The sequence below is a fragment of the Camelus bactrianus genome, chromosome 33 (assembly GCF_048773025.1).
Source record: "Camelus bactrianus isolate YW-2024 breed Bactrian camel chromosome 33, ASM4877302v1, whole genome shotgun sequence".
Classification (NCBI taxonomy): domain Eukaryota; kingdom Metazoa; phylum Chordata; class Mammalia; order Artiodactyla; family Camelidae; genus Camelus; species Camelus bactrianus.
In genome coordinates, this window is record NC_133571.1 from 14,115,952 (window position 1) to 14,254,005 (window position 138,054).

The window sequence follows — 138,054 nt, forward strand, 5'->3', positions numbered from 1 at the left end:
TTAAAATAGTCCTGAAAGAGTAAAATTTATAAATTCTCACATTTGTAAGTTCCCTCGGGAGTGAAAAGAGATAAACAGCGATTCTGGAGCCAGCAAGGGCCATTTAGGCGCAGAGAACATTGGTAGAACAACTCACATATTTGCGAAGAAAGCTCCTTTGATTCTTACAGCAACCCCACGAGGCTGCTAAGATAAGTACCATCATTTCCTCCTTTTACAGAGAAGGAAACCAAGGTTTGGAGAAGTGGCTTGAGCAAGTTCTCAAGATGCTGTGCTCTTGCCCCTGAGAATCACCTGTGATTTCTGACCCCAGTCCCAGTAACCTGCGGAGGTGGGGCATTCGAGCATGTTCTGAAATGGCCCCACTCTCCCTGAAGGCTGATCTTCCTGGACTCAGAGATCCTTTCCTTCAACACAGCCACCTTCTGTGTTGGGGTCCGTGCAAGGGGCTGGAGAGCAGAGATGACCAAGGCAGTTCTTCATGCTGTGGCTCTAGAGCACCTGCTGCCCCATCCTGAGGTCAGACGACTGAGCGCATACCCACAGCATGACTCACAGCACTCCTGTCTGCAAAAGGCCTGTCAAATTATATGTTATTAATAAAACCGACATGGCTGTCATACCTGCTGGAGGGTGGGGGAGGGGAATGGCTTGCTCCGAGCTGTGTTCAGTAACACAGCCAGGGGCCTGTCTGCCTCATGTGGCTAGGTAGCTGGAGTAAAGCTAGAGTCGTACCCCATGCCTGAAATGTCACCCCATACCACATTCACAGCATCAGCCTACCTCCCCTCCCCTCTCCCATCCTACTTCCCTTTCAGAACTTCTCTTAAAATCAAGTGTGCCATTTTCCCAGCTGCCTGGAAGGCCCTTCCCTTCCCTGGCTTATTTTTTAAGATTCAGTTCAAACGTCACCTCCGGTGCCGGAGGCAGTTGGTAACTTCCTCTCCCAGGCTTTCCTAAGACTTCCGTCTGCCTCTGAAGCACCATTATCTGGGCCCCCTAGAGGGGAGCTGCCTGGTCTGGTCCCTGCTCGCCTTGTTCTGGTTGCTCAGTACTACCCCAATTCCATGTGTTCAGTGAAAGAACAGATATCTCCATGTATAAGTGAAATATCCATGCTGTCCTCAGTCTGGATGCAGGCTAGAGGTCACAAAGCCGTCTTCCCAGCCCTGCCCTAGGCGTCTCTCTAGGAGTTCCCTACTGCACACCTCTGTTCAGTGCACACCTGTGTTTGCATGTGGAGGCGTGCCTGGCTGTGGGTGGTGGGTGGCTCCTTCAACTGCTCCGTGGGCCCTGGGTGTGCCCTGCATGGAAACACAAAGATGCGCGTGCAGGCTTTGAGGGCCTCGGGAGGCCCCAGGGATAGGCATGATTGGGTGCCAGACAAGAAGCGCAGCTTTGGGTGGGAGCTGTCCCTCAGCCCCATTCTTCCACCTTCCTTGACCCAACTGACCAGAAGCCATACACAGAGGTCTGGGATCTGAAGAGAACCAGGCACAGAAGGGAGGCCCCCAAAAGACCCTGACTCAGTTCTCTCCCAGGAGGTAGGCCGAGGTGCTGAAAAGGCACCAAGGGAAGAAGACCCTGGGGATGGGTTGCGGGGTGCTTTGGGAAGGTCCAGGGGTGAGGTAGGAAGACACAGGCCCCGGATTCTTGTTCTGGCTCTTCCCCTTCCTGGTTGGATCAACCTGCGCAAGTCATTTCACCCTTCTGAGCTTCAGTTCCTTCATCAATAAAATGGGCATAACAACAAGTCCTGCCTGGGAGGTGGTGAGTAATGGGATGGGACGGACGCTCGGTGACCTGCAGAGGGCAGTCCCAGCGGCAGGGCCCGCCTGGATGGAGGGCTGTACCAAGGAGGGCGGGGGCGATGGAGGGACGGATGGAGAAGAAGCCCCCGCCCCGGGCCTGATCTCCGGGACACCCGCCCCTCTCGCTGTCCCCCCTCCCCTCGGGACCCGGCGGCCCGGAGCGCCTGGGCTCATCCTCGCAGTGCCCGCCTCTGGGCCGGATGCCAGTGCGGGCAGGACTCCGCGCAGGCGGGCGGGGCGGGCAGGAAGCGCCGCGCCGGGGCCTCTGGGAGCGAGCGGGAGACTCCGGCGGCGACCGGCTCCTGGGCCTGGGCCGCGGCGGGTAAAGGTCTAAGCAGCCGGGGCGGGGCGGGGCGGTGCTGGGGGAGTGCTGCTAAGAGCTGGTGGCCGGGGAGGCGTAGGACGGCGCCGTTGCGTTGAGTGGTGGGCACTCTGGCAGGCTCTCGCCCTGGGCTCCGGAACCAACTCAAACTAGGAAAGCTGTTTGAGACCCAGCTTAAGGGGAGGAGCTCTGGACCTGTGGGAGCACAGTCCCTGTACCTCCCCTGCTGTGCCCCCTCCTTTTCCCACTGACTTGGAGACCGGGGGTGATCTTCTGAGAATTGCCCTCCCCACCCCCATCCCCACCGTGAGTCCCGTGTTGAGTCAGAGGACCTGCATCTGATTTTATCCCACTGAGCTAGTTCCCCAGGCTTCCTTGGCCTTCCAGGGCCCTGTCTTAACCCTTTTTCAGCCCTGGGACTTTTGGTCTGAGCCCTGGCCTGCACCTCCACTGGTTGGCCCTGTTGGCAAGTGGGCCTAGAGCAGCCAGATCTCCCTAAACCTCCCCTGCCCTTAAGGAACCATATCTCTCAGCAGAGAGCAGGTGCCACATAGCTGCGCACTTCATTTAAGGGAGCTCACGGGGATCAGGAAAGACTTCCCAGGAGAGAGAATCTTTGAGCAGATTCTTAAAAGACTGACAGGAGAAAGGTCATTCCAAACTGATGAAAGAGTGTGAGCTAAGTTGGGAAAGCTCAAGCAGGACTTCAGTTAGCCTGGCGAATGAGGTGTGGGGCAGGGACAAACTCAGAAAAGTAGCTGGTGTGGGTCAGGTGTTTGGACTCTACATAACCGAGGACTTTAGGGAGGTGATTGGGTGGCAGAGATGAAAGATCAGAATGGAATGAGACTGAAGTCAGAGGCCAGTAAGGAGAAGGAGAGGTCCCCGGAAGTTCAATAGGGTCTGAGTTAGCACAGGGGCAGTAGGAATGATGCAACAGGGACAGGCTGGCAAAGCAGTGGGAGGAGGAACTGGCAGGATTTTCCCACTGTCTGAAGGAGGGGGGAAACGATTTGAAGACAAAGAGGTCAGATTTCTAGTATAAATCGTGTGACTGGGAAGATTTGCTGTAAAGTAGCCAAAAGGGGAGGAGGGATGCTGAGCTCAGTTCTGCATATGGGAAGCTTGAAGCACGGGCAGAGATCCATATGGAGATATCAAATAGGAAGTCATTCATTCATTTATCTATTATTTATGCCAGCCTCAAAGGCAGGTTACATAAAAGTCACAGAGAAGATAAAATGATGAAACCATTAAAACTCAGTGAAAAGGACCTGATAGCTAGGGGAAAAACTTCAGAGGAGAGTGGATGATTGTTACTGGAAAGTGTTGGCTCAGAAAAGCCACTGAAAATGAACGCAGGACTCATTTGAGCTTGCTGGCAGCCAAGCAAAAAAGAAAAAAAAAAAAAAAAAAAGGACACCTAAATAAAACAGTTCACTAGGCTGGATCTCAGGACAACTCCGGGGAGAGGCAATGGGTGATAGGAGATAAGATGGGATCACTCAGGTGGGGGATGTGGGAGAAGGAGGAGATCTGAGCACCAGGCTAGGGCTTTGGCGATACTGACATTTAAGGAAAGGCTGATGTTCTCCTGAGGAGGAAGGCCCTTCCTTGGTCTGGACTGGGAGGTGGAATGGGACGGTGTGGGGGTGTGGGTCCATTCACATCATTCTTTCTGCAGGGGAACAGAATAGAAGGTGCTGTGCTAAGTCCCCTGGGCTTTGACCTCTGCTGCTATGAGGTGGGGCTGCCATTTGCCCAGGGCCTCTTGGGGCCCTGGTCTGGGAAGAGCACTTCAGCCAGCAGGTGAGCAGGAAGCAGGGGTTTCTGTTTCTACCTCTCCCCCTTCAGAGTCCAGATGGAGTCTCCAAGAGAGCAGAGATCCAGACACCAGGTGTGCCAGTCCCAGCTCTGTGATTCACTAGCTGTTGGCCTTGGGCAAGTCACCGTACCACCCTGAGCTTCCTTTTTTTCACCCTAAAATAAGGGAGTTGGACTAGATGATCTTCAAGGGATCCCTGGAGGTACACAAGTCCAGGTCTTGTCTTGTCTGATTTCATTTCAACAAATAGTTATCGAGTGCCTGCTGAGTGCCTGCTGGGTGCCAGACCCTGTGCTAAGTTCTAAGCAAGTAATTGTGAACCAGAACAGATGTGATCCCTGCTCTCATGGAGGAAGGGTGTGTGTGTGAATGAATGTTAATAAAATAATTACACAATGAAATATAAAATTGCCTAATAACTGATGCAAGGGGGCAGTCATGATGCTGTGAGAGCAAATAATGGGGGATTTGATGTAGATATGGGGTCTGTGTATTGGTGAGGTAATGGGGGTGAGTTCTGGATGCTATTTCTTCTTTCTCCTTTCTCTCTGTAGATGAACGTATCCCTTTCCTGATCCACTGGAGTTGGCCTCTTAAAGGGCAGAGTCCCACTGGGCCCCCTAGGTGAGACTTCAGTGTCATATAGTGTCATACGTTAGAACACATCTGGGCACAGCAGAATAGCCTGGGAATGGTCAGGGCTTGAAGAGAGCTTGATCCCTTGTGGAAAGGTTGATCTTCTCAGGATGGAGAAGGTACAGAGTCATCTACCAGGTGGAAGAGGAAGTTGACTTATATCATCCATAGTACAAGTCACAGTGGTCAGCAGGAAGGGGGGACCTATGGGAAGTGGGTGGAGCCTGGCAGTGACCAGCCTGAGTTCCAGGCAGGCAGTGAGCAGTGGGGGGCTAGGGGCGGGACCTCAGTCCCTGGGAAGGGTGTGAGAGTCAGATAAGGCTCTGAACTTGTGTTCAGGGTCAAGCCGGGATCTCAGGAAGGCAGAAGTCCATCAGTTCCGGCAGCCTGGACTCTGAGCCTGTGCAGAGGCTGCTCCCAGTAGCCACGCCCCAGCTCATCCCTCTTCTTGCTCACAGGGCCTTTATTCGCCACTATGGAAGCTCAGCGGGCAGTGGTCCCCCATCAGAGAGGCATGGGCAGTTGTTCCGGGGCATCGCTGCAGCTGGTAAAGGGACTGGCTCCTCAGTCAGCCTGAGGAGGGGACTGCTGGGATCCCAGGGTGGGGCCGGGGAGAGCGGGAGACGGGGAGAAAGGCTTGGAGAGAGAAGTGAGCAGGAGGAAGGAGATAGAGAGGATCCACTGAGGTGAGCCCATAATCCCCCTGACCATGTATCCCTTCCTGCAGCATCCTTATTATGTACAAAGCCCTGGGAGGGATATCTCATCCCTACCTTCAGCACACTGCCTCTAGCTGTCAGGTGAAGACGGCACACAGATGATCATGCAGCCAGTCAGCCCAGCTCACCATCACTCGTCCCATGGCTCCCCACCTTCTGCCACAGGGGTCCAAACTTTCTGGACAGTCTGATGGAGTCCTATGTGCCCAGCACCATACTGGGCCCCAACATCTTCTGGTGTGGTGTTTTGACTCCACAGCCTGACCCTACCATCACCCTCAGCTCCTGCACTTCCAGGCCCCTCACCCTGACACATTCCCCTTGCCTTCCCGTCCAGAAGCTATCCAGCGGCACCGCCGGAACCTGGCTGAATGGTTCAGCCGGCTGCCCAGGGAAGAACGCCAGTTCGGCCCATCCTTTGCACTAGACACGGTCCATGTAGATCCTGTAATCCGAGAGAGCACCCCCGATGAGCATCGCCCACCAGCCGAGCTCGCCCTGGAGCATCAGCCACCCTCGGCCGGGCTCCCCCTACTGGCCCTGTCTCAGCTCTTTGATCCAGATGTCTGTGGGCGCCGAGTGCAGACAGTGGTACTCTATGGGACGGTGGGCACAGGCAAGAGCACGCTGGTGCGCAAGATGGTCCTGGACTGGTGTTACGGGCGGCTGCCAGCCTTCGAACTGCTCATCCCCTTCTCCTGCGAAGACCTGTCATCCCTGGGTCCTGCACCTGCCTCCTTGTGCCAACTTGTGGCCCAGCGCTACACGCCCCTGAAGGAGGTTCTGCCTCTGATGGCCGTGGCCAGGTCCCGCCTGCTCTTTGTGCTCCATGGCTTGGAGCATCTTAACCTCGATTTCCGGTTGGCAGGCACTGGGCTTTGCAGTGATCCCGAGCAGCCAGTGGTACCTGCTGCCATCATTGTCAACCTGCTGCGCAAGTACATGTTGCCAGAGGTGAGTGCCCCCTGCCCTGCCACCACTGTCCCCAACTTTCCCCCTAAGGATTTTTGTGTTCTGGGTCCACATGTTTAATGTGTAGGGGCGTAGCCTCTGGGTTAGTTCAAATCCTGTCCCTCCACTTCCCAGCCGTGGGACTGAACAACTCACTAACTCCCCCAAGCTTCTTTGAGTTGAGTCCTTCTCTCTTTGAGTTGTACTGATCAAATGAGATGCTGCATGTAAAGTGCTTAGCACAGTGCCCTGGATCATAGTAGGTACTTGCTAAACGTGACTTATAATTACACGGTCATCATCATTGTCATCCTTCAGCACTCCATCTTCAGGGACTCCATGGCAAGGGAGGCAATGTGGACACCAAGGTCTTTCTTAACCCTCAACCATGCTCTTCCCAGGCCAGCATTCTGGTGACCACCCGGCCCTCTGCCATTGGTCGTATCCCCAGCAAGTATGTGGGCCGCTATGGTGAGATCTGTGGCTTCTCTGATACCAACCTACAAAAGCTCTACTTCCAGCTCCGCCTCAACCAGCCAGACTGCGGGCATGGTGCTGGGGGAGTGGGGGTCACGCCGGCTCAGCGTGACCACCTGGTGGAGATGCTCTCCCGGAACCTGGAGGGGCACCACCAGATCGCTGCCGCCTGCTTCCTGCCCTCCTATTGCTGGCTTGTCTGTGCCACCTTGTACTTCCTGCATGCCCCTACCTCAGCCGGCCAGACCCTCACGAGCATCTATACTAGCTTCCTGCGTCTAAACTTCAGTGGGGAGATGCTGGACAGCACGGATCCCTCCAAGTTGTCCCTGATGGCCTATGCAGCCCGAACCATGGGCAAGTTGGCCTATGAGGGGGTATCCTCCCGCAAGACGTACTTCTCTGAAGAAGATGTCCGTGGCTGCCTGGAAGCTGGCCTCAAGACCGAAGAGGAGTTTCAGCTGCTGCATGTCTTCCGCCGGGATGCCCTGAGGTTTTTTCTGGCCCCGTGCGTGGAGCCAGGGCACCAGGGTACCTTCGTGTTCACGGTGCCCGCCATGCAGGAATACCTGGCTGCCCTCTACATTGTGCTGGGTTTGCGGAAGACGACTCTGCAGCGCGTGGGGAAGGAAGTGGCTGAGCTCGTGGGCCGTGTTGGGGAGGACGTCAGCCTGGTCCTGGGCATTGTGGCCAAGCTGCTGCCCCTGCGGGCCCTGCCCCTGCTCATCAACCTGCTCAAGGTAACAGCCCCAGGGCCCTGAGCTGCCAGCCCCCATCACCCCCAGTTCACCCCTCGCTCCTCTCCCAAAAGGAAACTGCTACTTCCGGCATAGCTGTGAATTTTTTTCTTGGCTCTGGTTTCAGACTTGGGCAATCTGGCTTTTCGTGGGACTAGGGCATAAAGAAGGGGAGAGAGGTCACAGGCTGGGAAGGCTTGGAGGGGAATTAGAGGGTGTAGGGAGTTTCATAACAATCCTGAAATCCTAACCACGGCTTACTTTTTGCATCTCTCCTCCTAGTCTTTATTGCTGGGCAGCAGGGGTCACTGCAGTCCAGGGTCTGTCTTGTGCTTGGAAGGTCCAGAAACCGGACGGTATCTATTCTCCCAGAGGTGATTAGACTCTGGGAGTGATGTCTCATCCTAACTCAATCACCAGAGACAGATTTATAAAGCAGATGCCATTTTATTCATTTATACCAGGAGGATAAATGGCATTGGTAATTGTCTTGGCCTGTCTGGGGTGCAGGTCCGCTCCAGAAACCAAATTACAGGCCTGAGGACTGTGCTGTGAGCAGGGTGGATGCGCTAAGTTTTTGATGGGAAGAAGTATCCACTCTCAGCTGGTGTCTGCCAGGTGCCTTGCAAATGAACTATTATGATTCCTTTTATAGGTGAGGAAAGTGGGGCTCACAGAGGCTAAGTAACCTGACCAAGGTCACTCAGACAGTAAGTAGAATAGCTGGAATCTGAGTCCAGGTTTTGTGATTCTAAATCCTGTACTCTTTCTGCCAGACTTTACTGCTGTACAGTGGACAATGTACTGTGAATCTACGGTGCCTTGCTCAGTTCCCCTTTAGGAATGTTTCAGTAATTGGTCTTGAGGAGGCAGAGCCCTGGTGGGCTGACAAAAACTGAACAAGTTTTCCTTTTTATAGGCAGCAAAGCGTCAGGGTTAAAAACAGGGATTCTGTAATGCAGTTCCCTGGGTTCAAATCTAAGCTCTGCCACTTACCAGCTGTGTGACTTTGTATGAGTTACTTAACCTCTCTGTGCCTCAAGGTCCTTATCTGTCAAATGAGGATAATAATAGAACCTGTATCATTGTAAATTGTTTGTCAATCATAAAAACTGGCTCAGGCAGCCACCCCTCTCCCACTACTGCCTCAGGCAGGGAGACAATGGCTATTGCTGAGGTCATACTTTGAGGATATGCTTGTCTCATCTGGATTGCAGTGAGAGGCTGTGGTCTCCTGATAGGATTCAGAAAACCCCTCAGTTATTTGAGGGGACACCACAGCCCCAAGTCCTCAGAGGGAGGGTTGCCTAGCAGAGGACTGGTCCCACCTGTTTCTTCATGAGCCTATTGATTCGGCTCCACAGGGTGGCATTTGCTCATCTTGCCACTAGATGCATGTTGGGGAGGGGTACTATCACCTACAAGGTGGGAACGTCACCTGTAAAAAGTGAAAAAAACAAAACAAAACAAAAACCCAGACATTAGAAGAGGTGGCAGAAAACAGCTTCATGGCTCTTGCCAGAGGAGCGGACCTCTTCTGTCCTTTCAGAACCATTGCAAGGACGGGAGCTGATGTCACAAACTTCCCAAACATTCATTTATTTGACAGGTACTTGAATGCCTGCTTGTGTGCCAGGCAATGTGTTAGATTCTGAGGAAAAACTAATTACCAGAACCCCAGGTTTCTGCCTTTTCTGATCAGTCTCAACACAAACATGTCAACATAACCATATAATTAAAAATTCTGGGAAGTGCCTGGAAAGCAGAGTTCCAGGTGCTATGAAAGTCTGTAAGGGGGGGCCTGGTTTGGGGGAATAAGGAAAGCCTCCCTGCAGGAAGGGCATTTAATCTGATCCCTGGAGGATTAGCCAGGCGAGGAACTGCAGGGCAGAGGGTGAGGGAACACGCCAGCAAGAGGGTACAGCTTTGAAGGAGGAGAAACCTTGGCACTGTCAAAAAACAAACAAAAAACCAAAAAGGAGAGAGAGAAGCCAAGAGGACAGAAGTGAGTGAGGGTGAGAGGCTGTGATGAAGGGTGTGGTTGGCAGGGGCCTGTCAATGAAAAATCAATTAGTGGTCAATCTAAGAAATGGAAATTTTCATTTGAGGCAATCTGAGGATTATAGCCTGGGAGACAGTCTCTCAAAGAGTTCTGAGAACCGTTTCAAAGAGGTAAAGAGGGAGGCCAGGATATAGGTGATTTTGGCAAAGGGGGTGTGTGTAACCAAATGTATCTCAGTAGGAGGTTGCTGCTAGGCATGAGGAAAAGTTATTTCAGTTAATGGTTTTAGTGCCTATCTAATTATGGGAAGATGCAAGAATCCATGTTCATAAAAATTTTCTCCTGAAAATAGCTGAGGACCAGTTCTGTCAGTTTTCCCAGAGCACAGACTGCCTTATCCTGATATTCACTGTGAATTCCTTTCAGGGTTATTGTAGATCAGTGACTTCAGTGGCTAATGACTTGACTCTTGTAGAACTGGGTAGTGGGCAACATTCTTTATTTTACAATCCCTTTCCTTTCGGTCTTAATTTCAATCAAGGTTTGGGACGCTCACTCCCAGGTCAGGTGAGGATTTCCTTGATAGGCCACTCAATGTGATATTACTGTACTAGGCCCTTTTAACAGTAGCCAAAAGCCTCTGGACCACCTGTCTTGCTAGTCTGTTATGGTCCAGGAAATGGTTCCTTCTTGTTGCTTCTCCCCATAGCTAGACTTACAATACTACAAGCGTTATTCTTATAGAATGATACATTTGGTCAATCATTTCAAGTTCCCTAGTTCATTTTATTAGAGGCTCAAGTCACACATTTGGTAATGCAAGAAACAACAGTCCTGTAAAATAGACAAATGCAGGTAATACTCATAGCATTAACAGGGTCATAAGTAAACACTGAAGCTAAGAAATTCCATGAGGTGCGGCCCAATATTTCCCCAGGTCATCTGACTAGTCTTCTGCACTAACTGCTATCCTTAAGGCAAATGACACATTGGCATTGTACATAAAGTTCACCAAAGATGTCTACGTGTGCAAGGTGATTGGTGGATTATCGTGACCCCTTACAGGACTGAGAAAGGAATGTTATCTTCTCAGGAGTTACATGGCTGGCGCCAGAGAAAAACTGACCTTTATGGCCGAGCAGGCATTTCTGCCATTGGGGTGGTCTGGTTAACGCATCATACAGATGCACAGTGCACACCCGAGGGGAGGAAGGAGGCCCAAATTGGCAAAGAAAAATTTTATGTTTAAACTTTTCTTGTTTTGCCTTAATGTGAATTTTATTTCATCAGGCCAAATCATGCAGGGTCTGAAGTAGTAGGAGCAGCATCAATCATCACTGCTGTGATGACAATGACGAGGTTGATGGTGGCGATGTATTTATAGCACCTACCTGGTACCAAGCTAAATGCATAATATATGCTAATTCCTTCCCACTATCCCCTGGGCTTGAAAATGTATCATGTTTGGGAAGAAGAATTTCCTGATGTCTGGAATGCATGAGACAAGTGTTAAGAGATGACTCTGGAAAGGTTAAATTGGGGCCAAATTATGAAAAGTTTTACATTCCACCTGGGCAGTGGGGAGCCACAGAAGGTGCTGCAGCCAAGGATTAGTACAATCAGACAAATCATGTGCGAATTTCAGGGAGATCACAAGGCTGGAGCAGATGGGTAGAGTGTACCTTAAGCTGAGGCAGGAAAGCCGAACGGCGCAGCATGCAGGAGGTTGCAGTTCTCTCCTCTGCTTCCCTTCCCAGGTGGTTCCACGAGTGTTTGGGCGCGTGGTGGGTAAGAGCCGTGAGGGAGTGGCCCAGGCCATGGTGCTGGAGATGTTCCGGGAGGAGGACTACTACAACGACGACGTCCTGGACCAGATGGGTGCCAGTATCCTGGGCGTGGAGGGTCCCCGGCGCCACCCGGATGAACCCCCAGAGGATGAGGTCTTTGAGCTTTTCCCCATGTTCATGGGCGGGCTTCTCTCTGCCCACAACCGGGCCATCCTGGCTCAGCTCGGCTGCCCCATCAAGACCCTGGATGCCCTGGAGAATGCCCAGGCCATCAAGAAGAAGCTGGGCAAGCTGGGCCGGCAGGTGCTGCCCCCCTCGGAGCTCCTGGACCACCTCTTCTTCCACTACGAGTTCCAGAATCAGTGCTTCTCCGCCGAGGTGCTGGGCTCCCTGCGCCAGCTCAACCTGGCGGGCGTGCGCATGACGCCCCTCAAGTGCACAGTGGTGGCAGCGGTACTGGGCAGCGGGAGGCATGCCCTGGACGAGGTGAACTTGGCCTCCTGCCAGCTGGACCCTGCTGGGCTGCGTACGCTCAGACCTGTCTTCCTACGTGCCCGGAAGCTGGGGTGAGGCCCTGTCCGCATGCACAGGCATGAAGGTTGGAGGTGAAGAGGTGGGAAGAAGGTGCTAGAGAGACCAAAGGGAGCGAGGAAGGACCAGGGGGTGGGGTGAAGAAGTCTAGTGTGGGTGGAGGTGAGGAGAGCAGCAGAAGGGAACGCAGCTGTGGACCACAAGACGCAGGATCGTGAGAGAGGGGCACGGTGGATGGGCAGGGTCCATGCCGAACTCCTTCCTTGGTTTCTCACCTCCCCTCTGGCCACCTTCTGCTCCAGCTTGCAACTCAACAGCCTGGGCCCCGAGGCCTGCAGGGACCTCCGAGATTTGCTGCTGCATGACCAGTGCCAAGTTACCACCCTACGGTGAGTGCCCTGGCAGGGGGCCTCCATCCTGCTGGCCAGCTAAGGACAAGGGTGAGCCCGCATCACCACGTGGCCGGCAAGGGCCCACCCATGGTGGCGTAAAGAAGGCAGGAGTCTAGATCTTTTTGCCCACCCCCACGTCCAGTACAAGCAGCTGTGTGGGGAGCAATCCTACCAGCAACAGGTACTGAGAAGGCCTCTCACGTGGCTAAAAGCAGCCTGGAGGAGGGCTTGGTGGAATAACACTCAGGCTGGTTGCCTGACAACAGTACCATTGATCCTGTCCTGGGATTCTTCCTGTCCCCTCACAAGGATGACCCTGACGCTGGGCACTCAGTAGATGCTCCCAGAGTGTTGACTGATTTACTAACAACCCAGACACCTGGGTTCTGATTTCCAGTTGGAGCAAAGGAGGATGAATGAGAAGGAAGAGAGAGAAGGATGGGGAATCATCGGGAAGGGAGGGAGAAGCAGGGGCTGGAAGGAGGTGAAAAAAGAAAGAAGGGAAATGGTAATGAGGAAGAGGAAGGGGAGGGGGAAGAGGAGAGTCACAAAGGAGAATGGAAGGTGGGAGGAGGCGGGGGTAGGGGGAGAAGCCGGCTTCTACCCAACTCTACCTCCTCTGCAGTGAACTGCACCCCCATTTCTTCATTGTCTTTCCCTAAGCCTGCATTTCTCTGTGTCCAGACTGGTCTCTGCCCCAGACTGTGCACCCTTTTGGCCCAAGTTCCAATGCCCCGCACAGGGCATCTGCCATGAGCCCTCATAACCTTGGGGTACTTTTAACCCTAGGCTGTCCAACAACCCACTGACAGCGGCAGGTGTGGCCCTGCTGGTGGAGGGGCTGGCAGGAAACACCTCGCTGAAACACCTGTCTCTGCTGCACACGGACCTGGGGGACGAGGGCCTACAGCTGCTGGCTGCCCAGCTGGACCGTAATCAGCAACTACAGGAGCTGAACGTGGCCTACAATGGTGCTGGTGACGCAGCAGCTCTGGCCTTAGCCAAGGCTGCCTGGAAGCATCCATCTCTGGAGCTGCTGCAGTGAGTCTTGCCCCCAGTCCCATCGCCCCACTCCATCCTGAGGTTCTGTGCCCAGCCCTTCATCCTCCTTCCCTCTCTCCGCTGTGCTTTTCCTACCCTAGAGGGCAAACCTGGGCCTGGACCGGCCTTCCTCACTTCCTGGCTTTTGAGTGATCCTTGCCAACCTGCTTCTGAACCAACTCACCGCTCTGTTATTGGCCCTTACTCAGCCCTCATTCTCCAGCATTGTTTCTATTAGGGTCCTTTGGCCCCATTCCTGCTCATCTTGGTCCCACTGAATTCTAGTGTCATCCCTGCCTCCTCCTGGCCACCTCTCTCCATCTCTGGCTTATTGCAGACATTTACCCCCTTGTATTCCACAGCCAGGGGATGAGTTGTGAGACCCCTCACTCTCTGTCCACCCCCTCCACTGCTTCTCCTCCTCAGAGCCCTGCTGAATGGCATCTCCTCTTCTCTCTCTTGCTAGCCTCTACTTCAATGAGCTGAGCTCAGAGGGCCGCCAGGCCCTGCGGGACTTGGGGAGCACCACTGAGGGTGGTGCCCGGGTCGTGGTGTCGCTGACAGAGGGGACGGCAGTGTCTGAGTACTGGTCAGTGATCCTGGGTGAAGTCCAGCGGAACCTCAACAGCTGGGATCGGACCCGGGTCCGGCGCCACCTTGAACTGCTGCTGCGGGATCTGGAAGATAACCGAGGAGCCACCCTGAATCCTTGGCGCAAGGCCCAGCTGCTTCGAGTGGAGGGCGAGGTCAGGGCCCTCCTGGAGCAGCTGGGAGGCCGTGGAAGCTGAGACCATGGCCGCAGGCACCTAGCTGTGTGTCTCCTGGCCCCAAGCCCCTTCCGTCTGTGGCCTCCTGGCTTTCACTACTACTTCTGGAAAGATCCCTTTGAGGCTGGAGGCAAAGGAATGTGCACGGCTCTGTCAATTGCCCTCCTGGGGCACGTCCAACCAGTGCTCCCAAGTCTGGAATTTCCAGGGTCCTGGAACAGGCCTCTTCTCCCTTCGGCTAGAAGGACAGAAGGGTGTGGCATTTTAGTGGTCGTATTGCCCTGTAGCACCACCACCAACCTTGCCTCTCCCACCTTGCAAAGAGCCTTGGATTGTGCCACCAGGGGGCACACTTCTCCCATCAGCCATCCAGATGTGTGGGAGGGCCTTCACATTCTGCCTTTATGCCTTCTGTGGACACCCAGGATGCCCGCAGCCACTTCCCCTCTCACTGGTGCTCTCTCCTTCTCCTGCCCCTTTCACCACAGTGGTACCTAAGCTCGGTGGCCTCTATGGGCTTGGGCACTGACTTGCTGTTATTAAAGATCTGTGTCTTCCACCTACTGTGGCCTGTTTGCCTGGTGCTTTCAAGAAAGGGTACTGTTCTTGGTCATTCTGGTTAAACTACTGACCACTTGCTGTTGCAAATGTTTCTTGGTTCAGAGGAAGTGAGGGTTGGGGGGGCGGTGAACAAGATATTGGGGTGGGGGTGGACCATGCTGGTCCTATCGCCCTTTTCAGGCATACTTATTCCAGGCTTGGAATTTCAGAGACCAGCAATCTACCTTTCTCTGCACAAAGTGTCCGGAGAAAGCTGAAGCCCAGGGATTGAGGCAGGAGGGAAAGGCACAATTCCTCAGAGGACAAGACTCTCCTCCCGTTAACCATTACCCAACTGCTTCCAAGCTTGCGTCTTGGAGGAGGCGGGACGTGGAGGGGTAGGTGGGAGGATCAGCTGGTTTCCATGGACCTTGTCCCTACACTGAGCACTGGGTCGCTGATTCAACCATGGAGGCAGCTGCAGGTAGGAAGCTGGGAGAAATCCTCTGGAGGGGACTTTTGGGCAGAGGACAGATTGAAAGGCATTGGGACCAGAATACATTTGGCAATGGGTCTTGCAGCTCTGGGGCAAGTATACTGGAAGTCAGGAGAGGAAAGGTGAGTGGGTACTTATATCTGCCTTCCTGGTCCACGCCCTGTACTGATACGATCAGATTTCTGCGCCAAGGACCAAGGTGGGGAGGGGAAGGAAGGGAAGGGGAAAACCCTTTTGGAGCAGAACAGAGGTGAGCCCTGAACTTAGGGGTTCCCCTAAGTCCTTTCAGTTAACGACCATGGAAGAGTAATCTCAGGGGACAGAATGTGCCTCTCCTCCCCTCACCCCTTCTTTGCCAGCAGATCCTCTGGACACCGCCTCCTTGACCCTGTAAGTGCCGTGTGCGAAGGGCTGGGCAAAGAAAGGAGGGAATTGAAGGTGGAGAAGCTCTTCAGTTGCCATTAATGCCTCAACGTGAGCCTGGGACCCATGTCCAGATACCAGCTTTCTCCTATCTGTGTCCCTTGCCTCCTTGCAGGAAGTTTGAGTTTAACCCAAAGCTGGGCATTGATAATCCTGTTCTTTCCTTGGCTGAAGACCTCGACCCCTCTGGTAACCCTCTGCCCCTGGGGCAACCATTTCCTTTCCCTGGAGCCACCAGGGCTCCACACAGTCTCCCATTTCCTTGGTAACCACTCACTCTATCTACCTCTGATGACAGTCTTGGTGGGGAGTGACTACATGGAGGTCAAAGGGGGCCGGATGTTTCCTTCTGTCCCAGCCACTCTACCTGGGCTGTGTTCGGCCCCACTGCGCAACACCTGTCCAGTGTCCTATCACGGGGGCAGGGTTTGCCAGGCACAAGGTAACTTATACTTGGGCTGTGTTTCTTCTCCTCCCCCTTTCCTGCTGCCCACCTCCCCTTCCAGATCTCTGGAGCCTAGAACGGCCTCGCTTCTGTCTGCTGAGCAAAGAGGAGGGCAGGAGTTTTGGCTTCCACCTGCAGCAGGAGCGGGGCACGGTCGGGCATGTGGTGTGCAGGGTGGAGCCAGGCACTTCTGCCCAGCGCCAGGGTCTTCGGGAAGGAGATCGTATCCTGGGGGTGAACAACCATGTTGTGGAACACGAAGACTATTTGGTGGTGAGGTTGGGCTAAGTTCTCCCGTGGTACAGGAGAACATTCCATAGCACCTCAGGGAGACAGAAGCCGGGTGGTCACCACCCTGGGTACACGGGGACAAGACCCAAGCCTCAGTTTCCCCCATCGCCTAGGATTGAGGGATGCCCGGGTCAGAATGGGTGGGTGAAGGCCTCCAGAGAGCTGTAGCTTCCAGGGAGGGGGAGTTGGTAAGAAGGGCCGGCCCCAGCCCATCCCGCTTGCCCGCTGTTCAGGTAATACGCCGCATCCGGGCCAGCAGTCCGCGGGTGTTGCTAACGGTTTTGGCCCGGCACATGCACGACGTGGCCCGAGCTCAGCGGGGGAACAACGACCACCTCTGTCCTACTCTCAGCCCGGGGGTCCGGCCCCGGCTGTGCCACATAGTGAAAGATGAGGGTGGCTTTGGCTTCAGTATCACCCAAGGTGAGCCTAGAGCTCAGGAGGGGTTGGCAGGGGGATCTCAGCCCTGTTCTGGGCAGGCAGCAGACAGAAACGTGCCATTTGGGCTTCCAGGACGTCGGGGTCCTTTCTGGTTGGTGCTGAGTACTGGAGGGGCAGCGGAGCGGGCAGGGGTGCCCCCTGGGGCCCGACTGCTAGAAGTGAATGGGGTCAGCGTGGAGAAGTTCACACATAACCAACTCAACAGGAAGGTATGGCTGCCTGTTTCCTGTTGGTCCTCACGCCCCTGGGCCCTGGGCCCTGTCTCAGGAAGCAGACTCTCCCCCATGCACCTGATCTCCTGATCTGATCTTGTATCTCCCTCACCATCCTTCGCTTTACAGTCTGTGCTGGACCATTCCCTCCCCTCCCCAGTGCCTCATTCCTGGGCCTGGGAGAGGGGCTATGTGGAGGTGCCTGCCTCTGCCCTCCCTACCCAGGTGGCTGATGCTGATGCCCTGCTGGGTCCCCACAGCTTTTTCAGAGTGGCAAGGAGGTGACCCTGCTGGTGGCAGGGCCAGAGGTGGAGGAACAGTGTCGCCAGCTGGGAATGCCCCTGGCTGCACCCCTGGCAGAGGGCTGGGCACTGCCCAACAGACCCCGCTGTCTGCATCTAGAGAAAGGGCCCAAGGGCTTCGGGTTCGTGCTCCGGGAGGAGAAGGGTCTTGATGGTCGCCTCGGTGAGTGGGAGCCCTGGGAATGGGGAGGGAAGGTGGGTGTTGGGGTGGGCACACAAGGGCACATATACAGCTCACCGTGCACACAAGTGGTGTTCCTGGCTGAACCCCAACCCAGGGCCTCCTCCTCCTCCTGGGTACCCCCTGGGTCAGGCGCCCAGTGTACACACAGTGGCCTGGGCCGGCACTGAGGGTCAGTGGGGGAGGAGCAGTGAGGATGTCTGCGTCCCAGGTCAGTTCCTGTGGGAGGTGGACCCAGGACTGCCAGCAGAGAAGGCCGGGATGCAGGCTGGGGACCGGCTGGTGGCTGTGGCTGGGGAGAGCGTTGAGGGGCTGGGCCACGAGGAGACAGTGTCCAAGATCCGGGCGCAAGGCTCCTGTGTCTCGCTTGTTGTGGTGGACCCCAAGGCTGACCGCTTCTTCAGCATGGTGCGAGCCGAGGGGCAGGGGCTAGGTCGGGGGTAGGGGCAGGCTCAGGTGGAGGGAGAAGCAGCAGATCTGTCCTATCTGCCTCCTCCCAGGTTCGCTTGTCCCCACTCCTCTTCTTGGAGAGCACAGAGGCTCCTGACTCTCCCCAGGTCACCCTCTCAGCCTCTCTGACTGAGACCGAGGACCCACCAGTTGAAGATACAATGGTAGCCCCTGTCCCTTGCTGCTTCCGCCAGTGCTTCCTGTACCCTGGGCCTGGCGGTGGCTATGGCTTCCGACTGAGCTGCGTGGCCAGTGTGCCTCATCTCTTCATCTCTCAGGTGACTGATGCCCCAGGGACCTTGAATTCTTTCAATCATTTGCCTCCTAATGACCCTTCCTGTCCTTCCCTCCCAGAGCCCTAGAGCACCCAGCAAACTTTTCTGTGGTGTTCCAAGTTCTATAACCCCCTCTACTCTGCCAGGTGACCCTAGGAGGCTCGGCTGCCCAGGCAGGGCTGCAGTTGGGAGATGTGATTCTGGAGATGAATGGGTACCCTGTGGGTGGAGAGAATGACCTGGAAACGCTTCAGCAGCTGGCTGAGGCCAAGCCACCCCTACACCTGAAGCTAGCAGCCAGGCCTCACCAGAGCTTGGAAGCCTGGATTCCACCAAGGTCAGGAGAGGTGAGGAAGAAGGCAGAGGGACTGTGAACAGCCAGAGAAGGACAGAGGAGGGTCAGAGGGGAGGGCAGAGCAGTAAGCTGTGGAGTGAAGCAGTGTGGGGTATGTAGGTTGGGCCATGGAAGGCGGGAACAGAAGGACCCAGGGATGAAGCCCCATTCCTGGGCATTCCAGGGCAGGGGGCAGCAGGAAAAAGGAATTCTTCTGGTCCCTGAATGACATTTTCCCTTCTTTCTTTGCTTAGGACTGGGCCCTAGACTCAGATGTGCTATAGCACCCCCGTGCCTGGCACAGATTTGCCCAAGCTTTCCTGACTTCACTCTCTGGCCTGAGGTGGTAGGAGCTGAGATGCTGTCTATAAACCAGAAGTGGCAGCTCTAGGACTCTGGAATCTTCCAGTCACAGGAAGCCCAGGGTCTACCTCCCTTCCTATGAGGGCCCACCCTCCCAGAAGAGGGTGTGGTTAGAGGTTGCAGGTGGGCCCAATAGGGAGTCTCCTCTCTGATTCCAGAGGGAGTCATCTGGGAGCCTTGGGAACTGTTCTTCAAGGAGGAAGCTCTGTCTGAGATGAGAGCTGTGATTTTATGATTTATAACAGGAAATATGTATTTGGTCTTCATACCCTTTCTTGGCACAGAGGTCCTAAAATCCTTGGAATTTCCTAAGTAATAAAAGTGATAAAGGTATCTTCTGTTACTGTTAATAAGCCCCTTTCAACCACACCTAGCTTTGTTAATGAGGTGAATTTGGAAAGCACTTAAAGATGGGGCACTGGATGCAGGGGAACCAATCTTGTGCTTAGAAGGTTAGAACTTTCAGTTCCATCCCTACCCCTACCCTCACCCTCCTGGGAGGGGAGAGGGGATGGAGGGTGAATGAATCATCAATAATCAATGGATTAATCTACACAATGAGGCCTCCATAGAAACCCAAAGGGACAGATTTGGAGAGCTTTCCGGGTTGCTGAATGCGTGGAGGTGCTGGGGGGTGGCTCACCTGGGGAGGGCATGGAGCCTCCATGCTCATACCCTGCCCTGTGTATCTCTTCCATCTGGCTGTTCCTGAGTTGTGTTCTTTACAATAAACTGGTAATCCAGTAAGTAAACTGTTTCCCTGAGTTCAATCACTCTAGCAAATGATTGAACCTGAAGAGGGGATTGTGGGAACCTCTGACTGATAGCCAGTTAGTCAGGAGCACAGGTGACAGACAACGTGGACTTGAGATTGGCTGTGGGATCTGTGGGATCTGATGATATCTCCAGGTAGATAGTATCAGAATTGAGTTAAATTGTAACATGAAAGTTAAATTGTGTCTACAGAGCATTACTTGGTGTGGGACACCTCTTCACCCCGCAACCCCACATTTAACCAGAAATGAAGAAGAACTGAGAGAGTTGTAATAAAATAGAGAAACACTGAATTTTCCCTTTTCAGGTGGGCTGTGGGGCTGGCTAGGATTGTAGCCATCTGCAACTTGCCCTAGGCATGACTCCAGGACTGTTGGGTGTTTTGCAAGAATTTGGAGAGCACTGTACCTTCTTTCTGGGGGAACCTTAGGATGGTGGGGCTAGTGCCTGGTCACTGTTGGCCTAGTATAGAAATGGCCTTTCCCTGCAAATCTGGCTTCCTTTGCTGGTGCTAGTGGGGGAAGGGGGAAGAAAAGCTCCCCAGGCTCAGAGGGTGGGACCCAGTTTCTCTAGGAGAGAAGTTGAGGCCTTGTCAAAATCAGTCTTCAGGGTAATGGGTCAGCCCAGAACCAAGAAGTTCCCATGAGAGGCACTCATCTCTGCCTAAAAACCACATCCCACAGTTCTACTGAGCTCTACATCAAGACAGCTTTATTGCTGGGGCCTGAGAGGGTCCCAGAGACTTGGGCTCATGGTCTCAAAGATCCAGGGGGTTGAGTCCAAACTGGCGGAGCTGCTCCTTGTACCTGGCGTGGAGTTTCAGCAGAGCCCCGTCCCACTGAGGCTTGACTGCTCTCAGTTTGTCCAAGAGCCCGTCCAGGCTTCCCTACAGACATCAAGCTTCAGATCCCAGGAGGGGAGAGGGCTGGATGAGGGGTGCCCCAGGTTGGTCTGTAAGCTTTCCTAGCCAGAGTTTTCTTAAAGCTCTTATTTTTAGTGGGCAGGCACGGTTGTATACCCATAAGATACAGCAGAGTTCCCGGTGGAGAAGCTGTTTCTCCTTCCCTGTGGTCTGTTATTGTCACACTAGCTGGGATTTGTGGGGATGGGAGAGTGCTGGGTGCTGGGATGGCTGGCTTTCAGAAGGTGGTGCTTACATATAAGATTTCCTCATACTTGGCCTCCATGTCTGCCACGTGGGCCCGAAGCTGAGCCAGAGTTCGGTCCCGCTCTCCAAGGGCCTGCTTGGCCTCTCTCTCTGCAGCCTCAGCCTCCCTCTGGCACTTGTCTGGGGTGAGGGACAGAAGGATGAAAGAGGACAGGATGGTGACACTCTATCCTTAAACGGAGTCTCCAAGGTACCCACCAAAACAGAACTTTAGCGGGCTCATTCCAGACTCACTCAGGGTCATCAACTTTCCCATAGTTCCTATAAAGAGCTGAAATACACCATTAAAGTATAGTAGAGAGAGTGGGCTTGGGACAAGAGATCTGGGTCCTAAATCTGGTTGTCACTTACTACTTGTGTAACATCTGGCATCTCTCTCTCTGAGCTTCAGTTTCTTCATCTTTATAGAGAGAATGACACATACTTCATAGGCTTGCCGAGAGTTAAAATTGATAATATATGGGAAAGTACCTAGTATGTATGCTGATTGCATTTAAATTTGAGATAAGGCAAAGATGAGGAAAGGAACGCCCGGTCTGCATTGCAGATAAGCAACTCTTGGTAGCTATAGCTAAACTAAAGCTATTTTAGGATAAGAAAACTTTGAGGTCAGAACTGTGCAGAATCTGTGTGCCATGCTAAAAATGTTCAACTCTATCCTGTTACTAAGGGAGGAGGGTATAGCTCAGTGGTAGAGTACATGCCTAGCATGCAGAAGGTCCTGGGTTCAATCCCCAGTATCTCCACCAGGAGAAACAAATAGATAGATAAACCGAATTACCTCTCTCCACCAAAAAAAGAAAATTATCCTGTTACTAAAAGGGAAGAGAGCAAAAGCTTCCTACTTTAAAACAAATATTTTTGCTTATTTAAAAGGCTTATTTATTAGCAAACAAGTTATTTAGGATCTACCATGCACTAGGCCTGAAGATATGGAAATAAACAAGTCAAACGGTTTCATTTTCACTTGGTTTCATTGTAAAAATCAGCCAAACTAAGAGGGAATATGTTTTGCTCATGAGAGGCAAGGTGGTGGTGGGGATTAAGAAAGAACTGGATTTGGAGAGACCATTGAGGGGGGAATGGAGTGAGAGATTGACACTTTCTTTACTTATAACTTAAGATTTTTTTTTTCCATCCTGAACCCTCTGTTGCAATCTGAAGTGGTAAGGGAGAGACAGTGGGGAAAGCAATATGAGAGATTGCAGTCTTCTAGAGAAGGACTGTCCTAAGCCCACCCCTTCAGGCTGGACCTCGCCAGTGATTCTCCGAGAGGAAGGGCTTTGAGGGTGAGGAAGCCTACCTAACTTCTCCCGAAGGCCCTTCACTTCCTCCTCCAGCTGCCTGCTGCGGGTCTCCATCTCCTCCTGCAGGGCCTGGCGCTGACGGCTCATCTCTGTGGCAGGAATAGTGGGTGGCCAGGAACCCAGGCCCAAATAGAGCAGCGGAGAAAGGATGAAAAATTTTATGGGTGGGGAGGGCTCCACTTGGTCGAGTGAGACAGGAGCATAAAGGCCTTTTGGTTCTTCTTGTGGTGATTCTGAGAAGCTGGGGAAAGAGCTAGGAAACAAGGCCCCCTTCCCCGGTGCCAGGTGCCAGCTCAGGATCGGGACTCTAGCCCTTCTCCCCACACACTCCCTCAGGATGAAGGAGATAAAGGCTATGAATGCATTTTGTAATCCACACAACATCAGGTGCATGGCATCGTGGAAGGTCCCCGCCCAGGATCCTGGAGACCTTCCTTTGGTTCCTTCAGGATTCCTGTGCAAGCTGGGAAGGCTGAGACTAGGCAGGGCAGGGGGAAGTCCTCCTTGTCTCCCTTCCTAGCATCCTCTGGCCCTCTTGGTTGTCCTCTTTCAGGCCCCTGTCTCCTGCCCACCTGCCTGACGAGCCGCATACCTGTATATATGGCCTTCCCTTCCCTCCGGGCCCCCTCCAGTTCAGCCTCCAGTTCTTGCAGCCTCTGCTTCAGCTGGTCTTCAGAAGCCTTGGCTCGGCGGGCCTCATTCCTTTGCAGAGCTGTGGACAGTCCCAGAGTGGCCCTCAGGACTGGCTGGGGACCCCACTGAATCAGCCCTCATGGCCTTAATGGATCCTGTCCACCTCTGGAAACCTGGCGGCCGGCTTCCAGCCTCTCATGTTATTCTGGGTTTTTGTTTTCCCCTTAGAATCCTACAGGTTTTTTGTTACTAAGAAGCAAAAACTCCCTTTGTGTTCTGGCTATAAAAAAATAGCTGCCTCTACCAGCCCTCACTGCATACCCTTTCCTCACAACCCCAACTCATGACACTCTTTATCCACTAGGGGATGATGAGAGGTTAGCTCAGCCCCCCACCATAGCTCCAGCCCTCCAAGCCCCAGGGATGCAGAAATGCCCATTGTCTCATCTCTATTTCCCCTAGAACTTCCAGCTTTCTTACCCAAGTGGTCTCGGAGCAACTCATTTTCCAGCTGTGCCAGCCTGTGCATGGATTCAGTCTCCACATCTGCCCTGGCAAGATGGCAAAGCCTCAGCTTATCATGATTGCCGCCTCCTTACTCCCCTCACATCCTCATTCCACATGCTGGACTTTCTTTTTTGCAGATCTGAGGACCACTAAATGTAGGGTCTTTGATGGCAGAGTCTAGTGAACTCACTGCCCAGTACTCAAAATGTATTCGATGAATATATAAGGAAGGCACAGAGCCAGAGGGGCTCAGAGAGTGTGTGGGTGCAGACTTCCCCACTTTCCAGCTCCAGGGAACATGGACGCAAGGATATGAAGGGAGAGGGTCAAAACAGTTCCATTTGCCATGCAGAGGACTGAATTCCCTCTGGAGAACCTCTGCTTGGTCTCTGAGCCAGAACATAGAGAGCAGGGGGCACTCACCTCCCCCCAGCCTGACTCACCAGCACCTGCATTCCTTTTCTTCTTCTGTGCCCCAGCTTTTGTTCCGTTTGCTTTGGTCTTAGGTGGCATCTCCTTGCTCTCTTGGGGGAAGGAGGGAACTCATATTCAGGTCTGGACATGGAGATGCTTTCCTGACCCCTAGATTGAACCATGAGCCCCAGGAGAGTTAGTGTTCTAGTCTCCAAGTCTGTCTCTTATATTTTCCAGAAGCTTCTGTTCTTGGTCTCCTTGGAAACTTAGGCAAGGCTGGGGCCAGTGGGAAGGCTGGAGCTGTTTCTCTCTACCAGTCAGGCCCTAAGTACATAAATCATTCTTCTCAATCCTCTTTTGGAAAAAATAAATCTCAATACCTGGTCCCTACCCTCTTCCCATCATCCTTACCCTGTTTCTTCCTTTCTGTGAGACCTTCTCTTGCCTCTGTTGTGACTCCCTGTGGTGTGACCCACTCATGAGGAGGGGCAGAGAAGAGGTCCAACCAGCTAGGAGCCTGAGGAGGAGACTAGGGTCTGGGAGCCAATCCAGAGTGGCAAATTTCTGTTGAGGGCAGGATTGAGAACTGGGAGGTTGGGTTTCTGCAGGCCGCGTGTTGTCCAGGCAACTGGGAACATGGACTTCATAGGAAGGTAGAATGTGCTATATATAAAGCTTAAAACACCAAGGTCCCAGATGGCCAATTCTCTCCTTGTCCCCAAATCCTAAGTGTAGTTTGAGGAGAAAGGGCTTTGGTGCTGATTAGCTATGATTCACTTCCATGTAGCACTGCCTACAATTTGGAGACTTACAAATTACAGACCTACATATCTGAAATAATGCTGTTGTGCAGAGGGAAAGGACTGACTTCAGACATTTTGGGCAATTTACATTCCAAAGTCTCATCAGCAAAATGACATTATTAGGCTTAACACTGAAGATCCCATACAAGAAGGTGTATGAGGGAAAGAAATGCAGGAGAAGGTGGTCAAGAGAGTTTCCCATTTTGGAGAAATAAGGGTGACACAAGGCAGAGGCAAACCCTGGACCCCAGGGTCTTGACATAGAGAGATGCAAATGGAGAAGAAAGGGCACTGGTTGGAGAAAATTTCTGAGCTCTAGTCCCCCTACTCTGGCTATGGAAGCTTGGGCAAGCCATTTAACCTTGCTCAGCCTCAGTTTCCCGGTCTTTAAATCTTTGATTTTGTAAATCTTGAAAGGCCTGCATTTTCACCGAGTATGTACAGGGCTGTCTTCTCTCATGGTGGCTTAGTGTATTGTCTCTCCTCCCCTGTTCACATACGTGGTTGACTTTCAGACAGGGGGCTGAGGGAAAACCTTGCTTGGCTCCCTGTACTATTGGGTGGCTGGGGCTCCCTCTAGTGGCCTTGCTTGACCTTCTCTGGAGCCTCCTAAATTATTTATCGAGCAATGCTGGGGGTGCCTCCCACATAGGGATACTTCCTAGCATCTTGCTGGAGTAGTTAGGAAAATAAATTTGGGGAAGGGAGAATTATGGGTGGCTTGCTCTTGTCAGGAAGCATCGCCCTCACACCCCCCCCCCCCCCCATCCAGCCCTGTGCTTTTGGGAGTCTTGTCCACCTGGATCTCTGGACACCATCCTGGCTAGAATGAAAACAGAAGACATGTCAGGGCTTTCCCCTTGTGCTTTAAAGGGACTGAAGATTCTTTCTTTAGCTATTTCTCTTTATCTCTGTCCCTCTCAACATTTTTGGTCAATTGCCTGTTGTCTGGAACAGTTCTGAAGAAATAGCCATGAGATCTGGGGGAAAAAACCCTTCCTCTGAGGAGCAGGCAGATTCAGATAGAGGCTGATTCTGACGTTTATTTGTCATCTTTGTGGCTGCAGGGTACTTCTCTGACCTCAGGGACATTTTACAGAGTAAAGAGAAGAAACAGCTTTGTCTTTCCAGGTACTTACAGTTCCCGGACTTCAGTGTCAGATAACCTGTGCACATCTCCCAAATCTAGAGGAGATTTTTCTTATCTTGAAGCATGTTTTTCATTGATCCCTCCCACTCCCAACCCTCTGTCCCTGCCTAGGAATGCAATAGAGGTTCCTGTCCTGGTCCTTCTCATCTAGAAGCCTGTTTGGGGAATTTTCTATGGAACGATCAGTGTCTCTGTTATGCTGATGCCTAGAGTGACATATTGAGGACAGAGATTACAGAGTACAAACAACATATCAGAAGAGCTTTACTTTTCAAATATGTTCAGTCAACCGACTTTCAGGTGCAGAACGAGGATGTGGTTTGTGTTGAAGGTGAAATGGAATAAGAAAAGTGCCACGTGTCACATGATGTGATACGAATCAAGCCAGCTCTAGAATAACTCAGGAATGAGAATGACATTCTGATCAACAATTCAATCTTTAGTACATTTTGAAAACAAGCCACGTGAAAATTGTAAAAAAAAAAAAAAGTCAATCTTTTCTTCTCTTTTCTTTAACCTCAGTTCAGAAGTTTTTCACTTCACTAGAAAAGGTCATTTCAGCAGAATTCTGTCCTCCTTCTAGTAGGATCCCATCCAGGAGTTTTTTTAAAGAGATACAGAGGAAAGAAGGGTCACTCTCTCTATTCAAATGTGAGAGATATGTCATTGTATGTTAAAAGAAATATGGCTTACTGCAGCAGAAACAAAGTGCAAATTATGCAATTCCATTCTATACAAACCATACTGAACATAATACAAATTGGAAGCCTTAACCGAAGCCAGAGCTATGCAGATGACCTACAAGCTCATACATAGCTCCAAGGGTTAATTTCTAACCTGTACCCCACTAAATCTAAGATTTGACTATGAAGGAGGAACAAACCCTTGTATATCTACACTATGCTAGGTTACTGTGGAAAACCAAAGTTGATAAGACAGTATAGCACAAATTAATGTGTTGCAGGTGAGAAACAAATGGTTATAGAAATTTAGAGGAGGGAAGGATTCTTTCTGGCTGGAGTGTCTGGTAAGGAGGATAATATTTGCGTTGAGTCTGAAGAATGATTGAACTTTAGTAGAGCTCTTTCTGCAGAGGGAATGGTCTGAGTAATGGTGATGAAAAAAGAATTGTTATACTTTGTGACCTGGCGAATCACCCAGCATAGGATATACATATTGGAATAGTATAAGCTGCAAGGTAGTTTAGAGTTAGATCATGACTGTTAACTTAATTCAGGAGGCAATGGGGAGTATTTAGAGTTGTTGGGGTTTTTTTTTGGGTGATGTCAGAACTATACTTTAGGGAGACTGGTCTGGTGGCAGTATGAATTGGAGGTGGCAGGGAAAACAGTGAGGAGAAGGCTTCAATAGACCAAGGGAGAGAAAAGGAGAGTCTGCAACTAAGGGTGGGGAGGCACTAGAGATGGAAAGTTTTGCCAGTTATCTAAGAGCTTTGCCTATATTTTCTCTTTAGACATTCTAATTATTTCTAGATAGGAATTGATTAATGGAAATTCTTAGGAAATGATAATGTTGACTCCACAATCAATCTTGGATACAGCCCACCAAAGTGCAAAACAAGGATGTCTGGCTGAAAAGTCCTCAAGTTCAGAAATATTTTTTCTCCTCTTACAGAATCCTTTGATAAGCTTAATTCTCTAGGCAGTCAACAGCTTCGTGTAAGAGCCAGGAGGGGTATCTAAGGAGGAACTGAGTACTTATTGACATAGCAAGGCCTGCATGCTCCTAGAGCTGAGGCTCAGAATTAGCAAATTAGGGCAGGGCACTTCCTTCTTTGGGAGGGAAGTTCTTTTTTTTTTTTTCAAAGTTCTTCCAACGGAACTTTTAGATGAGAAAAGTGGAAGTAACTGGGAACTGCATTTCTGTTCCGCAGGCGGAGCAAGTACACCTCTGGCCAGGCCTTGAAGCTCAGTTTCGGTGGTCACAGCCTGATGCTGGCGGTGCCGACCTGCGGTTCTATGCTTTGAGCAGGGGAGTCCTAAGTACATATTCCATTCCCAGAAAAGGAACTAGTGTTCAGAAGTAAAAAAATGGGTAAGTGTTTTGTTTTCAGAAGGTCAAAGACCTGGAAGAAGAGCCCGCGGCCTGAGTGTTTCAAGACTTTCTGGGGTCTAATCAGGATGCAACAACCTGCAGCTTTCACATTCCTGTCCTTGTTCCCGACTTAACGAGGAGTTTAAAACACTAGGGAGTGGGGGGAAATTTTCCCTTTTTCTCCCACAGTGTGAAGAGGCAAATAACTTTAAGCTCAGTTTCCCCGTTTGTCAGATGTGGGGGAAAGACTTGAGTTTGAAATTCTTTCTATGGCTACCCATCTTAATTTAAATATTTCAATAACCCCCTCCCCATGGAGCGACAACCCACAACCCACGAGAAACATGAAGAGCTCGGCTTCTGCCTAGTGCGCAGACTCCATGCTAGACCCCGCCCCCACCCTTTCCTCGCTCCTCCAGCAGAGGGCGCAGGCGCAAAGGTTACGCTTGGGCCCGCCCCCCCGGGGCTGGGGGAGGCGGCGCGGAAATTTGGCCGCGGCTTTCCGGGAGCTGTGGCTCGGGAGTGGGTGGCGCAGGGGAGGTCGCTAGCCAGTTCGGACGCCGTCGCCCGCTTCCCCGAGCTCCGCGCGCTCCCTGCCGCCCCCGGGCTCGCGCTCCCTGAAGGGACGCGCCCGCGCGGACCGCGCTCCCGGCGCCGCCCACTCCCCTCCCAGCGGCCGCCCCTCCCTCCGCCCGCACGGCCGGCGGCGGTGGCCGGGAGAGGCCCCTCCTTCACGCCCTCCTTCTTTCCCTCACTCGCAGCCGAGCGGAGCCGGCGGACGCTGCTGGGCCCCTAACCCTCCCGGGCCATGGCCGGCAATGTGAAAAAGAGCTCCGGGGCCGGGGGAGGCGGCGGCTCCGGCGGCTCGGGCTCGGGCGGCCTTATCGGGCTCATGAAGGACGCCTTCCAGCCGCACCACCACCACCACCACCACCTCAGCCCCCACCCGCCGGGGACCGTGGACAAGAAGATGGTGGAGAAGTGCTGGAAGCTCATGGACAAGGTGAAAGGCCTGCCGAGGACCCGCGGGAGCAAGGGTGGGCGTGGGCGGAGGGGCCGAGGGAGGGGGAAGGAAGGGACAGAGGAAGCTGGGGGAGGGGACGGGTCGTGCGAGGCTGGGGAGGCAAGGAGCTGGGGTGACGGGGCCGGGCGGTGGGGGACGTGCGGGTGGGGAGGAGACCGGGAGGATGGGGGTCGGCGGTGGGGGAAGGGCTGCGGTTGGGAGTAGGGGAACGTTGAGGTCGTGTGTTTGGGGTTGCGAGACAAAGATGGGGTGGGGGTTGGGGTGAAGGTTAACTGGGGAGCCACTGGGGCGGAAGTATAACGGGGGGTGCAGAGTTTAGGGCACTGTGCAGGGTGTAGGGTTGTGGGTCGCGGAATTGGCCCCGGGAGATAGGAGGGAGGCGGGTGAGAAAGAGCGCTTGATTTACCGGCAAGGACTGTTAGCTGCATCCAGCTATTACGTTTACAGTCTCTGAGACCTGGGGTCAGGACCACTCCGCCGGCAAACTGCGCTCTGGATGAGCGTATAGTTTTTTTTTTTTCTCGTTAAGATGTAACACCAAGATAAAAGAAATAGGGGGGTGTTTAAATGAGCAGAGGAAGGAACTTTCCTCCACATCTAGAGCTGGCTTAAGTTTTTATCCTCCAAAAACATTGGACGTGATCCATTGCCGGTGCTTAGATATGCACTGATTAAACCACAAGTTCTGGTTATGACCATTATCTTCGGAGAGATGTATTGACTGAGCGGGTTAAGCAGCAGATTCTGACTCCTTCCAGAACTTCCTCCTTACACCCACTGCTTTTAGGTGGGTTCTACTTTTTTTTGGTAGCGGAACCTGACTTCTTATTGCAGGACCTGACTTTAAGCTTGTTGGATGAGCTGCTTTGATTACCTTTTTAAAGCGATTGTGAAAAATAGCCCCACTTTAAGTTTGGTATGTGGGAGAATTTTACTTCCTTATAGTTGTGTGTCTGTATAATAAAGTGATTAGTCCCAAGTACTTTAAAGTGTTCAAACAGCCTAACTATTTGTTCTAGAGAATTCAATATTTCCTTGATATTTTTCACATTTATTAATAACGTATTTTTGCAAAATTCATACTGCAGATGAAAAGTGATTAGAAGGATCGGACATATATATTTTAAGAGAATTGTGTTATTTCCAACAGAATAAAGTTGTTTTTCTTTGGTTCCTCTGTGGGCCTAGGTTCCTCTTCTGTAAAGTTTTCATGGATTGCTTTGGCCTAGAAACAGCTAATAAAAGTGATTATGAAGCACTTGGCAAACATAAATATGCTATATAAATGCTTAAGAAGTCCTGTGTGTGAATTAGCACTCCTGTTATGGATACCATTGGTTTCAGAAGCTTCTTTTTCTGGCTTATTTTTCTCATGTTAAATAATTGGCATTGTAATTAATGAACAGGTATTTGTATGTCGATTGCATTGGTATTGTAATGCTAATTTCATTATTAGAAATTGTACTAAAACCATTAAAGAAACTTAGGCACGTAAAGGAAATTCTAAATGCATTGACATCTTTTAAAAAAAATATATCGAGTATATTCAGAATCTGAAGCTTGTAGGTTTGCATTTTAGGGATTTAGAGGGGAGGTATATAGCTCAGTGGTAGAGTGTGTGAGCATCGTCAAGGTCCTGGATTCAAGCCCCAGTACCTCTGTTAAAAAATAAGTAAATAAATAAACCTAATTACCTCCCCCCCCCAAAAAAACCAAACAACAACAAAAAAAGAAAGTACTTTAAAAAAAAAAAAGAATCCCCTCTCCAAAAAAAAAGTTAATTACTTAAAAATGTTCTCCTGGAATGGAAAAAATTTGCATTTCTAATTACTTTCTCATTTAAGACAGGTGTGGGAACATTCAGTGTATCAGAATTGTATTGATTGGAGACTTTCTTAAAAATAATAAACTTTTGACACCACATTGTAAACTGACTATACTTAAATAAAAATATATTAAAAAATAAACTTTTTATCAGACTTTGAGTCTCTGTAAGGTAGTCCAAATAAGATCCCCCCTTAAGTCTCACTCCTTCATCTCTTTAAAGTATGTGTATTGAATTACGATTTCTTTCACAGAATGTTTAATTATTTGGAGAGAATAAAGACGACTCAGAGTTTTGAGTCTAATGCTTTTCAGGTTTTGATAGTTTCAAGGAAAGTAGGCTTCTAGTTCTTCCATTCTAGCATAGGGTGTTTTATTCCTGTTTTGCTTGTCTTGAAAGATGATTTTTAGTACCCTGTGCTCCATATCGCAGATTACTAGCTGTGCTGAAATGAAAACTTGGTTCTTCTTTCTGATATATTAGTCCAGTAGGTTTGTACTGCTTTGCAGATTTTTTGAATGCTTCTGTAGTTTTGTTACATTGCACCATCTCTTTTACTCTTAATTGTTTTTTTTTAACTCTTGATATTTAGAGCATAGATGTTCTCCTTTTCACTTTATTTTTACTATTAAAAGTCTTAAATGTGTCAGTAATCCTTCTTGACTTCATGCGATATCAGTGGTGAAGAAATTACTGTCAAGTCCACAAAATGTCCCACACTTTTATTGAATTTAGTTCCAGGTTACCATCCCATACCTGTTTTAACCTTGTCGTTGAAGTTAGGTGACTATTATTCCAGCCACTTATTAATCAATTGATTATCACTGGAAACTATGTCTCCTCTCTCCTAGTATTGGCTGCTATGTGGATGGAGAAGTCGGCATAAGTCACGGAATTCTGGTCACTCTAGGCCCAATTTACTATTCCATTGTGGAACTGAAACTTAGTGTTGGAAAAGGACTTGTGCTAGACTGCTTGTTATTAAGCAGAAGATGTGGTCAGCCACTAGGGTTTTTTTTTTTTTTTTCCCATCCTGGTATATTGTAATTAATATTTGTGAAGATACTTGTATGTAAAGAAAGTAGCTAGTAAGTAAAGAGACAGCTGGGCAGGGGAGTGGAGAGAACAATCATAAAAATTGCCTTAAATATAAGTATAGAATTATCAGGGTATTTAGTGAGAGACTCAAAATTCCGTTACGAAGTAGAGTGGGAGCTGGCAAACTTTTTCAGTCACGGGACAGATAGTAAATACTTTGGACATTGCCGGCCACATACTCAGTCCCAGTTTCTTTGTTGTTTTTACAACTCTTTAAAAATGTAAAAGCCATTCTTACCTGCAGGTGAACAAAAAAAAGGCTACAGGCTGTAATTTGGCCACCTCTGAAGTAAAGCCTCATGCTGGCGGTATTTTAGATCCATGCTATGTTTTTATTTTAAATTAGCTTACGTTATTAAAACATTAAGGTGTTGATTTATTTAACGGGGTATAATTTATTAGAAAAATGCTTCATTTTAAAGCATGGGTTTAAAACAGCATTTTCAAAAGATAATCCTTCTGCTAACTGCCTTCTCCTTCTTGCCCTACCCCTTGTATCTTCTCTGTTTATCTTTACCTCTCAAGATTGTAAGCTCCATGAGGACAGCAACTGTAATCTGTTTCTCTTCTGCAGTGTCCAGGCACAAGGCCTTACACAATAGTGTGTTGTAAATATTTGTTAAATTAAATTGCTCTGTGTGCTCCAAAGGATACTAAAAGGAGGTGTTATAGGGGTGGGAATCATTTTAAATTACATTAAACATTTCTTTCTTTCGGTAGTTCTTTGGCAGTACCATCCCTGTTTTATAGATGAAGACTCTTAGGTTCAGGGAGGTTATGTAACTTAGTTAGTAGTGGAGCCTGACTTGGAATCCAGGATTACCCACGTCCGAAGGCTTAGTTCTTTCTTCCATACAGTACCTTCTCAGGTATACAAGACAATCTCTGTAGCAAGTAATTTTTCAGAAAGTGACCTGTGTAGGTACACAACAGCAGTTTTCACACACATATGCATACACACACACACTCCCACCACCATTCACACATTCAAGCAAAGTAGATGTTCTCTTGAATGATGTTAACATGGTGTTTAACTAGAACCATTAAAAGAAATATCTGCTTTTAAGCAAGGATTTGTGTCTCTGTATGGTTTTTGTAGAGGCGTGTACACATTATTTTCCCATTTTTCTTAACTTTTTTTTTTTTACCACTTTTTATTTCATTTTTAGTTCTGTCCCTTTACTAGAGCTTTTCAGGATCAGGCTTTGTTTTAACTTTAGTTCCTGTGCCTAACACATAGTTCTTGCGGAACGAAGTGCAAACTTTAACAAAATAAAGTGGGATCAAAACAGATTCCCTCATTTTCTGTGCAGTAGTTAAGGGGATTAGGTTGGGAATCTTTTTTTTGAGTGTTGAGTTAAAGTAACATTTACTAAAAGTAGGTTTTTGTTTTTTGGGTTCTAAAGGTAATAGTCATTGTAAAACATGATTGTGTTGTTTTCTTGCCTATTAAGAATTCCCTCAAAGGATATAAAATTCTCCATTATTCCTTAAGAAACATGAGCCCAACTGCACATTTCATACAGTTCATGATAGAAATTTTGAAGGCTATATAGAATAAAAGTAGGGTTAGGCTGAGGAAGATCATCCACTCTGTTCATTCTGTGGCTATAGTAAGACCTATTTTTGATACATCGTTGGTCAGCTGTATACATACAAGGAGCTAGAAAAATCACGGGCAGATAGGTCCCTAAGTCTTCTCTTTCAGCAGAATTCATATTATATTCAAACATGCAATAACATTTATCCTATGAAAATCATTCCCCTAATCTAATCTAGAGCATTAGAAGAAAAATGGACTAAGTATTGAAAACTGAGCCTAAATTTCAATCACGTTTTCCAATGAAGTTAATTCTGATCTACATTAGTTTTGTTAGAAGAAGGGGATTATAACAAGCAAGTCATTGTGAAATGTTTTCATGATTAGCACATTTTGTGCTGGAAGGAAATAGGTGGGAGTAGTCAACCAGGAGCCCTGGAAGCCAGCCTTAGCTCTGTCCCTACAGTGTTCCTTCCTGCAGTGGCTTCCAAAAGGAGGAAGGGAAAGGGGTGCAATGATGGCATTGGTGGTACACACCCTCAGGGGATTCAAGCTCCTGCTGACCAATGCCACTACCATAGACGCTCTTGTGTGTGGTTCCCCTAGAAGAATGAGCAGTGACCCTGGGTCTCCCCTCTGCAACTGGTGGAATGGGTGGTGAGTCTTGCTTAGCAGACTCCACTGCCTTTGGCGCCTTCTTACAAACACCACTGACCTTCCCTCTGGCTCTGGGATCATGAACCGTGAGGAAATCTTCAAATCTTAAAATAAGACCAATTCATTGCTACTTCAGTGAGGAGGATGGGGTCCTAATTCCTGCCTCCTTTCAATAGTGGTACATATCACCAATAGCGCTCTTTGTGAAAAACAATTTATGAATTGTAAGATATATAGAGCAAAATGTAGACGTTCCTTTCTACTCTCATACCCCCAAATGACCACCCTCTCCAGAGGTGACCACTGTCTGCTATTTAAAGTCCTTGGGGGAAGGTATAGCTCAGTGGTAGAGTGCCTGCTTAGCAAGCACAAGGTCCTGGGTTTAATCCCTAGTACCTCCATTAAAATAAATAAATGAACTTAATTACCTCTCTCCAAAAAAACAAAATGAAGTCCTTCCCTCCAGTCCCTTTTCCTAAGTGGCCCTGAGAAGTTTAGATGGATAGCATTGCCCTTGAGAGATTTATCGACTTGAGCAAGTTGTTACCATTTTAGCATTTACTCGCTAAGACTGATAACTAAGTTCTGATAATTCCTTATGCTGTAGAGAAGTTTACAATTTCACATCTGCTGAAAATAGCAGAAAATATCAAAATAATGTGTTTTACAAGAATGAAGCAGATTTAGAGAGATTAGGTAACCCAAGCCACCCAGCTAATACTTTTGTTTATGTGGATCCTGAGCTAGTATTTGGACTGTGTTAAGTGATTCTTATAAACCAGTGTTTCTCAGACTTTAACATGAATTCATATAATTTGGGGATCTTGTTAAAATGTAGAGTCTGAGTAGATCTGGGGTGGGGCCTGAGATTCTGCATTGCTGACAGGGATCACACTTGAAGTAGCAAGGCTCCGTACCACAGCTGATTTTATTTTAGATAAGCTTGATAAATTTTTTTTAAAAAAAGAAATGACAGTAGAGTATCTTATTTGTGTTTAAGATATTAATTATTATGTTCTTAAATTTTGAAAGTAATACATACTCATAAAATTATACATTTTTAAGCAAAAGTGGGATTTTTTAAACAAAAATGATTCTAGAGTTAAAAAAATTTTTGTGACATTATGGAGATCATTCATGTTAATACTACACGTAGGTCTCCCTGAAATTTTTTTAAGGACTGCGTAAGATTTTATTATATATATATATATATATATATATATATATATATATATATATATATATATATATATATATATATGTTTATTTAACAAATTCATATTGATAGCCTCCCAGGTTCTTTTTTTTTTTTTAAACTTTTTTTTATTGAGTTATAGTAATTTTACTCCCAGGTTATTTCTGATTTTTAGTATTAGAAACAATGTTTCAGTGACTATCTGTTATGTAGTTTCTAAATAATCTTTAGAATAAACTCCTGGAAATGAGATGTGTTGGGTTAAAGGAATCATATATTAAAGTTTTAAAAATATATATTAGCATATTGCCCTCCAAAAAAATCTGCTTTCATCCACAATCCTTGTGTAGTTTATTGATTTAGATATGGTAGCTGATTCCTAGTTTAGGTGAAAATTATGTCAGCATCTTTCCAACATCACACTTTTACTGAACACAGACCAGGTGCTGGGGAGTTAAGGCTGACCCAGTGCTCACACTGTAACCTGGGGATATAACTGAAGGTATACAAAGGGCTCAGGGAACGCCCTGCGGGAATCATTAAGCAAACCATTACTTAATCCTTGGGGAGACCAGAAAGGGGTTTGGACCTGGGGAAGAACTTTAGACCAAGCAGGCTTGTCTGTAATCAACAGTTGTGCCTTGATTATAGTCTGACATTCAAAAGCGATGCTAAAATCATTTAATCTCTAGTTCATGGTACTGGTGTGAAGTTGCTCTGATAAGTCTGGGGATAGAGTTATATTTCCCTTTTATACATAGAATCTGTGTATAAAAACTGCATGGTTAAGCTGTCAGCACATGTTGGTTATTTAATTTCCTACACCGTAATGGATGTATTTTTTTTCTTCAATTAATGTGAGAAATGAAAGTAATGAGATTGGTAATTAGTTCTAAGTGGCATAGTGTTTTTAATAAATAGTGTTGGGTGGTATTTGAGGAGTGTTAGGTAGTAATTACAGTTCAAGTCCCTGAATGGAATTTTGATAAATCAATAATGGGGAATAGTAATTTGAAGTAAAAGACTTTTTTCCTTGGGGCCATTATCTAGTGATGACACTTTTTTTCAATAAAGTGTGGGTTTCTGATTTCTCTTTGAAAAACAATCACAAGTTGTTTTCATTTAAAAGCTTCACTATAGTTCACACATGTAAAACTGTTAAACCTCTTCAAGTTTCTGAGTTGATTAATTTCTAAAACTTGAAGCTTTAAAAAGGCTTTAAGAGATTAATTGATCTGTTTAATTTATAGAGTCAGAGAGATGAATAACTTGCCCAAGGTCACATAGCCACTTAATGTCAGTCACCAGTCTAGGTAGGACCCAGGCCTCTGGACTCCTGTTCTGGTGGCCTTTCCACTATACCTCCCCTTCTCTTGAGCAATTGAATCTTCAACACTGTAATCAAATTTTATGTGTTGTAGGTATAACTCAACATGTTGAATACTTGCTTTTGAAGCATAGTACTTGTTTTAATCATGTTTTTTAACATATGAACAAGTTTAAAATGAAAAATGCTTCCATGGATAAGGTTTACGGAGATAAAAATACTTATTCATAGTCCTATATGCTTACGTTTTCAGCCTAACTAGACTTACAGTTCCTTAGTGTAGGAAGAGATTCTGTGTTCAGAATAGAACTAGACTTAGGCCACTGTTCTCTGTAACTTCTTTTCTCTTTTTAAAAGTTTAGCAATTTCCAAGCATAATTTTATTCCTCTTTATTGCAATCATAGCACTTTCCAGTTTTTTCTCTTGACCATTGAGCCTTGGCAGAAGCAAAGGGAGGAGCTAGGCCAGTGAGAAAGCTATTATGAATGGAGTGTGTGGCAGCTGTACAAGAATACTGTTGGTTTCCCAGAGCTAAGCATGTTTCTTTTTGACATTTTTCTGAGTGATGCTGTAAATGTACAGGCAGAAGTAAACAAAAGGAAGCCATGTTTGCTATTGCGAGACTTGGAAAGCAAAATAAAATTAGCCAAATGGAGAACAGACTAATCAGGAAAATATCTTTGAGAAATTTTTTGGTGAATGTTTTTTTGTTGTTGTTTTTCCTCTGCTTATTGGTGAATGTTTTTTAAGCTTAGAATGCACATTTGGGCTTTAGAGGTTAACAAAAACTGCCAGTTTAAAATTCACTAAGTAATAAAGATAGGTTCTTTTGGCTTTTGATGTTTGTTAACTATTGGCTTGAATTATTCACAGAGCCTTTTTGGAACTTTTCTCCCGAAGTTATAAATATTTAGGGCCCTTTTTTTTTTTTCCCTTTCCAGAAGATTTTAAGATCAAAAGAGTTCCTCTACCTATATACTTTTTTCATGGCCCATGTTGGTCTTAAAAGACTTACAGAGTTGTTAGTGGAATGCTGGTTTCCCTGATCATGTGATGATTCATCTTGGAAAGATCTTGAGAAAAGTAGATATTTAATCTACAGATGATCTGTACAAGGTCACATTCTAAGGAAGGACTGATTACATTTGTGGAACATGCGTGGTAGTCGTTTGAAAATGTTAACTAATCAAGTGTTTGGGAGACATTTTAAAACTCGTGATATTTTATTAAAAAAAACTCATGATATTTTAAATCTGCTATGTTAGGGGTAATATGTTTTTTTAGTTCATTGTCAGTAACAGCATTTATTGATTGCATGTTACAGGTTGGGCAGAACAGTTTTAGTTTAGTTGTTGTTGAAAGGAAGTATACCCTTTTTTTCAGAGGTGTTAGGCGAATACTGCATTTTAACCTGGGTTCTGTTATGTTAATGCCTTTAAACAGGGAGAATATATGTATTGGTGTGTGTAGCCCTGGATATAAATGTAAATACATTTATTGAGTGCTCTACTTGGTTTGTACCTTTGAAGGGGTGGATACTGTAGGTTTTGCAGATAGTTGGTCACCCTCTTCTAGGGCGGCCTGCTGCCTTTTCTTTATTCCTTGGTTACCAGGTAGTCAGAGGCTATGCAGGTTTGGGAGGGTAGTGTGGCATGGCTGGGATGGTAGGAATAACGGTGTCATTTTCTGGGAGTCATCAAAAGATTATGTGTGATATAACATTCTATCTTCAATAGGTAATTCCTGCCTCCTCTGCAGATAAGCCTGATTAAGTTGTATGGAAATGGGGAGGGAACTAACATTGGATGTCTGCTTTATTGGAAACTCTGCAGTCTTTTCATAACGTTTGTTATGAGGTGGGTATTACCTCTGTCTTAAAGCTAAAAGAACTGAGGCTCAGAGGTTAAGAAATTTATTGAAGGTAAATGACTGGAACAGGACATTTTGATGTGGCTATTTGATGTAGTCTTGTCAAGATATTAAAACATTTTAATTTTAATGCAGCACTTAGAAGTTTATATTTTAGGCTTTATCGTGATGTCACCTTGCTAATTCCCTGACTATGCCTCATCTCTAATCACCCTCGCTACCTTGCTCTCTACACTTGGTCTTACTGACCTTTCAATTCCCCAAATCCAAACCTGTTCCTACTTTAGGGATGTTGGATTAATTGTTCTCTCCATTTGGGCTACTCTGTGCTGATTCTGCTTGACTGGATCCTTCCTGTAACTTCAACTCTTAGCCTAAATTCACCTCAGAGAAGCTTTTCCTATTCGCCATTCTAAAATAGTCACCTGATATTTTCTTATTATTTTAATTCTCTGCATAGAACCTGATACTTTTTTTGTTGATTTCCTTTTTGTTGTTTATTGTCTGATTCCTCTCAGATTCAGGGACATTGTATTTTCACTTCTGTGTCCCAGTGCCTGACATATTAGTTGAATGGATACATTAGGAAAAATCAAAACCATCAGGTACAACCCTCTTAAATTTCCTGTCTCCGTATCTCTAAATTTGTGTCTGTCTAAACCTATCCTCACTCCCTTTCTTCCTGTTTTAGAGTAAGGAGGTGTCCCTTTTTTAATGATGTTGGGTGTTTGGTGCTCCTAGCTGTGTTGTAGATCCCATTTTCCATTTTCTTTTCATTTATCTTTCCCCTTTCTTTCTCCATATAAAGTAAGTTCAGTATTCTTTGAAAATAAAAACCTTCAGTCATCTGCCTCTGGTAGTCTTTGCTGGATCTTGATCTCTTAGTCTCAGTATCAGTTTCTCCTAACTCCCTCCGTGGATTAATTTAAGAACTTACCATTTTAATATTTTTATTATAAATGTATATTCTGATTCATAAACGTCAGACTTACAAATGAGGTTTTGAAATATAATATTTATAAATTTGGATTTATTTATTAATGTGAGTTTTTAACTCCGTTGCACTTAGAATATAGTTGTCATCTGAGGTAGAGTCCTTTCTTCTTGGCTGTGTTGTTCCCTTTTGGCTTGAAACTCTTGATAGGATGAGTAGCTTCCTAAAACACTGTTAAAATATTTATAAATCAGGTATTTTTGTTGATTCAGCTTGTCTTTATTTGCTAGGCTTATAGAGGGCTATTTTTCAAGAGTTCAGGAAATGATGTACAGAGAATAAAATATTTAGTTTAAAATTTATAATACTGTCTTACATCATTTGATGAGTCATTAGTAATTAAATGGGAATTCTGCAGTTGTTCTAGATGACCCTAATCCAATTCTGAGGGATCTATACTGAGGAAATAATCTGATGCGTAGAAGAATAAAATGCTTAAAGATGTTCATCACAGTGAAAACTTAAAAACAGCATAAATGTTAAAGTAAAGTGGAGGGGATGGTTTAAGATATGTTATGGTATATTCATAGAATAGAATCATTTAGACACCTTTAAAAAGTTTATAATGAGATTTTGGTGACACAAGAATGTAGGCATTTTAAAATATGAAATAAAGGGTAGGATGTCAGATTTCTGCTTCTTCCAATGTTAGACTAGGTTGTTTCAAACCAAATAATACTGCTGACTAGAAAAGCTAGAAGACGTTGCTATAAAAGCAGTGAGAAATTAGAGGCCAGGTTCTGGAAGATAAAGAAAGCTCTGAGAGGTAAGTCTGATTTTTGAGGCTCCCTTGCCCATAAGGTCATTGCTGATTCTGGAGGTGACAGCTGAGACACTGAGTTTTCAAAATATTAAAGGAGGACAGAAAATTGGAATTAGGGCCTGCCAAGGTGGAAGGGTCTGGGAAACACTAGATTTTGTGGTTGGGGTCCCTGAGGGTCTGAATTGTAAGAGTAAGGGTAAAACAGAAGCAAACCAATCTGAAGCCTGAAGCCTGGGACTGAAGACTGAAGCCCAGCTTCTTAATCCTCTCAATTTTAGATTAGATTAAGATGACCTGGAATTCCTAGTGTCCCTAGGCAGTCTGCTAGAAGCAAAAGTAAGTCCTTTTTGAATATCATCCATAACCTCCTATTTTTGTTGATATAATTTTTATGTACAATGTTCATCATTCAATAAATAAATAACTAGGCTTATGAAAAAATAAACTACAATTGAAAATCAACAGGAAAGATTGTTAATAGAAGCATACCTGCAGGGGGCAGATATTTGAGCTATCAGTCATGGACTTATATCTATGATTAATACATTAGAAGAATTAAAGATAAAATTGATAATTTTGACAGAGCTGAAATGATAAAGAATGAAATAGAAACTCTAAAACTGAAAAGCATAAGAATTTTATTATGATTAAGACTATGATGATTAAGAATTCAGTGGGTGGATTTAACAGCATAAAGCTGAAGAAAAAATTAATGAAGTGGAAGATACATCAGAAAAAAAAAAATCCAGACTAAAGCATTGGTAGAGAAAAGGATGAAGGATACACAAAAGAGTGTGAGAGACAAAAGGAATATGGAGTAAAAGTTCTTATAAGTACTTGAAATTATAGGAGAGGAGAAAGACCATGGGGCAGAAGCAATATTTGATGAGAAATTAACTGAGAATTTCCCCAAACTGATGGAAATCATGAAGTCATAAATCAAAGAAGCTCTATAAACACCAGGAAAAATCGAAAGTAAACTATACCTAGGCACATCATAGTAAAATTGCTGAAAACCTGGGGCAAAGAGAAATGTTAAAAGCAACCATGGGATAAAAGACATTCTACCTTCAAGGGAGCAACGAGACTGACAGCCTGCCTTCTCAGCAGTAACAGTGGCATCCAGAAGGCATGAGATAATACAGGCAGACCTTGTTTTATTGCATTTCGCTTTATTGCACTTAACAGATAATGCATTTTTTATAAATTAAAGGTTTGTGGCAACCCTCTGTTGTCAGTTGATGGTTAGCATTTTTTTATCAGTGTTTTTAAATTAAGGTACGCACATTGTTTTTTAAGGCGTAATACTGTTGCATACTTCATAGACTACAGGGTAGTGTAAAGATATCTTTTATATGCACTAGGGAACCAAAAAATTTGTGTGTGTCACTTTATGGCGATACTTGATTTATTGCCGTACTCCCTTTCTTGCAGTGGTTTGAAACTAAAACTGCAGTACCTCTGAGGTATGCCTGTAGCGATAAAGTGATTACAGAAAATAACTGCCAATCCTTATCCTTATGAAAATAGCCTTTAAAAGTGGATACAAAGGAAAGATGTCTCCAGATAAACAAAAACTAAGGAGAATTTGTAGCCAGCACGCTATACCCTAAAGGAAATACCAAAGGATGTTCTTTAGGCTGGAGGTAAATGGTTTCAGATGCGATGAAGAGCACTGGGAAGGGTGGTTATGTGGGTAAATATGAATGAATATCGACTGTAAAGTAACAATAGTAATAGTAATGACTTGTGGACTTCATAGGATATATGGAATTAAAGTATATGATAGTAATAGCACATAACTTGAAAAGAGTAAATGGAGTTAGTGTTCCAAGTTCCTTGCATTGTCTGGGTAGTGGTAAAAGTACTACTTTATATAAGACTTCATGAGTCAGAGATGCATTTTATAATTACTAAGGTAATCACTAAAAGAGTAGTAAAAGAATATATATTTGACAAGCTAATGAGGGAGAAAATTGGGAAAATTAAAAAAATGGATAAACCAAGAGAGAGCAAGAAAGGGGAGATAAAGGAATATGAAACAGGAGAGACACATAAAACAAACAGTTAATTATTTTATTATGTATTATAGGATCAGTACTTACTAAGTGAACCATATGAAATTGCCAATATTTGACCTACAATAATAAGTTTAAACAGCTGAAGTATAAACAGGTGAAATTGGTTAAAACTAAGGATTGTCAGAATGGGTTAAAAGGAAACCAACTATGTTCTGCATATGAAGAGTCATGCATTAAGTGTAAGAATACAGAAAGTCTGAAGGTAGAAGAATGGGAAAAGATAAACCATGCAAACACTAAGCCATGAAAGTTGGTTTAGCTATATAAGATAAAGTGGACTTTAAGGAAAGAAGCATTACTAGAGGTAAAGGATATTTCATTGATGAATGTTTCAGTTTACGAAGAAGAAAATGAGAAGGATATTGAAGAATATCCAGTATTTTAATTGCACTGACTTTTTTTAAATGAATGGGAAAAAAAGTTCAGTAGTCCTTATGATTTATTGTAATTAAAATACTAGTATTGTCAAACTAATCAGTCTTTGCATCTTATGATTTATTTTTGTGTTTTAAGAAATACTTCCTCTCTGAGATCATAAAGTTCAACACATGTTTTCCAGTTTTCTCCTAAAGGCTTTAAAGTTTTTTCTCCTCACAATGAGATCTTTAATTCATCTGAAGTTCACTTTCATGCAAGGTGTAAGGCACCTAGTTTTTTTTTTTTTTCTGTATGAATAACCAGTTTTCCAATAGTTATTCTCTTGAATTGTGTTTTGTAATTCCACTTCTGACACTGAATTTCCACATACGTGTGTCTCTGGGCTTTCTTCTTTTCCTTTTGGCCGTTCATCTGTCTTTGGTCAGCATCACAGTATTTTAATTATAAGATATGAAAAAGTTTTGATAGCTCATTGAGTGAATATCCCACCTACTCTGTGATTTTTCAAAATAGGCTTGACTGGTTTTGGCCTTTTTCTCTTCCATGTGGGTTTTGAGATCAACTTGTTAAGTAAGTTCCAAGAAAAAGCTTTTTGGAATTTTGATAGGAATTGCACTGAATTCATACACTAATTTGGGGGAAAACTGGTATCTCTCTATTGAGCCTTTCTCTCCTTAAACATGATAGAATTCTCCGTTAATTTCTATCTTTATGTTCTTCAGTTAAGTTTTATAATATTCTTCATAAAAGTCTTGCACATCTTTTGTTAGATGTATTCCTAGGAGCGTTAAATTTTTATTCATACAGTTTTGAATGGCAGTAATTAAAGTTATATTTTAAAATTATTTATAAAATATTTATGAGTGCTGTTTGTTTTGGTATATCAGTTTTGAATCCGGCAACCTATTAGAATTTTGTTTCTAATGCTTTGTCATTTTCTGTTTTATTTTTTTCATGGACAGTTATATCATCCACAAATAAAATAAAATTTATTTTTTTCTTTCTGTTACTTATATTTTTTTTAACATTTTTTATTGATTTATAATCATTTTACAATGTTGTGTCAAATTCCAGTGTTCAGCACAATTTTTCAGTCATTCATGGACATATACACACTCTGTCACATTTTTTTCTCTGTGAGTTATCATAACATTTTGTGTATATTTCCCTGTGCTATACAGTGTAATCTTGTTTATCTATTCTACAATTTTGAAATCCCAGTCTATCTGTAAATGGAAAGTGCAAAAGAAGATGGTAGGAATAAATAAAAATTATCAGTCATTATAAGAAATATAAAATGGACTAAACTCACCAATGGACTAAACTCACCAGTTAAAAAAGAAAGATTATTGTACTGGATTTTAAAAAATCTAGCTTTATGTTCTTTAAAAGAGACCTACTTAAAACATAAGAACTCAGAAAAGAAAGTAAAAGAAAATAAAAAGAATTAAGTAAAAGAAAATAAAAAGAATTATCAGATAAATTCTGAGAGTCCTTTATATGGGAAGGAGTGATATCTCAGTTCAACTCTTGACTGAGTCCAAGACCTCTGTGCTCCTGTCCCCCCCCCCCCCCCCCCCCCGGTGGTTACAGCTCTGGGCCCCTAAGTTACCGAGGTTACCTCCCAGGGCAGCCATGTTCTCTAATTCTGCCCCTGGGAATTTTCTTTATTCTCTTGTGGAGTGAGCCATGCATTTAAAAGGAATTTGCCATACTTCATCTAACATTTTTTAGGCTTATGTGTGGATTTCCCCCCCGTCCAGTTGTTTAGTTTTCTGTGTATTGTCTGAACTGTTAGATATGGTTTTAAGAACCCACCCTTCTAGGGGGACCACTAAAAAATGTAAAATGATTGCCTGTGGGCGGGAGGGGGTTATGGATCATTTCTTATTAAATATTTTTTATATTTCTGCAAAAGAGCAATATTTTATAACTTTTTTAAACTTAAAAAAGGAAGTTGCCCTTAAGATCCTCCAAGTAATAGCCCTTCTTTTCCATTTGTTGCAGGTGGTGCGTTTGTGTCAGAACCCAAAGCTGGCGCTAAAGAATAGCCCACCTTATATCTTAGACCTGCTGCCAGATACCTACCAGCATCTCCGCACTATCTTGTCAAGATATGAGGGGAAGATGGAGTCACTTGGAGAAAATGAGTATTTTAGGGTGTTCATGGAAAATTTGATGAAGAAAACTAAGCAGACCATAAGCCTCTTCAAGGAGGGAAAAGAAAGAATGTATGAGGAGAATTCTCAGCCTAGGTAATGGAGAACACTACACAAATATTTATTCAGGTCTGTGACTGCCCAAGTGGGTAACACGTAGAAGTAGTTGAGTTGGTTTTAATTTTATGTCAACAAGAATAGAACGCAAAGTTGACATTTGATTTCAAGCTGTGTTTTGTATAAAATGTTACCTTGGAGGGTATTGAACCATCCCTAGCTCTGGGTCATCCCTGGTCATTTGTTTATCTCTGAAAAGTCAGTGATTTATAGTCATGAAAATGAGTTGGAGGCAGCAGGTCCTTCAGAGACCCTGAAGATCATGAAAGTTTGTAGATAGGTGAGAGTTTGAAAGAAAGAAGTTTGGGTTAAACTGAGGTTGGGAATAGATAATAAGAGGTCGGATGTTGCAAGCTGGTAGCATATTAGGTAAGTTATAAGTATGGGATAATCGGAAAAAAATTAAGCCAGCAGTTTTATTTATTTATTTATTTAATAAAATTAAAAAAAATTTTTTTGTTTCCTTTTTAAGTTTTTTCCTTTTGTTTCTTTCTTTTTTTTAAACTTTTTTTTTTCTTTAAATGGAAGGGGGAGATAATTTTAGGTTTATTTGCTTGTTTATTTTTTCTAAACAGAAATACTGGGAATTGAACCCAGGACCTTGTGCATGCTAAGCATGCACTCTACCACTGAGCTATATCCTCCCCTCCCTAAGCCAGCAGTTTAGATAACTTTTTTTTTCTTTAAATGAAGTGATGTGAAATGACATTTCCTTTTTAGGTAAAATACTTTTCAAATAGAATAGAATGCTTTCCAAATAGAACTGGCAGATGCAGTTAGTTCAATAATATTTGAGGGACCATTAGGTATTCTTTTGTATTTATTAAGTGGTAAAAGCTATATTGACTGTCCCATATGTTATTGGCTTGATGTAAATTACATATTGGGAGATAAATAGGTTGATTGTGTTCATGGGTATAGTTGTGTTTGGTTTTGTCCAGTTGAAAATAAATATTAAGTCATTTGGAACAAGTAATAAAATGTAAACTCTGTTAGAACTTCTTAGGGAGTAACTTACTCTTGAGGTGTGACTTGAATTGGGAGAGACAGTAATTTCTCAGGGCTTTCAGTTAGCATACATTACTTGAGCAGCAGCTTAGTAAATGGTATCCTTGCAGCCTTTGACTCTGTTGGCTTAGAATCTGGGAACCTTCGTCTTGCACTTAAAATTTTACCCATGTTGTTATTCATGTTACCTTTACTGTGACAAATTACTCAGGTTTGGTCCAGAGTATCAGTATTTTCTCCTTAAAAAGGTTTCTGGTGACTGAATTTAGTCTGTAGGAAACTTTAACTTCTGGTTTTTATGAGAATGAACTTTATCCCTTTTAATTATTTAAATTTCATGACTTTTGTTAAAATAAAACCTTGACTACATGGACCTTGGCTAACTAGTCATTTTGTATTACTGAGTTAAAAAAAAAATTTAGACTTTGTTAGTAGGTACCAAAACTTAAAAATTTTACTTATTATTAGCAATGAACTAGGTTCAGATTCTTGGAGGTGAAAAGAAGAGTTAAGCATTCAATTCTGATGTAATATGTTAAATGCTTTAATAGAGATCTACAAAATGCTGTGTGAACACAGTTTTGCCTAGTACTATCAGTGAAGGTAACACAGAGGAAGTGTTACTTGAGCTAGGTTTTGAAGGGCAAATAGGAATTTTCTAGGCAGAGAAGTGAAGAAAAGGCCTTCAACGCAGTGGCATGGAAATGCAGGCTCTGTATAGTTAAGGAACGCGAGCAGTCTGGTTTGGCTAGAATTAGGGGAGATAGATAAGCTGGAAATACAGGTTGGAGTCAGATTGTAAAGAGCTGTTTTTTGACCTCTAGACTTTCCCCTATAGATAACAGGCTGCTATAGAACAGGTTTTTTTGTTTTTGTTTTTAAGGAGCATTTTTATAGTGAAATAAAAATTGTAGATTTTCTGGTCTTCTTAGAGCACACTGAACATTGTTTAACTTTTTTTATGACTGATAGTTCATCATTGAGAGGCAGAATAATGTATTGGTAGGATGGGCTTTGAAGCCAGCTGCCTTAGTTTGAATCTTTTCCACCTACTTAGCTATGTGATACCTCAGTTTCCTCATCTGTAAGATGAGATAATAGTAGTACTTTCCTTGTAGGGTTGTTGGGAGTTTGGTAAATAACTAAATGTTTAGTACCTTGAACAGTGTTTGGCACATTAAAAGTGATAAGTGGGCTAGCTCTTACATTAATCATCTTTGTTATTTTCATTACTATTAACATAGATTAGTGTATCAGGGTGTTTTATCAGTGGTACTGCCAGGACCTAATGAAGCGTGTCATCCAGTTTGCCCTTACTAAATAACTTCACCCTGCTTTTAAGTTCTTCTGCCTTTTTAAAACCTGTATGTCTGTCTTATCAATTTCATTCCACCTAATATGTAACTTTTAATCCACTATGGGCTTTGACCATACAACGAGGTTTGTACAAATTATATATAAAGGGATAAATAAATTTCAGGTGAGAATACGATTTTTTGGGAGGGGGTGGTAAAGGAAAATATATGGCTTTATTGTGTAATCTTATGAGCTGTATTTTGGTTGTTTAGAGGCTTTTTTCCCCTATTCAGTTTTTAAAATTGAGATGTAATTCATATACCATAAAATTCACCCTTTTAAAGTATATAATTCAGTGGTTTTTCATGTGTTCACAGAGTTGTGCAACCATCACCACTAATTCCAGAACGTTTCCATCGTCCCCCAAAAAAATCCCATACTCATTAGGTCACTCCCCATTCCCCACTCCTACTTCCCCCCAGCCCTTGGCAGTCACTAATGTTTACTTTTTATCTCTGTGGATTTGCCTGTTCTAGACACTTCATTTAAGTGGAATCATGTAACATGTGGCCTTTTTTGTCTGGCTTCTTTCACTTAGCATGTTTTCATATTCATCCATGTTGTAGCATGCATCAGTACTTCATTCCTTTTTGCAGCTAAATAATACTGTATTGACATTTTTATTATGGACATTTGGGTTGTTTCTACTTTCGACTATTATTAATAATGCTATGAACATTTATGTATAATTTTTTTTGAGGCTATATGTTTTCAGTTCTATTGGGTATATGCTTAGGAGTATATTGAAATTGCTTAGTCATATGATAATTCTATATTTAACTTTTTGAGGAACCACCAAACTATTTTCCACTGCAGCTGCACCATTTTATATTCCCCTAGCGATGTATGAGGGTTCCAACTTCTCACCAGCACTTGTTACTGTTTTTTTGATTATAGCCATCCTGCTGGGTATGAAGTGGATATCTCATTGTGGTTTTGATTTTAGTTTCCATAATGAGTAATAAAATGAGCAGTCTTTTTGTGTGTTTATTGTCCATTTGTATATCTTCTTTGGAGAAAAGTCTGTTCAAATCCTTTGCTCGTTTTTGAATTGGATTATTTGTCTTTTTATTGTTAAGAGCTCCTTTAATATTCTGGATACTAGATTCTTATCAGATATATGGTTTATAAAACTTTATTCCCATTCTGTGGGTCGTCTTTTCACTTTCTGGATAGTATCTGAAACACAAAATTTTTAAATTTGATGAAGTCCCTTTTTTTTTTTTTTTTTAAGTTACTTGTGCTTTTAGTTTCATACCTAAGAAACCATTGCCTAATCCAAGGTCATAAAGGTTACCCTTATGATCACTTTGAGTTAATTTTTGTGTATGTTGTAAGGGTAAGGGTGTAACTTCATTGTTTTGCATGTATATCCTTTTGTACCGGCACCATTTGTTGAAAAGGCCATTCTTTCCCCAATTGAATTATCTTGTTGGCATTGTCAAAAGTTAGTATGTGTGAAGATTTATTTCTGGGCTTTCCGTTTTATTCCATTGGTCTATACGTCTATCCTTATGCTAGTACCACACCACTTTGATTACTGTAGCTTTGTAGTAAAGCTTTGAAATCAAGAAATATGAGTCCTCCAACTTTGTCCTTTCAATTGTTGTGGCTTTTTGAAGTCCCTTGAGATTCTTAGTGAATTTTAGAATTAGCCTGTCAATTTCTGCAAAAAGGGCAGCTGGAATTTTAACAAGAATTGCATTGGACCTCTAGATCAATTTGGGGAGTACTACCATCTTAACAATACTAAGTCTTCCAATCTGTGAATGTGGGGATGTCTTTCCATGTAGTTAGCTCTTCTTTAATTCTTTTCAGTAACATTTTGTTGTTTTCCATATACAGGTCTTTCACCTCTTTGGTTAAATTTATTCCTAAGTATTTTATTCTTTCTGATGCTGTTGTAAATGGAATTGTTTTCATAATTTCATTTTTGGATTGTTTGTTGCTGGCATGTAGAATACAATAGAGTTTTGAATTTGATCTTCTATGCTGCAACTTTGCAGAACTTATTTATTGGTTCTACTAGAAGTTTTTTAAGTTGATTCCTTAGGATTTTCTTCACATAAGATTATGTCATGTGCAAACAGAGATAGTTTTACTTCTTTCTTTTCTTTGTGGATGCTTTTTAATTTCTTTTTCTTGCCTTGTCACTCTGGCTAGAACCTCATGTTGAGTAGAACCTAAGCAGACATCCTTGTCTTGTTCCTGGTATTAGGAGGAAGGTGCTTAGTCTTTCACTATTGAGTACTATGTTAGTTGTGGGATTTTCATTTTTGGCGTAAAACACCATTTTTACTTGAAAGAATGACTAATAGACAAAGTATGTTTCCTCAGACATGAATATTTGGTAGACAATTTCTCCAAAATGAGCAAAGTGACCTGTTATTTCAAGGAAAACAACTTAACCTATCTCTCTGCTTCCATCATGGCTACCTGCACAAGCCCAATCCATTTCCCACAAACAACTAATACTATCATTGTAAAATAAAAATCAAGTCACGACCTTCTCTTGTTTTATACCTTTCCATGGCTTCCCATTGCACCCTCTATCCATTTGCTCAAACCAGAAACCTATCCAATCCATTAGTAAGTATGCTAGCTTTAAAACGCATCAAGTTCTGTCCACTTCTTTCTATCTCTACTCCCATCACTTTGGTTCAAGCCATCATCATCTTTCTCCTGGACCAGAAAGATATAGGAGCATGGTGCTGCCCCTTTTCCAGTGGTAAGGCATTCCTAATCTGAGTGGGAATCTTCCCACCAAGCCCAAACTCCTCAACATGAAGATCTAAGCCACCATTATCTACCAGTAGGATTTGGCACACCTATTGAAACCTATTTTTGTGGGGGTGAGGAGAAACTATAGCAGTACAAATACTGCTTTTAGTTTGTGAATCACCACTCTTCCACTGGAGGATAATCTGGAAACCAAAAGAATATTGGTTTAGTGGTTATATTTTGGAAACTAATAGAAAAAGAGTGAACATAAGGTTATAATCGTTATGAGAGAAGGGACTATGTCCTGTTCACTGTTCCTAGAGCAATGCCTACCACAGAGAAAATACTATTTTTTTTTCTTTAATGGATGGTTAGTGCATGAGCTTTTAGTTATTTCTGATTTATTCCTGGCTGAATACAACAAAGCCAAATCTTGATAATTTCAGTTTATAACTACCTCTAAAAAGGCAATATAGTTAAAGTAGAAAAGTTTACTCTTACTTCCAAAATGGATACAATAAGACAGTGATATTTTAAAATTAACTGCACTGTATAACTCCATTCAGCTTCTTCTGTAACATCCTGTGCACTGAAAGAAAACCAGGTGCAAAAACCAGAGTTAAAGATGAAAGAGAAGAAAGCAGCTTGTAGTTTTTGCTTAATTCATTTTTTCTAGTCTAGGAAAAGAGGGCAAACTTACCTTTAGAGAAGTTAATTCATCTAATATATTCTCTAAAATAAAAACAGGAAGCACCTATATTATATACTGGTAGATACACTTATGTACACTCTTGTAGAGGATGTTTAAGGGATTGACTCCTCAATATCCAGCCTGGGGACAAATTCCCTCATATATATGGCTTTGGGGGAACAGATATGTTCCCAAGTCATAACAGGTTTGTCCAGAGGTGACACCTTGCCCTCTCTGAACTAATCACAGCAGTTAGCTTTTCTTTCCAGAGTTGATTGGTCTAGAGATAATCAATTGATCTGTACCAAGCCTAAGTCAAAACTGGGACCAACAAGCAGATGCTCTGCTATAATGGAAACCCAGAAGATGTAAATCTTGGGTATAGAAGAGGCCAGATTTCCCTGCAGTTCAGACATTAATCTGCACTGAAAGAATGCAGATAGTGTCCTGGCAGCATTTTCAATGCTGGTTTCAGTTATTCCTGGGGCTTACCTGCATTCTTGCCCTTAGTACAATTTAAGATACTCACTTTTTCTAGAATTTTATGAGTCCACAAATTTTTCTCACCCAGGAAGAAAAACCAGGAATGAAGCTTAAAAGGCCTATCACACTCTTATGATTAAAAAGACATTGAACAAAGAAGAAATAGAAGGAAACTTTCTCAACCTGATAAAGGGCATCTATTGAAAACCCCACTGTTAATATCACACTCAATGGTAAGAGACTGAAAGCTTTCCTCCTAATACTAGGAACAAGACAAGGATGTCTGCTTTAACTACTTCTGTTCAACATAGGTTCTATTCAATACATGAGGTCCTAGCCAGAGCAATAAGGCAAGAAAAAAAGCATCCATAAAAGAAAGGAAAAGGTAAAACTATCTTTATTTACATACAAATAGAGATCTTGCAAAATCATGCAAACATAGTCTTATTTGTAGAAAATCCTGAGGTATCAAAAAACTATCCACTAGAACCAATAAATGAGTTCTGCAAAACTGCAACTTAAAGGATCAAATTCAGAACTCAGTTGTATTATTCTATATGCCAGCAACAAACAATCCAAAAATGAAATTATGAAAACAATTCCGTTTACAATAGCATCAGAAAGAATAAAATACTTAGGAATACATTTACCAAAGAAGCAGAAGACCTGTACGCTGAAAGCAACAAAATGTTGCTGAAAAGAATTAAAGAAGACCTAAATACTTGAAAAGACATCCCCACATTCACAGATTGGAGGACTTAGCATTATTAAGAAGGCAGTACTCCCCAAATTGATTTAGAGTGCTTTTTGTGTACTTCTCATTTTGCCACACATAATGGTAAAAAAATGTCCTCTAAGGTCAAAATTTAATAAAATTAATGGTCTTTACTGCTTCATCAAGGACATTAAGTGCAGCTGCCATTTTGTTTCTGTTTTTACTGCAAGTCATGGTGAAGAATACACTGCATGTACAGTTCAGTACTACTGCCTTGATTCATGCTAAGGCACCATTGCCTTTGTGCTGCTAATGCAAATATCAACAGAGTGGAAAAGAAGACTCATGTGGTGTCCTAGTATTATTATGGAAATGATTTTAATATTGTAGACTTGCTGAAGGGGTCTCAAGGACCCCCAGGGACTGTGTAGCACCCTTTGAGAATTGCTGTATTGATGTATATACGTTTTTAAAAAGCCATAGCCACATTATAGGGATTTGAAAAAGAAAGTGATTAATGCTGCTATCATTTTGGTATAGTTTCTTCAAATCTCTTAAAAGTGTGGTCTTGGTGTTATACTGTTCCTATACTACGTTATGATTATGGAGGAAGGCAAGGCAATCTTGCCTTTTTTGTGTTTGAACCATTATACATTTCAAGAAACAGAATATCAAGGCTGGTATATAGAGTTTAATAATTTCTAGTCCTATGGATAGGTTGTAGCTCCTTAGACTGCTTTCAGGAGTTCAGTGGGTAAAGGTTCCAGGGTGGAATAGAAATTCTTCCTTAAACTTGAGTAAGAGATACGACAGCATCATAGTTTGTTCTTTGTACTTTCTCAGCCTGAAATGTATAGTTTTCATCAAATTTGGAAAATTTTTATCTTTCTGTTCTTCAGAAAAAAATTTTTTGGTCCTTTCCTTCTACTCTCCTTTAGGAGACTCAATTTATACTATATTTGACCACTTGGTTGTGTCCTACAGGTCATTGGTGGTGCTCTGTTCATTTTTTCCCGGTGTTTCTTTTGGGGGTGTTTCTGTCACTGTTTTCAAGTTAATTAATTTTTTATTCTGCAATAGTTAACCTGCTGCAAGCCCCTTCCATTTTAGTTTTCATCTCTAGAAGTTGGGTTTGTTATCTTTTTTATGTATTCTGTGTACTTAACATATCCACATGTTTCTCTACCTTTTTGTACAAACAGAATATAGTTCTAATAGCTATTTTTATATCCTTGTCTGTTCTGTCATCTGTGTCATTCTTGGATTTAATTCCATTGATTTATTTTTATTCTTACTGAGAGTCACATTTTTTTTCTTCATTGCATGTTTTGTAATTATTGGTTGAATTCTAGACATTGTTAATTCTACTGTGTTAGGTGCTGGATACTTTTGTGTTCTTTTTATTTTCATTTTAATTTTTTTTACTTTTGTATTCTTATATTCTTGAGCTTTGTTCGGAACATAGCTGAATAGTTTGATTCTTTTAAAATTTGGTAGGCAAGGCCAGAATAGCTTTTAATCTAGTCATATGCTAGATTCTTCCCAAGCTCTCTGAATTACAAGATTTTTTTCCCCTCTCCTCCTCCCGTGTGAGAACTGGGGAATGTTCCCTCTACTCCTTTCAGGTGGTTCTTCCCTCAACCTCAGGTATTTTCCTGTGCTCACTGGTGTTCAGCTGTAGATCTCCTGAGCCTGCTTTCTCTGTGCAACTCTCTCCTCTCTTGTATTCTATACTGAGAACTCCCAACTACCATGGTTTCCCCAGACTTGCTGTTTTGTCTCCTCAACTCAAGAGACTGTCAGGTTCTGCCTAGGTTCCCCCTCCCAGTGCTGAGGGGCTGGAAACTCCAGGCAGTAAGTTCAGCCAGTCATAGGGTTCAGCTTATTTGTTTCCCCTCTCTTAGGGATTATGGGCCTCTGCTACCTCATGTCCACCGTTTGGAAACCATTATTTCATATATTTTTAGTTCTTTCACGGAGGGTAAATCCAGTCCCTGCAATTCCATCTTGGCTGAAAGCAGGAGTTTCAGTCTAAAATTTAATTTGGGGTTTTTCCAAATTCAGATGCCATTAATCTTTATCACATGCTTGCTGTATGCCTAAAAAGTTCAAAACATAGTCTAGTCTTCACTTGCTCCCTGCCTCGCCACACATATTAATTGGGCTCTCTCTCTTTTTTTTTTTTCAATTGAAGTATAGTCAGTTATAGTGTGTCTATTTCTGGTGGACAGATAGTGTCCCAGTCATGCATATATACACATATATTTGTTTTCATATTCTTTTTCGTTAAAGGTTATTACAGGATATTTATATCCTGTGCTATACAGAAGAAATTTGTTTATTTTTATATATAGTGGTTAACATTTGCAAATCTCAAACACCCAAATTTATCCCTTCCCACTCCCTCTCCCCTAGTAACCATAAGATTGTTTATATGTCTGGGAGTCTGTTTCTGTTTTGTAAATGAGTTCATTAGTGCCCTCTTTTTTCTGTTTTCTTTTTTTAGATTCCACATATGAGTGATATCATATGGCATTTTTCTTTCTCTTTCTGGCTTACTTCACTTAGAATGATGATCTCCAGATTCATCCATGTATCTGCAAATGGCATTATTTTATTCTTTTTTTATGGCTGAGTAGTTTTCCATTGTATAAATTTACCACAACTTCTTTATCCAGTCATCTGTCAGTGGATATTTAGGTTGTTCCCATGTCTTGGCAATTGTATATAGGGCTGCTGTGAACATTGGGGTGCAGGTGTCTTTTCAAATTAGAGGTCCCTCCAGATATATGCCCAGGAGTGGGATTGCTGGATCATATGGTAAGTCTATTTTTAGTTTTTTGAGGAATCTCCATACTGTTTTCCATAGTGGCTGCACCAAACTACATTCCCATCAGCAGTGTAAGAGGGTTCCCTTTTCTCCACACCCTCTCAGCATTTATCGTTTGTGGACTTTTGAATGATGGCCATTCTGACTGGTGTGAGGTGATACCTCATCATAGTTTTGATTTGCATTTCCCTAATAATTAGTGATACTGAGCATTTTTTCATGTGAGCACTCTCTTTTATGTTGAGCAAAATGAATGTGGCCTTTGCCTTTATGTATTTTTTTTTCACTTTATAGATGTAGAAACTGAGGCTCAGAAAGTTAGAATAAGTAACTCAATTATATGCAGGTAGTAAGTGCCATGGCTTTTTTTTTTTTTTTTTTTCATTTAAAGCTAATTTCCTAAATGTTTACCAGTTACTTTGATTCTCTTTGTTTGAATGTAAAGGAATGATGATGGTGTGTATCATTTCACATTACAGAAATGATCCCTTGGAGGCCATATTTCAAGTATTATATGAAATGGTAAACTACATAAACTTGGAGAAGTTAAAACATTTTATTAGGCGTGTCTTGAACACAAAAAAATTCAATACTGTATTTTACTACAGGATTAGATATTCACATAGCAAGGGAATTCCACTCAAAATACTTCTAATAGGAAATAGGCTTGATTATGCCAATAAAGAGAGAGGGAATATGAAGATACCTTCCCTTGCTTCTCCTCAAAGAATCAGTGATGACTTTTATAAAACCAGAGCAGTATAGAGAGGTAGCATGAATGTCAAGCAGAATGTGCAAAAGCCTTTTCTAGTCACTTTGCTCTAATAGTGCCAACCAAGGCTTGCTCTAAAACTGTTAATACTCGTGAAGTCTACAACTGCATTTAAATTAGAACATCTTAGAGAACAAGCTCAAAGCTGGCTACAAGAATGTCTTTTTTTGCCAGGCTGTAGTGTACAAAGCAGCAAATGTTTGCTAAGAGATAACTAGTAGTGTGAAAATGTTAGAAGATTGTGAACTTGAATCCTGGTAGCTTTTTTTTTTACATTTACTTCCTGTGTATTGAACTTGAAATTATGCGTTTTCTTCAGAAAGTTTAAATCCAATGTATTAAATTTGTTAAAGAAATGGAATGAAAAACTTTTGTTAGCATTTTTCTTTCCTCTCTGGTTAAACCCTCCCCCACTCCTTTCACATGCAGGACACTCATCCAGCTTAGTGTCTAATAAAATATATCTAAATAACTTAAGTATTCAGAGTCAGTATTTCTTAACTTGTTTCATTTGTACCTTTATGATATTTTTCTCAGATTATTTATGTTTAAAATAGTTGGTTGAATATTTTCCTTGTAAAGTTGAACCAGATTATAGAGATCCCTTTTCTCCTATTTTCTGTTCTAACTTCAAAGAACATGATTAAAAAGCCACTTAGGAAAGGAAATCTTTCATCATTATTTCTGTTAACAGCGAGCTAAGTCCTCTTGACATGAACCTTTGTGAAGGGCTCTTTAGGACTGAATATTATCTATTTTTCTCACTAGATTAAGGTTGTATAGATTAGGTGAGTGATTAAGGCGCTGCTTTATAGCACGCTTTTCACTCAATGGCACACATATGTCAGTAAACACGCAGTATTGAGCAGTGAGGTTAAAGCAGTGTGGAGTTAGATGTTAAGTGTGTGAGCTGCCATTTGCTGTCTATATGACCTTAGACAAGTTAACTTCTCTTTGCCTGAGATGTCTCATTTAAAAATGCTTTCATAGGATTTTTGTCAGCATTATAATAAATAAGTTAATGTTTAGAAAGCACTAGGAATAATGCCTGGTTTACAGGAAGGAGGATCTAAGTATTTGGTTTTATTTTATTTTTTTAAATAGAGATATACATTCATTGAAGAATTATGGGAGGGAGAAAAATATTAAGAGAAATATGTACACACTTAAAAATGGTTAAAGTAATAAATTTTATGTCAAGTATATGTTATACTTTTTAAAAAAGTATTGTCATGATTGAAATATTCTTTTTGCAAGTATTCATTCAGCAAATATTTTTGAGATCTGGCTTTTGGTAGACTCCAGGTGAACATCAGGCTGGAATTCAGAGGTGGAAGGATAAGCCTGTATACAGACTCCCTATTCTCTTGGTGTCCTGTGGAGAGGACTGCTTGAGTTGGGCACAGTTGGTGTCATGAGACAGGGCTCCAGGAGTGGGGCTCAGCCTCCCCCAATCCACCCCTGCACCCTACTCTCTCTTTTTATAGGGGTGAATGTGATAAGTGAAGTAAAGAGTGAGAGTTTGGGTGGCACCTGTTTACAGGAGTTGCTGAGAACCAGCTGCCTGGTAACCAGAGACTGTGGAGGCCCTTGGGAAGATGTTAGGAGGAGACTCTGGTCCTAGTTAGCTGATTGCCAAGCAATCCAGAAAGAACGAGATGACCAGTCAGGAGTCAAATGCAGTAATCCAGTGGGATTATGGTGCTTTGGACTAAGGTGGTAACTGGACTATGGTGGAAATAAAAAGTAATTGGCTCTGTGAAATAATCATATATATTTTGCATATTAATAGTTTATTCGTTTATTTGCCGAGTAGAATTCTGTTTTATGGTTGTACCACAATTTGTTTATCCATTCACTTGATGTACATTTTAGTTGTCTCCAGTTTCTGGCTATTACAAATACAGCAAATATGAACATTCATGTACAAGCCTTTGTGTGGCCATATATTTTAATTTCTTTGGAGCAAATACTAAGGGTGATATATATATATATCTGTAGATATATATGAACATACATACATACACACATGCTTCACTGGATTCAATTATTGTCAATTATTCAATTGAATGCTTCACTGGATTCTATTTCATAATCATTTAGGATTTTTCAATCTATATTGATAAGTGAAATTAGCATATAATTTTTTTCTCATGATCTTTGGTTATGGAAATAATCAAAATAAGTTCTCTTTCTGTTTTTGTGAACAATTTGTAGAAATAAGAGTTAGCTTTTATGGGGGAATATATAGCAAAACAACTATTGCCATTGTGGTCTAATGTGTGTGCCTGTGCACACATGCAGGCGTTACTGTATATGTGTGAGGGAGGGGAGTGGATTTTGATACCTACTCTAACGGTTTTTGGTTTACCTAGGATTTGGTATAGTCCGTTTCCCCTAAATTTGTAAGTTTAAGAATGGTGCTTGCCATGTAGTAAGCATTTGGTATTTATGGAATGAGTGAATTAGTGAAAATTACTGGAATAGAGTTCATTGTATTCTGTTATTAAATGACCTTTTATATTTTTAGTTGTGTCTCTGATTTTATTATATTTAAAGTTTGTGCCCTCTGAAGATTTTTACTGATTCATCATAAGTGTAAGTTGGTACTCTTACGAAGCTTTTAAATTTCTTGTATTCCAGGCAAGATATATTTGTGATTTTTTCCCTCCATTTATTATTTATTCTTATGCTTTATTTTCTGCATTCATGAATATACCTCTGCCCCTTTGACAATAATTGAAATTTTATCACATGTGTTCTACTTTACTGAACTTAGTAAACACAGTAAATGTTTCCTTTTTCATAGTGCCTTTAATATGTAAGTTCCATGTAAGTTTTCCTGTTGGGAAATATGATAAATGCTGCTAAATGGAACTTAGAACCCCTAACATTCAAGAGTCTGTGAAGAAGAGCTTAGAAACTAAATATGTTTTCATCAAGTCTGTATAAAAGATACTGAGAAACAAAGATTAGATTTCAAAGAGATGGCATTAATTCTGCCTCATGGTAAAAATTAGCATTATTTTCTTATAAGGCTGAATAGAGCTCACTTGGGATATTGATTTCCCAGTGTTCCCAAATACCTTTCATGTGAATTTGTTCTTTTTCTTTTTTTTTTTTTGTTTGTTTGTTTGTTTGTTTTGTTTTTAGAAGAGAAGCCTACCACTCTTGTTCTTTTCTGACTCCATCCCATCTACTCCCACAGGGAGAAATTCTGTCTTCAGAATTTAATTTCCTTTTCTTTTTAATTTTTAACAATTTTATTGAGATATAATTGACTTACAGCCTTATGTAAGTTTAAGGTGTGCAACATGTTGATTTGATTAAAAACTCCGTTTCATTTTGATTATCCTGTGTGAGGGAATTAGCAGACAGATCATTTCCAATGGTGTCAACAATCTTACACAGACATTCACAAATCTGTTTCTCTACTTGCTGCCTCTTTCCCAGGCCTCCTTCTAGACGTGCCGTATTGCTGTCTTTCATACCTCTCACACTCAACATGTCTGAACATTGGCTATATCCTCTTCATGAGCAAACCAACTTCCTCTTCTGAGTTCCCTGAGTTAGTATTTTGTAGTGATGACAAACATGAATTACTGAGATTGAATCCTGGTTTAACTTCTTTCAGCTGAGGTTTTTTTATAAAATGAAGGTGATAGCCGAATCTAAGAGGATTGTGATTGAAAATCAATTAAATAAATATATAAAATGTCTGATCCTTAGTAAACCCTTTAGAAGTATTAGTTTTATTAACGTATAATTTTAAAGACTCTACTGTTGGCTGTTCAGGCTCAGTTTCAGGTTCATCATCTCTCTCCTGCTCAGTCATCTCATCTTCCTGGTCTTACTTCTACAGTGTCTCTAAATCTATCTTATTTTCCTGCCCTTGTTCGTGTTCCCATTGCCTTTCTGCTGCAGTACGATCCTGACTGAGCTTGCTTCTTTTGTCATTTCCTCTCTGTTTCATCTTGCATACCACTGTCATTTGTGGCCTCAAAACAAGTTAGATCTCACTCCCCAGTTCCAAACCCTTAATGACTTCCTGCTGTATTTGTAATATCTCTCAACCTGGTAGTTAGATCTCTACATTTTGAGTCCTGCCTGTGTTTTCCAGTTTTATCATGTGTTACCATGTTCCTACATTCTGGCCATGTCAGTCTATTTGCCAGTCCCTGAACCTTCTCCTGAGCCTTTGCTTTGGTCATTCCCTTGGCCTAGAATCCCTTTCCATCCTATATTTCCCTCCTCTCACTTGAAATTCCATCTGTTCTCTACCATCCAAAAAGCCTCTTAAATTATATTAGTTTTAACTAGTAGTTCTCCCACCCATGCTGTTGTTGACACTTGGTTTTTACTTTACTCTAGCAGTTACCAAAGTCTGCCGAAATGTGAGTCTGCTTTGATAAGTAGTCAGATCCAGGAAGACTTTCTTTCTTGTGTTATCTAATATTGTCTTTATTGTATAGCTTTTTAATAAAACCATGTTAAATTTGGTAAAATACTACTAACTAAATACTAAATACTACCAACTAAATAACTGAAATATGAATGTCAGAGTTGTACAGAGACACAGAATCTTGAACTTAGGAGCATTAGTTTTTGTGGAAAATACATTGAAGAGAATGACAGTGAGGAAGATTTCTCTGGTTTTAATCCCTCCAAACAGTCTAAGATTAAGATAGATACAGAAAATTTCATCTTCTTTCCCAAGTTTTGGGAATAGCAAAGTTTAGTGCTGCTCTATATTTGTTCAGAGAAACCATATATTTAAATGGAAATGGATATCTGATGTGTCATATACTCAGGAGTTAATGATATTTAGAGAGACTTTCTGCATATTTAATTAGATTCTATTAGAGCTTAGTATAATTTGTTTTGTCTGTCTGTGTATCTTTGTACTTTAAAATTTATTTTTTAAGTTCATGGGATGAAACTTCTGAAAGGTGCTTGGTTGTTTTTGTCATTTCTTGGGGCAAGGGTATGAGAAGTTTTGGAGACTTCTGCATTATGATACTGATGTATATTCTTTAAGGAACTGATACAGAGAAACAGTCAGTTCTTAAGGTTAATATTTTAACTGCAGACAAATGCTATACAGTATGCGTAATTTAGATAATTGTCTTTCAGAACTTGGGTTGAGTAAATTCAAAGTTTGTTTTGAAATAGAGAAATCTGATTGTATTCTTGCACTCTTTAAGAAATAATAATGGTAGCACCGTAAGTTAATGTAGCTTAATGAATATTCGCTAAATATTCACAATGATTTTTTTTTAGCAACTTTTTTTCCAACCACAAAAAACCAAAGGTATTAAGTTATAAATATTATGACTCTATAGTATGTGCTTTAATGAGAATATATCACATTAATTGTTTAAAAATATTGACTCTAGTATAAGTGATCTGTTTTACATGAGTTAGGAAAGAAGGAATATATCTGTGAAAAAATAAATCTTTTCCAATAGTAACTATACAGTAGGGAAGAATGGCAAACACTGACTGCCTTAACCAGGTAGTAAAGGTTAACATCACCAGTGATGTCATGTGGACTTCGTGTTCCCCCCGGTATGATACAATGAGAAAGGTACTTTGCTTCTGTGGTATTGTTTCCATAAACTCATAACCCCAGTCAAAACATGAGAAAAACATCAGCTAAACACAAATTGAGACACATTCTATAAAATACCTAACCAGTATTAAGGTCTTAAAGAAACAAGGAAACAGAAAACTATTATTACAGACCAGAGGAGACGAAGGAGATATGCCGAATAAATACAATGTAGTATTCTGGGACAGATAAGGACATTAATGAAAAAAACTGGTGAAACCTGAATAAAGTCTAGGGTTTAGTTAATAGCACTGTGCTGTGATGTTGGTTTCTTGCTTTTGGCAAAGGTAAATATAAGATGGTACTATTAAGGGAAACTGGAAGCAAATGAGGAGTATATGGGAATGCTTTGTATCATCTTTGCAACTTTTCTGTAAATCTAAAATTACCAAATAGAAAGTTTACTCAAAAAATAAGGAGTAGTTTTCAATCCAATTCTATAAATTTATTGAATACCGATTAAGTGCAAAGCCGTGTGCTCACTACTGCAGGGGATAAAGTGTGTAAGACACCTTCGCTGCCCCTGCCCTTAAGGAGTTGTCGTTTAATTAGGGAATAAAACAACTAATATAAAGTAGAACATGATGGAGCCTGGTACAAAGTATGAACAAAAAGTTGTGGGGCATAGGGGTAGGGGTGTCTGAGTTTGAGAGATACTAAGTGAAGATTGAGAATACCTCTTCCTGACCCCCAGCATGTGCACCAAGAAGACAGCATTTGAAATGAATTTTGAATGGGCAGGATTTCAGGAACCATAGTTGTTGGAAAGGAAATGTGTATCATACCAACAGGCCTGGGCTCTTGAATCAGACAGACCTGCTCTGCCACTTACTGGCTCTATGACCTTGGGCAAGCTATTTGATGTCCCTAAGTGACATCCTTGTAAGATAGGATTAGTACTTTCTATTTCAAAGCATTGTTATGAGAATTAAATGAGGTATGCATGTAGTTTAGCAAAGTACCTGATATATAGTAAGCTCTTAATGTTAACTGTTAGAGGAGAAAGACATATGTTATTGATATAACATCACCAAAGACCTGGGGCCTGGAAAGTGTAGAATGTTTTGGGAAATACTGAGTAGTGTATATTTAGAAAGATGAATCAGGACCGTATTGTGAGAGCTTTCATTTATAAGCTGAGCAACTTGAACTTTTTTTGGTAGTTATTGGGAAGTCATTGAGGATTTTTGTGTAGGGGGATTAAGGAGATTGAGTCTATCTTTTAAGACTAATTTGAAAGAAATATGAGGAACTCGGAGATTCTCATGTGGGCTGCTGCCTTCCCTTTTACCTGGTGGATTAGATTAGTGTTTCTTTAGCTTTATAATTCTATGTAACAACTGAAAATGCTCTAAATGATGATGTTGCAATCTGTTACTTTAACCTTGGGGTCTTAGAAGCAGCACCATGAGTATAGTATCAAATACACTTCATGTGTGTTTAGTAAAAAAGGTCATTGATATTTTTAGATGTTTTGGCTTAAAACTTTTTAAATAGGTGATGTTTTTTGCTTTGCACCCCCCCCATTTTTTTTTAAAGCAGCTTTAGCAGATAAGAATTAAACAGTACTTCACTGACTTCCTGTGAAGCTTTTTGAAAGAAGTTGAGTTGTATCTATTTTTAAAGCTTTTTACTGTGAGCAGAGGATACTGCTCTTGAGTTATAAATGTCATCTCAGTATGTTCTCACTCAGCATTGTTTGGATGACTCTAGTGTTTGCATATAAGGTTCTGGAGTTAATGAATAGAAAAAGCAGCACAGGTTATCACAGAAATGGTACCGGTAAATGAAATACTTAGAAGCAATGATCCCTTCACCACTGAGCAGTGCAATTATTTATCATCGTCTATGTAGGTTTTATAGCCCATACCACGGCTGAATGGCAGAGTGGGTTATATTGTGATCTCATTTGGGAAATATTTTACAGGTCTAGAAGCGTATTGTATAATGTTGTGAAGTTTGTTCATCAATCAGTGTATTAAAAGTGTTAATCATTTTGAAATTTACCCACTGGGAAGTACAGGATCATTGAGTCCCATGAATGTTATTAAAATAGATGACTGGGGTTCCCCTAAATATTTTATTATTTATAATTAAAAACATACAATGTTTGTTATACAGAAAAATTGAAAAAATTTTATAATAATCATATACCTATCACCTAGATTCTTCATTTAACTAAATTATTGTTTTTAAAAGGAATGTCCCACTTTCTTCTCTTTTTGAAAGTCAAAGAAACTTCTTTGAGTCTTTGAACCATTTTCACAAATGACAATATTTTCATATAGCTGAGATGATTTTTGATGTTTGCATGGTATTTTTTCAGAAATTATAAAATTCTTTGGGTAAAATAATTCACTACACATTCTGGAATTTAGCAATTCCCTAGTGTTAGAGTAGATAACAGTATTTTAGTTTATCCCTTATATTGTTCATACAATTAACCTTTCATTCAAATTCCACAAGATACAGGTTCACTTGAATTCTTTGCAGGCAGAAGTAAAATATGCTCTTTAAAATTATTATTTCTTGACATTATAATTTCTAGTCCTATAAGGATGAGCACTAGCTTTCTTTCTCTCATGTCTTTTTTCCTTCAATCCTATTATAAAATTAAATTGCTGCAGTTAAGGTTTCTTTTCCAGTTTCAAATCAGTGGTATAGCATAAATTTATACATTTTTATAAATGAAAGGATACCTTTAAGAGAAATTGGTTCCAGATTCCTTATGTTACATCTGAGTTAATGGAGGCCCAGAGAGGTTAAATAACTGTCACAGGACACAAAAAATTAATGGGAGATCAGGAAATACATTTTAGATTTCTAGTCATCTTGACTATTATCAAATATATTTTTAGGTACTCCTTTGTAGAAAGAGTAAACAGAGCATGCTTGACAGTTATAGGATTTATCTCTGACTTTCAAAATGGAGTTTCAAAAAAAAAAGTAACCTTAAGTGAGAATATCTTTATAAATATGTTTTGTAAGTCATTATTTTATTTTTTTCTAGAAGATCTCAATCTTTTAATTTTTGCTTCTCAGCTTTTTTTCTTCTTGAAACTTTTTTTTTTTTTTTTTTTTTTACTTCTAAGGGATGGAGTATTCTCATTAAAACAAAAAGGAGCAAAAGAGTGGTACTACTCTCTGTACTTGTCTCAAACATTAATGAATACATTTGAATATAGAGGGTTAATGTATCTCGCCATAATGTGTTTTTTTTCCATTTCCTCTTTTTCTGCAAAGTACTTTGTGGCCAAGAGTTACAAGACAGCTTGTTTTTCAGTATTTTGTGTAGTAAGAAATGTACTGGTTGGCATTTGAGGAGCTATCTATCTCATATTCATATAAAGGCTACTTATCAACACTGTCTTGCTTGATCTGAAGAAATGGAGATTTTTGGTTTCTATCAGGTTGTATTTACCTTTCTACTTTTGAAAGGAGCTATAATTGCTCTGTTGATTATTAATATACCTTATTATTGGTGACATAAAAATTTTAATCCTTTATTACCTGAAATTATACACAAAAATATATATCATTACTTTAGGCCTGAGGTACAAAGGTACATTGGCTTTTAGAGTAGGACCTGAGGTAGGGGGAACAGAACTCACATCAGTCTTGAACCTTTTGAAAAAAGGACACTGCATACTGAATTAGTGTGTGAGTATGAGGAAGTTGTGAGAGGACGAGAAGGCTGGAAGCTATATAGATGTAGACGGTTAGAGTTAAGAGTGATAAGAATGACCTCCTTCAAATACTGAGTTAAAGTATTGCTACCACTCAAAGTTAAGAAAGAAGAGTTTTGTCTTCAAGGCATTTGTGAAAAAATTGAACAGTTGTGTTCCTTTGTGGATCTTTGGAGAAATGTTAGAGTGTATTGTATGAATCGAAGTAACTCCTGACAGAATTTTGAGAAGTATTGCTTAGCTTGTAATAAGCCCAAATACCCATTATACCTCATTGTTCTAAGTTTACATGTTTAGACAGATTCTCCTGATTAAATTCTGCCCTATACTCTGGGACATTGAACCATAAGCCTGAGGCCTTAAAATGTTATTGAACAAAATTTCAACTCAGACCAGCTACAAAATGTTCTGACCCATGGGCTTTTATAGATTCTTTATTTCCTTTTAAGAAGTGTGATGCTTACGATGCACATCTCTGGTGGTTTTAAGAAATGTAAGCTGGCTTTTTTGGGGGATGCATCCTTGAGTAGGAAAGTATCTTAAATTGATTTTCAGTAACTATTTCAGTCAGCACTTTGAACTGCTCTTAGGCACCTAGTGCCATTACATCCTTGTGGTCAATAACTTTCCCCTTTCTGCGGCTTTCTTCACAAATTAAAAAAGCTTTTGCCCATTATTATTTTGGTATGTATATTTTATCTCTGATCCAGCATAATGCTGGATATCTGGTAGATTCTCAGTGGAAAATTATTTGAAGAATCAAAGATGCCAATGTGGCTCATCTTCCAAAGACTCACTTCCTGTCTTCACTTAAGAACTGGCTTAAAATCAGCACTTACCAGTCCCTAAGACCATCTTCTCTAAAACAGCAACCTTACATGACTCTCTTCTCGTACCCAGGTTTGTTTTTCTTCAAAGCACTTTTCTCCCCATACCTGATACTCCTGCCATGGGAATGTCAATGCTGTAAATCCAGGACTTGTGTTTCGTTCATTGTTGTATTCGTCCCTAGTGCCTAGCAAATAGTAGGCACTCAGATGTTCTTCTGGAGGTATAATAAAGGTTAGAAATTATGCCGCGTGCCCAAAGGGATATAAATATACATCCGAAATGGATTTAGCCCTTGTTTACACAGGTAACTGTAGTACAAGATGGATTCAGACGACATAGGAGAACTGCACTGAAAATGTTCGGGGTATTTTATTGCTTCCAGCTGGCTTCTTAGGAAATGACATTTAAGCTGGATCTTTTTTCAAACTAAGGAACAAATAAGCAGTGGCTTAGAAGTGGGAAAGTGAATAAGGAGAATATGTATAAGAAAAAGTGAAGTATTCAGTTTGGCTAGAATATTACTAGTGAAGAACTAAGAAATTAGTTATAAAGGTAGGTTAGATCCAGGTAGTGGAAAGTATAAAAATCAAAGCTGAATTTGGATTTGGTCCCACTGGTATTGTGGGAATTGCTTTTTCCCCCCTCCTTAACAGGGCATACATGGTATGATTGAAGGTGCATAGGAGGAGACAGAAACCTCAATTTGAATTATGGAGTAAGTAGGTGCAGGTAGCAAAGAGTATATTAGAGTAATAATATAAATTCAAAGGTAGGATTAACAGTACATGGTCAGCAAATTGATGTCACATATGGAGAACAAAGCAAATGGAAGTTAAGATGACTGACTCTAGGGTTTTGAACTTGTAGGAAGATGGTGTTGTCATTAAATGCAGAAAATAGAGAACATGAAGAAAGAGCAGGTTTGAGAAGGGAGGTGAGCTTTGTTCTGAACATACTGCTTTAAGGTTCTAGCATTTGAATAGAGAAATGTAGTAGGCAGTTGGAAAGCTACCAAGGCCGAAGATTTGGGAATCTTCTGCAAAGTAGTTTTTGAAGCCTTGAGATGGCACAGGGAGAGTCAGGAGAGTACATGGAGAAAGAAAAGAAAATAGTGGAGAGTAAATTCTTGGGAAATAGCCGTATTAAGAGAACAGAAAGAAAAGCCAAAAGGGAAATAAAAAGCAAGTAGGAGAACCAAGGGAGGACAATATTGGAGAAACCAGAGAAAGACATTTTCAGGAAAAAAGAAGATACAAACTGTTTCTTCCAAAAAGAGCTCTGTCATAATCTTGGGAGTGTGATTATGTATGTTTCTATCATATCATACATTGTTCTGCTATACTGTTTAGCACAATTCTTTACATATAGTAGGTTCTCAACAACCCAGCATATCTTAAGGGAATCGTGGACTCTCTCCTTCCTATCTTTAAGGATTAACATTTGGCAAAATGTTATGTGACTACTGAGGTTTAGTCCACTGTGCAGTTTGGTGTCCTGGGGAAGACTTGAAATTAAAATCATTGGGAATGATTTGTGCTTTGCAGATTTTCTGTTGTGTTATCTATGATATATATATAGTCCTTTTCTTCTCTCTCTTTCTCTCTCTCTTTCTCTCTCTCTTTCTCTCTCTCTTTCTCTCTCTCTTTCTCTCTCTCTTTCTCTCTCTCTTTCTCTCTCTCTTTCTCTCTCTCTTTCTTTCTTTCTTTCTTTCTTTCTTTCTTTCTTTCTTTCTTTCTTTCTTTCTTTCTTTCTTTCTTTCTTTCTCTTTCTTTTTCTTTTTCTTTCTTTCTTTCTATGGCTGCTTGAAGTTTATTTTCTACTTGGTGCAAGGCTTATGGTGCAAGGGTTATGAGGTGTCAGGAAGGCTCTAGTGTGGCTTGGGTAGTGAAGAGTGGGGTTCTCAACTTCCTTTTTGGTGTTTTGCTGTTTTTATATTAACCCAACTGTTTCTGCTCACTATAGCCTGCTTAGTCTCAGGGAGGGGAGGGAAGAGGGGTGGATCTTACTAGCCTTGGAAGGAAGCCTGGCAGCTGGTGGCGGCCACTCAGGACCGGGGACCTAGAGTTGGTGTTGCCAAGGCTAGCTGCCAGCCTGCTACTTCCACATGGCTTCCCGAGCCAGGTCCCAGGTGATTGTGCCGGTGGAGGTCTGGGGCGATTCCCAGTGCTCTGGGGACTCCAACACTGTGGCCATGAATAGGAGAGTGGACTTCCCGAAAAAGAAGCTAGCTCACCATGTCCTGGGGTGGCTTTGGGGAGACCAGGTGGTGGGGATGTCTTCCCCAGATGGCTCCACGCTCCCTCAGGAGCTGTTACTGGAAGTGGAGCCCAGGTGGCACCGGTAGTGGTCACGGGTGGCCCTGAGCGAGCTGCTGAAGGGGGTGGTTGCCATGCTTTTGCTTGTGGGCTGGTGGAAACCTGGGCGGCGACCCTTTGCAGGCCTTGGCACACGATCACAGGTGGCAGGGATGGGAATGCTAGGCCATGGAGCCCTTTTGCAGAAGTGACCGTGAGCGACCGCTCCACAACCCAGATGTGCCCTGTGATATATTCTTGATAGTTACTAATTTTGTTTCCTCTTTGATAAAGGATTTAGTAAAAATCCTGACCAGCAGTAATTGAAGGATCTCAAAGTACAGGGAAGAAAATGGTTATTGGAGTTTAGAGATTGAATAAGTGCTTGTATTTTTATCTTACACTTGAGCTGTTTAGCGTATGAATTATTTTAGATTGTTTTCAAAGAATATTAATTTTATCATTGTAGGTGCTTTCAGAAAACAAGTAGAAAACTGTAAAGAGAATAACTTGATGCAAGTGTGAGAAGACAAATATCAAAAAATTGAGGCTGATTTGTTGAAAAGCTGATGAGAAAACTTTCAGGAGTGTTTTGCACAAAAGTTAGGGCTGCAGAGACTTTGTGCAGCATTTTTCTAGGAAAGACAAAGATGAGACTAATGGTGATCCTCCAGGATAGCATATAAAAAGAAAAATATATCTGTGTTAAAGAGAATTTTTAGGCAATAAAATTGATCATGAACTGACTTGAAAATTTATAGTTCACTTGTATGACAAGAATACATAAATACAGGGGGGAGGGTATGACTCAGTGGTAGAGCACATGCTTAGCATGCACGAGGTCCTGGGTTCAATCCCCAGTACCTCCAATAAAAACAAGTAAAAAATAAACCTAATTCCCCTTCCCCCTCCAAACCCCCAAAACCAAAACAAATAAAAACAATGTTTAAAAAAAAGAATACATAAATACAAATTATTGAGGCAAGGGAAAATAAGCAAGTGTAATAGTGGCTGGTTTGGTGTATAGCAGTATGTAAGGCATCAGTATCTTGTTCTGTGTGACAGTACCATTAAAGATAACAGATAATCTGGTTGCAGTACACACTTAAAAGTAGTGTGTTAAATTGGTACCTGATAATCATATCCATTAAACAAAGGTTATTAGAATAAAGTTAACTAATTATTATAAACATAGTATCGTATGCACTTTTTTACATGGTTTGGATGTTTGCCTTTCATTTTTGGTAAAGGAAGAGAAGTTGTTTTAAGTTACTTAAAGAGTTTGAAAACTTAACCTGTTTAAGATCTGATTTAGTGAAAATATTTGTTAGGTCTGGATATTTAAATACTCCTTTTTATTGAGGATTTAAATTTGTTTTTAATTTGAGTACATTACATGATAATTTAAAAATCCAGATTAGTTTAGGCAAAGCAGGAAATATTTTGTTTTTCTAACATTTTTGTGACTGACTGGTTATAACACTGTACAAGTTCTTGCACTTACTTACTTGTTGAGTCCTCTTATCTGTCACCCTAAAAAAGAAACTTATTCATATTAGTTTATGCTCAGTTATTAGACCTGATTGATTTAAGATTAAAAGTCTGGGAATAGATTACCATTTCTTTTTTTTTCTTATTTACCATGTAACATCTTTTTGAATGAAGGGAACAGAGTGGATCTAGTGAATGCAGCAATCTTTCTTCCATTATAATTACACACCTGATATGGTGAATTCAGCACTTTTAAAATAAAAATAATTTTGTGTTCATTTAATCATTGCACTTCTGATCATTTGCAGGCGAAACCTAACCAAACTGTCCCTGATCTTCAGCCACATGCTGGCAGAGCTAAAAGGAATCTTTCCAGGTGGACTCTTTCAAGGAGACACGTTTCGGATTACTAAAGCTGATGCTGCAGAATTTTGGAGAAAAGCTTTTGGGGAAAAGTAAGTCTCAAAATAATGAATTCGAACTATGAAGTACTGAAACATGTTATGGGTATTTGTTTAGTTTTTACTGATGAAATATTTAAAACATGGGAAAACAGAAAAAGTAATGAATATGTGTGTACTTACTTCCTGACTTTGGTAAATATTAATATTTTTTTGCTCTGATCATTTTTTTCCCAAAGAAATAGACCTTTGAAATTCATGCTCTGTGACTGAATACTCTATCCTCATCTATTATGCTGATAATGGACATTTACATTAAAAATTACTTGCTCACAAACAGTGCTGCAGTTAAGAAAATTGTATTTGTCTTCATATGCAAGAGTTTCTCGATAGTTACATATCTAGGAGTGGAATTGTTAAGTTAGGGGATTTTACATCTTCCGCTTTGACAAATACTGCCTAATTGCTTTCCAAAGTGGTAGTACCAGCTTATATTCCTATAGGTAGAGTACATGACTTCTAATAGTTCTGCAGTTTAGCTAATACTGGTACTATGAATTGGTATCATATTTTGCTTTATATTCCTGATGACAAGGGAGCTTAAGCAGCTTTTCACATTCGTGACCAAGCACGATTCCTATTGACTTGCCTGTTCCTATTCTTGACTTGTCTGTTTTCCTATTCAGTTGTCTTTTTCCTGTTGTAAGATACTAATTCTTTAACTACTTAACATTACAGATATCTTCTCCTAGCCTATGGTTTATCTTTCTACTTTGTTATATTGTCTTTTTGATATCCAGAAGTTTTAAATTATATAGACAGGTGTATGAGTCAAGCTTATGTTTTTAAGTATTAATATAAATGTTTTTAAATATCCTCTGAAGTTTTGGATCAAAGACCTGAAAAAGTAGAAAGGAATAAGATTTTTCAGTTGAATATACCGATCCTAATGTGAGTCTCTTAAATGCTTTCTTTTCTTTTCTTTCATTTCCTTTTCTTTTCTTTATTTTTTTGTTTCTTAATTGAAATGTAATTGATGTACACTATTAAGTTAGTTTACTACATATTAATTGTACACTTACTACATATTAATTTTACATTTGTTGAATGCTTTATTTAAAAAAATCATGTTTAAACATTAGATCCAGAATAATTAGTGATTTTTTAAAACTTAGTTGAAGAGGATGGGAATGAGTTTAACTTTGTTCCTTTAACTTAATAACTACATTAGAAAAGAGTTCAAAATGCCACTTGATCTCTTATTTTCAGGCAAGTAAATACATAAATACATAATCTTTTCAAAAGCAATGAGATTTTATTTTTTTAAAGGTCTCGAGAAATAGAAATCCTGTAATAATACTTCCTGCTAGCCATATCTGGGGTTTCATCATTCTTATGTTAAATAATTTCTTTCTCATCTCTATCAGGACTCTGTTCTTCCCGTACCTTAAGCCTGTTTTCCTCCAGTCTAGTCCTTGATAGTGTGAGTTCCTCAGAAGAACACAGAGTATTTTATGTGCTTTTAAAAGTTAAACACAAGCTTTCAGTTAGTGAAATCTGGCCACTGGTTCATCTGTTATACAGAAGGATAATCTCATCTCTTCCATGCTTCTCTGACAGAATAGATGAGAAAGGGAATTAATTTGTGGCTTTCTGCCAAGGAAAAGTAGAAGTAGGTGTTTGTGTTATTGATTTACTCATTAGAAAGTTAAGAAATACATCATTTACTCACTTTTTGTTCTCAATCCAAAATATAGTTCAACTTCTTTAATAAAGTTGAAATTGATACTGAGAGCTTAATGGGACTCTCTTTTCTGTGAATATAGCAGTGCTTGGAGTTTTCTGTTATCTCACTCTGTGCCATCTCTCCCACCCCCCAAACCCATCCCAGGACAATAGTCCCTTGGAAGAGCTTCAGACAGGCCCTTCATGAAGTGCATCCCATCAGTTCTGGGCTGGAAGCCATGGCTCTGAAATCCACTATTGATCTGACCTGCAATGATTATATTTCAGTTTTTGAATTCGACATCTTTACACGGCTCTTTCAGGTAGGATACTAAAATGTTGGCTAAACTAGTTATTGCTACTTTTCTGAAGACAAAGCTTTTTAAAAAATAACATTTGGGATTTTGCCTGTTACAAGAGTATTTTTATTCAATCTGGAAACTATAGCCCCAAAAAAGGTTAAAACTACTCTGTATTTTTTATGTATTTGTAAAAATAATAACTATACAGTCAGCTTTCTTCCCTTCACATTTATAATCTCTTTGTTATTAAATATTCTTCTTTGCATCATTTTAGTAGTTATAGAATATCCTAAAAATGGGTATATTTAATCAGTTCTGTGTGTGTTTCCAATTTTCTCTCCTGTTGATTGAAATTCTTAACTGTTAATATTGAGATGTATTGATGCTTCACAAAGAACTGATTTCTTTCTTTTTCTAAAAATAATGTGTGTATATGCCGTCTTGCACAAACCTTTATTTGGAACTTCTTACACATGTAGGCCGTGCTCTGTTTCTCTGTTTTTGTTTGTTGTTGTTTAACCTCCCTACTGCTTAAAAATTTCCTGAATTTCACTCTGTATAGTTAAGTATCTCCCTATAAGCATATGTTATTTTCTTCTTAGCTTTTCAAAATTCTTTTTTTCCCCAAACCTGTTTGTCTTCCCTTAAAGTGACAATAGAATTGAAGGCTTTTAACAGAAAATAGAGAATTTATAATTGAGAACTGAGGTTGCTTTTTTTGTTTTTCATTGCTCTGAGCCTGGTTGTATGTCTTGAGTCCAGTGATCTGATTGACCTCTTGTTTCCTTAGCCCTGGTCATCTTTGCTCAGGAACTGGAACAGTCTTGCTGTAACTCATCCTGGTTACATGGCTTTCCTGACATATGATGAAGTGAAAGCTCGGCTCCAGAAATTCATTCACAAACCTGGCAGGTCAGTGCCATGAAGCAGAGGTTTATTCAGCTGAATTTTATTCTCCTGTGACCTTTGCTGGAAGAGGAAACATGATCTTTTATTAGTTCCCCAGTGGCCACGTTTCTTCAGTAGGATTGATGTCTGTTTACCAGAGGAATTGACTTATTCAGATCCTATGATTTGATAAATGCTTTCAAGCCACTTAAGGATTGGGCTTATATGTCTTTTGCTTTTGGTCTGGAGTCATTGAAGAATCTATTATTGACAGTCCCTTTGATTTTTGTCTCTGTCTTGCCTTCCTCCCTAATATGAGCATATACGTTAAAGATTGTGTTTCTCTCTGTTCTCAGTTACATTTTCCGGCTGAGCTGTACTCGTCTGGGTCAGTGGGCTATTGGTTACGTCACTGCTGATGGGAACATTCTCCAGACAATCCCTCACAATAAACCTCTTTTCCAAGCACTGATTGATGGCTTCAGGGAAGGCTTGTGAGTACCTACTGTTTACCATTTGCTAGAGTCTAGGAACTTAAGGGCTATAAGGCTTCATCATTAATGACTTTATTCCAGGTTTCTTCTGCAGATTAAAATTCAGGAAATATATTAACACGTTACATTGTCTGGACCTTCAGGTTCTGTAGGACTTTTGTTTTTATTTAAAAGGCATTCCTTGAGTGAAACTATTTTTCTCTGCTGCTTGGGTTGTTATCATTAGTAAATTTTACCTTTCTTTTTTTTTTTTTCCCCAAATGTTAACTTATTTTCAACTCTATGATTAGATTTTTAAATATACCAATTAGCAGAACATGTTACCAGCTATTTAACTGGCCAACATTAGAATGATTAGATGTTCCCAATGGTAGCAGGCTCAGTGGCCTTCATCTACCTTCATCCTAACTTTGTTTTAGTTCAGCATTTCTTCAGGTTTTGGGGTTTTGTAATCTATGCTGATATTTATGACTAAGTTCCTATTTATTCCAGATTTGCTATTCCTTTGGGAATTCAAATTGATTATCAGTTGGTAAGCACTAAAAGTACTAACAGTGGACCAGATATCAGAAAACTACTTGTGTTTTAAAGTGATTAGCAAAATTCCATTACGCATCATGTTCTACAGTAACACTGGAGCTGAGAGGGGCTCTTCCCCAAATGTCAGAGCTGTTTGATGCTAGAAGCTTCCTCCTGGTAGTTGATCTTGGTGGCTTTGCTTCTTGCTACATTTCTTTTAAATTGGTGTCTTTCAGTGTTAAATCTGTAAGCAAGGGTATTTCAGGTCTTTGATCAAAAGCAAATGCTGTTTAAATTAAGAATTTATACTTTGGGGCCATCCACAGGTTAAAATAAGGATTGGTAAACTGTGGCCCACAGACTAGCTATTTTGGTACAGTCTGTATCTAAGATAGTTTTTCCTGTTTAAAGTGTCATTTAAAAAACAACCAAAGAAAAGTATGTGACACAGACTTAACATGACTTGCAAAGCCTAAAATATGTACTATCTGTCCCTTTACAGAAAAAGTTTGTCAACCCCTTGATTAAAAAATAGAACCTGTGGCATTATACCCTGGAGAAAGAATGTCACTGTTTGAAGAGTATCTTCTTGGCACTGATCTGTGTCATTTATTGTTTTTTGAAGTACTAGTAAAATTTATCTTTATACTTATGCAAAATTGCCCTTTTAGAATAAGAGAATTCCTAGATAATATTTGTCTGTTATTAGCAAACAGTGATAAATTGGCTTCAGTAAAACCCCAAGACTGGGTACTCTTTTTTTTTTTTTATAGCTATTTGTTTCCTGATGGACGAAATCAGAATCCTGACCTGACAGGCTTATGTGAACCAACTCCCCAAGACCACATCAAAGTGACCCAGGTAAGTTTTGTTTTATGTTATAACCATATCACTAGTGGCAAGCTTTTGTATATTACTCTATAGAACTGATGGTAGAATTATATTAGGTGATTGGAACACTTAAACTATTGACTAGATTAGTAAATTTACATGTGTGTGGTTTCTTTTTAAACCATACAGCTTGAAATAGGACCAAGACTAGTTGCTTTCTGTTTTAAATGACTACTGTTGTGACACTTTTCTGCAAGCAAAATTAGTACTAAAAGTAACCGTCTTCAATCTTCCTATTTTTAGCATTTATGGTTGTAGTCGTTTATTCATTCAACAAATATCTACAATAGACTGAATAATCTCTTCTTTTTAATCAAAGGAACAATATGAATTATACTGTGAGATGGGCTCCACATTCCAACTGTGTAAAATATGTGCTGAAAATGATAAAGATGTAAAGATCGAGCCCTGCGGACACCTCATGTGCACATCCTGTCTGACATCCTGGCAGGTATGGATCCAAACCATGCTTTTTCTCAGCTGAGTAATCACAGTGAAGAATTGGGGATTATATATCCTTTACAGATTAAAGGGTGGCTTGGTTTATGGGGATAGGTTCTAAACTTTTGATTTCTTTTTTCATCTCTAGGAAATGTATTTTTAGTGGACGAGTATTTTAGGTACTTTCAGATGTGTCTGTTACCATCTCCTGTTTCCTTTTGCAGGAATCAGAAGGCCAGGGCTGTCCTTTCTGCCGATGTGAAATTAAAGGTACTGAGCCCATTGTGGTTGATCCCTTTGATCCTAGAGGAAGTGGCAGCCTGTTGAGGCAAGGAGCAGAGGGAGCTCCCTCCCCAAATTATGACGATGATGACGATGAACGAGCTGATGATTCTCTCTTCATGATGAAGGAGTTGGCCGGCGCCAAGGTAAGTCTCCAGTTTAAGAATTGGCAGAATCCATTATTAATTGTGTCCTAAAGCAATAGAGTCCTTAATGACATCCAAACTACAAGGACTGATAATAGCGAATATTTATTGAACATTTACTGTGTAAGAGAGAGCCATGCTAAGTACTTTACTTATTTTAACTCATATAATCCTATACTCATACATACTCATAAAACCCCATGAATAGATACTATCTTTATCCTCATTTAGCAGATGAAGAAACCAAGGCACAGTGAGGTTAAGGAATTTGCTGAAGATCACACAGCTAATAAATTGAACCAGAATCTGTGACTAGGCATCCAGCTTCAAGGCCCATGGTATTACTGTCTATATCTTAGAACTGAGCTCTACTCAGGTAGCTTTGGAGAAAATGAGGGGAGAATAAAAGAATTGGACCCTGTTTTGGTACTGTGACTAGAAATATATTCTTCTTGTCTTTTTTTCTAATGGAGTCTTGGCATTGGAAAGTTTAGTTTGGGCAGGAGAATTGAGGTACTGTTAACAATCAAATAAATGGCAACGGAAGTGACTGGAGGGTGATAGGAAGTTCCATATAGAAACTAAAACTAGAAAGGCCCTAGTAAAGATAGAATGATAAAGGCTAAGAAAGAAAGGACATGATCAGATTCCGTTATATCAGTGTAAAATAGGGATTTATTCACTGATTAGAAGTAAGGCAGTCATTGGGGTTTTAATAAATGTAGGGCAAACAAAGATTCTAATATGCTGTCAGTTCTCTTGTTTAGACTGTTATAACTTCATGGGATGCATTTTTTGGTACAAAAAGAAGCTTTCTTTTGTATCAGCACTACACAGTCTGGCACATAGTAGGTGCTCAATAAATAATGAAAGGATGGATTTTTATCTCTTAAATGATTGTATCTCCTCCTCTCTGTACTCAATGCCACTGCTTTATTTCCGGTTCTCATAATCATCTTTTCTCCCTGCTAGCGGAGTCATTGATCTGCAATACACACCTGACCTCCTCATCCCTTTGCCTCACACTCTTTAATGACTTCTCAAAACTTAGTGGGTTTAATGAGTCCATTCTCCTTTCTAGGCACTTTGCCCTGATAATCCTTTCCACTTTGTATTTTGTGATCCAGCAAGGCTGTACCACTAAAAATTTCTTCATGCTTTTGTCCTGACAGTTTCTATGTAATTTAGCTCAGTTCGCAGTTCTTAGGAAACCTTTCCAGACTATACCCTGCTTCCCCCACTGTCAACTCACATGTATTTACACACATACAATCTAGATCTGGGCAGGTATTTCTCGGACTCTATGAATATGTCTGCCGTAGAACTTACCACTTTGTAATATTTTATTTAAAGTATTTCTTATTATATTGTAAGTTCCTAGAAGGCAAGAGCCATGTCTCATTTGTGTTAGCTGCTCAAAATTGAGCATATAGTAATTTCTTTGGATGTTTGGGAATTGAAAACGCTTCAAAGCAGGAATTGATAAATTTATCTATGCTGTATCAGTAATGGATAGTTGAGGAAACCTGGACTATTTGAGCAGTATATTCTTGTGTTTTTTGAAGTTGGCAGTAGTCTTGGCCCCTTATAACAGGTTCTTTGGTTTCATTTTAAGAGATTCATTTGACCTCTAAAGCAGTTTTATGTTCTTACATAGATTGCTGGCTGTTTATTCATGAAAATTTACTGCTAACTCCTGGAGTGTTAAGGACGCTGAATAGTAAGATAAAGAAGTGATCATTCGTATATGTATTTGTTTGAAATTAAAATACCCTTTTTTCTTCATGAAATTTTATACATGGGTAGTACTCACTGTGAAGAAACAGACACAGTCAGCGTCACTGTGGGTGAAGATTAGTTCCATCTTTTTGGAGGATATTTGACATCTATCAAAATGTATATGATATTTACAGTTTGAATTAACAATTCCATTTCTAGGAATTAATCCTAAAGAAATACTCAGACAAGTACACAAAGATATAGATACTGTATTCTTACAGCATTATTTGTAATAATGAAAAGTGTCCATCAGTAAGAAATCGTACATCCACGTGTTAGTATTCTGTTGTTGCCATAACAAATCACGATCGTCCCTCAGTTTTCACAGGGATTGGGTCCAGCAGTCTCTGCAGATACCAAAATCCATTTTTTAGCTGAATGGTAGGTTCTGCAGGGATGTTTCATCTTATTATCCTTTGTACCTTATAGTTCATTATCTACTTTGTATGACTGAAATACTTGAGTAAAATTATCTAACTTTTTTGGATGGACTTTAAAATTAGTTCCCAATTTTTTTGTCCTAAAGTCACTCCCAAAATATCTGAGGCTATGAGAGTGCCTGTTTTGCCACATCTTAGTAGCTGTTGTTTATTGTTTTGTTGCTGTTTGTTTTATTTTGATTTGTTTTTAAAATAGTGAATCTACTTTTTCAAAAATTCATGTGATAAATGCTCATAGACTTTTTTCTTAAGTGTAAAAGAATTGCTAAAAACCTTATAGAAATGTCACTTCCCTGCCTCCAACTCCTCTCTCTGTCCCATCAGATTTTTCAGTTCTTAAAACTGTTTCTTAACCATATGCTCTACTACTGTCCCTTAATTCTGCAATATTACTTACCTGTTTACTTCTGGTATTATAGAGAAGGGTTTAAATCTCTTATCTCCCTCTTTTCTATTCCATATCTTCTGGCTATAGTTAATTTGAATGTTTTTTTGGCTAAATCTCTATTCAGTTTTTAAGTGATTTTGCTCTCTACTGTGTCAAGTAATATACTATAATTACCTTTGCCTTCTTATACAATCTTCTGCTTTTCTGAGATAATTGATGTTTTTATTTTCTTAGTTTTCAGTTTGTACCTGTCACTACCAAGTCTTACCATGCTATCAGATATCCTCTCAATATAATTTTCTATGAGGTAAATTCTACTAACCCATTAATCTAGTGAATAGTATATAATATAGTATAGTGACCTATGGGAGTCTTCCATGCGTTGGCTCCATCTGGACTGGTTGTACTTGGGGTGTGCTGCGTTCCATGTCACCCTGGGGTCTCCCCTCCCCATCATCACTGGACTGCATTGCATCTCTTCTGTGTTGGAGTGCCTATTTCTTGACTCATGTTTTTCTGTTTCTTGCTTTACTTCTTTGGGTGGGGTATGTCCTCAACAGAGCTTCCTGTGAAAAGGTGAGAGGTGAAATTTTTTGAGATGTTTTGTATCTCAAAATGTCATTATTCAACCCTCAGACTGACTAGTTACAGAATTCTAGGTTGGAAAAATTCAACTATAAATTGTTATGGCTTCAGTGACTTCTAGTTTCTAGTGTATTTTTGCTCCTTGGTCCCCTCTTTCCCTCTATCCTCAGAAGCTTTTAAGGTATATCTTCCTTATCCCTGATTCCCTGCAAATTTAAGGGTATGGTTGGTTGGTTGGTTGGTTGGTTGGTTATGGGTTTCTTTTCTTTCATTGGGTTAGCTATGCAGTGAACACTTCCTATATGGATATTTTTGTTGCTTAGATCTTACAGTTGTTCTTATATTATTTCTTTGATAATTTCATCCCCATATGTGCCCTTCTCCTTTTCTGGAACTTTATTACATGTTGAGATAAAAGAACATCACAGGGATCAGTTAGATTTTAAGACATGAATTGAGGGATATGATTAGCTCAACCCTCTGCACTTTGGGAATGAGAAGGAGAGATGGATGGTGGGAGGGATCAAAATAGGCAGAGAAGGCCTTCCAAACTAAGAAACAAATTGAACAAAGTCAAGGAGGTAGGAATTCCAAAATAAGAAATTATGGAAAATACTGTTGGTTAGGGAGACCCAATTAGAGAGACCTGTGAAAGCCAGGCAGGAGAGTGACATTTTATGACGTGGGAAAGTGGGTGTTAGGTATGGATGGTTTTTGACCTAATGAGTATTTTAAAGATGGTTAAGCTGATAATGGTGAGCAAAAGGATTTGGTGAGTGAGATAAGAAACTAGAATTTGGGAGAATCACTAGAAGGTGGTTTTAATAAACCAGGTCTGAGGTTGATAAGTAGAATGAAAAGGAAGATACTGATACGAGATTCTTTTATGGAAAAATCAACAAGATACAGTGACTGACTAGATATTGATGAAGGGAGAGTGAGTTTGACTAGTAAGTTCACTTTCATAACTAACTTTCATTTCAAACACCTTGAGGTGTTTGGCTGCTCACATTCCACTGGCATGGAACCCATTTTCTTGAGCACAGGTGAAAGCAAGTAGCTCAGGGTGCAGACTTTCTCTTTCCTCATTCATCGCCCAGCATTAATGACAGGACTGAGTATGGGGATGGTGGTTTTTTTCTGTCATCTTACGTAAGTGCTTGTAATACATTTGCCTATTTTCTCTCTGTTTTGCTTTGTTAGAGAATGCAGATGTGAAGTAGTATTTTGTATAAATTCTTGTATATCTCTTGACAGCTTACTTGGACAAGCTTATCAGCTACTCATCACCCTGCTGTAGGCAGGAAAATGAAAAAGGTTATACATGTATTTGTTTCTTTTGATTTGACACCTCAATTTTTAGAATACAAATTGACCAAAAAAAAATTAATTCCTTTTAATTATTGAATTGAAATAACTTACTTCTTTGGAAGAACTCAAGATGATTTTCATGACTGATCATTTCCTCTTATAAATCTCTTTTCTTTTAATCATAATAACCCATGGAGAATTTATCAACTTTGATCTCTTCATTCTGCCCCTTAAACATTATTTTCCTAAGTGATTTGTTGAGAGGTTAATGCCTGTCCCTTTCATATTATATGGTTTTTTATTTTTAATCTTGAAAGGCTTTTTTCTTTATCTGAAGATGAGAAGATGGGAAGTTGTTAAAAAATTTTTAAATTATAAGCTAAGAAGCACAGCCATTTCTAGATATTTGTCTATAGCGTGCATCTGCATGGTATTTCTGTGATTGAGAGCGCCCTCTGATGGTGACATAAAAATAATTCAGGAAGCACTGCCTCATGCCAAAGCCAAAGTCAGGCCCATTGGTATATTCAGTGTTTACATAGTACTTGCTGTTTACGACTTTAGGAGGAGTTGAGAGATGCCACTTCTGCAGACAAGAATAACCCATTAGGAAATTTTATTTGTGTTAGGTGGAACGGCCTCCTTCTCCATTCTCCATGGCCCCACAAGCTTCCCTTCCCCCAGTGCCACCCCGGCTTGACCTTCTACAACAGCGAGTATCTATTCCTTCGAGTGTTTCTGGTCTTGGAACTGCTTCTAAGGTAAAACATTATCCATTTCTACAGTTTTCTGATTCTTTGTTGTGGATTAGTGGGTTTTGATTGATTGCTTCCATCATGCTTCCATAGGCTCCTTCTGGCTCCCTGCATAAGGACAAACCATTACCAATACCTCCCACTCTTCGAGATCTTCCACCACCACCCCCTCCAGACCGGCCATATTCTGTTGGAGCAGAAACCCGGCCTCAGAGACGCCCCTTGCCTTGTACACCAGGCGACTGTCCTTCCAGAGACAAACTGCCCCCTGTCCCCTCTGGCCGCGTTGGAGAAATATCATGGCTACCTCGGCCAGTCCCCAAAGTACCAGTAGTTGCCCCAAACCCTAGTGACCCCTGGACAGGGAGAGAATTAACCAACCGGCACTCACTTCCATTTTCATTGCCCTCCCAAATGGAACCCAGAGCCGACGTGCCCAGGCTCGGAAGCACATTCAGTCTGGATACCTCCACGGTGAGTTTGATTTTGTAATTATCCCAGTAACAAATATTTGTGGATGGTATTGAATGGGTCAGTTTTGTGGTATGTTTTGTACATGATTCAGAGATAATATAACATAATCCCTACCCTCAAGGAGTGTATATGTTAGTATGTTTGTAAATACAATAAATGTGTGTGTGTGTGTGTGTGTGTGTGTGTGTGTGCGCCATGAGTAGCATAAATAGAAAACATTTTAGTTTTAGCAAAAGGAGAGATTATTTCCAGATAGAGCAATCGTGAGGGCTTTATGGAAGGAGTGGCACCAGTATCTGAAGTATTCTTTCCAAAGTGGATACAGTTTTAAGATAGAGCTACAATGACAGAAATGCTTAAGGTGTATTATGGATTAAGAAGAAGTTTAATTTGAGTGGAACAGAAGTTTTGTGTATCAGAGTAGGAAAAGGGGCTAGAAAGGAACATTGCTGCTAGATGAGAGGACTTTGAATACCCACTCCCCCCAAAATTGGAATTTATTTGGTATAAATGAAGAGCATTTGAAGATTTTAAATTAGTGGAGTGACATGACCAAAATGTTGATTTAAAGAGAGGAGTCTAGGAGTGGTATGCAGAATGGATTGGAAAGAGAATAGATTGAAAACAGTTAACGGTCTATTGGATAAGCATGAGAATAAGGGGACCAGAACTGGGGGTGGGAGAGGTATATTCTTTCCTTTGTTAGTTCATTTATACACTCAACAAAAAATCTTTCCCTCACAAAGTTTACATTCTACAGAAGGAAAGAAGGAAAATAAATAAGTTAATAAAACATATGAGATGTTGGACACTGATGAATGCTGTGGAGAAAAATAGGGCAAAAACAGGGTATAGGGAAAGCTCGAGTTGGGATGAGAGGTACGTGGAGGGATGGGATACAATTCTGAGCAAAGACCTGGAGCAATGGGAGAAGACTCCTCCAGGATGAAGGGGAAAGCAAGTGAGTTTGGGAGGGTCTATTTGAGGAGTAACAAAGGCATTTCGAATAGCCGGTACTAAGTAAACAAGAGGAAGAATCCTTGTCTAGGAGCAGAAGGAGGCAGCCAGATTAGATAGAGACCTTAGACAGCACGAAACAAAGAGCCAGTGAGGCTTGAAGGCTGTCAGGGGGTGGAAAAAATGGTGAGAAATCACACATACACACATGCATGCACCCCAGAGGTTTTGAACTTGGCTAACTAGGGACATGTTGAATTTGAGATGAGCCATTGAAGGAAGAATTGGCCAGTAGGTAGTTGGAAATCTAAGGAAAAGATGGAATTGGAGGATGAAGTTGGGAAATGCTGTGGCCCTTAAATGAACTGCATATTTCTTGATTGAAAGGGAAGGGGGAGCGTAACTTAGCATTTAAGTGGCATTTATGTCATAGGCAGTCTGATTAGTGAGAGTGGATTAGGTTTGACTTTTGGTGGCATCAATGTAGAAAAATGTATAGATTTTTAAAGATAGAATGGTATTTGTGCAGACAACCAATTTCCTCAAGTCTTTCTAGAATTAAAGCAAACAGCCCCATTTCCTTGGCTCTTTTTAGATCTGTCTCCCTAACTCTTACAGTTGAACTTTCAACTCTGCTTTTGTCACATACAGTAACCCCTAAGTATGGCATTGAGGGTGAGGTCTCTGTATGATTGTTCTTGTTATTTTGAATAGGTTAAATAGGTAAGAGGAGATACACTAAGCTATATGAAGAAGATTCTTTTTCAACACTTGTCTTTCCAGAATATGAATAGCAGCCCATTAGCAGGTCCAGAGAGTGAGCATCCGAAAATCAAACCTTCTGCTTCTGCCAATGCCATTTATTCTCTGGCTGCCAGGTAAGTTTACTAAAGCTGTATTTCATACAGTAGAGTTGATATTTTTAAACAGCTTACTTACAGAAAGTTTAGGAAACCCAGAGGAGTATAAAGAAGAAAATAAAAATTGACCTGTATTTCCATTATGTAAAAATCGTTATGTTTTAGACTGTTTGTTTCCATTATCTTCCCTGTGTACATGTACATGATCAGTCTTGCTGGAGCTCATCAATTTTATTATCTTTTCAAAGAAGCAATTTTAGTTGGTTTTTAAAAATTTCTTTTTAAAATTCTTATTTTAATTCTTAATTCTTAGGTAGCTGATTTTTTTTTATTGTGGTAAAATACACATAGTTTACCGTCTTACTCATTTATAGGTAAACAGTTCAATGGTGTTAAATATATATTCACATTGTGCAACCATCACCAACATCCATCCCCATGAGTTTTTTCATCTTAGAAAACGGAAACTCTGTACCCCTTAAACACTAACTCCCCATTCATTGTTCCCTCCTCCCAGCCCCAGACAACCACCATTATGCTTTCTGTCTTAATGATTTTGACTACTCTAAGTACCTTATATAAGTGGAATCATACAGTATTTGTCCTTTTGTGACTGGCTTATTTTGCTTAGCATAACGTCCTTTAAGTTCATCCATGTGGTAGCATGTTGCAGACTTTCTTCCTTTTTAAGGCTGAATAATATTCCATTATAGCTATGCACTGCATGTTGTTTATCCATTCATCGATAGATGGACGACGCTTGGGTTGCTTCCACATTTTAACTATTGTGAATAATGCTGCTGTGAATGTGGGTGAATATCTCTGAGATCCTACTTTAGTTCTTTTGGGTATGTACCCAGAATTAGAATTACTGAATCTTAATCATTTTGAGGCATCACCATACTATTCGCACAATAGCTAGTCTGTTTTATATCCTTACCAATAGTGGGCTCCAGCACAAGGGTCCTGAATTCTCCAAGTCCTCGCCAACACTCCTTATTTTCTGGGGTTTTTAGATAGTAGCCATACTAATGTTTATGAGGTGGTATCTCATTATAGTTTTGATTTCCATTTCCCTGACAATTAGTGACGTTGAATGTCTTTTCATACATCATATTCATACATCTTTTCTGGAGACATGTCTGTTTAAGGTATTTGCCCATTTTTAATCAGTGCTTTTTTGTTGTTGAGTTTAGAAATTTCCTATGTATTCTGTATATTAATCCCTTATCAGATATATGATTTACAAATATTTTCTCCCATTCTTTGGGTTGTCATTTTCCTCTGGTTAGTGTCTTTTTGATGCACAAAATTTTTAAATTTTCATGAACTTCAATTTGTTTATTTTTTCCTTTTGTTACCTATGCCTTTGGTGTCATATCCAAGAAATCATTGCTGAACCAAATGTTATGAAGCTTTTGTCTTATGTTTTCTTCTAAGAGGTTTTATTTTAGAGTTTAGTTTTAGGTCTTCCATCTAGGTCCCTGATCCAGTTGGAGTTAATTTTAACACATGGTATTAAATAAGAGTCCAGCTTCTCTCTTTTGCATGCGAATATCCAGTTTTTCTAGCACCATTTGTTGAAAAGACTGTTTTTTCCTCATTAAATGGTCCTGGCAACAATGATTTGACCATATATATGATGATTTACTTCGAAAGGCTTCCCACTCTATCCCATTGGTATGTGTGTCTGTCTTTATGCCAACACCACTTCCTTTTGATTACTGTAGTTTTGTAATAAGTTTTGAAATCAGAAAGTGTGAGTCTTTCAGTTCCCTCCCCTCCAACCCCAGATTGTTTTGGCTATTCAGGGTCCCTTGATATTCCCTATAAATTTTAGGATGAGTCTTTCTGTTTCTGCAAAAAACATCATTGGGATTTTGATAGGGATTGCATTTAATCTGTAGATCGCTTTGGATAGCACTAACATTTTAACAGTAGTAAGTCTTCCAATCTATGAACATGGGATTGTTTCTATTTATTTGTCTTATTTAATCTCTTTCAGAAATGTTTTGTAGTTTTCATTGTACAAGTCTTTCACCCTTTGATTAATTCCTAAGTATTTTATTCTTTTTGATGCTGTTGTAAATGGAATTGTTTTTGAAATTTCCTTTCCAAGCTGTTTATTGTTCATGTATAGAAATGCAAATGATTTTTGTGTTGACTTTATATCTTGCTACTTTGCTGAAATCATTTATTAGCTCTAACAGCTTTTCTGTGGAGACTTAAGGTGTTTTACATATAAGATCACATCATCTGCAAACAGGGAGATACTTTTACTTCTTCCTTTCCATTTGGATGCCTTTTACTTCTTTTTCTTGCCTAATTGATTTGACTAGAATTTCCAATACTATGTTGAATAGAAAAAGTGAAAGTGGACATCCATGCCTTGTTCCTAATCCTATAGGGAAAGCTTTCAATCTGTCACCATTGAGTATGATGCTGGCTGTGAGTTTTTCATATATGGCTTTTATCATGTTGAGGTTACTTCTACTTCTGTTTTGTTGGATGTTTTTATCATGAAAGGGTGTTGAATTTTTTCAGATTCTCTTTCTGCATCAATTGAAATGATCACATGGGATTTCTTCCTTCACTTTGTTGATGTGGGATATTATATTGATCAATTTTCATATGTTTAACCATCCTTTCCAGGTGTTCCAGGTGTAAATCCCACTTGGTCATTCATTATATGTAATCTTTTTAATATGCTGCTGAATTCTTTTTGCTAATATTTTGTTGAGAACTTTGCATCAATGTTCGTAAGGGATGCTGGTCTGTAGTTTTCTTTCCTTGTGTCTTTGTTTGGCTTTGTATCATGGTTATACTGGCCTCATGGAGTAGGTTAGGAAGCGTTCCCGCTTCAATTTTGAAGGAGTTTGAGAAGGAATGGTATTCGTTTGTCATTAATTGTTTGGTGGAATTCGCCAGTGAAGCCGTCAGGTATAGGGCTTTTCTCTTTGGGAGTCTTTTAAAATTAGTGATTCAGTCTCCTTACTAGTTACAGGTCTATTCGGATTGTCTACTTCTTCATGATGTAGCCTTGGTAATTCTAGTGTTTATAAGAATTTGTGTATTTCATCTAGGTGATCTAATTTTTTGGTGTCAGTTGTTCGTAGTGCTCTCTTATAATCCTTTTTACTTATGTATAATCAGTAGTCATGTCCCACTTTCATTTCTGATTTTAGTAATTTGAGTCTTCTCTCTTATTTTCCTATCCTCTGTTTTATTTATCTCTGCTCTAATCTGTATTATTTCCTTCCTTTTGCTAGCCTAGGGGTTAGTTGGTTTTTTTTCTAGTTTCTTAAGGTGTAAAGTTAGGTTACTGACTTGAGATCTTTCTTGTTTTTCAATGTAAGCATTGATCGCTATAAATTTCCCCCATTAGCACGACTTTTGCTGTGTCCCATGAGTTTTGGTATGTTTTTTGTTTTCATTCACCTTTAAGTATTTTTTAATTTCCATTGTAATTTCTTCCTTGATCTGTTGGTTATTGTTTGAAAGTGGGGATATTGAATAATATCCCCCAAAATGAGAAGGAACTTTGAGATCAAAAAAGCAAAGCAGGCAACTCCATAAAGTACAATCAAGAAGTTTACAATTTTCTTTAGGCAGTATCGGGTGGACGACCATCCAGAGGCATCCACGTCACTGGAAGGGGTACAGGGGAATTTGAAGGGGCCAAAGTTAGAATCTGACTGCTAAGGGAGAAACACATTCGTGGCAGCAGAAACTGGGGTGGGGGTGGGGTTTCCTTCCCCCTGGGGGTCTCATGACCATTATTTCCTCACAGACCATTAACCATCTGTGTCAGCAAAAGGCTCTCTTCCAGTTTTCGTATCAGATGAAGGCCAAGGTAAAAGATGATAGGCAACTTTTCTGGCGTGGGCATATTTCTTGTGAGTAGTTAAAGCTCAGTCTCACAGAAAGGGAGGGGATAGGACTGTGGGCCTAAGATGGAGCAGACAAAATGGAGTCAGTGTGGTTTAGCCACACAGTTACTTAAAAGTGTATCATTTTACAGGGTGATTCTGTAGTTCCTTCTCTGTGATAAATAGTTACCATAGAAAGCAAAATTGGGAGGATAAACAAAGCATTTTAAATTGATGTGATATTTGAGTTTTTGCTGTAATTTTGAAATGGCTACAAAGCCATATATATGTCTTGTGTTGCCTTTTTTTTTTTTTTTTAAGGAAAAGAAAGGTCAGTGGAGAGAACTTCAAAAAAAGTGTATCATTAATTTCCACAAATCCTTGAATTTTCAGTTTTATTTTTGTTACTGATTTCTGGCTTCATCTGTTGTAATCAGAGAAGATACTTTGTATGATATCTATCTTTTAAGTCCATTGAGACTTAATTTGTGGCCTTACATAATCTGTCTGGAAAGTGTCCTATGTGTATTTGAGAAGAATGTGTGTGTCGTTCCTATTCAGTAGAGTTTTTTGTATTTATCTGTTAACATCCACTTGGTTTTTTGTTTAAGTTTTCTGTTTCCTTACTTATCTTCTGCCTGGTTGTTCTATCCATGATTATGAGTGAGATATTAAAATCACCGACAGTTACTGTAGAGCTGTGTTTCTCCCTTCAGTTCTGCCAATTTTTGCTTCATATATTTTGTTGGTCTGTCACTAGGTGTATAAATGTTTATAATTGCTTTATCTTCTAGCTGTGTATAATGTTTTGTCTCTTGTAACCTCTTTTGATTTCAAGTCTCTTTTGTCTGATACAACTATAGCCATCCTGCTCTCTTTTGATTACTATTTGCATGGAATAACTTTTTCCATCCTTTTGCTTTCAGCCTATTTGTATCATTGAGTGTCAAGAGAGTCTCTTGTAGGCAGTATATGATTGGATCATGCATATTTTATCCAATCTGCCAGTCTCTGTCTTTTGATTGGAGAATTTAACCTATTTACATTTCATTTCAGTTATTGTACTTCTCAGATCCAGAATTTCTTTTGGGTTTCTTTTTAAGCTTTCTGTTTCTATTGATATTTCCATTTTATTCACAAATTGTTTTCTTGATTTTCTCCACATCTTCCTTTAGTTGAGTATCTTTAAGACAGTTATTTTGAAGTGTTTGTCTGGTATATTTGCCATCAAGTCTTTTTCAGGGAATCTTCTTCAGACTTACTGTTTTCCTTTGAATCGGCCATACTATCCTGTTTCTGTGTTAGCCTTGTAATTTTTTTTTGTTGCATACTGAACATTTGAATTTAATTATGTGTTAACTCTGGAAATCAGAGTCTCCTTTGCTAGGTTTTGCTGTTTTTGTTATTTTATTTTTATTTTTTTATTGTAGGCTGTCTGAGTGTGGAGGGTCAGTCTGAGTGTAAATCTAATGTCTTCTTAGGTGTTTTCCGAACCTTTTCTTGGGCATGTGTGGTCAGTTTTTAACTTTCCCCATATATGTGGTTATTTTTTAATGTCCTAGTCTTTAATACCTGGCTCCCAAAAGGGGAAGAGCGAAAAAAGAAGGGAAAGAAAAAGGCGGACCAGCCCTTTAAATCTCATGAAAGTCACTTAGTCAGAGAGGAGCTTGCAACAGTGGGTGGCGGTACAACAACAGTGGCTGCCACCCCTTTGTCAGCACTTCTGTAAACAAGAGCAGCAGTCAGCCATCAGAGCACAGATCCCCAGTATTTGGAGGGCTAAGTCCTTTTTGCCCACCCTGATAACTCCTGCAGCTGTGTGGTAGCTGCTTCAGGAACTTACGCACAGCTGCCTGCCATGTGGCCAGGGTTAGGAATGGGTAGCTGCTACTATGCTAAGAGCTGAAATTGACAGCAGTTTAGTATCCGAGTCTTCACCTACAAGTTGCAAGCCTTCAACAGACTCTAGAGTCCAGAATAGTTGAATCAGGCCACTTCTGCCAGTGCCATTGTCCAGGTGGCTTCCTACTCTGCCATCTTCCCAGTATCCTTGTGTATCTGCTTGTTGTTTCTTTACTTTCTCCCCTTTATTTTATTCTTCCAGTTTTCTGTAGGTTTTGTTATTTTTCTAGCTTCATGAGATGGACGCTGTATTAATCTGCTCAGGCTGCCATAACGAAATACTACAGACGGGGTGGTTTGAGCAGCAGAATTTAATTTTCTTACGGTTTTGGAGACTGGAAGTCCAAGATCAGGATGTCAGCATATTCAGTTTCTGGTGAAGACTCTTTTACTGGCTGGCATGCTTGCATAGCCTTCTCACTGCGTCCTCGCGTGGCCTTTCCTTGATAGGTGCAGGCAGGGAGAGGTGTCGAGGGCAACAGCAAGCTCTCTGGTGTCTCTTAGAAGGACACCAGTCCTGTTGAATCAGAGACCCTTCCTCATGACCTCATCCAACCTTAATTACTTCCTCAGATGCCCCATCTCCAGGTACAGCCACACTGGGGATTAGGGCCTCAACGTGTTACTTTTGGGGAGGACACAAACATTCTGTCTGTAATGGATGCTTTAGCTGCATTCTATAGATTTTGGTATGTGTTCCTTGACATTCACTTCAAAATATATGGTTTTTCCTTAGTGGTTTCTTTTTGGTTCATCAGTTATTTATGTGTTGCCTGATCTTCAAATATTAGAAGATTTTCTAGTTACTCTTCTGTTACTGCTTTCTAGCTTCATTCCAGTGTAGTCAGAAACCATAATCTGAGATCTTCTTTATCGACTAGTTTATGGTAAATTCCACTCACATTACCACCTTCATTTTATGAGTGTGTATCCTGCAGTTGTTGGGCACAGCAGTTTTTATGTGTCAGTTTTGTTAATTGTATTCAAATATGCCATCTCCCTGTTGATTTGTTTCATTTTCTTTCAGTTCTGTCCATTTGTGTTGTATATGTAACCTATGTAATATGGGTACATAGAAATTGAGAATTATTGACTAAATAATAATTGTTTTTATTATTCCATTTACTGTCTGGTTCTACTTACAACCAGTCTTAGTCTGCTTTGACTCAGACTACATCAGCTAGTCTGTAAAATGGCTACATCAGCTCTCTTTTAGTGTTTTCGTGATCTTTTTCCATCCTTTTACTTCCAACTTCTCTGTGTCCTTATGTTGAAGTTATGCTTCTCATAAGCAGAATATAGTTGTTGGCTTTTTTTCCCCTTAAATCCAGTCTAGCATTCTTTGTTTTAAAATAATTAGAATTTTTGTTCCTACTCTTTCCTCCATTTCCCCCATCTTTTCTTTGTTCATTTCTTTTCTACTTTCTTTCTTAGGGATTAAAATATTTTTTATTATACCATTTCACTCCTGATACTCTTTTAATAGTTATCCCAGGGGTTCCAGCATGCATCTTTGACTCATTAGAGTCTGCTTTGAATCAGCACCTCTTAACACTATTGGACATTCAAGTTTCCCACAGATTTATCCTCTAGTACTCCTCATTTCTTCTTGCTTTGCCACACTTTCATCTGGATTCTTTTTCCTTCTGCGCAGATAACTTTCTTTAGAGAGAGAGAGGGAGGGAGAGGGAGAGAAAGATGAGAGTGTGTTATGTATCTTCTGTCAGTGGATTCTCCTCAATTTTGTTTGACTTAAAATATCTTTTATTTCACTTTCATTTTATTTAAAAGATACTTTCACTGAGTATATAGTACAGCTTACCCTTGAACAACTCAGGGGTTAGAAGGAGTGACCCTTCGTGCAGTTGAAAATCCACATATAACTTCAGGTGGGCCCCTCCATATCCACGGTTTCCCATCTGCAGGTTCAGCCAACTGCGAGTTATATTGTACTGCAGTGTGTATTTATGGGGAAAATTCTGCATAAAAGAGGATTCGTGCAGTTTAAACCCATGTTGTTCAGAAGTCGACTATGTTCTGAACTGGAGTTATTTCCTTTAGCACTTTAAAAATATCATCCCACTGCCTGACTTCCATTGTTTCTATTGGAAAATTAGCTTAATGTTGCTGCTTTAATGGTAATGTTTCTTGTCCTGACTACTTATAAGACCGCTTTGTCTTTGGATCCCAACAGTCTTACTATAATGCACCTTTATAGTTTTCTTTATATTTATCTTTCTTAATTTATCATTTGATTTTTTTTAATCAATTTTAGGAAATCTCAACCACTATTTCTTAAAATAGACTGGATAGTGCATCTCTGTCTCCTCCCTGCAACTCCAGTCACCTCATGTTGGACCTTTTCAGCATGCTTCATTTAGCTCTTTTGCTCATTTCTGTGTTTTCCGTTCTTTTTTTTTACTCTCTATTCTTGATTCTGAATAGTTTCTACTCTGTTCCAGTTCCCTAATCTTCTGTTTTGCAGTTTCTAATCTGCCCCAAATCCATCTATTCTATTTTCCAGATACTGTTTTTAGGTTCTGGAATTTCCATGTGATTTAAAAAAAAAAAATCCTAGTTTTCTAGTAAAATTCCCCGTCCTCTTTTTTTATTGGATGTATAAATTGTAATTATTTTGAAGGCCATGTCTGTTAACTCCAACTTGATCTAATTTGACAAGACAACCAAAGTCTCTGTTCAGCAGCTCAGTTGCTACTTTCTGCTCGGTGTCTCAAATCTAGTCCCGGGCCTGCGTAGGTCAAGGATGAGCAGTAGCTCTAGGGAACACTGTAGGCAGGGTTTTAGGCCCACTTCTCTGCTGTTCCCCTCCCTAGAAGTTTTGGCGTCTTGTGGCCACTGTGGTACACCCAAATTCCAGTCCCTCTCTCAGCCTATTGAAACTACTTTGGAACCCCAAGTTCAGAACCCCTAATATGGGGCTTACTGCAGTGTATTCTCCCTCCCTGTGGAATCTTGGCCTCTTAAATCTTGGCTACCTGGTTGCTCTCCAGTGCCTTCTTTCCTTTATATTTTTTCCTGCTTTTATAGCTAGCTGTTCTAGGCAGACAGACAATGCTTGTTATGTGGCCATGGCAATAGGCATGTAAAATGTATGTGTATTTTAGATCAAGATATAATTATATGTTTTCCCTTTTTTAAAACTTAGTATTACATCTTCTTCCTATCAGTTCAAGTTTTTCAAAATTCTCACTTTTAATTACATATTTTATATAATGTGGCTATAACATCACATATTTAACCATTCCCCTATTGTTGGATATTTAGTTTAAAAGCTTTAACTGTAATAAATTTGCTTCACTGAACATCTTTGTACATAGCCAGAGATGCATCCAAAGTAGAATTACTGTGACAAAAGAATTTGAATGTTTTAAAGTATGTATTGCCAAAATGCTTAATGAGTAAGAGGTGCAGTTTTATATTTTTATTAACATCATCAATGAAAAGAATTATAATGAAAATTTTTGGATTGTCCTCTTAATGACCTTTTTCTCTTAATGAAAGTAATATGTGTTAATTAAAGAACATTTAGAAAATACAGATAATCAATGCTGAAGAAATAAAAGTGTCTGTAGTCTCACCACCTAGAGTCAGACAGTAATTGGCAACTTGTTATATGTTTATTACCATTCTTGTGTGTATGGAATCATACTATTGTATATTTCTTCTACTACAGTGATTTTCATATTATCTCAAATGATCACAAAGCAGTTTATTCTTGTTGTTTTCTTTTGCTGTCTTTCATTCTTCATCTTCCAGACCTCTTCCTGTGCCAAAGCTGCCACCTGGGGAGCAGTGTGAAAATGAGGAAGACACAGAGTATATGACTCCCTCCTCTAGGCCTGTGGGACTTCAAAAGCCAGAGGTGAAATGGCCTTTGGAGACAACCCAGAGTGCATGGTAGGTTCACAACCATCCTGTTTGGGAATTCATTTGATACCCCCTCACCTGGTTGGTTTGCTGCCTGCACATAGCATTATCCAGCCAGAAAGAAAGCAGAATGATGTATCTAGCCCCTAATGTTGTAAGCCTTTTACAGCTGTCAGAAATTCAACTTCATGTTTCTTCTACACCACAGTAATTTCAAAAACACACATCTATTACTTGTCACGAGAGTCGATCTTATGATACTTACTAGTGATACTGGCAGAAGGAGAGTGTCATGATAGAATCAGGTCTGGAGTAGTTGTAAATAGATGAATCTTAGTAAGTTTGCAGATAACCGAATTCTGTTTCTGAAGATTGTTGTGCCACTTTCCTTCCGGTTCAGGGCATGTGATTGTGACCAGCAGGTTGATAGCTGTACATACGAAGCGATGTATAATATCCAGTCCCAGGCGGTGCCATCTACCACAGAGAGCGGCACCTTTGGTGAGTAGTCATTCTGCTACTTTAACAGTCATTATTGTGCTGGAAGAATGAGCCTGTAATGTTTGGCCAATGAGAGCTTGGTCTGAGGGGAATATTCTTTTAAATAATTTTCTTTGCAAAATATCTTTGATCCATAGCAGCAAAAGCCCCTCATCTCTTTTATTTCCCATTCACGTAGCTAGTTCCTTTTGTGTTTTCTATTCTTCCTGGCCTGGACTTGCAGTGCTGGTAGCTAGCTCCCTCTTATTCCCATTGCTTTTCAACAGTGATGAAATTCTTGTGTGTGTGGGTGGTGAATACTCAATTCCCATATTAACTAGCTCACCAAGTTGAAAGTTCAAGAAGACAGCACACACAGCAGGGCCCTTTGGCTGATCTTCCAAGGTGAAATGCAGATGGAAATGTTGAGTGAATGCTGTGAAGTGGCGCTTGAGTCTTGGGCATCAGTGGCTGTTAACCTTGGCAAGGGTAGCTTTGACATGTTCAGAAAAGTAGAGCTGCAGGATTGGTGCAGATTTTATTTTCCCTGTTTTATCTCTGCCTGCAGGGCGGCGTGGTGTTTGGTTCATCGTGGATGTTCAGTAACTGTGTGATTCTGTACATGCTTGGATGAACGGATGCCCCTATACTGAAGTGTGTTAGAAGGTGAAGTTCATTAGGAATGGAAGATAACTGTGCAAACTCTTCTCTAGGTGAAGGGAATTTGGCTGCAGCCCATGCCAACACTGGCCCTGAGGAATCAGAAAACGAAGACGATGGATATGACGTCCCCAGGCCACCCTTGCCCGCGGTGCTGGCCCGCCGCACACTCTCAGACATCTCCAACGCCAGCTCCTCCTTCGGCTGGCTGTCTCTGGAAGGTGATCCCACAACAAGTGAGTCTCCAGGCTACCTTGGGTTTATACGAAAATGCTGTGTGGCTCCTTATTTATACTGAAAAATAGATGACTGCCTGGTGACAGTGAGTCAGTAGCTGGATGTAGTAAAAATTACGTCTAAGTGGGAGGAAAGTGGTCCTGGGTCCCAAATTGGGAAGTTAAACTGTAGTCAGACTCTTGAGGATTTTGCCAGACTTAGAAATGAGGTTGTTCCTTAAATCTTGGCCCTTCCTGTGGTGGGGGTAAATAAGATTTCTGCCTCTTCTGAGTGTGCATCATGATGGTGGTAACTAAGCTTGATGGTTCAGACCACAGATTACTGACTGCTGGGCCCTATCCCATGGGAAGGAGGCGTGCTGGCTCTGGAAAGCACACTGAATGGGCCTGGAGCCAGCCTGCATTTGGGCCTTGTCTGTTATAGCTGTTCTTCTTGCACCTGTGGCCGCCTGGGAGGGCAGCAGCCACAGTGGCTGTCACTTTGGAAATGGAAGCCAGCCTTCAGGACAGCTGGTGAAAAAGACGCATGGCATCCAGTTGCCCAAACAGGCAGCGTACCCCACCCCCCGACCTTGTTTAATGCCTCTTCACTGCAACCCCGGCTCATTTCTCTTTCCTTATTTGTGAAAGAAGAAGTTGACTGTCTTCTCTGGCCCTTCAGAAGTGTTTTTTAACTAACGCAGGCAGTAATGTATGTAAAAACTTGTTGCTCAGTGTGAAGCGTGGTGCGGGTGCAGACGTTCCGTGTGGGGGGCAGCATGGTCACTGTCGGTGGGACAGGTGCCTGGTGTATTTAGAAGATTGTCCTGCTGAGAGGGAGGAGGCTGTAGACTAAAACCGTTGAACCTATAAAACCCAGCCTTGGAGCTGAAGAGCACATGTATCGATTGACAGCAGGTCAATAATATGTTGGTATTAGCCTGTCGTTACTAGACGAGGATTTCCTCTTGCCGGATTTGCAAGCATTTTCTTTCCTATTTCTTCTAGACTTCACTGAGGGTTCCCAAGTTCCTGAGAGGCCTCCCAAACCGTTCCCTCGGAGAATCAACTCTGAACGAAAAGCAAGTAGCTGTCAGCAGAGCAGCGCCGCCGCCTCCCCGCAGCTCTCCAGTGAGATCGAGAGCCTTCTGAGTCAGGGATACTCCTACCAGGACATTCAGAAAGCCCTGGTCATTGCCCACAACAACATCGAAATGGCCAAAAATATCCTCCGGGAATTTGTTTCCATTTCTTCTCCTGCCCACGTAGCCACCTAGCACACCCTTCCCTGCCGCAGCTTAGAGGACCGAGGAGCCCTGAGCTCCTAAAAGGGCAGAGAGGTTCCTTTGGAGACTTCACAGTGCAGTCTTGCCCGGTCTGTGGGATATCACATCTGTGGTTCCAAAATTTCAAAGCAGTGGAATGAGAACAGAACAGCTAGGATGTTCCATTATTTTATTTGTTTTGAGAGTGCATTTGACGGTGTCCTTCAGTCCCCACTTAGAGAGAGTGTGGATTTTTATTAAATGGTAGCCTCCCTGGGGGAACAGTCCAGAAAGCAGTAGAGAAGTACTGTGCTGTAAATCCTAACTGAGGACTTACGACTTTCCTGGGTTAAGGATGTGGTTGTGTGTGTCTTGTCTGTCTGTCTTTCTGTCGTTGTGTGTGTCCTGTGATCATAAGATGAACCTGCTGTGTGTGTTAATCCCAGGGAGGGAATTAGCACAAGAGGTTTAGGAAGGAATCTTACGGACTTGGTTTTATATCCAACCCCAGTGTGTACTACAACTCCAACACTCCCTTTGGCTTGGATTATCATGCGCATAGCTTAAGTCTTGTATTTTTAGAACACCTTCCCTCTGTCCCTTCCCCCATCTCCTCCTCCCTCCTCCTCCTTGGTGTCTGTCGTTGGCAGTGGGCTTGCTCTGACCAGCCTTACTGAAGCCAGGCAGCTTATAGGATGTTCTTTACTGAGTGTGGTGGGGTCTGTCTGTCTGGTAGATGGGTGGGGGAAAGCACTGTTGCTCTGTCATCATGGTCGTGTGTGATACTAGCAGCTAACACTGGTCACTCCAAAGCACTGTTTCTATAGGAAGATTGAATCTGTTTTTAAAAAGATGTTTTAATTATCCTAATTACATTATGACTGATTTGAGATCGAGGCCTTCAGTTACATTCCGTGCCCTCCCCAGGATATAGTCTGTGGGAGTCAGTTGCCTTGTTGCAGGTATGTGTTCTAACGTAGGTCAGGAGTTTTTCTACTTAACAGGAAGGGAGGAACATTTGTTTCCAGCATGACTTTGTGGCCCAAATACCATGAAGCTTTTACGAAGCTCCATTCACACGCCGTTTACCTTGTTATACATAAAATGCACAAAACAGACAATAAGGATTTATCTGTTCAGTTTTTCTTTCCAGTGAATTAATTTCAGCTTATAAGGGTGTCTCCCTTTGAACATGAACCAGGTTGTATTTTCAGAAATGATTTTTTTCTTTGCCCTTTAAGGAATGGGGATGCCACCCGTGGTAGCACAGCATTCTGCTGATAATTAGCACCAACCCTGCATTGGTGCTGCCCGGCGACTTGCTTTTCTCTTGTGCCTGTGGCTTTGGGAATGTAGCATTTTCTTCTCCCCTTTAGGTCCTATATGCTCTTTAATGACTGCACTCCCCACGGTAATTAGACATCACTGGGTGTAATGAATGACTTTATGTGTCAGACAGCATGTGAAAAGCCCTGCAGCTTGTGCCATTGCAGGTTTGCAAAGAAGACTCAGAGTCCAGTGTGGGGCACCGCCAGTCAGTTCCTGCAGATGCTGCCCAGGGACCACTTGAGTTCAGTTAGTTCTCTGGCCAGAGCCTCTTACTGACTTCCCTAGCAGGGTGTAGCCTTCCTCTTTGTCAGAAGCAAGCCTGCTCTTTGATAAATCTACCGTCCTCACAGTCTAAATCATGCTTTTGTCTTGAGATGCAAACAGAAACGACTCCCTTACATCTGTTTTCTTTCCCATCTTGTCATCTCTGGATCTAGAACTTTTTGTAACTCTTCTCTTGGCTTTCAGCTACTCCTGGGTCTTTGGTTTTATCCTCTTGACTCAGAGCCATTTATGTTCCCAGAGAAGACAGTACAGGACTTCTTGCTGACTCGCCATGGTTACCATGTCTCCTCTGTATGGCAGAAAACGACCCAGCCCCCACCAGGTGCAGGGGGCCTGAATCGGGGATGAGGGGACAGGGAAAGTGGCAGTGAATAGAAAACAGTAACCTAGCATCTCCTTCACAAAGCCAGCACAGTGTTTCATTTATGTTGACACTCAGTTTTGCACTTTGTTTAGCTGTTGAAGGCCTTAGACAAAGAACTGGAAACAGTAGCAGCAGCTTAATGACGTCTCCACACTGGGATTTTTCCTTGTCTGTAGACATTGGCCGTAGAATTATCATGAGAACAAAGCACTGGTTCTGCATACCTTTTGCCTTTTCAAAGTGCATCCAAAATCATCTTTGGAGCTTATGTCTTTAACTCACACGGGCTAAGAGCAAGTTCACCCTTTCTTTTCCTGAGTATCTGTAAGGCTCTTTGAGTCAGCCCCAAAACTAGGGCCAGATCCCTGTTTTGAACATGCTTACCATTGCTTGGCTTGGTAGTTAGCTTGTCGGCCATGTATCAGGGTCTTAGACCATTCTGTGAGGGGTCTTCCCTTTGGGTGCCCTGAGGTTATGCCTGGATCCATGCCTGAAATTGCCAGGTGAGCCTCTAGAAAGTTTCTACATGGCTCTGGTGTTGAGGATATTTCCAAAACTTTTAATTTCTTAAATTTTCCTTTAACTCAGGCACCAATAATTCATTCTTCATCCTCCATTTGTATGGCAGTTTTTAATTCTTTGCTCTGAATTTAAAATTGCCCTTTCACAAGTGAGCTTTATCTTGAGTTTCGCCATTTGGCAAACCGATCCCCTTCCCCCTCTTGATTACAAACAGTTCCTTCTCTGTTAATGACTATCAGGTGGGTAGGGTAAAAACCACTTTGATGTTTTCCTTTTTCTCAGATGCACTAGGCTGTTCTGCTCAGCCCGGTCACCTGCTTCCCCACGGCTTCCCGGGGTGCTTCACGTGTAGTCTGCCTCGTTGCCATCATGCATCAGCCGCCCCGCTGTACTCCTTCCTTTAAAGTCAAGGGTGCTCAAGGTGGAGAAAACCTGTGGGCTCAATGATATACCTCCCTTTAGGTAAATAATAGATCAGGCAGTTGATTGCCTCAGCATTTATCTGTTAGTATGTATATAAATAGTGACATACACCTGTGGATGGTCACTCCTTCCACTGGCTCTGTCTCCCCAGCCCCACTCCACACATTCTGCTGTTCTTCTGTTCTCTCTCTTCTGATACAGACTCTCAGCACCAGGACCAGGATGTGGGATGGTACTTGTAGTATCATTTAGCTCTTTTGTGGATTTTTAAAAAGTTGGGGGATGCTATTGTTCATACTTAAAATATTTATTTTCTCCATAGAAAAGTAAAATAAATGTTATGGTCTAATCAGCAGCGTTACACGTGAATTTTTGAATATTTGCTTGCAAAGTAGGGACCAGCTATATGTTTCCTTTAATAAGATCTAGACCTTTCTGTGTGTGATCACCAATTGCATTCATGCAGAATATTCTCCTACCTCATGTCATGAAAGGCAGAGGGTTGTAGGCCCTCTTCCCAAACTGTAAGTCCCCCTTCTTGCCATTGGCCTTTCTGACTCTGCAGTGCCCACTGCCCGTGGAGTAACTAATGGTGGTTCTGACCATTGGCCTGGCTCTGACAGTTCGTGTGGTCATTCAGCATGTTCAGGAGTGATTTCCAGGAGCCGGAAGTGTCTGCTCTGTGTTCTCCCCTGCCCCCACGTGGTGGCTTCCTGACGTTGAGGGGTTGTACTTGGGCTGTCTAGTGCATGCATTTGGCCCTAAAATAGCCATTCCCAATATGATTGTGCAGTTTATATACACAGCCCTTTTATGTGGACATACATTTCCTTATAGAGCTATCCTGGTTAAATACCAGTTCAAGATGCTCCCTTTAACCCCTGTTGTCTTCCCATAGCGTTGACAATGTCTGAGAGATTCCGCCATGTCAGTCTCATGGATACCCACCATTTTTATGTTTCCATAGAATCTGTTTGGTGGGTTGGTATGTTGGCTCAGAGTCATACAGTAGGACAGTTAAATGTTTCAGTAAAGCATCAGCCTCCAGTCCCCTTTCCACTCTAGTGCCTTCCTTGATATTTTTACTGAGCTGCTTGTATCCCTAATCCCGTTTCCTCGAAAGTTTTCTTATCACCTTTTTGGGACCTTTTACCATCTCGCATTCTGTTTGGAACTTGTTTTCCAATCCTTCAGCAACCTTTGCAACTAATCCTATGTCTTAGAAAGGCTGAAGGTGTGGGAGAGGGATGGGCTCCTGTCTCTGGGTCCTGACCTTCAACCAGCTGTTTGGTCTCCCAGGAGCCAGGCAGTAAAATAGATGAACTCAGTCAGTTCTTTAAAGTGTCAGCCTGTATCTCTAGGGGTACTGAACTTAGAGAGCTTAGAGACCCTAGAACTTAGGATCAAAGTCAACACATTGTTATCTTCCTAGACTTTCAGGCTTTAGAAATTCAATCTCAAGTATTCTCAGTTGGCGTAAAGCATTACTCCTACTACTCTGATCTTACTTAGCAGTCTCTCTTTAGAAATGCATGTAGCCACTTAGTGCGTGGAGGAGGGTGCATAGTGGAAGAAGGTCAAGATTGTATCTTTGACCATCCTGTTGAAGAATCCTTTGGATGCCAGAGACAGAAGCATTCAAACAAAGAAAGGAGGGAGTCATAAGAATTCAGGGTGTTTCCTAGAAGCTAGGATAAGTGCAGTTGATTCTTGCGTGGAGCTTAGAAACTTTGCACCTTGTCCTTTCTCCTGCTTGTTGGTTTGTTTATCAGTGTGCATGGCCCCCAAATATGCACCCCAGTCCTCAGGTCCTCAGGGCCTCTCAGCTGTAGGGATCACCATCTTAACAGATTCCCAGTGCCTCCTGGTCTGTATTCTCAAGAAAGAATACGATCAGCCTAGCACGCTAACCAGGTGTTTGCTCCTGACCCGTCAGCCTCGCCACTCAGGAGCACGCTCCTCCAGGTGGGACGCGGGGGCGGGGGTTCTCAGAGAGGAGGGGACACACACCCTCTAGGAGTTAAACTCTAGTAGTAAAACTTACCATACTGCTATTTTGAGAGTAGAAAGGCAATCTGGGACATAAGGAGATGCTTAGGTTTAAGTTATTTTGGGTTGCCATCTTTGTTTCTTTATTTCCCATTTTTCTTCCCTTTATGAGTCTTGGCATCCAAGATTTCTTACCTCCCTCTCCTGTTCTGGACCTAGTCTCTTCTTGGGTGATACTTCTTAGCCTTCATTCAATCTCAGGTTTTTAGCCTTCTTTCATTCTGTTTAGAGAGCAGATCACAAATCCCACTGTAGCACCTGGCCATGGACTGCTGGGCCCTCTTCAGGTTTTAGTGCGAAAATAGATTCATTTTATGGGCCTGTGGCCAGTGTTCCTCCACTTCCTCCTCCTCACCCTTTCATTTGCTCTTTCCCATGTGACGGGGGGCTTTGCGGTAAGAGTCTTAGGCAGGCCTTCCGGGTACCTCAAAGACAACTTTGCCAGAACATATAAAGTTGGGACAGCTGTCAGGATGTGAATTAGGTATAGATTCCAGGTTAGAATAGTTTTTACTGAGCTCTTTAGACAGGATGCCCTGTCCAGTTGCTTCCTTTCTAGTCCTATAGTCACGCCTTTATTTTTGGGTGTTGTAAAACTGTGCTCCTGCTTGCCTGAATCTTTTAGTCTTATTTATCTCATCCTGGAGCCTGTCCTGTGTTGTTAAGGCATTTCATAATTCCTTATAACTTTTTTAAACTACTGAAGTCATTTGATAGACACAGAAGTCACCTAACAATCCAAAGATAGACACGGAGGCCCGTGAAGAAGGGTGGAGAATCAGTCTTTCTGTTTGGTATTCTCTTCAAGGCTCCAGAATGAAGGAGCAGAGAGACAGCGGTGCCATGCACTCTTACAGGGTCCTAGGAGATCTGGGTTGGTTTCAAAGGGGACACCAGTGTTTCTCAGTTCCAGAAAGTAGCACAGGAGTAAATGGGGAGATCGGGGAGCAAGGCGTGCCTGGAGGCTCACTGGCAGTTGGCTGGAAAGCACGGTGCCAAGGGGCCAGCTGTTGACTAACAGACTAACAACTGTTTGGAGATCTTGCTGCCTCTTCTCTTGTTCGGTGCTTGAGAGAAATGTGGCTGGCCACTCCCTGTGCTTTGTAGAGAGCAAAGACTGAAAGCTGGTCTCAGAGCTCCTACTGAATTGGCAGCCAAACAAATCAGCAGAGTTCTGATTGCCTGGTCCCATGCTCTTGCTTCAGCCCCAGAAATGAATGTGAGAGGAACCTTCCACGTTGCCCGTCACAGGTTCTCCTGCTACCCCTGAACCAGACTGGGAGGCCAGAGGAGTGCCGCTTGGTACAGGCTCTCTGCGCCTCCTAGGCCGGCCCGGTCCTGCGTGCCCAGCCCAGTGCGCCTCCATGCGTGCTGATGTACCCTTTGTGTCAGTCCCCTCCCTGCTGGCCTGTGACCCTGTCATGGGAGAGGGTAGCCAGGCTGTGGCTGTCCAGAGACTGAAGAGGCAGAGAACTGCTTATGAATCTGCAGACCACATGTTTTCCCTTCCTTGGCTTCTTCCTTCTGCCATCTGGGTGAGTAAGCCTGCAGGCGCAATGCCCATGAGAGTGGATGCCTCCTGACCTACCCTTCTCAGCGTTGTTTTAGTGTCTTGGCCTTGGCCTCTTGCTGAAACGTGGCAGGGGCATGGCAGCTATGAGGTACCTCCTCCATCTGCTTTCTTGCTGTGGTGACTTGGGATTTTTAACCTTATATATCTTTTTCCTTTATTCAAAACAAAACAATTTTTAGCACACTGAAAAAAAAAAGAGCCAAACATTTTGTGCCTTTCTAAGGCAGCACTGTATCCCAGGCTGCATTTTAGGACTTAATATGGAAATACCAGAGTCTTAGCTCCTCTACCTTGAGTGTCACTAGTCCCTACAGTCTAGGGGAAAGGAAGTGCTCTGTGTGGCTGGGGAGGTGGCACCCAGGTGCAGCCTGTCAGTGGGCCCTTCTCCCTGCTGTGACGCTTAGTTGGAAGAAATCAGTATTGTACCCTGGGGTCATTTGGTTGGTTCCAGTCAGGATCTTAGGTTGGATGTTCTGTGTTCAGCAAGAAGAGACAGAATGTTCCCTGGTTTCCAAGTATACTCTGGACCATGTCAGGTGTCCCAGCCTCCTCCTGATCCTATTAATGACCCAGCCGCATGGAACAGTGTTGTGTGGACTCTCCTGAGAAGGGGAGGGTGTTTGTGTATTTGTTTGTCTTGTCTTTTTGCTGGATCCTGAACTGGCCTAGACCTCCTGCCTCTCCCTTAGACTTGACTTTCCTTTCATTGGAAAACTTCAGACGTAGAGCATTAAGCAGCTAGAGCCCTCTGCAGGGGCCAGTTTCCCCTGGGAAAGGCAGCAAGGACCACGTACCAGAACAGAAGCCTGTCCTCAGTATTGTGGCCACTGTAGAAAAAAAAAGTTTTCTATATAATGACATTTTACTTAATCCTTTTCCTTTTCTCAGTTCCCTGCCATTAACCAATAAAGAATTGGGAGATAGAAACAATTCTTTTCAAAGCCCTTCTTATTCAGGATTTTGACATTCTTGGCCTGGGTGGGGCTGGAGAGAACATCTTGATGCTTTCTCCAGAATGAAGAGTCCCAATTTGTATATCAGTGTTAAAAATAAACAGAATGAAAACTTAGATTTTTGTGGACTATTTTAAAAATGTCATTAATATAAAAAAATTATATTAGCAGTATTTAATCATTCTCACCTGTAAAGAATAAGAAAAACAGAAGGTAAATATTCTTACAGAGAATAGCAGAGCTTTAAGATTCATTTTCATTTAAAGTCCATTTTGTTTTGCAATGTATTAATGTTTAGAGGTTCTGTTATACTAATGTTATTTATTAATTTTTTTCATTTCCATACACAGTTAACTAAAGAGCTTTTTCAGGCACCCATGTCTGTAAAAAAATATTTTTAAATAAAGTTTCTTTTGTTGTAGCAGACTTGCCTGAGTTCTTGAGCTCATTCGTGGGTTGGAGAGTGATCCACTGGGGAGCTGTAGGGCCAGATGCCTAGGCCTACTCGGTCAGCCCGAGAAGTCTGTTCTGCTACCTTGAGGGCCTTGTAAGTGACAGGAAAGGGGCAGCAGCTCCTTGCCAACAGCCCACCAGGCCCTGCAAGCTGCCTAGAGCAGGGCAGCTTTGCTGCAGGGAAGTAGAGTGATTTATCCCCTGTGGTAGAGCTTGAGCCATCTGCTCAGAAGCAGAGGTAACCCCTGATCCCTGCTCCCAACTGCAAAGGGTTTTGTGTTCCTTTTGGTATGGGTCCAATTCCGAAGGCCCCAGGCTGCTGTGGTACCCATGATGAATAAAAAGCAGTGTTAAGATTCCTGGGACAATTAAGCTTTATTTTGCATATATATACACACACATATATATAAAAGAGAAACAATTTGCAAATTTACAACCTAACAAAACGATATATACACACACACGTGTGCGCGCAGACACAGATGCCCCAAAGCTCTAGTCAGGCCCGTTTCTCATGCCCAAGTACCATTCTTCCATCGGGCCCTTCTGCTAAGGTCTAGGCCCATTAGCTCAGCTTGTAGAAGTCTGATGCTAATATAACTCTATAGCCTTAATCCTCATAAAGGACAGTCTGGACCTCATCTCCACCCGCTGCCCCCAGTGTTCAGTCTTAATTGATTCCTTGAGAGGGCAGGGGAGCCAAATGAATGGTGGGGCTCAGGTTCAATGGCTTTTAACTCTGGAAGATGGCTCCCAGCTTCCTCACTGCAGGGACAGTGAGATACACCCATCATGTTTTTTAAAGGATGACACCAGGTCCTGGCTTCTGCACAGAGAAAGGAGTGTCGCCAAAGGAGCTCTAGAGGCAGGCAGGCAGCTACTTCCAGATATTGCTGGGGGGCGCCTCTCCAGAACCAGTGTAAGCAACATACTTCACCAACAGAGAAGAGCCTGGGCTCAGTGCAGCCTTACTTCAGGGCTGCAACTGAATTAGAAGGCCAGCCTTGGAGCGGGAAATTGGCTCAAGATAAATAGGCTACCTAATCTGGCTGCTGGTAGAAGACAGGTATTTACATCCATAGTATGTGTAAAGAAAAAATGTTCTGCAAAAAACTCTCCTCTGCACTTCTGGGAGACTGAGGCCCCCCTCCCTGGGATGAGCGTCAATTAGCAAATTGAGACAGTGGTGGACTGGTCCCTGAAGAGGGGGGTCTCCAGGGCCACGTGAGGTCCTGAGTTCTCAGGATGGCTCTGGTCCTAGCCTATGTGCCCTCTGAAACGGGGTCTGGAGGTGAGCCGGAGCGGGGGGTCTTCTCTGTGTTCTATTTCAGAGGCTTTGGCGACCATCCTGAGTGCTGGGGAGAAGGGTGAGCAGGGAGCAGGTAATGTTCCAGGCAGGGGCGGGAGCTCTGTGATTCAGTGGGCTAGTGCCTCAGATCGATGTATTTCTCTCCCTAAAGATGGGTGAAAAGAAGTGAGGGGGAACTCAGAGATGCTGACCCGGGGTTCGGGGGTTCAGAGTGTGAGCGCTAAAAGGACTGAAGCCACAGCTGATGAACTAGGTGCAGCAGCCTGGAGGGAAGAAGCAAAGAGGGGAGTGGCAGGGAAGGGTATAAGAGACAAGGCCCCCAAATCGGACCACCTAGTGACTTGAGCCACCAGCGCTGTTCAGGAGATGGTGATAGTGACGGGACAGGGTTTTGCTCTCAGTCCTGGCAGCCCCCCTCTCTCTGGGTCCCTCAGCCACTTGCCTGGCCCTACCATCTGTGAGTAGTGTTAGGAAGGCAAGATGGGGCCTACTCCCAATCTCCAACAGGGAAGGATGAAGGACAGAGTTAGTGTTCAGCAACCATCAGCCCCTGTTGCTCCCAATCCCTGAAGATGTGTCAGGCTCTGGCCACAGGAACTGCCTCCTACCTGGTCTCCTGGAGCCCTCTTGTCACCGTTGCTGCCCTGAAGGAGGCCCATCTCTTCTGGGAGCTTATCTGACTTAACTTCAACTACAAATTCGCTCTTACGAGACGGGGGCAGCGTGCTGGGAGGAGGGAGGGAGGCAAGAGGTTGGCAACTTGGGGGCAAGGGAAGGGGGGCCATTGGGAGGGACGTCAGACTGGGTGATGGGCTCTTAGGTGCTCTGGGGCCAGTTCCAGGAAGGGCAGCAGGGAACGGAAGGGAGGAGGTGTGGTGGCTGGAAGCTGGGTGGTGGCAGTAAAGCAGGGAGTGCTCCATGTCCCACTCCATGTCCCACTCCTGCTCCTAACAGGTGAGTGGGCACAGGGGCCTGCAGGGGACCGCGCCCGAGGAGAAAGCAAGCTGGTAGCACGCAATGGGGTGGGGAGCAGGGTCCAGGTACTGTGCTTACATCTCCTGTTTGCCTGACCGTCCACACGGCAGCTTGCCCTTCTTGTAGAAGAAATAGAGGACAGCGCCCAGCACAGCCAGGACCAGGACGCACACGGTCACAGCCACAATGACCACACCTTTGCTTTCCGGCTCTGGCAGCTTTTTCTCTGTCCCACAAAGACACCTCTAGTCACTCCCTGCCCCGGGCTGCCACATCACCACCACTGGCCCACACAGCCCAGGGCTGACAGGAGATGGGTCGCTGCTCACCTTTCCTGGGGTCAGGGCTCCCCGAGGCGGATCAGGGCAGAAAATGAGGATGCCCTGGCACAGCCCTGTTCCTGGGTCAGCCCAGCTTACCTGTGGAGGTGCTGTTGGCTCTGGCATGAGGACTGACAGTGGAGGTGCTGAGGCTAGCGGTTCTGTTGGAGTCTGGGGTGAGAGGAGTTAAATGGATTGGGGGCTGGGACAGGAAAATGCCCTTCCTGGGCTGGCCCCGCCCTACTCTGCAGGACCGGGCCCTTACCCAGCTCCAGGATAATGATCGTGGTGTTTCTGCCCAGGGAGTTGGAGGCCACGCACTCAGCACCGGTCTCCAGCAACTCTGGGGTCACAAGGACATTCAGGGTGCTCAGGACACTCTGGGGATCTTGGTCTTGCTCACTTGCCTACAAGGAAGGAGACGCACGCAGCTCAGGGAGCGGGAGGATGGGCGGTAGTGGCAGTAGAGCCCGCGCAGGGACAGACGGGAGCCCAGGAGGCTGAGATGTGCCTGCTCACCGTGCCCTCAATGCTCCAGGCGATGCTGGGCCGAGGATGCCCTGATGCTTCACAGGACAGGTTCAACAATGAGTTCTCCTTCACCCACATTTTTCTCTCCCTTACTGCCATCCACGGGGACCCTGCGAGGGTGGGGTAAGGATGAGGCAGCAAACCCTACCAGCCCGCACCCCCTGCCCATCAGAGCAGCCCAGGACAGCTCCCCAAAGGGCTTGAAACCACCCAACTCAAGGTGGCCTCAAGGGGTCCCTGATCTCTTCCCAGGGCCTCACCAAAAATGGCCACGTTGACCAGCCGGGTGCGGTTCAGGCCAGGTACACTGGGCACAGATGCCACGCAGCGGTAGCTACCCCCGGCCTCTCGTTTCAGATCATGTAATCGGAGCACAGGTCCCTGTTCTAGCACCTTGCCTGTCTGGGATGAAAGACAGGTCAGAGGTCACTCCCACCCAGCCCCACCCACCTCTCAGCCCCCAGCCCCAGCCGTGGGCCCACCTAGGTACCTTTTCTCTCAGCCACTGGAACTCCAGGGCCTCGTTACTCTCTGCCTCACAGGTCAGGGTGAGGCTGCTGCCCTCCTGGCTCTCAGGGGCTGCGGGGCTCACCCGGACATCAGACACATCTGGGGACGCAGCAATAGTGTCGGGCAGGGCAGGGCAGGGCAGGGCAGAGCACATTCCCTCTTGCCCCAGCCTGGTCCCCCGGTCCTGGGCCCCCAGCCCCTCACAGTTCACCAGCAGCTCCTGTTGGTCACTCAGCAGTGATGCTGTGGTTTCCAAGTCGAGGCCCTGACACTGGTACAGCCCGCTGTGCTCCCTCTGGGCAGGCTCCAAGACCAGGACCCCGTTGTCATCAGTCGGCTCTTCCTCCATCTCCCTGGTACTGAGGTTCTGGGAGAGGATGAAGGGGTGGTGATCAGAGGAGACCTCCAGCCACTCCCGCAACCCCACCCACACCCAGCATGGAGCCCTCCACACCTGCTTGCTGATGCTGAAGTGGGGAGGTGGATTACCATCAGCCAAACACCTGATTTCCACGCGGTCCCCTTCCTTCAGCATCCCCTCAGGCTCCACTTCCAACCACACTCTCTCTGCCGGGTCTGCACAGGCAAAGGGTGCAGCTCTCAGCCCAAGAGCTATCCCTGCGCTGGGCAGGGAGGAACCAGCAGGACCTTCTGCCAGGCCCAGCCCCAATGTGATGGGTTGGTACTCACAGAAAACAGGGACAGTGACCTCCCTAGATTCCTTCATGTGGTTCCCACTGGGCAGCCTGTAGCTGAGCTCGCAATAAAACTGGGCATCTTTGTCTTCCTTAGCCAGCTGTGCCTTCAGAACGCTCTGCAAAGTGTACAGACCACTCGACTCCACAATCTGGGACGACTGGATGTGGATCCCTGGGCAGAGAGGAAGGGGAGAAGGGCTCGGTCCCAGCCCTGCCTCCAACCCTACCCTATGGTCTCCTGGGTCTCAGGGAATGTCAAGGGAGACCCTGTAGAGTGCCAGGTACAAATGCAAGCTGCCACCCTTCAACCCAGCAGTTTTACTGCTCGTTTGTACCCTAGACAAACACACATGAGCACATGTACAAGGATGTGTGCAAATAATTCTGCAGTTATTTTAAAAAAAGGAAATGAGAAAACACTCTGGACGCCTACTAACGGGAATGAGTGGTTAGCTAAGCTGTATTATATACATCGTATAGAATACTGGGCAGTAGGCAAACAATCAGGTAGATCTAAAGGAAGTGACCTGGAAAGATTTCCAAGACTCATTGTCAAAAGGAAAACGAGGGGAGGGTATAGCTCAGTGGTAGGGCGTGTGCTTAGCATGCACGAGGTCCTGGGTAAAATCCCCAGTCCCTCCATTAAAAAAAAAATTAAATAAGTAAATAAAGGCAAAACATTTTAAAAAAGTGAAACAAAAATGTGTAACAACTTATAGCATATGATGCCATTTGGATCAGGGTTTCCTGACCTCGGCACCACTGACATTTGGGGCCAGATATGCTCTGTTTGGGGGCTGTGTGCTGCAGGATGTTTAGCTGCACCCCTGGCCTCTACCCACCAGCTGCACGAACCTCTCCGTTCATGACAACCAAAAATATTTCCAGACATTGTCAAATGCCCCAGAGGGGAGCCAAATCACCCTGGTTGAGAACCACTGATTTAGGTAATAAAAAACAAAGCCTGTATAACCCTAGATACATTTACATGTGTGAGTAAGTACCTAGAAGTAGACTTGAAAGAAGATACAAACTGATAGTGGAGATCCCTCTGGCAGGGGGTCTGGGGCAGGAAGGAAATTTTCCTTCTAGATTTTCTTGTACACCTTAAATTCTTCTGAGTACATTTTCAAGGATCACTCGTGTACTCAAAAAACAACAAAAAAAGTAAAATAAAATGCAAGGTGGTCCCTGGGTGGTGCCATAAGCATGGCTCTTAAAGGGCTGAGATGGGACTGCTTACGGTTCTTCTCCTCCTTCAGGGGCCGGCCGTTCTTGTACCAGATGACTTGAGGAAGGGGGTATCCATTCCTCCCCACACAGGTAGCAACCTAATGGGGGAAAGGAAGTGAGTCTCCTTGGTTCTGAGACCCTTTCAAGACCTGCCTTAGCTCCTGCCTACCCCCTGGCCACCCCAGCAAATCTTACCTCCTCAGGCTCCTTACTGTTCACTGAAATGCCCAGGGCATTGACCTGGATACTTGGCTCCTCCGGAGCTTCTACAGGGGAAAGAAATGGGAAGGGGCATGGGACCACCACTCCCCACGCCCACACTGCCCACCAGGCACGGATAGGGCACTCACTGTAGACCCGGAGCTGGATGCGATGCTTCTGGGACCCAGGGCGCCTGCCCTGGCACAGGAAGATGCGCTCATCGTGGGGGGTGATGTGTGTCAGGGCCAGGGTAGTCCCCTTGTCCTGGAGGCTGAGCCGATGCTGGTACTCCCCAGATTCACTATGGCCCTGGCCCTGCCGCACGCGGAAGATGAGTGTTGGCTTCTCCTTGTGGACCTATTGGGGGGGGGGGGCGGGAGGGAGGAGATGAGGGTCCTCGGGCTACATGTTGAGCAGAGCCTCCAGCCCCTGCTGCCCTCTCCAGGGCCCGAGCACTCACAGAAAACCAGTCCACATGGCTGAAGTTGCCCTGCGAATGGGAGGGACCACACTTCAGAAGGGCCGTGCCACCAACTTCCACCTCCACCAGCTCAGGCTCTGGCTGCTCTGCCTCTCCAGGCACACCTGGGTGGGGAGGTTGAGGTGGGAGCACCCCGGCAGCTGTGTCAGCTCCAGCTGCTCTCCGTGCCCTCTCCTCACACCTACTCCCTGCAGCTGTTCTTTCTGCCACTTAGAGGGTCTGAAGGGCCCTCAACCACTCTCTACCCCAACCCCGGGCCAGCCCTCTCCAGTTCAAAGGAGTTGAGGATGGTCATTTCTGGTCATTGGAGCAGAGACCCGGAGCACCAGGAACCTCCAGATGAGGCTGGCAGAGGGGCCACCCAGGCTCTGGGCCAAGAGGAAGGCCCCTTTCCTTCCAGGCCCCCTCCTCTCTGGGTGAGCTCAGAGTGTGGGAATGCAAGGCATGTGCCAGGCCAGGGCACACAAGTCCTTTTTGTCCCCACACCCAGGGGAAGGCATCACCACCCAAACCTTTGCCCCTTAAAAGTCCCCTCCTGAAACCCACCATAAGACCCTGTGGGCCAACCCAAGCCAGGAGCCCCTATCTCATACTACCTAAGCAGCACCTCTGTGAACACCCCACATATTCAGGGGACCCCATCTTGGGAGTTTTGTGAGTATGGAGGGGTCCAAGTCATGGAGGGGCCAAGATCTCCCCCCAGGTCAGGGCAGGGGTCAGGTCAAAGGCCAGGCAGTGGGCAGGAGTGACGTCAGTGGTGCCAGCGTGCCACCCGCCCCATGAGGAGGTGATGTCACTCCACACCATCTGGCCGGACCCTGGGATGCCTGGGTGGTTGCCCTGGGCTGGGTCCCAGGCAGGGAGGGCAGATGGAGTGGTCAACCAGGAGCAGAAGCCGCAGATCCCTGACTCGGTTTCCCCAGAGTTGGAGGAGCAGGGCGGGGTTGGGCTGGACCTTCTGCAACTGTGGAGCCGGAATTAGCCCTTTCCCCTGAAAGGCTTGGAAGGCAGCAGCCGGGAGTACCCCAGGGACACCGTCGGCACTGGGCACGAGGCCACCGAGCTGGGTATTGCCTAGACCTCCCCTCCCTCAGCCAGACAGTGGCTGGCACCCGGGAAAGGTAGCCAAGAGAAACACGCGACATCGCTGCGGGCCATACAAGGGCAGCGTGAACCTGGGAGCACCCGGCTCCTAGGCAGTTGCAGAGAACTCCGAGGTGTAAGGGCGCATTTCCCACCTGAATGTGGTCCCATTCTGGGAGGTGTAACAAGTCTAAGGCGCTTGCACTCTGGGAATCCTCGATCCCTCGTCCCTGCCACCTGTGATCCCGTCACCCGGGTAGGCGCTAGGCGACCCACACGGCCCTCCAGCCCCTGCCAACGCCCTGCTGGGGCGGGAGCCGCCGTTCCTCCCTCCTCGCTCACCTCCAGCCTGGCTAGAAGCCCAGGCGGGAGAGGGAGGGGTCGGCCCACCCCCTCTCGCTAAGAAAGCTGCCTTTTCCAGCAACAGGCGGGCGCAGAATTCAGGATCTGGGGATGCGCTCTAGCTGCGCCTCCCGCCACGGCTCCAACAGAGGGCCCCCAGAAAAAGCACCTGAGGAAAAGCTCTCCCCAGCGGCCCAAGAGGCTTGACCCCACCCCTTCCCCTCCGGGCAGCAGCCTCCTCCCGGCCTCCTCAGTCCAGCTCCCGGGATGGTCTGGTACAGAGGCTGCAAACTGGCTGCAAAGAAGAGTTGCACGCGCCCAAGGCGCCGGGCGCCGGGGACCCGGAGAGGATGGGCGCACGCCGCAGCACAAAGCCCCGGCCCCGGGAGCGCCGCCGGCTCTGCTCCCGGGCACGCTCCGCCGAAGACCCCCGGACCCGGCCATTCTGGGCGCGGGCCCCCCAGCGAACTCACTCACCCGCGGCGCGGCGACACCAGCAGCAGACGGCGAGAAGGAAGGCGCAGATGAGCCCGGACAACTCCATGCTTCTGGGCCGGAGGGCGAGAGCCAAGTGAGGAAGCACTCGGCCTTCGGGGGCTGACGTCAGGGGGGCGGGGGAGGGGGCCCAGAGCGCCGGGGCGGCCCGCCACGCCCCGCGCAGCCCACCCCCCGCCCCGCGCGCCGCAGCCCTAGGGGGCGGGCCCGGCGCCGCTGCGCCCGGAGCTGCGCCTTGCAGCGCCGCGCGGGGGGAGGCCGGGGCCCTCCTTCCAGCCCCCAGCTGAGGAACGGAGAGGGGGTGGTGACAGGTGTCTCCCGGCCGGACTGCCCGGCCGAGGCGTCAGCCAGAAGCTGGCCCGGATGCCCGGAGGCCCGCCGGGTCAGACCCCGCCGCGCTCACCCCCGCCGCAGCCCCTGCCAGCCCGCGTAGCCCTGGGCGTCCTCCTGGCGGGGGAGCTGCTGACCAGGTGCTTGGTGTCCCGGATGGGGGCCTGCCTCCCATTCAGGCTCCTCTCGCCGCCTCCTCCACCCCGCCGGACCCCTGCCACAGAGAAATCAGGCTTCCCAGAACGATTGCACCACTGCGGCTGCCGCCGGCCTGGCACTGCCCCCAAGCCTCGCAGTCCTGGCAGCTTTGAGGCAAGAACCCTGGGCGGGGGCCCACATACCCAGAGGTATCTGTATTGGGGAGTGGAGTTGGTGCTATATGGGCTGTCCCTTCAACCCCAACTCCTGAAAGCCCGTCTTTCACTGGAGGAAGGAAGAAGGGGCTGAATTCACTTTCTGCTTCCGCCCTCTTCACTCGTCGAGCCTAGCTTGGGACTCACTTTCCCTTCACCTGAATGAAGAAAAGAGGGAGAAGAAAGAGTTAATGGTTGCAAGGTCTCCAGCCTGACCCCAATACCTGTTACCAGTCCTGAAGGTTGAAAGGACCCCCTGCAGCAGGGCTCCGCCCCCCTCCACCACTCTGTCCCCCAAGCTCCCCTTTTGCTGGAGGCTCAGCAGCTAGGGGTGGGGGTTTGGAGGAGGAATCAGACAAGGTGAGGGGAAGCCTGCTCCCCCTTCTTCCCAAACCTTGGGTCTCTGGCCTCTTCTGGCTCTAGGGCATGAGATGGACTCTGGCCTCTAAGAGACTCCCAGCGCCCTGGCCCTGGGAAAGGGTCCATATCTGCTGGGACTCCTTCCCCAGGGAGGGTCAAATAGGCGCCTGGATTTGGGGTAGAATCCTGCCGCCTGGCAGGACAGCCTTGCTGCTGGTTGGGGGAGGAGCAGAGTGAGGCAGCAAATGCCAGAGATGGGCAGGTGACTTGAGAGGATGCTCTGGGATGGCGTTTTGATGACGCAGAGATGACTCTCGAACCACAGCAGCCTCATCTTTCAGAACCTTGCTGACCCTCTCCTCCGTCTCCATTAGTGTCCAGCCAGAGGCCATGGCAAGCCGGCCAGGCCAGGGGACCTGGAGCCTGGAGAGAGAGAGCAAGAGAAGGACGGTGCCTCCCCATCCCCCAAAGTGAATGTATGGACTGGCCTAGGTCCCAGAGTGGAGTAGATGAGTTTGTCTGCAGGGGCAGGAGTGGGAATGGCTAAAGGAGGCTGTTTGCCCTGGCAAGCCCAGAGCTGGGCATGGCGCTTCGCTTCCCCGCCCCCACCCCCCTCCCTTCACTTAACACCATTAACTAATCATTCTCCTCTCTCCGGCCTGAAAACAAAGCCAGCTAACCACCAAGGACAATCAGTTCGGAATTCTTCCGCCCTGAGGAGAGTGAAGCCAGGTGCGGGTGGGGGAGCTGCCTCTGCAGTGAAGGGGAAATGAGGTTAGAGCCCAGGGTGACATCCCTTCCCTGCATTTCCCTACCAAGTGAGCACAAAGACTGTCCTTTAAGGAAGCCAGTAGGCTGGGGTGATCTGGGCTGCCAGGGGATGAGCACTAGAGGTCAGGGGGCAGACAACTCTGGGATGGCCTTGAGGGTGGCACTTTGGGATTCCAAACCCAAAAGAGGTCAGAACCTTAGAAAGGATTCAGAGGGGCCTGGAGACAGAAGAAAGGTGAGTGCAGGCAGCACAGGATGAAGGAGCAGAAGGTGGAGGGTGTCAGAAGAGCTTCATTCAGTAGTTGCAGGAAAGAAAGGAGTCAGGAGAAGAACATCCAGCAGAGGATGGAGACTCAGTGGGAGGGAGATCGAGGAGGCCACGATGGGACTTCCACTAGCAGAGACTCTTGGACCTAGACTGGGTCACAGGTAGCCTTGCCCAGATGCTGGCCAAGATCAGGAGAGGCCCCGGGCCAGAGTCCTAATTCCTTGCCTCATTTCTCTCCAGAAGGAAAAGGTAGGAAGGCTGCCTTCCTCTACCCCCGTGGCAGATCCAGGCTACTGAGATATGAGAGGACCCTGTGTGGAATGCCCTGGCATAGGTCTGACCATGGGTAGAGGAACTGAGGCTGGATGAGGTGGTGGCCGTGGTCTGGGTCCCTCAGCTCCAGGGACTCCAGGCTGAGTGGGGCTTTCATTTCACTATACGAAGTGGAGAAGAGTGGGGTCCCACCACAGTGAAGTTGGAGGCAAAAAGACAAGAATGGGCCTGCCTGCTGGGGCTTGCTGGGGTGAGACTCAAACCTAGGAGTCCTCTCTCTCTCTCTCTCTAGTGAGTACAGTGGCTTCCCAGCCACCCCTCTGGTGGAGGGGCCTCAATCTGGAGGATGTGAGAAGGGCGGGCTGGGTGGAGGAAGGAAGTTGATAAAGACGTTTGCAGCTGCAGGGAAAAGGAGCTGCAGGTGGAGGGGGTGGCTGAGAAATCTTGGCAATGACGGAGGCTGGGGAACCCCCTGGCCTGGCCGAAAAATAGTATCTGAGTCTTTGGAGGGGAGGTAGGAGAATTGTCCAAGAGTGGGGGTGTATGTTGGGAGGAGACTGCTGAGAGAGTGAAAAGCAGGGTAGGAGGAGGGTAGGGGGCAGTTTCTGCTGAGGCCATCATCATCCATCGGCCAGGAAACCGGATAGTGGGGGGCTGGGTGGAAGATGCTGGGGAAGATGTTGAATTGGGGGAAGCAACCCCTATCCTGGCCGGACGCAGCCTCACCCAGGTCCTTCACACCTGACCCAGAGCAGGAAGAAGGAGGTGCAGCCAGGACTGAGGTGTGCCCCAGGAACTCCATGGAAGAGGGTGACTTGAGACTGATGGGAGGGGCTATTTTTAAACTTGGAAAAGCCGTGAGTGAGTTCATCTCCACCCTGAGTGCTGGAGGAGGCAAAGGACCCATTGTACAGGGGTCCAGAGAAGGGGAGGGGGATGGGAGGCAGTGGCACAATGGCGAGGATTATGTCGCAGCAGGCAGGGGAGAGGAGAGTGGGGGAGGGGGCGTCTTCGTCACAGCTGGCCTACTGAACTCTGGGGTCGAGCCAGGCTGGAGCTTGGACAGGGGGTTTTCCACTCTCATAAAGCCCCCTGTTGGGGAACTGAGGTCTCTAGCATCCGGTGGCCGGCTCATCCTGGGGAGGGGGCTGCGGGTGGGATTCCCGCCTCCTGGCTTTCCCAGGGACTGCAGGGTCTGTTCCCAGGCTCCCAGCATTCCAGCGACTCCCCGGGGAGCTGCTGGCCTCTCCTCTCAGCCCCTTCACTAGCAGGCAGTGGAGGGAGAGAAGGAGAAAGAGGGTGTGGCTATGTAGGGATTCTTCTTGGGTACTAGGGACCCTTAAGCTAGAGGGAGGGGCAGTGGGTGGGGTACATGGAGGGGGCTCACAACCCTCCCATCCTAATCCCCAGCCTTGTGGGGCCATCACTTAGACCCGAGACTGTCTGTCCTGTCTGCTCCGACCCCAGGGGCCTCTCCACCTAGGCAGCCCTCCACCACCCAGGGTCTGGGCCCAGGGGATCCCGTGGTGACGTCCCAGGAGCCGCTGCTCCCCTCCTCTTGCCCCGCAGAGACCGCGGGGAGGCGGGGCATTCGGCCGCGCTCGCACCAACCCAAATATTACCATAAATGCTCAAGCGACTGCGGGGCCAGGGAGGGGCTTAGGCAGGGGACCCTGGGGCTCTCCGGAAGCCCCGAATCCGGTCTCCAGGCCTTTCCCAGCGCGGGCTGGTAGAGGTGATTCAGTCTTCGCTCTGGGAAGGTGGGGGTGGGGGAGTGGGGCGCAGAGTTGTGGGTGGGGGTGGGGAACGGTGTTGGGGAGAGCGCCAGGCCGCATGGGGACTGCCTCCTGGGTGCGCAGTGACCTCTGATCCAGGAGAGAGTAGGAGCCTCCAGGCAGGATTTCAGCATCAGGACAAGGATGGGGGTTCCGGGTCGCTCTTTAACCTCGCTGGACCCACTTCTGTCAGCTGGAGTAATGGGACCTCTAGCTCCCAATACTGGGTCTCTGCTCTCTGGTCTCTGAGGGGCTATTTAACCTCTGCCCACTTCCTCCTCCCGCCCTCAGTTTGGAGTGTGGAGCAAGTGGGGGCTGGGGGAAGGCCCAGGGCAGGATGCTGGGAGCCTACACCTCTCCTCCTCAGGGAAGTTCACATCCGCTCCCCAAAATACCACCATCCGGGAGGAGGAATGTCCCCAGAGAGCTGTTTGAATGTGACTTTGAGCCGTCCCTGAGGGAAGGCCAGCTAGTCTACCAGAAAGGGAGGCGTCTATGGAAAGCCTAGGGACCCGAGGCTCCACTGCGTCTCTGAAGGGATTCCTCTCCTCCCTGAAGGCCATTTTGGCCTTTCATTTCGTTTTTCCTTCCACACACAGCTTTGAACAACACAGGAGGGGAGCCTGGTTCCAATGCACCGTGGCGGACCTGTGATCCCCAGTTAGTCCCCACACTGATCTTCGAGGGGTAGACAGGTGGGAGCGAGGAGGGGAGGCTAGCTGGGATCCTGAGCCCCGCCTCCCTGACCCAATCCCCAGGGCCGGGGCTTCAAGAAAACTTGAAAAAAAGGAGAGAGAACACATGGTTTGGAATCAGAGAAAAGCCCCAGACTAGGTCAGACTGGGGCTGTGCTCTCCCTGCTGCCTTCCCCATTGTGTCCCAGTCACACTGGAAAGTGCTGGTTCAACTTTGATCTCAAACACTCAGCTGTAAACTCCATGAAGGAATTGGTGGCTCTGAGACAGCCCTGCCACTTAATTAGCTAATCTTGGGCAAGTGGCCAAACCAGTGACTGACTGTTCAGAGGGGACATGGCAGTGCTCAGAATGAGCGAAGAAGCATGATATTTAATATTTGCACAGTGCTTTACAACTCAGCCCATCACTTAGGGTCATTTTCATCACTAATGTTTATCCTGATCTTTGCAACAACAACAAAAAATGAGGAAACTGAAGCACAGAATGTTACATAACCTAAAGTCACACAGCCTGTGAGTAATGGAGCTACATTTATTTTTACTGTGGTAAAATACACATAACATAAAACTCACCCTTTTAACCATTTTGAGTATATAGTTTTCAGTGGCATTAAATACTGTTACAGTTTTATCCAGCCATCACCACTGTCTAGTTCTAGAACTTTTTGATCACCCCAAGATACTAAAATTTGAACCAAGGTTGATCTAACTCCAAAACTTACAGCTGAATTAATTTCACATCCTAGAAGTGATAGCAGTGGATTGAATACCACCGAATTATGTGATATAAACAGGAAATGCAACAGGGATTCAGAAGATGGAGTATCTATGGGAACTACACTAGCCTGCACTAGGCAGGAAAGCCTTTCTGGAAGTGTGAGGGTTTCAATGAAAAGTCAGGTTAGATAGGGGAAGAGTGAGGATGGACCATTCCAGGCAGGGCAAGTGGCACAAACAATGAGACTGCAGGAAAGGGCACACACAGTGACAACTGCTTTTTCTGTATAGAAAGAGTCTCAGTGTAGCCATCTGGCTAGAAGATCGGGCTGAGGGGGAGGCTGGGTGACATGATTGCTATTAGCATAGCAAGCCCACTGCTTTCACTTTCATTCTATGTTTATTTGGAGTGTCTTGAGAGCTTTAGCCACTGCTACCATGTGTTGGCACTGCCCTTCTGCAAACAGCTGATACTAAATAAAGTGTTACAAGGCTAAGTAGAAATTCCACGAGGTAGAGGTTACATCCATGTGAGATCTTGGGCAAATGAGATGGAATCAGGTCATGGGAGAGGAACTTGGATCTTCAGATAGAGTAGGCAATGGGGAGCCACTGCAGGTTCTTGAGCAATGGCAAAATGTGGTGAAATTGGGATTGAGGTTTATGAGGGTTTCTCTACTTCTTCTTTGCCTGTGAGCGCCCCCTGGTGCCCCTAGTTTGAATTGTTCTCTGATCTTATGGAACAGGTGGGAGGATGTGGGAACTGAGAAGCAGGGTTATCAGTTTAAGCCAGACTTGGGGCTTCATTTCAGTTCATCCTGAGTGATGACAGCACTGCAGTACAAGTAGAGGTGACATGTGGACAGAGAGGGTTTGCTTTGAAGGAAAGTGGCATTGTGGTGGCTCCCTTCTCTGTCTCATAACTGAACTAGGATATTGTGTGTCATGTAGTAAGCTAGGGGCGGGGGTTGAGATGATAACTAAGACAAGGTCCACGTATTTGAAAAGCTTGTACTCAAGTGAGAGGGACAGTCAAGTACAGAGTTAGAATACAATGTACCAAGTACTAGGGTGCAAACATGCAGGTGAAACAGTTACTTAAATCAGCCTGAGGTAGCCAAAGGAGGCTTCCCGGAAGACCTGACACTTAGCTTCACTGTGAGGGATAATGGTGGGTAACTAGGAAAATGGGGTGTGGCAGCCTGCTCTGTGTGGGAGATAGCTAGCGTTGGTTAGTATCCTGCAAGGGAGGAATGAGTTTAGCGAGGGATAAAGCCAGATTACAGAGGATTTGTAAACCTTGGTAAATTATCTAGCACAGCAGGGTGTGTATAAATAGTTTTGAGCAGGGATGATCCACCAATCTGTTTAGATCCATTGGAATTCAAGCCCAGAGGGACAGAGCCAAAGGTCCCACTTTCAAGGGTCTCAATTCCCCTCTCAGGTCTGTCCTCTCTCTTGGGTGACTGAGGTTGGGAACATCCAGTCCCTTCTGGAGAGGCTGCTGCTGCCCCTGGGGTGTGGCCTTCCTTTAACTTTCAATAAGCCTATCCATCTGATCATACACGCTCCACACTAGAATGAAAGATAAGGGTAAGAGGGACCTCTTCCTTATGTCACCTACTGTGACAGAGATCCTCTTGGCAGCCTCTTCAGCTTCACACATCCAGCTTGAGGTGGGACACAATACCTTTGAGTCCCCTATAAACAATTCTTGAATACTAGTATTACTAGTATTAAGCCATAGTTCATCTCAAGTGTCTGTGGGCAGTACAAATTTAAGAGTAATTCCATTTCCCACTTGAGACCATGATTTATTCTTTATTTGAAAATCTTCTGTTGTTTTGCTTAACTCCAATTTCTTTTAGTATCATGTTCAAATTAAATTTACTTGTTTTAACAGCATTTAGCCAGCCTTCTCATCATGTGTCCAAGAGTGGTTGTAAAGTCAAATGTGATGTGTGTTTCCCCAAGATGAAGCATCTTGGGGCATACCCAGCAAATATTGCATATAATCCTTTTCTTGTTCCAAAAAATGCCATCACCCTCAGCACAGTTGAGGTCAGATCTAGTAACAAGTTCAAGTATGCCACCCGGGGCACGTGGCACAAACATGCTTTTGGATTTTTAGTTAAAAACTTGATTTTGTTCACCTTTATTTTTACTAACCATGTCAGTCCCATTACCATGAACTTGGCCTCAACGATCTTTAAATCAATGCCTAAAATTGTAAGTTGCTTTTTTTCAGTTCTTCCCTTAAGTCAAAACAGGACTAAAACCAATTAAATACACACACACATTTCATCTAGATGCACATATAGACACATTTTTAAAAATATGAATTAATATTACAAATGTTCCTCAGCCAATACTGCAAATACAACATTAATTTCTGAGTACTTCTGGAACCACAAATTGGAAGAGGCAAAAAAGCAAGAGGATTTGACTAGTTAATTAATGTATTTCTTTTCTTCCCTAAGTGCTTCAATGGCTCAAATCCTCCCCTGCACAAACCACAGATCTTTGTGGGATTTGGACACAGTCACTTCATATTTCCAGAACATGGATCAGGAGATGTGAAGTGCTTCTCCGGGTCTGAGCAGTGTTATTACCAGAGCTGATGTGTAGGGTTATGGATTCTCCTGTACCAGAGCCAAGCCCTGGATCCTGACTGATGGAGGAAAACATTTTTGGTATGTTGTGATTTGTGGGGCCTCGGGTGGTACTGGGAGGGAACAAGGAGGAGGGGACGGGATGAAAACAAGCCTTCTATGAATGTACCTTTTATATGGTTTTGACTTGGGAATCCTGTAAATGATTTGCAGAATTCAAAAGCAAAATTAAATCAAAAGGGGGGAAAATCCAACTTGAAAACCAAGGCAGTAATATGGATTTTACTGAATGCTTGATAGGGAGACAAAGGGAGGGTTATAGTACACATAGCAACACACACACACACACACACACACACAACTCCTGAGTTAGACATTCTTTCATTGTTTTACCCCATCTCTTAATCGTCAAGCCTGAACAACCTCTAAAACCCTCTTCTGTTGTCCTAGCTAACATCTCTCACCTAGCAACACAAGTGCCCTGCACTGAGCACAGCAGAAACCAGCTGTTGTCCCAGCAGGCCCCTTGGGGGCAGATGCCTGAGAGTTTGAGATCACACCACTGCATCTTCATGATAAAATTCTGCAAGGATAGCACCTCCAGGCATTAACTTTTCTCCAGATCTGGTTTATTTTCTTCTCAAGCACTGCGAAATAAAGTCAGTTGGTGTTGGTTCTCTTCACCAACACTCTCCAATCTTCCTTCTCCAAAATCTGAATAGAGGAGGACCCCTGCTTTGGCAACAGCAATTTTGAACCAGCTCTTATCTGAAACACAGTCCTGGAGGAGAAAGAAACATTACCAAGTCATTAGAGATACTGCTTGGGTCCAAATCAAACCATAACATTCATGATCACCACAATGGGAGTGTTTACAACCTCTCAGCACCAGGAATTGCCTTGGCTTCTCCAAGGAGAGTGATGGGAAGAGCATCTGAGCACTTCTTTTTCATTGAGGTCACGTGGTAGTTTCAGCCATTATATTTCTAGCTTAAGAATGGAGAGCATTTTGTAGTAATTTATTTGTCACAAGAATTTTGCCCACAGGTAACCTCTGCCTGCCCACAGCTGGAATGCCTGCTGAATCAAAGGTTGTGGCTTTTTAAAGCTGGCTTTGGCTAAATATGTCTCAGATCACTCAAAGGGGAGGCCTTGGTCCCAAACTAATGGAAATATTGGGTCAGAGGATCCTGCCAACTCCAAGGTCTTTCCTGGTGTGGAAAGCTGGCTGGTTAATTACACACAGTGCAGGCCCAGCAAATATGCTGAGTTTGATTTTGGACACGTTGAGTTTGGAGCACCAGTGGGATATCCAGGTGCTGTCCATGGCCAGGAAAGCAGTTGGAACCTGAACTTTGAAAGAGAGATTCAGGCTGAAGACATAGATTTGGAAATCATGATGCAGAGGTGAGAGTCGGTCCTGGTGGAGACAGAAGGAATACAGGAGAGGGTAATGTCCAGGGGCCAAGGGTGGAGGAAGTGGCCACTGGTGTCAAGAGCTGCAGGAAGATAGGTTAAGAACATTTATCCTTGTTCACTGGACAAGTAAGATTTCTGAAGAGGACAGGTTATGGGTAATGGGATCAAGAATCTTGAAGAGGAGGCGGGTATGTCCTCCAAGAGTTGAAACTGGGGTAAATGCACAGTGGGACAACAAAAACAACCAGCAACAATAACCACAGTGGACTGTGATCTGGGCAGGAGATTAAACAAATCTTTATATTATTCTCCTTTGTTTAGAGAGGTTATTAGCTTTTTGTGGCTAGAGCTTAGAGGGGGTTGGGGACAGAACCAGACTGTTTTGTAAACTCAAATAACAATGGAAAGTTGGAGTCTGATGACTAGAGAAAGGGAGAGGGGAAATCTCAGTAGGAACAGGAAGAGAAAGGGAAAACATGTCTCAGAAAATACATTAAGTCGAAGTCTGACAGATGTGAGTGAGAAAGGCTGGGGGAAAACCAGTAGGGTTTGAGAAATGGCAGTCCGTGCCCTGCACTATAGTGTAACCCCTACTGGGAGCCCCCTATCGGAGTAAAGGTGTGCACATACCTCAGCTTTGTATCAGTGGTGCGGTGGTGCTTTGGGGAATGAAGGATTCAGGCAGTGTTCAGGGTGGGGTGAATGGGGACAGACACTTTCAGGAATCCAGGCCAGAGTGGAGATCAAGAATTCAAGGTGCCAACTAAAAATTGTCACAAGCCATTGTAGTCACTGACCTTCCACACACCCTGACAGGCATTCAGGATGGAGATCAGGAATAAAGCACTGTGTGCTCTGGGAAAAACTGGTAGAACAGGCCTTCAGATAGTTACATATTTTCAGAAGAAGATTTTATGAGCCCAATTTCTTGCATCTTCTCAAATGCAGAAAAGCACTAAAATCATTAACAGAGACATCTGCTCCTTGTGACTAGCAGCAACCTTCTTGTGACCAGCAGCAATCTTCTGCCGAAATATGTGCTTGATTGCATGTATCCTCCTTCACCAAAATCACATATATATTGACCACCCCCCTTCTATCTTTGGAGCAGTTCCTCAGAGCTACCTGAAAGGCTGTCTTCCCAGCTAAAGTCTTCATTTTGCCCCCAAATAGAACTGACAACTCTCATATTGTTCTTTTTTCTTTTTCCTGCCAACGAATGCAAGTAGGAAACTAAAGCAATGGTGGCCAGGGGAAGGATAAGACCCCCAAGTATCCTTGGCCTTCATAGAGAACACCAGGCTTCTCAATATATTTGGGATTAATATCTTATGTATTTTGAATATTATTTGAGTATTAAAGGCTACATTTTTGAGGAGCCTACTAAAGCCACCCAGGTGTAGATATCTAACTAGAGTGTTCAAGTAGACAAATGAATAGGGCCTGGGCTGGGAGGGTGAGCTGTTTCCATACTGTGACCTCATTTTCTCACCGACAGTGAGGTAATCTGCTAAGGATGCTCAAACGTCCTGAGAAAATCTTGAATAGAGCTTGAGGAAACTGTTTGGAAATAGCAGCTTGGGAATCCTCTGTCACAATCTGTTTCCCCTTATGAATTGCTTGTGAGCAGGCACAACTTAAATATTTTTTATATCCCCAACGCATTTGTAGAGGCTCAGTAAACTATAGAGTAATGAATGAATGGAAGAAGACGAGGGAGCAAGTCTGAGGCTGCCCAGACGGTGCAGTCCCAGAACCCAGGTCAGAGACAGTGACCTGCCAACCTGCACCTGAAAAGATCAAGCCCCGAGGCCAAGAGAAAAAGCAGCCCCGGTATTAGCCCAGTCCAAAAGCCTGCTCCTTTAGGAGGCGGGGCTGGGGGGCGTATTCTGCCTCTGCCCATCAACTGGCCAATCCCCGCCTCAAGGGGGCGGGGATTTTAAGCTGTTCCCGCCCCTCCCTTTGTAAAGTACTAAGTAGTTTGGGCGCCGTTCAAACGGACCAGTGAGTGCTCGACATTGCCTGTGGTTGGACCTCACCGATTGGCCAGAGTTCTTCGTCCCTCCCTCCATGTCACGCCTCTTGCCCCTCCCTTTCGCGCACAAGATGGCGGCGCCCAGCGAAGTAGAGGCCGCGCCGGGGGTTTGCTGAGGCTCGCTCCCTTCCCCACTGCCCCTTTGGGCGCAAATCGCCGCGAGCGCAGAGGACGGGGGCCGGGCGGGGACAGGGGCACCTGCGTAGCTGGACTGCGAGCCTGCGCCCAGCCTGCGCCACCCCCACCCGGCCCCGGCCTGGCCCGATCCCTTCCGTTCCCGGTCTCCTGGGTCTGACTCGTTGCCCGGCCGTGGTACGTCACCACCAGGCCTTCAAAGCTGAGGTTTCTCTTCCAGCCCGGGATCACCTCCACTTTGGAAATGTTTGGCCTCTTTCCTCCCAAACAGCCCGCCTTCAAAACCGGGACTCCTGGACCGGCACCTGGCTCCCTTTCCCTCACCTGAGACTCCACTTCCTTCCAACCCACTTCCTCAGATTCTCCCTGGATTGGAGCCTGCTCACTTCTCTTCCAAATTAATTCCTGAACTCCCCAAATATTGACAGTTCTGAGACCCCCCCTCAACTGGGAGCCAGACTTCCTTTTGGATTAACCTCCATAGCACTATCATGGAAGCTGTGTATTTGGTAGTGAATGGGGTGGGCCTGTTGCTGGATGTGCTGACCTTGGTGTTGGACCTCAACTTCCTGCTGGTGTCCTCCCTCCTGGCTTCCCTGGCCTGGCTCCTGGCCTTCATCTACAACCTGCCACACACGGTACTGACTAGTCTTCTGCACTTGGGCCGCGGAGTCTTGTTTTCACTGCTGGCCTTGATTGAAGCCGTGGTCCGGTTCACCTTTGGGGGCTTGCAGGCCTTGTGTACCATACTATACAGCTGCTATTCTGGTCTGGAGAGCTTAAAGCTCCTGGGGCACCTGGCCTCTCATGGGGCGCTTAGGAGCCGGGAGATCCTGCACCGGGGCGTCCTCAATATGGTCTCCAATGGCCATGCTTTGCTGCGGCAGGCCTGTGACATCTGTGCCATTACCATGAGCCTAGTGGCCTATGTGATCAATAGCCTGGTCAACATCTGCCTTATTGGCACTCAGAACCTCTTCTCCCTGGTGCTGGCCCTATGGGATGCAGTGATGGGGCCGCTGTGGAGAATGACGGATGTGGTGGCTGCCTTCCTAGCCCACATTTCCAGCAGTGCTGTGGCCATGTCCATTCTCCTTTGGACCCCCTGCCAGCTAGTACTGGAGCTCCTGGCCTCAGCTGCCCACCTCCTGGCCAGCTTTGTGCTTGTCAATCTCACTGGCCTAGCGCTGCTGGCTTGTGTGCTGGCACTGACGGTGATTGTGTTGCACCCGGACCTCACCCTGAGGCTGGCCACCCGGGTGCTCAGTCAGCTCCACGCCCGGCCATCCTACCACCGACTCAGAGAGGATGTTGTACGGCTGTCTCGTCTAGCACTGGGCCTGGAGGCCTGGCGCCACATCTGGAGCCGAAGCCTGCAGCTGGCGAGCTGGCCAAACCGGGGAGGGGCACCTGGGGCCCCCCAGGGTGGCCCTAGGAGGGTGCCCTCAGCCAGGACCTGGCGACAGGACACTTTTCCTGAAGCAGGGCCCAGATCAGAGGCAGAAGAGGAGGCAGTCAGGATGGCCAGGGTGACAGCTGCCCGAGGCCGGGAGAGGCTCAATGTGGAGGAGCCTGTAGCTGGGCAAGACCCATGGAAGTTGCTGAAGGAGCAAGAGGAGCGGAAGAAGTGCGTCATCTGCCAGGACCAGAGCAAGACGGTGCTGCTTCTGCCTTGTCGGCACCTGTGCCTGTGCCAGGCCTGCACCGAAATCCTAATGCGCCACCCTGTCTACCACCGCAACTGCCCACTCTGTCGCCGGGGCATTCTGCAGACCCTCAACGTCTACCTCTGAAGGCTCCCTCCCTGTCTGCCCACCCCTCCACGCTCCACGCAGCCACCTGCGCGAGGACAGCATTAACACCCGATCTCTGGGTCCCAGACTGAATCCCCTCCTGCCCTCTGCCGAACCTGAAGCCATACATCCAGGTCACTGAGATGGGAAACCCTGGAAGACTGTGACTTGGATGGGGGCAGGGTAACAGCTTTTCCTTACCTGGCGGGTCCCCGTGATGCTGAGTGTGGTGAGTGTGTCTCACCACTCAGTGTGAGACTCTGGACTCCCCTTCAGCTTGCCAGGGCCTAGCCAGATGCAAGTGTCTGGGGCTCCTCTTCTCTGCTTTTGGTGTTTCTGTTGGGGATTTGTAGGTTCTCTCCCTACTCCCTCCTCACTTCCTCCCCAGCTTCTGCAGCCATACGTATCAGTGTCATTTGCGTGTTTTGGCAACCCTAAGGCCTTGGAATGATCTTGAACGTTTGCTTCTAGCTGGAGCCGCTGTGCCCTGGCAGGCTTTGGGGGGTAGTATCTTAGGTGCCCTTAAAGCTACCACTTGTAGCTGTCATGATCTTATGAGGCCCCCTCCCAACCTGATCCAACAGCTGGGATCAAGAGTTAACCCCCGGGGATGTGTGTGTGTGTTTGCACCTGGCTTTGGGACCATGTACCCTCTGGCACCCCAGCACCACTGGGAGCCTCAGGAGGGATAGCAGATTTCTACTCATATCCCCTTCACTCCGCACATCACAGAGAAAAGTGGTGTTCTACTTCTGTTAGTCTCTCCTTGGCACTGGGGAAGGCAGACTGCACATTGCACTAGGGTCCAAAAACAGAAGAGGCCAGGGTGTAGGGGCGTGCAGCTTCCTAAGGGGTCTGTCTGGCCCAGGTTCCAGGGAATAAAGTCCTGTTACAGCTCTGAGGGCCTCTGTGCATCCTTACAAGGGTGAGCAGTTGGTCAGGGGAACTGATGCGACTGCAGTGTCTTCCAGTCCTGCTGGAGTCACAGGTGTGGTCGGTGGGGGACCTGGTGGGGGAAGAGATAGGATAGGGTGGGGGTGCTGTGCATTGGGGAGAGCCCATGCCAAGAGTGGCTGGATTCGCTTTCACACCCCTCCAGTTTGTGCCCTCATGTGCACGGCTTTTGGAAAAACTCGTTTCTGTTTTGCCAGAACTAAGCCTAGTAGAGAAGAGGGTGAACCTTCTCCCCCTGTAGTCAGCCCCCGAGCTTTTCCTCTGGTGCCACTCATCCCAGGAGGAAACTTGGGGTTCCTGCTGCCTGAAGTCAAGTCTCCCCTCAGATCCCTGGAGGAGTTAGTGCTTGTCTTTGTGTCTCTTGGCGTGGAGGGATGCTGTGGGAGGCTGGAGTATGGCTGTGGGACCTCCTGGTGGATGGCTGAAGCCCAGGACAGCTGAGGCCTATCTCTAGCTCACTTACCTGGCCCACTCCCCATCAGTCACATCCACCCTCACGTGACCAGCAAAAGAGCGGGGGTTGGGGAGATACACCATCCCATAATTGTATGTTAAATCTAGGAGCATATGCCAAGGACAGCCTTCTGGAAGGAAGAGTAAGAGAGAAAGGGGTAGGCCAGGAAGAAACTCTGAGGAGAGGCACCTCCACTTTCTCTCCACTTTCTCTCGGGTTGAGAGCCTGCGCTGATTGTGGAGCTGGCAAGCCCCGATTTGGTTTGTTAGTCATTGGGTTGGGGGTGGAGCAGGCGCTGGCTGCTGCAGGTCAGAGGAGGGTAGTCTTGAAGGGGCTTTGTGGCTAGCCTCAGACTTCGAGGCGAGGCCCAGCTCAGTGGGGAAGCGTTCCGCACATCAACCTTGGAGTTGGGAGGCCCGAGGAAGGGCTTTTGTTCCCCTTCCCCCAACCCTGGAGAAGCTGCTGATCAAGGGGAGGCTTGGCTCCTTCCAGTCTCTGTTTAATGTGAGGATAAACATTTTATGAGGGAAGATAAACTTCCTGAGCTGGGAGCAAAGGACCATTTTTTTCCTCCACCCCCATCTGGAATCCTATTGGCAGACCTCTACCCTTCCTCCCCCTAAGCAGGCTGGTAGTGCAGGCTACTTAGGGTCGTTGCTGCATTCCGGGGCTGGGGCGCCCCCTTGTGGCCACCGCGGAAATACTGTATCTTGACACCCAAGGACACTCTGCTCCCCTGGCATGAGGGACAGAGAAACAGCTCTCCAGTCATCTAGGGACAGGCAAGCAGCCAGAACAGTCATGAATGAAAATACCAGGCTCTTTTTTGTCGGTCAGGGCAGGAGGGTGTGTGGTGAAGTTCCATCCAATTCATATGAGATCTTTGAGTTAGAAAAATGTGCTGCTTCCTCTGGGTGGCCAGAGCCCCACACCAGGGCACTCCTCGGCAGGGCACTCCTGTTCACAACCTACATAGCTTAGGTGTCAGCTCTGTAAAGTAACCTCTCCTTCACCTGAACCTGCTCCCTGTATCTCCTGCCCCATAGCTTCATCCAGCCTAAGAGACCTCCCTTCTGCCTAAGTGCCCTTTCCCTCCTCCCTCTTCCCCTTTCCTCCCATCCTCGGAATCAGGGCATCCCCACCATTAAAGAGGAAAAGCTGAAGCCAATAGGAGGGCTTTTTTTTTTTAATTAAAGATTTATTGAATAATCTCTGAGAAAAGGGCCCAGGAGCAGGAGGGATAAGAGAGGACTCAAAGAAGCAGAGGACCAGGAAACAATACCCCACCTTGGGGTCCTGGGTCAGAGCAACTGGAGGGACCCACACCTGCCAGCACAGCGCTCTCCTTTGGTCTAGGGCAGAAATCCAGCCACTGCCCCACGCTGCCAGCCCTGATCTCAGCCTCTGTCCTCATTCCCTGTCGGCAGCAGAATGGAGAAGCCCCACCCCACCTCCGCAGTCATTCACAACATTCCAGGGGGGCCAGCCCTCCCGGATTATGTGGCCATCAATGTCACACTCTCTTCTCCTAGGAGTGAGAGAGCATGCGCTCATTTTCCAGTGGGTATCAAGCGAAGACAGGGGAGTTGTGCCAGTCAGAATACACTAGAAATCCAGAGAAGGTGCTGTCTGTCTTGATGCTGGCATATATGCCAATATAATCACCCACTCCCACCTGTACCCACACCTGGTCCTCAGGCTCCAACCTCACCATGGCGCCCCCGGAGAGCGAGGCTGGCTTGGGCCACCCCCCAAAGAACTGGAAGAAAGAGGCAATGGACTCGCCATTCTTGACCAGATCGAACTGCAGGCTAGCCCGGTACACGGTGGCGTGGACGGCGAAGTAGTAGACTCCAGGCACCTGGCAGGTGAATTTGCCGGTGGTGGCGTCGTAATGTCCCTGCTCGTTCACCAGTACTCGGTCGAAGGGTAGGGGCGCGTCCGACGGCGGGGGCACCCGGCTTTCGGAGCGCTTGGCGCTGAAGGCGGAGCGCGGAGGCACCGAGCACTCGCCCGCAGGCCCGGTCGCCCCCATGGGGCCCGCCTCTCCTCTTGGCCCGGGCTCCCCACGAGGCCCCGGGAGGCCTGCGGGGGTGGAAAGTGAGCGGTTAGGGTGAGCCCGCCGCGGTCCTCCTTCATCCTCCCTCGGTTTCTCAGCCCACCCTTCCGGCCAGGGCCCCCTCCCTGCTTCCTGCAGGGCTTGGGGGCAGATCTGAGGGTCCCAGGGGTTCTGGCTCCTGTCGCTGAGTCACTCTCTCCTCTCCCGGCTCCCGGAGCCGACGGGGTCGGGCGGGGACAGGAGCGGCGCCCCCTGGCGGGAGCCTGGAGCCGCAGGGAGCGGGAGCAGGGCCGCGCTAGCTCGGACGTCCGTCCCCACGGATCGCCGCGGAGGCGCCTCTTACCCGGCCTCCCGCCCTCTCCTTTCTCTCCCGGAGGCCCAGGCGCGCCGTCTCGGCCGTCGCGGCCGTCGCGGCCGGGCAGGCCCTGGCTGCCGTGGTGGCCCGGCGTGCCGGGAAGGCCGGGGTGCCCCGGGCACAGGCTGGGGATCTTGTTGTCGTCCAGCGGGGGAGAGCCGGCCGCCAGGCCCAGGAGCAGCAGGGCGAGGAGCGGCCTCATGGCGCTGGCACGCGGAGCCCGGACGCCGGGTGCCTCTGGTCGTCTGTGGGCCGGGCAGGACAAGAGTCGGGACCCAGAATCCTGGGACCTGCCTCGCTTCCCGCCCCGGCGCTGCCGGCTAGGTCTCCACCCCACTGCCCTGCCCCTGACTGAGGCTGAGCGGCCGCGGGGGAACGAAGAAGGGGGTGCCCCCTAGACCCGGGAACCCTGAGAGCCCAGCGCAGAGGAACGGGGAGGCCGGCCCTCCCTCCCCCCCAACCCAGGCTGGCGCCCAGTCTTTCCCACAGCCCCTCCCCCTCCCTCTTTCCCCGCCCCTCCCCCGTCGGCCAGACTCACCCTTTCTCCTGGCTCTGAGGGGCTGCTCGCTTCTCTCTGGCCTCCTTCGGGACGCTTGCCACTCTGGACCCTCTGCTTGACCCCTGCTGCCTTCCCTGCGCTTCTCTCCCGCCCGGCGCCCCTTGCCCTCGGCGTCCCCCTGATCCTGGTTCTTTCCTTGCCGGCTTCTCTCTGCTCCTCCCAGACTCCAAGAGGAAACCAGTTGTTCAGGGGCCAAGAGCCCGGGCTGGGAAATAGCAGGGAAATAACTCGTGGTGTCGGCCGGCAGCCGGCCAAAGTTTGAGGGAGAAAGGAGGGAGAGAGAGATTTGAGCCGGGCACAGAGAGGCAGAACCGTGAGAGACATGCTTAGGGCATCTACAGCTCCAAGGAGCTAAAAGGACGGATGGTATCTTGACAGAGACCGAGGACAACGCTGTAGTTCAGGAGAAATAGCTGAGAACTGAGGGTGGAGAGTTCTAGATGCAGTAGACAACTAGATCCCTGGGGCTTAGAACAGGGCCTGCCACACGAGTAGGCACTTAGTACATTTTTGTTGAGTAGATGAGAAAGAAGGTGGGTGGTAGAGAACCTTAAAAAAGAAATGGAGATGGGGAAGGCAGAAAATAGGAAATCAGGGTCAGAGGCTTGGGTGAGAAGCAGTCCAGATTGTCAGTGGTACTGCGTGGAGTCAGGCCAGCTGTTTGCAACAGCTGGGGCAAGTAAAGGGATAGGGAAAAATCCGGGAGGGTGGGAGGGTCCGATTAGCCCCATTGAGGACTTCTCTTTCCCTCCCTGGGAGGACCCAGAGGGGATGGGCAGAGTCCTACGCTGGCCCCCTTCCTTTGCTTCCCCTGCCTGCCTGCCCTGATGGGCAAAGGAGGCTGGGCAGCAGAGGGCAGGGGCCCGCTTAAGAGTCAGGGCTGAGCACAAGCCTCCAGGCCAGCTGCCTCAGGCAGCCTGTTGCAGTTGAAGGGCCAGGGGGTGCCCAGTAGTGCCAGGCCAGACTGGCACTGGCGTTCTGCCTCCTGGCAGACAGAGCGGCAAGGGGGAAGGACACTGCCTAGCGGGGTGCAGTGGGGCACAAGCAGCCCGCAAAGGAGCCTCCGGAAATTCTGGTAGCAGGGCAGACTGGTCAGGCTCTGTGGAAGGAGGAGATCAGCCCTCAGGCATCCCACACTCCAGGCTCCCTCCCCTTCCTGGGGGTCCCTCCTTAACTTTGCCTGGCGCACCTTGTAACCTCTGAGGACCTCCACCACCTCCTCCTGGGTGGCCATGCCCACCCAGATGTTAGGGAAGGCCGTGGTATTGTAGCTCAGACCGATGCACATCTCCACCTGGACAGGCTCACAGGCCAACTCTGCAGGGGTGGGAGGGGAGTGTCACTGGGGGAACAGTCACTGGTTGTGTGACCTGGGACAAGTCACCTAATTGCTCTGTATGGGTCAGATGGGAGTGTCTGTGAGAATCAAAGGAGATAAATGGAAATATGCTTTACACGTATCGAGGATTCCTGTTCTCCTCGAGAGCCTGCTCTAAGTAACATTTGCCAGCCCCGGGCATCATGCAGACACCTCTTTGATCTTGGGGGGGGCACCAGCACTGGCAGGACCACTGGGCATCCGGAAGAAACTCCCCTGCTCTCACCCACGTCATTGAGGTGGGCCCTGGAGACAAGGCTTTCTGTGTGACAAAGCTGGACTCGTTCTTGAAGCCCCAACCATCGACTCCCAGATTCCCATTTCCCTTGGGGATGTCATTAAGTACCATTGCCACCACCAGGTGGGGGTCCCTCTGGGATTTGGTGAAGTGGTCCGGAGTCTGGATAGGGGGCCCCCACCCCCAGCAGAGAGGATCGGGACGGGTGTTATGAAGTGTGCCAGCAGGGTTGCTATGGATGGGCACCCAGCCTGCCCAGGCCTGCCAGCTGCTGCCCGCGGAGCCTCACCTGGGGCAGGCTTCTCACCTAGGGGTGGGAACAGGGGGCTGCTGCAGTTGTTATCACTGCTCTCTGCGCAGTCTCTCCACATGCCACACATCCACTGCAGACTCTTACACCCTTCGTCCCCGCAGGAGAACTCTCTGGGTCCACAGGGGTCTGCGGGCACAGGGGGCATAGCAGTGCCCAGGGACATGCCTGTACCCCCACTGCCTTCACGGTGCCCTGACCAGGGTCCAGAGCCCTTTCCAGTTCTCCTGGAGGTGCCTCTACGGCCCATACCCCTTGCCCAGGGCCACCTACTCTCTGTGGCATTGAGGGCCCGGTAGGTGGCTGAGAACCCGCCGCTGCTGATGCCATGATCTGTCCTAAAAAGCACGGCCAGCTGGTGGTGCGAGGAGATGAGGCGGGGGGGTGGCTCTGCCCCACAGAACCTGCCCAAAGCAGATAGCAGTCCTTTGGGTGACCGAGGGGCCCCTTGGCTGCCCGAGTGTACACAAGGCCTCCCGCAGGCCTCCATGGAGCTGGGTGCTCTGGGCGATGCCAGAGGGGATGGGAGGCATGCTTGCTGACTCATGGGACTTAGGGTCTAGTGAGGAAGACACACATATTCAGTAGACAAAGTACTAAACAAACTGCTTGAACCTGAGCCACTTCAAGCTGGGGAAAATCAGCGCAGGTTCTGGGGGAAGTGGAAATTGACCTGGGTTGGGGAGAGGCCAGGGAAGGGCCTTCCGGAAAAGGCGATGTAAGGGATACAGGTACATAGGTGAGGAAGGACAAGCCTTTTCTAGGGTCACAGTGAGGAGACCTCCAGGTTGGAGCAGAAAAAGACAAGGAAACTAGAGCATGATTGGGCTAATTTGTAGGAAGCCTTGACTGCAGGCCATGGAGGATGGAGTTTGTCCTCGGCTCCTCCCACTGGCTCTGCCGATACCTGCCCAGGAGGCTGAGAGCCCCTGACTTGCTGGTCTCATACACCTCCACGTAGTCAAACTTGCATTCATCCTGAGCTTCCAGGCTGAAGTTGTGGAACAGCAGTTCCAGGCCATGTCCAGTGGGCACCGAAATATGCCAGGTGCAAAGCTGGGGGAGGGCACAGACGAAGTAATTTATGGATTCCTCCTTCTGTCCCAATCTGGGCACCCAGGCTGAGCTCCAGATGGGCTTCCCCACCTGCTACAGGCTGGGTAGGGAGTGGGTGGGCTCTGCCCACACTGCTCTCATCATTGAAAGACCATTTAACTTGCCTGGTCTCAGAGATAATCTGGGTCCCTAGTAAGCACTTAATAATGTTTCCTTCCTGCCTACTTGATCTCTGACCTTCCCAGGTACAAGGCAGTATCTGCTCTGCTGTTCTCAATCATGCTAACCGGAAGCTCAGGTGTGCCCGCGTGTGCCACACCACCCTCTCCGTGGAGTGCTGGCTTACCTGTTGGTGACGGTACTGCTGCAGGTAGCTGGGAGCAGAGAAAGTGCCCTGGAGCCCAGTCAGATTCCCCCCACACCCTGGAGAGAGGAAGAGGGGTTCATGGATTTGCCAGGGTCTGTGCCTTGGCCCATTAGGGCCAGCAGTGCTGGCAGAGGAGTTTTGGCCATGACCGTGGGGACACAAGTTCTGGGCCAGAAGAATGACCAGGCAGCTTTGGTGCTGAGCCAGGCTTGGGGAGGCCAGCCTAAATCTGGATCAGAGGCCTGAAGACAGTACCCGCCCTGAGGCTGGCGGGGCCCGTACCCGAGAACTTGGCACTGCAGTTGGTCTCATCACTGCCATCAGCGCAGTTGGCAAAACCATCGCACACTGAGTCAGGTAGCAGGCAGACGAGCTGGTCACAGGGGAACTCGTCGTGGGCACAGCTCCCTGGGGGTGGGCATCTGGATTCAGAACCCCAAGTCTCTACCCCTTTCGCCGGTGCTGGGAATGGCTGAAGGGGAGGGAAGTGGGAGTTTGATGGGTAGCTGGGGACACGGTGGGAAATTACTCACCATACCCGGGGGCCACAGCCTGGTACCAGGCATGGAAGCCAGATCCTTCCACGCTGCTATCAGAGACGAAGGCCACCCGGAGGTGGCTGGCATTGGTGTTGAGTGTGGGGGGAGGCACCCTCCCACACACTCTGCAAGAAGCCAGGTTGGGGGTGATGGAGGCTCAGAGCTCAGGCCCAGCCAGAGTAGAGCCTGCCTGGGCCATGCGGTCCTCCCTCCTCAAGCCCCAAGCTGGTGACAATGTGTCAAATAGGTTCCTTTCGTTTCCAGCGGAGCTCTGACCTTCTTGGCACCTGCACATCCATCCTTGAAGCATTTATTCATGGAAATTACAGGTGGGAGCTCCAATTTACAGATTTGGAAACTGAGGTCAGAGAGGGGAAGTCACCTTCCCAAGATCATATAGCAAGATAGTGGCAGAGCTGGGCCCAGAGGTCACATGTCTCTGTTTCTTCCCAGTCAAACCTTTCCCACCACATCTCCGTGGTTCTGCTCTCCAGACAGCGGTTCAGGGCAGGGTGAGGGGTGGAATCTCCTGGGGGCAGAGGGACCCACCTGAGGAGAGGGCCTTCAGGCTCAGGGGATATTTCCAAGCGATCAAAAAGACAAGAGGCCACACTCTCCATGCTGAGAGCTTCAATCTTGAGCTGTATTGCATGGTCTGTGGCCACCTGGATATGCCACACGCAGTGGGTGTTGGGTGGGTAAGGGTCTGGGTAGTTGGGGCTGCTGAAGAAGCCCCTTGGGCCAGGAAGGAGGCCCCCACAGGCTGCAGAGATGGAGGTTAGAGTTTAGAGGTCAAAAGGAAAGAGATCCTTTTTTTCCCAAGGTCCCTTTTCCTGGCCCACCCCATCCCCTCCTGCCATCATGGGAACTTTTCCAGGAAGATCTGCCCTTAGCACTCACTGGACTGGGGCTTGGGGCTCACGCCTGACTCCTGTGGCCCTTTAGGGGTCCCAGTTGCTTGAAAGATGGTAGTGGGGGTGGTGCCAGTGGTGGCAAGGCCTCGGGAAGGCAGTGGATGATAGGAGGCCCCGGTTGGGGGTGTTGCCTGCAATTCTGGAGGCAGGAGATGGGGGAGTGGGAATCAGAGGAGATGGATCTTTTTTTGGGGGGATGGGTAGCATAGCTCTTGGAGTCACATTCCAAAGCCCTTCTTCCAAGCAGGCCTTGGGTACTTACGGGCCAAGATGATGGCCACCAGCAGCCCGAGCAGCAGGAGCAGCAGGCCAGCCAGCAGGAGGACACACAGCCAGGAGAAGTGGCAGTCTGGCTGCAGCCCTCGGGGACGCCGACCTGTGGGCAGGGGTGGTGGGGTTTTGAGCGCCCTTTCCCTTGGGCATCTCTCACACAGCCCTTGGCTCCTGGGCCTTTCTGTCCAGCCCCCAGGTCACCCTCTCAGATGGTTACCGTGCCAGGGAGCTCGGATGCTGCAGTTGGCGGCCTCCTGGAAGGCAGGTGGAGGGCAAGGAGGCCCTGATTCAGGCTCGAAAGCAGGATTGCAGAACTCAGTCTGAAGGGAGAGACTTGAGGGCTGAGGGCTGGTGGCCACATTGCCTGGTAGGTGTGTTCACTGGGCCCTGCCAGCCCCAGGCAGGCAGCTGGGTCTTGTGGGAGTGGTCCTGTGTGACCCTTACCTTGCTCAGCTCTGCCGCCTCCACACAGAGGATGATATCTGAACAGTCCTTCATGGCTCTAGGCTCTGCATGACTTCCTGGAGTCCCTGCGATAGCCCAAGACCCCAAAAGGCCCGCCAGCTGCCCCCAGGCCCCCGATCGAAGGGGCAGTCTCTGCTGTCTGAGGGTGCGGGCTGCCAGGCTGGACCAGCTCTCCTGCTGCCCTCGGCAGACTGGCTCAGGCTACTGGCTATTCCGTCTCTGTGTGGGGGAGGGGACAGCAGCCAGAAGGAATTCGCAGCAGCGTGAAATGGTCCCTTAATCCAACTCAGCTGAGGATGCAGAGGTTGTGCCCCTGGCACAGGACAGCGGTCCTTAAAGGCACAGGCCGCCAACACCTCGCTGGGGAAGCTAGGTGCTCTGTGAAAGGTGTGACTGGGGAGCTAGCCACCCCTGTCCTAACCTCACTGGGGTGTTGAGTGAGCATCTGAGGGATGCTGGAGGGAAGAGGGACAGTGGGGCCGTTTTGCAGTCACGAGGGAGCCTTAGAAGCTGGATGTTAGGGTTTGGCAGCTTCAAGGCCTATGAGTCCTAAGGGCCCTGGACAAAACTGCTGCCCACCACGACTTCCCATCTGGGTGATGGGAAGACTGGGTCTTTGGAAGTTTCCCTAAAGCACCTGAGTGACCGGGTCAAGGAGGTAAGCCTTTACGGGCAGAACATGGTGTGTTTGTGCTGATGTGAGTCAGGGAGCTTGAGGGACTGGCTGCCTCTCCCTGGGCCCCCTCAGCCTGCAGGAGAAAGGGCAGAGGAGGAGACAGTGCCTAAGGCCTTGGACAGGTCGGTCAGGGTGGGCCCTTCAATGGGTTGTGGAGTCCGGCATCTGCTGCTGCAGGATAGAAAACCTGCGCTCTGCCTCTCTCTCCATGAGTGAATTTCTCTTGGAAAATCCCAGCCTGGTATAGCTGTACTCACGGAGAAAGGAAAGAGATTGTTAATCTGCTTTGTGTTAGCTGTGCTCAGCCTGAGAGCTGGGGAGGCAGCATGATATTTCTGGCTACCATTTATAGGATGTCTGTTAGGTATTAGGCCCTGGGTCCTATGGGCAGTTTCTCCCCTTTCATCACTCTGTGAGGTAGCACAACCCTTTACAAATGATGGCCTAAGGCTCTGAGAGGTAAAGTAACTTCCCTGAGGTCACACAGCTGGTAAGATACAGAGACAAGAGTTGGACCCAGGACTGGGTAAATTCAAAGCATGTGTTTTCTATGGCCCACCTCTTTCACCCCACACTGGCCTGAGGCTGGCTGGTGACAGAGGGGAGCTAAGTGAAGAGCCCAGTGGGGAGAGAAGAAACAAAGGAAACAGATCTGTGATCCTGAGGCAGCTCCTCTCACACTCAGGAGATCCCCCCGCACCCGGTTCCTCTCCATTCCCTGCCTGGAGGGCCCTGGGCTGCTTTTGTCCAGAGAACAAGCCTTTCCTTGGACCTGGGATGTGGACTGCTTTTAGAGGGTTTGAGAGGTTGAAAGTATTTCTATAATAACACTGAGACCATATTGTCCTTTTCCCCTTTTATTCATGAGTGCACAGCATGGTTTCCAGAGGCCATGTGATGTCATAGGGAAGAACAAACCTGACTCCATATTGGATCTGTTTCTTCTGCTTTAACCTTTGTATTCTATTGCTTCTGCTATAAGTTAATCACCTAAGGGATGTTGCCTATAAACTTAAATTATACGTAATGGCCCATCTCTGGGAACCCTGCCTCCCAGGTAATGAGCATTAAGCTAAAATACCTTTGTTTAGCTTACAGGAAACATCCTGACCAGGCCCACCCGTGAATGAGGGCAGGCAGGAAGAAATTAACACATCCCCTTGGGAGGCTGCGGGAACCAGGAAATGTTTGACTTTACTCCCTCCCCTTTTAGTATAAAAGAAGCCTGAATGTTAACTCAGGCAGGATGTTTCTCTGGGACACTAGCCCACCATCTTACTCAGTCTCTTGGCTTTCCGAATAAAGTTTCTATACCTTGCCCCAGCAACTCACCTCTTGATTTATTAGTGTGTCATGCAGGGAGCAGTATGAGCTTGGACTCGGTAACAAAGTTTGTCTTAGCCAGCCAGGAGCCAGAAGCCAGGAGCCTTGCCACTTGTGTCCAGCTGGCCCTGGCTGAGGAGTTTTCTGGTCAGGCCCCAGCAGCTGCCAGGACCACTTCTCCTGAGGATCTTCCCTGCAAAATTCCCCAAAGTGGCACGGACTGCCCCAGCGCTTGGCAGTTGGAGCAAGGAATTGACGTCTGGGAGCAGACGAGCTCCATACGGTAGGGTAAATCGCTCCAGTGTGTATGGCTGGAAGCTTCATTTCCTCTGTCTGGGGCTTCTCCAGAATAAGCCAACTTGCTTTGTATTTGAGTGGGGTACCCTGTTGGAGAGAGGAAGTAGTTGTTGGACTTCTACCTGATTTGTGAACCAGTTCGTTTGTTTCTTTGTATGCTAGCATTTGTGTGCTGTTTTGTTCTGTATTTCTGTCTTAAAAAATGGGGACTATTTCAACTATCCTTAAACAAAGTCCTCGGAGGCACATTTTGGATAAGTGGTCTGATTACAACTATGAACCTATGATTAAGAGGAAGATGATATTTTTATGGTAACAATATATGGCCACGTTAACTATTAGGATCTCCATAATGGGTTTAGGTAGGGTTATCTTGGATTACTTTTGGGTTATCGCGCGCCTGCGCACGCATGTGTGTACCTGAGTCCAAATCCTGTTCTCTCTTCCTTGTTTTGCTGAAAGTGAGGCATGTAACTGTGAGTGAATGATATATATTACTGCATATCACGGTTATTTCTTTAAACTGAGTAGATATTTGGGAACTAGAAAAAAGCTGTGGTCCACATTCAGTGTCACTGGGGGTGAGCCGCTCCAGCTTGCGCAGGCTGGGAATTCTCTCCACTCCATCTGGGCTCATTCCCTTGTGGAAGGTGAGCTGCTCTGGGCTCACTGTGAGTCACTCCGGGTCCATTCTCTTTTGGGAGCTGGGCCCATCAATTTGGAGCCCTTCGTCTGGGAGTGGAAGTTGAATTTTACACCTCCTCTGATTTTCTGTCCGCCTGACTGTAGCTTATTTGCTGTTTGTGTTTTTGTGTTCATGGTATTGGGATGAGCCACTCCAGCTTGTGTGGGATGGGAAAATTCTACCCGACCCCTCTGAGTTCATTTCCCTTTCAGAGAGTGAGCTGTTCTGGGCTTATTGTGAGCCACTCTGGGCCCATTCTCTGGCCCAGCTCTCGAAAATCTGTTTGGAGGCCTCCGTCTGGGAGTGGAAGTGGAACTTTTGGGCTATACCTTGTCTGATCTTTGGTTTATGGGACCATGTTTGTTGTTTATAGTACCTTCCTTCTGGCCTTGGGCCACAGTTCTAGGCCCAAAGGAGAGCACATATCCCAGGTACTTAACCCGTTGGGTGGAAATCTGGGCCTTGTGAGGAGAAACTTGGTACCCTCAT

General features: G+C 45.1%; 8 protein-coding genes across 21 annotated transcripts; 4 read left to right on the forward strand and 4 right to left on the reverse strand.

Moving 5' to 3' along the window:
- Window positions 1–1,520: 1,520 nt before the first annotated feature.
- NLRX1 (NLR family member X1) lies at window positions 1,521–14,162 on the forward strand. 3 transcript variants are annotated; one of them, XM_045515572.2, is made up of 10 exons: window positions 1,521–1,544; window positions 3,818–3,942; window positions 4,513–4,582; window positions 5,053–5,141; window positions 5,651–6,267; window positions 6,666–7,481; window positions 11,238–11,833; window positions 12,101–12,187; window positions 12,980–13,231; window positions 13,698–14,162. In XM_045515572.2, exons 2-10 carry the CDS (start codon window positions 3,873–3,875, stop codon window positions 14,017–14,019), a joined length of 2,919 nt encoding a protein of 972 aa, XP_045371528.1. In that variant the 5' UTR covers window positions 1,521–1,544; window positions 3,818–3,872; the 3' UTR covers window positions 14,020–14,162. The 3 variants fall into 3 exon arrangements, with proteins under 3 accessions (XP_045371528.1, XP_074212914.1, XP_074212913.1); XM_074356813.1 differs by lacking the exon at window positions 1,521–1,544 and adding an exon at window positions 1,871–2,139; XM_074356812.1 differs by lacking the exon at window positions 1,521–1,544 and adding an exon at window positions 1,872–2,133.
- A 762-nt stretch (window positions 14,163–14,924) lies between these two features.
- Window positions 14,925–19,084, forward strand: NHERF4 (NHERF family PDZ scaffold protein 4). Of its 4 annotated transcripts, none has more exons than XM_010953418.3 (11): window positions 14,935–15,022; window positions 15,397–15,424; window positions 15,573–15,646; window positions 15,964–16,175; window positions 16,427–16,616; window positions 16,707–16,843; window positions 17,107–17,311; window positions 17,541–17,737; window positions 17,830–18,057; window positions 18,201–18,401; window positions 18,643–19,084. In XM_010953418.3, exons 1-11 carry the CDS (start codon window positions 15,007–15,009, stop codon window positions 18,670–18,672), a joined length of 1,518 nt encoding a protein of 505 aa, XP_010951720.1. In that variant the 5' UTR covers window positions 14,935–15,006; the 3' UTR covers window positions 18,673–19,084. The 4 variants fall into 4 exon arrangements, with proteins under 4 accessions (XP_010951717.1, XP_074212916.1, XP_010951720.1 ...); XM_045515570.2 differs by having other exon boundaries at window positions 14,990–15,022; window positions 15,394–15,424; XM_010953415.3 differs by having other exon boundaries at window positions 14,925–15,022; window positions 15,397–15,646.
- Window positions 19,085–20,219: 1,135 nt separating this feature from the next.
- On the reverse strand, window positions 20,220–24,030 carry DRC12 (dynein regulatory complex subunit 12 homolog). 7 transcript variants are annotated; one of them, XM_074356821.1, is made up of 7 exons: window positions 23,966–23,997; window positions 23,584–23,664; window positions 23,114–23,184; window positions 22,593–22,712; window positions 21,997–22,089; window positions 20,683–20,813; window positions 20,220–20,411 (listed from the first exon to the last, which is right to left on the reverse strand). In XM_074356821.1, exons 3-7 carry the CDS (start codon window positions 23,160–23,162, stop codon window positions 20,283–20,285), a joined length of 522 nt encoding a protein of 173 aa, XP_074212922.1. In that variant the 5' UTR covers window positions 23,163–23,184; window positions 23,584–23,664; window positions 23,966–23,997; the 3' UTR covers window positions 20,220–20,282. The 7 variants fall into 7 exon arrangements, with proteins under 7 accessions (XP_074212922.1, XP_010951714.1, XP_074212919.1 ...); XM_010953412.3 differs by lacking the exon at window positions 23,114–23,184 and having other exon boundaries at window positions 23,966–24,020; XM_074356818.1 differs by lacking the exon at window positions 23,966–23,997 and having other exon boundaries at window positions 23,114–23,179; window positions 23,584–23,959.
- Window positions 24,031–28,051: 4,021 nt separating this feature from the next.
- Window positions 28,052–102,920, forward strand: CBL (Cbl proto-oncogene). 2 transcript variants are annotated; one of them, XM_074357009.1, is made up of 16 exons: window positions 28,052–28,565; window positions 44,322–44,569; window positions 69,388–69,534; window positions 71,372–71,528; window positions 72,298–72,419; window positions 72,752–72,889; window positions 74,182–74,269; window positions 74,619–74,750; window positions 74,965–75,168; window positions 80,301–80,432; window positions 80,520–80,900; window positions 82,641–82,735; window positions 92,266–92,406; window positions 92,777–92,877; window positions 93,570–93,752; window positions 94,740–102,920. In XM_074357009.1, the coding sequence occupies exons 1-16, from the start codon at window positions 28,371–28,373 to the stop codon at window positions 95,006–95,008; spliced, it is 2,733 nt and encodes a 910-aa protein (XP_074213110.1). In that variant the 5' UTR covers window positions 28,052–28,370; the 3' UTR covers window positions 95,009–102,920. The 2 variants fall into 2 exon arrangements, with proteins under 2 accessions (XP_074213110.1, XP_074213111.1); XM_074357010.1 differs by lacking the exon at window positions 44,322–44,569 and having other exon boundaries at window positions 28,427–28,565.
- Window positions 102,921–103,297: 377 nt separating this feature from the next.
- On the reverse strand, window positions 103,298–111,262 carry MCAM (melanoma cell adhesion molecule). 2 transcript variants are annotated; one of them, XM_010953408.3, is made up of 16 exons: window positions 111,108–111,262; window positions 109,185–109,309; window positions 108,874–109,081; window positions 108,719–108,789; window positions 108,534–108,621; window positions 107,283–107,462; window positions 107,047–107,168; window positions 106,797–106,959; window positions 106,573–106,691; window positions 106,343–106,484; window positions 106,071–106,192; window positions 105,817–105,958; window positions 105,651–105,722; window positions 105,310–105,457; window positions 104,865–104,982; window positions 103,298–104,401 (listed from the first exon to the last, which is right to left on the reverse strand). In XM_010953408.3, the coding sequence occupies exons 1-16, from the start codon at window positions 111,172–111,174 to the stop codon at window positions 104,372–104,374; spliced, it is 1,917 nt and encodes a 638-aa protein (XP_010951710.1). In that variant the 5' UTR covers window positions 111,175–111,262; the 3' UTR covers window positions 103,298–104,371. The 2 variants fall into 2 exon arrangements, with proteins under 2 accessions (XP_010951710.1, XP_074213113.1); XM_074357012.1 differs by lacking the exon at window positions 104,865–104,982.
- A 7,887-nt stretch (window positions 111,263–119,149) lies between these two features.
- RNF26 (ring finger protein 26) lies at window positions 119,150–125,564 on the forward strand. Its single transcript, XM_074357014.1, has 2 exons — window positions 119,150–119,362; window positions 123,142–125,564. The coding sequence occupies exon 2, from the start codon at window positions 123,362–123,364 to the stop codon at window positions 124,661–124,663; it is 1,302 nt and encodes a 433-aa protein (XP_074213115.1). The 5' UTR covers window positions 119,150–119,362; window positions 123,142–123,361; the 3' UTR covers window positions 124,664–125,564.
- A 1,677-nt stretch (window positions 125,565–127,241) lies between these two features.
- On the reverse strand, window positions 127,242–129,232 carry C1QTNF5 (C1q and TNF related 5). Its single transcript, XM_074357017.1, has 3 exons — window positions 129,024–129,232; window positions 128,474–128,730; window positions 127,242–128,156 (listed from the first exon to the last, which is right to left on the reverse strand). Exons 2-3 carry the CDS (start codon window positions 128,685–128,687, stop codon window positions 127,639–127,641), a joined length of 732 nt encoding a protein of 243 aa, XP_074213118.1. The 5' UTR covers window positions 128,688–128,730; window positions 129,024–129,232; the 3' UTR covers window positions 127,242–127,638.
- A 686-nt stretch (window positions 129,233–129,918) lies between these two features.
- MFRP (membrane frizzled-related protein) lies at window positions 129,919–134,617 on the reverse strand. Its single transcript, XM_074357020.1, has 12 exons — window positions 134,564–134,617; window positions 134,337–134,439; window positions 134,109–134,222; window positions 133,833–133,985; window positions 133,482–133,695; window positions 132,927–133,057; window positions 132,676–132,801; window positions 132,373–132,449; window positions 131,878–132,026; window positions 130,968–131,374; window positions 130,234–130,361; window positions 129,919–130,143 (listed from the first exon to the last, which is right to left on the reverse strand). Exons 1-12 carry the CDS (start codon window positions 134,615–134,617, stop codon window positions 129,919–129,921), a joined length of 1,881 nt encoding a protein of 626 aa, XP_074213121.1.
- Between the last annotated feature and the right edge of the window lie 3,437 nt (window positions 134,618–138,054).

What these genes read in the sequence shown, in the direction of transcription:
- MCAM (XM_010953408.3), bottom strand. Translation starts at nt 111,174, where the DNA reads ATGGAGTTGTCCGGGCTCATCTGCGCCTTCCTTCTCGCCGTCTGCTGC. An exon ending in CCTGGAGCATTGAGGGCACG is followed by an intron (nt 105,959 to 106,070) that starts GTGAGCAGGCAC and finishes CCTTCCTTGTAG; the next exon opens with GCAAGTGAGCAAGACCAAGA. An exon ending in CGGTCAGGCAAACAGGAGAT is followed by an intron (nt 104,983 to 105,309) that starts GTAAGCACAGTA and finishes CCCTCCTCCCAG; the next exon opens with CACGCTGCCCCCGTCTCGTA.
- C1QTNF5 (XM_074357017.1), bottom strand. Translation starts at nt 128,687, where the DNA reads ATGAGGCCGCTCCTCGCCCTGCTGCTCCTGGGCCTGGCGGCCGGCTCT. An exon ending in AGGAGAGGGCGGGAGGCCGG is followed by an intron (nt 128,157 to 128,473) that starts GTAAGAGGCGCC and finishes CCACCCCCGCAG; the next exon opens with GCCTCCCGGGGCCTCGTGGG.
- NLRX1 (XM_045515572.2), top strand. Translation starts at nt 3,873, where the DNA reads ATGAGGTGGGGCTGCCATTTGCCCAGGGCCTCTTGGGGCCCTGGTCTG. An exon ending in GCAAGTACATGTTGCCAGAG is followed by an intron (nt 6,268 to 6,665) that starts GTGAGTGCCCCC and finishes TGCTCTTCCCAG; the next exon opens with GCCAGCATTCTGGTGACCAC. An exon ending in CTACGTGCCCGGAAGCTGGG is followed by an intron (nt 11,834 to 12,100) that starts GTGAGGCCCTGT and finishes CTTCTGCTCCAG; the next exon opens with CTTGCAACTCAACAGCCTGG.
- RNF26 (XM_074357014.1), top strand. Translation starts at nt 123,362, where the DNA reads ATGGAAGCTGTGTATTTGGTAGTGAATGGGGTGGGCCTGTTGCTGGAT.
- MFRP (XM_074357020.1), bottom strand. Translation starts at nt 134,617, where the DNA reads ATGAAGGACTGTTCAGATATCATCCTCTGTGTGGAGGCGGCAGAGCTG. An exon ending in GAGCCCCAAGCCCCAGTCCA is followed by an intron (nt 133,696 to 133,832) that starts GTGAGTGCTAAG and finishes CCATCTCTGCAG; the next exon opens with CCTGTGGGGGCCTCCTTCCT. An exon ending in GGCTGTGGCCCCCGGGTATG is followed by an intron (nt 132,802 to 132,926) that starts GTGAGTAATTTC and finishes GCCCACCCCCAG; the next exon opens with GGAGCTGTGCCCACGACGAG.
- NHERF4 (XM_010953415.3), top strand. Translation starts at nt 15,499, where the DNA reads ATGCCTCAACGTGAGCCTGGGACCCATGTCCAGATACCAGCTTTCTCC. An exon ending in TGAAGACCTCGACCCCTCTG is followed by an intron (nt 15,647 to 15,963) that starts GTAACCCTCTGC and finishes CTCCCCTTCCAG; the next exon opens with ATCTCTGGAGCCTAGAACGG. An exon ending in GGGTCTTGATGGTCGCCTCG is followed by an intron (nt 17,312 to 17,540) that starts GTGAGTGGGAGC and finishes TCTGCGTCCCAG; the next exon opens with GTCAGTTCCTGTGGGAGGTG.
- CBL (XM_074357009.1), top strand. Translation starts at nt 28,371, where the DNA reads ATGGCCGGCAATGTGAAAAAGAGCTCCGGGGCCGGGGGAGGCGGCGGC. An exon ending in AGAAAAGCTTTTGGGGAAAA is followed by an intron (nt 69,535 to 71,371) that starts GTAAGTCTCAAA and finishes AACCCATCCCAG; the next exon opens with GACAATAGTCCCTTGGAAGA. An exon ending in TTCATTCACAAACCTGGCAG is followed by an intron (nt 72,420 to 72,751) that starts GTCAGTGCCATG and finishes CTCTGTTCTCAG; the next exon opens with TTACATTTTCCGGCTGAGCT.
- DRC12 (XM_074356817.1), bottom strand. Translation starts at nt 22,393, where the DNA reads ATGCACCTGATGTTGTGTGGATTACAAAATGCATTCATAGCCTTTATC. An exon ending in GGGCCTTCGGGAGAAGTTAG is followed by an intron (nt 20,814 to 21,996) that starts GTAGGCTTCCTC and finishes CCCTCACCCCAG; the next exon opens with ACAAGTGCCAGAGGGAGGCT. An exon ending in AGTATGAGGAAATCTTATAT is followed by an intron (nt 20,412 to 20,682) that starts GTAAGCACCACC and finishes TGATGTCTGTAG; the next exon opens with GGAAGCCTGGACGGGCTCTT.